Genomic DNA, 141,575 nt, shown 5'->3' on the forward strand with positions numbered 1-141,575 from the left:
TTATTCAGGACTTCTTTTAACTTTTTCTTGAGATTTCTGCTTTCAATTGAATTGTTGATTAAGATTATATTTTTACGATTAAATCCTTGTGGATTAACCGGTTGGTACCTCTTTGTATCACTAGATGATTATCAAAAGATTGCTTTTTCACATCTCACAATATTAGGAAGACTAGTTCCTCACAAGTTACACTCATGGTTAACCAATAGTCCATTAATAACATGTACTATCAAAAGAAAAATCACATTTACTTACACTCATGTTTGATTTCATATATTCAGCTAGACACAGCTATCTCCCATAAAAAAATAACTAAACACACCTATCATCCTTGGCATGTTATTGTAGGGTTATCTATAGAAAACCAATAATATATATAACACATGATATTCTAATTCTCACATATCACTACAATATATTAATACTACTTGAAATACTAAAGTAGTAGTTGAATGATGAATTTTATCCTTTCCTAATATTTCACTCTTTTGGGACAAGTGATGGTTTATTATGGTAACAAATTATCGCTGAGGCAGGTGAAGAATGTTCCACTTCACCACCGAAAACCCAAGGTCTTCCTCCAAATCCAGGTTCGAAATGCACTTTCCCCTTAGTTCTTAATGGGTGTTTGTAACAAGATTGTTGGTTTACTCCATTTTTGTCTGCAATACCCACCATGGAAATCATCAACAACTGCTGGGTTTTGGGTGTTTGGAAGCAGAAGAAACACTTTTTCTTAGATGCTGTTTTTTTTCTAAACAAAGGAGGGCCATATCATCATTGGCATTTTCCTTTTGATCTCTATAATGGATTGACTTTTTTTTGCCCTCTCTTCCATAACTTTGTTTCTTTTTTGTGTATTATTAGTTGCCTAATAAGTGCTCTTAACTCAATGCATAGAAGAAAAAAAAGGAAAAGATTTAATTGGAGAAAAACTAAGAAAGTCATGTGAAAAATTATCCCATATATATATATACAATAGGGACATCTAAGATTTGACACTCTTCGAGAATTTTGAAATTAATTGTTGTTGGCGTTACTTGTGCAATTTATATGAACATTATTGAATCTATAGTCTTTAAAATATGACTGATCAGCATCAACTAATTAATCATGGTTGTTGACAGTATTATTGACCTTCCAGATTGGAAATATTAGCAAACTCCAATTAGATATTGATATGAAACATCACCTCAGTATGGAAAGCGGCATCCAATTCTCGCTCCTCGTCACTATTAGGGGCTGGTTGGGCAGAGGATATTTGTAAAAATCTGGTTGCCGTGCCCATGTGGAAGAGCTATCCTAGCAACTCATAGTGGTCCAGTCCCTTTTTACGAAATTCCTTTCATGTAGGGTTCAACTAGAATGAGACAAGATGTGGTATACATGGGATTAGAGACACTGTTATGTATGGGATTGTTTACATGAAGAATTTACAGAATGAATGGTGTGGAAATTAATTAAATGTATAACACTCACCGCCGCTGCATGTGCCCACGTCGCATCACTACCTCTGACGGTGTTGGTAATAGGATCCCATCCCATTCCGGTTTTACCAATTAGTTAGGCAAATGTACGGTATCTCCCCTTTAACTGTTGAAATTTTTGGGTTAATTGCAGTTGGCGATAGTGTTTTCTGGTTCGTCAGTTAAACTCATCTGTGAAAAATGGCCAAATGTTTTTCTTCAATTGCCCATTAGGCATGTTCCCTTTCACTTCTTCTTCCAACAAAATATCAATGAATTGCTCTTCTACTGGTGCAGGCCATAACTTCAAATCCTCAGCATCGGATGGGTCTGCCATCTAATAGGACATACACACTTAAGCCATAAATATCCACTAACATGGATAGTAGGCATGACAGACTGTACATGGTTGCGTAGTAAATTCAGGTTTTTGTTTTCCTAATTAGTTTTATGATTTCTCAACTTGAACCTAACCCTATGGTCTAACCCAGTAACTGCACAATGGTAAAATGGTCGTTTGAACATAAAATTGTACCAAACAAATTGTAGCAAAGTGATACATCTAAAGCAACACAGAGTCAAGATAACTCAAAGCAATTATTACAGGTATATTTTGAAGACATTCTTTTGCAGACAAGTTACATATAGTAGGGAAAAATACCAAATCTAGAATCACTATTAAAAATTAATTGCAAGGAAGCAATTAACCAGTTTAGACCTTTATTAGTGTCAGGAAGCCCATTTCACAAATTATACATATATGAATAGTTAGAAGGGCATGGAGGAAAAACGTGTCCAACATCAAGAGCAACAAGAAACAATCAACAGCAACCAAGAACATATTTCAGTAATGGCAAACATACCATTTTTGAATTTAACACAAACATTAAACACTTATCTTAGGTGCAGGAATTGCGTTGGAGGAGAATGATGAAAACGGTGGAATGACTGAGGAGGACGAAGCAGTGTCTGCGAGCTCCATATGTAATGCCAGATGCGGTTTGTAAAGCAATGTTAAAGGTGATTTGAGATAAAGCCTGTTGTGGCTGTGCTGTGTGAGTAAATATGGTGGTTGGGGAGGTCATCGGGCCATACGATTTGGGGTGATTTTTGTGGTGAATTAGGGCTTTGATTTTGGGGGTTCTGCTCAACATTTATGAAGGAGATCAAAAGGCCGTTGGGGCGAGTTATGATGGATTGGGTGGGTGTGTGAGAGATTAATGGAGATGTGACTTAGGTGCGAGAGGGAGAGGAGAAAAGAGTCAAGTTCCTTGCTACGACGACACATGGGAAAGTCGTTGCAGAGAGACCACACTGCACTGACACGCAGGAGAGAAGAGACGGTATGATTATACGCGTGGGCCTAGAGCACAGTGAAACACACACTCAAACAAGCTTGAACAAAACTCATCTTATGTGAAACAATTGCTCAAACAGCTCTTCAACACAACTTAAACCTTGCTAGTTCAGACTCACGTACCAAAAAAAGATTTCAGCATAGGACTCACCTGTTTGGGTGTTTAAACATAAAACAATGTTGCTCAAACTGGGTGACCAAACAGGCCCTTATTCTCCCTCTTACACGATTTTTTTAAGTTGTAACTTGGAACCATAAAACTCACTATATTTTTCAAATTTTAAAAATTAATTGAAGAAAAGTGAGATATAATAGCCTAAAAGGTGTCGATCACTCAATCCTACTGCAGAAGTTGCGATTTCAAAAGAAAAGTGCAACGTTGTTTTGATTTGTGCATAGAAGGAATAAAAAGGTGAGCTTGTGACTGTTTGCCTAAAAAATAGACCCTGCCCCAGGAAACCACCTTGGAACAACGCGTCAATCATGAATTAATTTGTGATGGATAGTGCTGCATAAAAAGTAAAAACTCCTTTAAACTCCTAAGCATTTTGTGCATTATAAGGTTCTTGACAAAAAAGCAAATAAGCAAACTGGTACTCTTTTTCTTAGAATGAAAACCAAAGTTATGCTGACGCCAAAGTTTCCATACCAAGGGTTTGTTTGAGATTCACTTATTTTGCTGAAATTGAAAATTTTTTGCTGAAAGTACTGTAGATAAAGGTAAAAGTTAGTTGAAATAGTGCAGTACGACCTATGAATAGTATCAAAAAGTGCAGTGGGGCCTATAAATAGTAACAAAAATAAACTGAATAGTAAAATAAGCTAGTAAAAAAATAAGCTATCCAAATGGACAGTAAGTACTGAAATTGATATTGTTATTTGTAAACAGGAGATTAACTCAACTAACAAAAGTGCGTTCTTTAGGGTAAATCTAGTTAAAAACCCTGACATTTATGTGAATGCTCTTATAACTTTTTGTTTTGTTTACTTTGTTACCTTTTAAACTTTTAACACAAACATTCACATTATTTTTAAATTTCGATCTTGTTAAACCAGTTTTGTAGAAGTTGGACCACCAAAAAATATTTCCATATTAGTAAGAAATTTTACTTCATAATGGAAAGATTAACTTGGTCTTTCATAACAAGTAATTACATCCTTAATTAGTACAAACAAAAGCACAATATAGCTCATAAACACAATTAACAGTATCACAAGCTACCTATAAGCACCCAATCCTCAAAAACAAAAGAACAATTGACTACTTAAATACAAGCACAAGCATAGGGAATATGCTTCTAAGAAACTGAAGCTATATAGAACATGTGTTATTGACATAAAAATCATAAATCAATAAAATAGTTGAAATTAAAAAAGAAAGAAGAAAAGACACAGTAATTGCAAGATTGAGAGGTGTACTATGCAATACCTTTCAACGGTTGAAATTAAAAGTTAATTTTTAATATCAACCATTTGATAAGAAAGTTAAAAAAAATAAAAAGAAATTGAAAATTAAAATTAAAATATAATTAATAATTTTAAAAAAGTAAAAATAATGAGATAGAAATTACACGATGTAATAACTCTTCATCCATATGTAATTGTACCCTAATTTATTCCATACACACCCAACAAGAAAATCCCACAGGATTCTCTCCATATATATATATATATATATATATATATATATATATATCAATTGGGTCAATCAGAGGGTCATGGGTCTGAGGTGTACTTCACGGAAAAATACATCAATTTTTTTTTTAGGTTAAAATATAAAATTGACCCTCTAAGTTTCATATTTTTTTCATTTCAGTCCTTTAAATTTCAGTTTTGTTATTTTGGTTCTTTAATTTTCAAATTTTATCAATTCAATCCTCTGTTAGGCTTTTGTTAAGTGTTTTCATTTACTAACTAAAACAACGTCATTTTAGATGATTTTAAAAAAAAAATTTATTTCCTTATTTAAAAAAACTAAAAAATGTTAATTACCAAAATAAATAAATAACAACAACAACTAAGGGCTCCGACGCCATTGGAGGAATAGAACAAGATGTTGATAATGGTAGAGCAACCATTAATCCAAAACCGAAGGAAAATGTGAGACCATAAGGCCTTCAAAGCACGCTTGAGTCCCGCATTTATGCCTATGAGCTCTCAAAGATCAGTGGTGGAACCAAAAATTTATCTTTGTTGGGAAAGATTTAAAGATTTGCTTAATGCTTGTCCACATCCTAGCTATGAAACTTGGCGTATAATTAGTTTTTTCTATGAAAGTTTAGCTCCAAAGATGTGCCAATTTATAGAGATGATGTGCAATGGAGAGTTATTGAATAAAGATCCTGATAAGGCTTTTGATTATTTTGATCTCTTAGCTAAGAATGCCCAATCTTGGGATACCACTGATACCTCAGATAGGTCTAGAGCATCCACCAACCCCTTTGGGAGTGGTAACTGGTAAGTACCAATTTAGAAAAGATGATGACCTTAGTGCTAGGGTGGCTAGTCTAATTAGGAAGCTTGAAGCCATGGAATTAAGGAAGGTCAATGGAATCAATACTTTGCCTAAAATTAATGAGGTTTGTAGAATTTGTGAGACCATGGAACAATCTACCAATGAATGCCCTACAATTCCAGCTTTTAAAGAGGTGTTGCATGATCAAGCAAATGCTATGAACATGGTGAAAAAATCATACCCTTCCCCCTATTCCGAGACATACAATTCAAGGTGGAGGAATCACCCAAATTTTAGTTGGAGGAATGATAATGTGGTTGCACCTCCTACACATGGTTCTTCAAATTTTGTTCTCTATAATCTCCCTCCAAAGAAAGTCTTGAGGACACTTTGCAACAATTCATGCAAACTCAATCCACCATTAATAGTCAGAACTGACAAGCCATAAATGACATTAGGAGCACTCTCACTAAATTGAGCACATCCATGAGCACAATAGAAAAGGGTAAGTTTCCATCTCAAATACAACCAAACCCCCAAGGTCAATTTTGTGTTGATGATTGTAGTTCCTCTAAAAATAAAGTGAGTCAAGCTAAATCTGTAACTACTCTTCGTAGTGGAAAAATCAATGAAAAATATATTCCTAAAAGCAATACACAAGATGAATCTTCCAAAATAAAGAGTAGTAATGAGGTCCTTGAGCCTAAATCCAATGAAATTGAAAGGTGTCCTATCCCTGCTCCCTTTCCCAAAGGTTGATTCCATCTCAAAATTTTGAATTCTTTGAAGTGCTTAAGCAAGTTAAAGTGAACATCCCTCTTTTGGATGCCATAAAGAAAATTCCATCGTATACTAAATTTTTGAAAGATTTGTGTACTGTTAAGCGTAAGCTCAATTTACATAAGAATATAAATTTTACAATTTATGAAAACAATAAAAAAAAAAAAAAAAATTACAATTTATGAACAGTATCATTCCAAATTTGAAACTATATGGTTCATTCATGCTAAAATTTTTAAAATTTAAAACATCTAATGAAGGAGCTTTTTTGGTATTTGGTGTGCTAAATGCCAAATATTTGACATTTAGCACACCTAATGCTAATGCTATAGGACTATCCAAGTTGAATATACTCCAGTTTGTACGGATATATTTGAAAGGCAAAAAAAAAAGTACTTTGGATTTGGAATGAGAGATAGGTATGTGAATAAATGAAAAGAAGAGTTAGGCCACGGGAGTGGAATAGAATAAATAATGAAAGTAAATGGGGACAAAATAGTAATAAAATTAAAATGTTGTGAATAGTTAGGTTCATAGGTTTTCGAAATAAAAATATATTTATATAATTTTTGTTTTGGTGCGGAATCTCTCAACTATGATAGAATGATTTTTCTTATATAAAATTAGGAAAAGGGGTTAATGGATGTTTTAAAATAAATATTTATTTAGGGAATATTTTTTAAAAAAAATTATGGACAAAATTATGGACGCATTGGAATTCCTAACGCGAAGCGCGGCGGTGCAAGACCACGTCATCAAGAACCTCCTCCAAGTTCTCCCGCTCTCCTCCGCCACCGCCGTAGACACTCGATTCAAGAAGGCCGTCCTCCTCCGCACAATCCAATCCGAGGTATCCAACGCAACGGTCATCGAGACGACGCTCCAGGTGCTAGAACTGATCGAAGAGATGGACCGAAACGACGGTGTGGAGATCGGAGAGTTGTTGAAGGCGGCGTATTTCGCGGCAACGGTGGAGTGTACGGTGAAGTACTTGGCTTTGGAGGGAATCAATGGGAAGTACTTCGAGGCGGTGAAGAGAGTGTGGAGGGGCAGAATCGGTAATTTGGAGAAATCGGGGAACAGGAGCGAGTTGGTTAGGGATAACGCCGAGTTGACTCGGTGGAAGAACGATTTGGAGGCGGCGCTTTGGGATGCCAAAGTTGCGAAGAGGTTGATGAATTTGAATACAAGGGCCGAGGCTCTGCAAAAGCTTAGGGCTTTTTTAGGGGAGGCTTGGGCACTCATGGGCTCTTCCTTTATTGAAGCAGCGGCGGCTACGAGCAATGGAGCCGGTGAATTGGCGGCGGAGCAAGAGGTGGCGGCCTGGGTTCCGGAGTTGGCGGCGAATGAAGAGGATAAACTTGTAGCAGGGAAAGGTAAAGTTTCAAACTTTACTATGATGCATGCTGTGTGCTAATAATTTTGTATTCTCAATGCTCATAATAGAATGAAAATGTTCACATTCCCCTATATTTCAGTTGTGTAGTGCAATCCAAATGAACTTTACACTGGTCATAGTATATATGTGTTGTAATGCATTGGTGACTAAAATCTAAAATGTGTTTAAGGAACACCCATCAAAGGAGTAAAGCATATGATAGCAACTTGCTTTAGTTTGTTATTAGCATAATTCAGTCATTCAAATTATAGATTAGATACTCATCAATTTTAGAGCGAAGAAACACTAGCAAATTAAAGAATCAAAATTGCCCTTAAAATGGAGTCTCCTATCCTAATGTATACTAGGAGGTGGCCGACATTGGAGGCCAAACTTTCTTTTTACACTTCAATACATGTTTAAAGTTCAGTTTAATTACTTCTAACAATAGCCTTTTTAAAGTTCAGTTTCAGGTTTTAAAAGGTCCCTTCTTAGAGTTCAAGTTTCAGGCTTTTGAAGGTCCCTTTGAGTAGCAGGCACTCTAGGTTGCACTGCCTCTAGCTCACCTTCACACTTCTTATATGGACAATTAAAATGCAACTACCAGAAGTCATTCTTTCTGAAAATGCTATCTATTTTCTAATAACTCAATCTGAAGGATAAGTGGAGAAACATGACACGGTATCTAGGAAGCATGGACATGGACATAGGTACGAGTACGGACATGGGTACGACACAGTAACATGAACAATTTCTAAAAAATTATAACATGAAATGGCCAGCACAACACCGGTTTGGCACTCTAAATGAAATGTCTGTACTTCCTAGCACGGTATTGATCCCACAAAACAGAACGCAAATTTTTTTGTATTTTCCGAAGAGATAAAAATTTGCAGTAGTTTGTTAGTTCACCCCATAACCTTTCCGCCTTATACATCAACATGTGTTATATAACATAAGGTATACATACCTTCTTGAGTCCTGACAGTGCTAGTTCTTGTAGTTCTCTTGACTGAGTTATACTCTCATGTTCAGCTGATGCCTTCCTATGTTCATATTTCAGCTTGGTTATACTACACCAGTGATGGCGGTTAACGTAATTATGCAGTGAGCTTATTTTGGATCATGTTTTCACATGTATATGTTTTATTCCCCATGAATGAAATGTATGTATTTTGATATTTCTGTACCTTGGCTAACTTAAATTGATGGAATGGCCTAAAATTCAAGAATGGATAGGTTTTTAAGTGATTTTGCTGTTAGGGGCTTACCTGCACAATGTATTTGTTATCGTTGTTGTATGGTGTACCACTGCTAAACATTCAAATTGTAGCCATCTATTTCACATTCTTTGAACTTTGAAGTGCGACTGTGCGAGTATGCCCTATAACTTAGTGGAAATGGCTTTAGCCTTTAGGTGCAGCTCGGAAGTGGATGTAATTATTCAGAATTCAAGGCTTTAGTTTCTTATATGTGCATGCCCTTTTTGGTTTAGGCTGGCACTGCGGGGGTAGCTTTTATGTAATGCTTTTTAAAACCTCTTTCTTTTTTCTTTTTCTTTTTTCAAAGTACAATTTTAGCACACTTCAATAAAAAAAATCTTTAGCAAAAACTTAAATAAGTTATTCTTAAACGGTTCAAAATTTGGTGACAGACCTGTTCACAATCAAAGATGTGCCTTTTCTATGGAGTATAAGGCTGGTAATGCCATGGCAAGATAGTCATCAAGTATCTAATCAAACTAGAAAGTTACCTTTTAAACCCTATAATTTAGGGTTTAATAAATTAAAATTTATAATTTTAAAAGTAACACATTAATTCTGGAGATTTTAAAGGGCTACAAGTTAAATTTTATAATTTTAAACATAATAAATAATTCCTTGAGATTTCAAAAAACAACAAATTAAACCTTAACTCATTTTAAGAGAAACAACATGGTATTCGTGATTTAATGTAGGTTAAGGATTTACTAGCGAATGAAATATTTCTTAATGACTCTCAAAGTCTTTATCTTTTTTATTTTATTTTATAATATGATCCTGCCTTGTTATAACCTCAAGTCCTTTTATGTTGATATAGAATTATTAATATTCCCCATCTTTGATAGCCTATTCAGCATTTAGTTTCTTGGTTGAATGGGGTTTCTTTATAATTTTCTTTTTATTTTGTGGATTCTAATCGTCATTTGTATTTTTGTTCTCTGATCTGGGTTCATTCTTGTTTCGAAGAGAGTTTTAGAACTCCCTCCTATCTCACTAAATTGGGAAGAATGAACCAAATTGATATGAATTATAAAAAACCAAAACAAATAAATATTTTTAATATAAAATTCAAAACTAACGAGTAACTGCATAACAGATAATCATTCAAAATTAAAGCATATCTCAATATCACAAATAATCAATCATAATATGTCAAAGAAAATAAACTACAACAACTAATAAATTTATATACCTAGGGTTTGAAGGGTATATTGGTAAAATGACATTTAATTAAACAAATCAGACAGGTCAAACGGGTTCCATGAATTGGACACTAACTCAACCCATTTATTAAACGGGTTAGTTATGTCAACCCGAATATGACACTAATCCGTTAAGTTTCAATCCATAACTCGCTAATTTCATGTCATGTCGTATCAGGTTCACAAGTCGTGTCCAATTTTGCCACTCCTATATGCAGTCCCCCGTCCTAACAGGCACACCTTACCTTGTCAATTTTGATACCTCTCCTTTGCTCATCTGCTAAAGCCTTATATGTCATGCACAAACAGAAACAACAACATTGCATGAATCGCACTTAAGCAACTGTGTTCTTTTTTTCTACAGACGACTAACCTATTTTATTTAAACACGGCTATAGGCCCTACCTAATAAAACGCCGTTGCAAACACTAAAAACGCAGCTTCAGAACTACCCTATAGGTGCGTTTTATAGAACGCGGCTATAGGTTTATAATTTTAGCTGCGCTTGACTTAAAATATCCTAAACTAATTATCATAAAACAATAACATTGTACGGCACCGAGATCCCAGGCCCATACAGGCCCTGGGCCCAATCCCATACCGGCCTTGGGCACAAGCCCAGCAGAAAGGTCCAGTTATCCTGCGCCCTTCTTGAAGCTTCCTTAATGTACAAACAAGTGTAGGGTATTGAATTCCAAGAGGTGATCGGTCAAACGTTCCCAGTCAAGTATATGAACCGTTCCCGGGAAAATGTGATATGCACAGGAAACTGAGTTGCCGAACATAATCGGTCAAGATGGAACCAAGTTCCAAGATCATAAATGCTGCACCGCCCTCTCACCTAAACGTCCACTTTAATCAGATAATATTGGACCTTCAGTAGCACTAATGGTGGCTGTAATCATAATCTTCCCACTAACCTTGGCTATAAATAGAAGAAAGTTGGGAGAAAAAGGGGTTCAGAAAAATTGAGAGAAAACAGTCAAGCGAGTGAATACCAACTAGGCGTTGCTTTGAGTCTCTCTGCCGAGAACGACCCATAGTAGGAAATCCTTAAACCCACTACAAATAAATTGTGAGCCCAAGTGATCTGAGGCCCAGAAGTCTTATACTTGGTTCTTACAATTGGCGCCCACCGTAGGGCCCTCCTACAAAGCTGTGATTCGACTGAGACTCAAACGACAGGAATGTCTGAGGAGCGTTCAGGAGAGCGTGCACCGAGCGGCTCCATAGGATCTTCTCGGGGGTCAACATGGAGGGAGAGAAGGCAGAAACGGCGGGAAGATAGGGAGCGCCCAAGAGGGGAGGAAAGGTCCGGATTGGGAGAAGGGTCAGCTCAGACACACTGGATGGTTTCAGACGTCTCGGCGCATCGGCAGTATGATGATAGAGACCGAGAACTGGAGCGGTTACGCAGACTGGTAATGGATTTAGAGCTGGAAGTAAGGGGTCGGCGACATGAAAGGAATCGCAACCCCCAGCAAAGGAGAAACCAGGGCGAGGGCTCCAGCCGATCTAGTACGCAACGATCCCAAGACCGATCGCGTTCCCAAGAGTCACACCGGCAACCACGGGAACCTCGTCATCGGCGGAACCGTTCACGGTCGCATGATTACGATCACCAAGGATCAGAATTGCCGGAGGAGCGACTGCACCACAATGCCGCCATGGACGCCATGAGCCGAGCCTTGCGGATGGCAGCCTGGTCACCATTCTCCGATGAAATCGAACAGGCCACAATGCCGAGCAGATTCACACGACCGCCATTCAATTCGTATGAAGGGAGGACAGACCCCGTGGAGCATGTTAGCCATTACATCCACATGATGTCTTTGCATGCGCACAACGATGCATTTATGTGTAAAGTATTCCCCTCTAGCCTCGGCTCTACTGCACTGACATGGTTCAATGGGTTGCGGAAAGGTTCTATACACAGCTTCGCCGAGCTGATTCAAGAATTCGGCAGCAGGTTCGTGACATGCAGTCGAGTGCAACAGCCGGTTGACGCACTACTTTCCATGAAAATGAGGGTCGGGGAAACCCTTCGGAGCTATACCAGCCGATACTGGGAACTCTACAACGAGATTGGTGGGGGAAACGAGAAAATTGCAGCAAGCACCTTCAGGATGGGGCTCCCTGAAGATTCTGAATTACGGGAGTCACTGACGAGAAGACCCCCCGAGGATATAAGGCAACTGATGAGACGTATAGAGGAGTACAAACGCCTGGAGGATGACCGGCTGCAAAGCAGGGGGAAAGCTCCTTTAGTAGGGAGATCTCGGCAAAGCATTTTGCCGACGAAACCAAAAAGAGACTTCAGAATGCAGGAACCAGAGGTGCAAATCGAAGGGGTTAATGTGGTGTTTAAAGAGCCCGTGCATAAAATCTTGGAACGGATAAAAAACGAGCCATTCTTCAGGTGGCCGAACAAAATGGGGGGCGACCCATCTCGGAGGAACCAAAACCTATACTGCACCTATCACAGAGACAAGGGGCACACCACCGAGCAGTGTCGGGTATTAAAAGATCATCTCGGACAGCTAGTGAGGGCAGGGTACCTGAAGGAGTTTGTAGCAGATTCCATTGACCGAGAAACCGGGCAGGGCGCCCAACAGAAAAGGAACCCCCTTCCGCCACCCCTGGGGGTAATCGAAGTCATCCATGCCGCACCAAGAAGAGCAGCAGCGGCAAAAAGGGTATTGACAGTGGCTTGCGCGGAGGGAGAATCATCCAAGAAGAAAAAGAAAGTTGGACGGCAGTCCATCTCGTTCGGAGAAGACGATTTGGAAGGAACGGTCCAACCCCACGACGATGTTTTGGTGGTGACAGCCCGGATAGGCGGATTCCTGGTGAAGAGGGTGATGATTGATCAGGGTAGCGGGGCTGACGTCATGTACCCGGACCTCTTTGAAGGACTCGGGTTAAAGACCCAGGATTTGGCAAAGTATGACACGCCGTTGGTCTCGTTTGACGGGAGAGTTGTAATTCTCGAGGGGTAAATCTCTCTCCCAGTGGACATGGAAGGCAAGGGAGTTATAGTTACATTCATAGTAGTCCGATCATTCGCACCGTACACTGCAATCCTGGGAAGGCCGTGGATTCACGCCATGGGTGCTGTCCCGTCCACCCTTCACGTGAAAGTAAAATTTCCTACTGAGAATGGAGTTGCCGAGGTAAGGGGGAACCAACAGGTGGCGAGGCAGTGCCTTGTCGTCGCAGTCAGGTGGGAGAAGGAACAGCTCGGTCAAACTGAGGATACCGAGAAAGAGACCTCATAACAATTACAGAAACCCCAGGGGGAAACTGGGGCGGATGTTGCCGAGGAGGTGTTGAAGGTAAGAATTCTTCCAGATACTGACAAATATTTCCAGATAGGTACAAGCATGAATGACCGGGAAAGGGTAGAGATGTTGTTGTTCCTGTTGCAGAACATAGATGTTTTCGCATGGAGCCCGTATGAAGTGCCCGGCGTTGATCCCGAGTTCATTGTCCACAGACTCAACGTGGATCCATTATTCCCCCCGAAGAAGCAGAAACCGAGAAGGGCGTCGAAAGAACACGTCGATGCAGTAAACCTGGAGGTTCAGCGGCTGAAGGAGGCCGGAGTCATAAAGGAGATATTCTTCCCAAAGTGGTTGGCAAACACTGTCGTGGTGAAGAAGAAGAACGGGAAATGGAGAGTTTGTATGGATTTCACAGACTTGAACAAGGCATGTCCCAAGGACCCATTCCCGATGCCCAAGATTGACCAGCTAGTAGATGCAACATACGGACACCCGAGGATGAGCTTCCTAGATGCCTTCCAGGGCTACCACCAGATTTCCTTGGCGCCCGAAGACCGAGAAAAGACAGCATTTATCTCCCCGAATGCAAACTATCACTACGAGGTCATGCCGTTTGGATTGAAGAACGCCGGGGCTACGTATCAGTGAATGATGACGAGAATGTTCCGAGAAAAAATTGGATACACGGTTGAAGTTTATATCGACGATATGGTGGTAAAAAGTAGAATTGAGTCACAGCATACCGAAGACCTCCGGGGAGTATTCGAGATACTACGTCGGCACAAATTGCGCCTGAATGCCGAGAAGTGCACTTTCGGAGTGGGGGCTGGTAAGTTCCTGGGATATCTGATCTCTACTCGGGGAATAGAAGCTAACCCCGACCAAATAGAGGCCGTGAACCGCCTCAAACCACCAAGCAATCCCAAAGAGGTGCAAGTGCTCACTGGAATGTTAGCCGCCCTGAACCGATTTATCTCTAAGTTTGCCGATCGCTGCCGGCCGTTTTATCAGCTTCTGAAAAAGTGGAAGGGGTTCCGATGGGATGAGAGCCGTGATGAAGCTTTTCGAGAACTAAAGGAATATTTGGCAAAGGCGCCGAGGTTGACTGCCCCGGAGCCCAGGGAGGATCTGTTTATGTACCTTGCAGTCACCGATCATGCCATAAGTGCTGTGTTGCTAAGGGACCGGGGACTGCAAATGCCAGTGTATTATGTGAGCAAAACCTTGGTCGATGCCGAGACAAGGTACCTGCCCCTTGAGAAGTTATTTTTGGCCCTGGTACACGCCACAAGGAAGTTACCACATTACTTCCAGGCACACACGGTGTTCGTCCTCACCGAGTATCCATTGCAGTCACTGTTAAAGAGATCTGCCTTCACAGGGCAGATTGCCAAATGGGGGACTCCGTTGGGATCATTTGACATAAGATACCGACCTAGAAGCTCGGTGAAGGGACAGGTTCTCGCTGATTTCATCGCAGAATTCACACCCAAGAACGAAGGCAAGGTAATCTGTAGTGCGGAGATTCGCCCGTGGAGGGTATTTGTGGACGGCGCATCAAATGCTATAGGGGCCGGGGCTAGTATTGTCATAATCACCCCTGAGGGTATACGACTGGAACACTCCTTCAGATTGGGGTTCAAAGCCTCGAACAATGAAGCCGAGTATGAGGCCCTACTGGCCGGGTTGAGGGCCGTATTGCATCTGGGCGCAAAGGATGTAGAGATTTACTCAGACTCTCGGCTGGTTGTTTATCAGATCACTGGGGACTTCGAGGCTCAGGACCCTCGAATGAAAGCTTATCTAAGTACAGCAAAGCAGATTATCAGTCAGTTTGGAATGGTAAAGATATCCCAGGTAACCCGGTCACAGAACAAGCACGCTGACTCTCTTGCCACGTTAGCCTCATCGGCCACCGAGGTCATGCCGCGGCTTATCACGATAGAACTTATAAGAGAGCTAAGCATCTATGTGAAGAGTGTTCCCGACCAGGCCGGAGTAGAGGTTGCGTAGGTAAAAGTGGCTGGTCCATGTTGGATGAACCCGATCATAGACTTCTTTGCCGAAGATAAAGTTCCAGAGGATCAGGCCGAGGCCAACAAGATTCGCCGGATGGCTCCCCGGTACTGGCTGTCTTCGGACCGAAAGTTGTACCGAAGGTCCTTCGCAGGCCCTTACCTCTTGTGCCTACATCCCGAAAAAGTCAAGGAGCTTCTGACCGAGCTGCATGAGGGAGTGTGTGGCGGGCATGCTGGGGGACGATCTTTGGCACACAGAGCGATGACACAGGGGTTTTGGTGGCCACAAATGCAGAAGGATGCCGCTGAATACGTTCGGAGCTGCGAACAGTGTCAAAAGCACGCCCCAATGATCCATCAGCCTGCAGGACGTCTAAACCCTGTCAGCAGCCCATGGCCGTTTGCACAATGGGGGCTTGACATCCTCGGGCCATTCCCCCGAGCACCGGGGAACCGCCGTTTTGTATTGGTGGCTGTAGATTACTTCACAAAGTGGGCTGAAGCCGAAGCCTTGGCTAATATCCGGGATACTGATGTGAAAAAGTTTGTATGGAAAAACATAGTTACAAGGTTTGGGGTGCCGAATTCGCTAGTAACAGACAATGGGCTACAGTTCGACAGCAACGCTTTTCGGACCTTCTGCAGCGAGCTCGGCATCAGGAACAAGTATTCAACCCCGGCATACCCACAAAGCAATGGCCAAGCTGAAGCAGTAAACAAGACTATTTTGAACGGGCTCAAGAGAAGGTTGGATGGGGCGAAAGGAAGATGGGCAGAAGAGCTACCCAGTGTATTATGGGCTTACCGCACGACCCCCAGGAGATCCACGGGGGAAACCCCGTTTTCTCTGACATACGGAGCAGAAGCAGTGATACCAACTGAGATGAGCTTATGCAGTGCACGGGTCGCTGGGTTTGACCCCGTCCAGAACGCCGACCTGATGATGGAGCATTTGGATTGGCTAGAAGAATGCAGAGAGGCCGCGACCGTACGGCTCGCCGAGTATCAGCAGAAGCTGGCCCAAAGATACAACCGAAATGTAAAGGGGAGGGAATTCAGTGCCGGGGAACTAGTGCTAAGGAAGGTTGTGGGGAACATGCGAGACATGGCTGCAGGGAAGCTTGCTTAAACCTGGGAGGGGCCAGACAGAGTCACAGCCATTGCGGGTGCAGGGGCCTACTACTTGGAAGACCTTGACGAGAGGCCACTCCCCCGACCATGGAACGCCAACAACTTGAAGAAATTCTACGCATGATCATCCGTGTAAGCCAGAACTTGTATTTCATTGAAATTAAGAGCATGGTGAACCTTTTTTGTATATGCTGTTTTTGACTCCGTAACCGCACACCAAGAGAATTGCAAATAAAATTCTAAGGACAGAAACCTCCTGCTCGGCGATTGTGATCGAGCCGAGGGTCAGGTTTCTGTCCTTAGAGATTTATTTGTAAGGTTTCCACCTACTCAGCGATTGTGATCGAGCCGAGGGTCAGGTTTCTATCCTTAGAGATTTATTTGTAAGGTTTCCACCTGCTCGGCGATTGTGATCGAGCCGAGGGTCAGGTTTCTGTCCTTAAAATTTTATTTGCAATTCTCTTGGTGTGCGGTTACGGAGTCAAAAACAGCATATACAAAAAAGGTTCACCATGCTCTTAATTTCAATGAAATACAAGTTCTGGCTTACACGGATGATCATGCATAGAATTTCTTCAAGTTGTTGGCGTTCCATGGTCGGGGGAGTGGCCTCTCGTCAAGGTCTTCCAAGTAGTAGGCCCCTGCACCCGCGACGGCTGTGACTCTGTATGGCCCCTCCTAGGTTTGAGCAAGCTTCCCTGCAGCCATGTCTCGCATGTTCCCCACTACCTTCCTTAATACTAGTTCCCCGGCACTGAATTCCCTCCCTTTTACATTTCGGTTGTATCTTTGGGCCAGCTTCTGCTGATACTCGGCGAGCCGTACGGTTGCGGCCTCCCTGCATTCTTCTAGCCAATCCAAATGCTCCATCATCAGGTCGGCATTCTGGACGGGCTCAAACTCGGCGACCCGTGCACTGCATAAGCTCACCTCAGTTGGTATCACTACTTCTGCTCCATATGTCAGAGAAAACGGGGTTTCCCCCGTGGATCTCCTGGGGGTCGTGCGGTAAGCCCACAATACACTGGGTAGCTCTTCTGCCCATCTTCCTTTCGCTCCATCCAACCTTCTCTTGAGCCCGTTCAAAATAGTCTTATTTACTGCTTCAGCTTGGCCGTTACTTTGTGGGTATGCCGGGGTTGAATACTTGTTCCTGATGTCGAGCTCGCTGCAGAAGGTCCGAAAAGCGTTGCTGTCGAACTGTAGCCCATTGTCTGTTACTAGCGAATTCGGCACCCCAAACCTTGTAACAATGTTTTTCCATACAAACTTTTTCACGTCAGTATCCCGAAAATTAGCCAAGGCTTCAGCTTCAGCCCACTTTGTGAAGTAATCTACAGCCACCAGTACAAAACGGCGGTTCCCCGTTGCTCGGGGGAATGGCCCAAGAATGTCAAGCCCCCATTGTGCGAATGGCCACGGGCTGCTGATAGGATTTAGACGTCCTGCAGGCTGATGGATCATTGGGGCGTGCTTTTGACACTGTTCGCAGCTCCGAACGTATTCAGCGGCATCCTTCTGCATCTGTGGCCACCAAAACCCCTGTGTCATCGCTCTGTGTGCTAAAGATCGTCCCCCAGCATGCCCGCCACACACTCCCTCATGCAGCTCGGCCAGAAGCTCTTTGACTTTTTCGGGATGTAGGCACAAGAGGTAAGGGCTGCGAAGGACCTTCGGTACAACTTTCGGTCCGAAGATAGCCAGTACCAGGGAGCCATCCGGCGAATCTTGTTGGCCTCGGCCTCATCCTCTGGAACTTTATCTTCGGCAAGGAAGTCTATGATCTGGTTCATCCAACATGGACCAGCCACTGCTACCTGCGCAACCTCTACTCCGGCCTGGTCGGGAACACTCTTCACATAGATGCTTGGCTCCCTTATAAGTTCTATCGTGATAAGCCGCGGCGTGTCCTCGGTGGCCGATGAGGCTAACGTGGCAAGAGAGTCAGCGTGCTTGTTTTGTGACCGGGCTACCTGGGATATCTTTACCGTTCCAAACTGACCGATAATCTGCTTTGCCGTACTTAGATAAACTTTCATTCGAGGGTCCCGAGCCTCGAAGTCCCCAGTGATCTGATAAACAACCAGCAGAGAGTCCGAGTAAATCTCTACATCCTTTGCGCCCAGATGCAATACGGCCCTCAACCCGGCCAGTAGGGCCTCATACTCGGCTTCATTGTTCGAGGTTTTGAACCCCAATCTGAAGGAGTGTTCCAGTCGTATACCCTCAGGGGTGATTATGACAATACCAGCCCCGGCCCCCATAGCATTTGATGCGCCGTCCACAAATACCCTCCACGGGCGAATCTCCGCACTACAGATTACCTTGCCTTCGTTCTTGGGTGTGAATTCTGCGATGAAATTAGCGAGAACCTGTCCCTTCACTGAGCTTCTAGGTCGGTATCTTATGTCAAACGATCCCAACCGAGTCCCCCATTTGGCAATCCGACCTGTGAAGTCAGATCTCTTTAACAGTGACTGCAATGGATACTCGGTGAGGACGAACACCGTGTGTGCCTGGAAGTAATGAGGCAACTTCCTCGTGGCGTGCACCAGGGCTAAAACTAACTTCTCAAGGGGCAGGTACCTTGTCTCGGCATCTACTAAGGTTTTGCCCACGTAATACACTGGCATTTGTACTCCCCGGTCCCTTAGCAACACAGCACTTACGGAATGTTCGGTGACTGCAAGGTACATAAACAGATCCTCCCCGGGCTCCGGGGCCGTCAACCTCGGCGCCTTTGCCAAGTATTCCTTTAGTTCTCGAAAAGCCTCATCACAGCTCTCGTCCCATTGAAACCCCTTCCACTTTTTCAGAAGTTGATAAAACGGCCGGCAGCGATCGGCAAACTTGGAGATAAATTGGTTCAGGGCGGCTAACATTCCAGTGAGCACTTGCACCTCTTTAGGATTGCTTGGTGGTTTGAGGCGTTTCACGGCCTCTATTTGGTCGGGGTTAGCTTCTATTCCCCGAGTAGAGATCAGATATCTCAGGAACTTACCAGCCCCCACTCCGAAAGTGCACTTCTCGGCATTCAGGCGCAATTTCTGCCGACGTAGTATCTCGAATACTCCCCTGAGGTCTTCGATGTGCTGTGACTCAATTCTGCTTTTTACCACCATGTCGTCGATATAAACTTCAACCATGCATCCAATTTTTTCTTGGAACATTCTCGTCATCATTCGCTGATACGTGGCCCCGGCGTTCTTCAATCCAAACGGCATGACCTCGTAGTGATAGTTTGCATTCGGGGAGATAAATGCTGTCTTTTCTCGGTCTTCGGGCGCCAAGGCAATCTGGTGGTAGCCCTGGAAGGCATCTAGGAAGCTCATCCTCGGGTGCCCGTATGTTGCATCTACTAGCTGATCAATCTTGGGCATCGGGAATGGGTCCTTGGGACATGCCTTGTTCAAGTCTGTGAAGTCCACACAAACTCTCCATTTGCCGTTCTTCTTCTTCACCACGACAGTGTTTGCCAACCACTTCGGGAAGAATATCTCCTTTATGACTCCGGCCTCCTTCAGCCGCTGTACCTCCAGGTTTACTGCATCGACGTGTTCTTTTGACGCTCTTCTCGGTTTCTGCTTCTTCGGGGGGAATAATGGATCCACGTTGAGTCTGTGGACAATGAACTCGGGATCTACGCCGGGCACTTCATACGAGTTCCATGCGAAAACATCTATGTTCTGCAACAGGAACAACAACATCTCTACCCTTTCCCGGTCATTCATGCTTGTACCTATCTGGAAATATCTGTCAGTATCTGGAAGAATTCTTACCTTCAGCACCTCCTCGGCAACGTCCGCCCCAGTTTCCCCCTGGGGTTTCTGTAATTGCTATGAAGTCTCTTTCTTGGCATTTTCAGCTTGACCGAGCTGTTCCTTTTCCCACCTGACCGCGGCTACAAGGCACTGCCTCGCCACCTGTTGGTTCCCCCTTACCTCGGCAACTCCATACTCAGTAGGAAATTTTACTTTTACGTGAAGGGTGGACGGAACAGCCTCCATGGCGTGAATCCACGGCCTTCCCAGGATTGCGATGTACGGTGCGAATGATCGGACTACTATGGATGTAACTATAACTCCTTTGCCTTCCATGTCTACTGGGAGAGAGATTTGCCCCTCGGGAATTACAACTCTTCCGTCAGACGAGACCAACGGCGTGTCATACTTCGCCAAATCCTGAGTCTTTAACCCGAGCCCTTCAAAGAGGTCCGGGTATGACGTCAGCCCCGCTACCTTGATCAATCATCACCCTCTTCACCAGGAATCCGCCTATCCGGGCTGTCACCACCAAAGTATCGTCGTGAGGTTGGACCGTTCCTTCCAAATCGTCTTTTCCGAACGAGATGGCCAGCCGTCCAACTTTCTTTTTCTTCTTGGATGATTCTTCCCCCGCGCAAGCCACTGTCAATACCCTTTTTGCCGCTGCTGCTCTTCTTGGTGCGGCATGGATGACTTCGATTACCCCCAGGGGTGGTGGAAGGGGGTTCCTTTTCTGTTGGGCACCCTGCCCGGCTTCTCGGTCAATGGAATCTGCTACAAACTCTTTCAGGTACCCTGCCTTCACTAGCTGTCCGAGATGATCTTTTAATACCCGACACTGCTCGGTGGTGTGTCCCTTGTCTCTGTGATAGGTGCAGTATAGGTTTTGGTTCCTCCGAGATGGGTCGCCCCCCATTTTGTTCGGCCACCTGAAGAATGGCTTGTTCTTGATCCGTTCCAAGATTTTGTGCACGGGCTCTTTAAACACCACATTAACCCCTTCGATTTGCACCTCTGGTTCCTGCATTCTGAAGTCTCTTTTCGGTTTCGTCGGCAAAATGCTTTGTCGAGATCTCCCCACTAAAGGAGCTTTCCCCCTGCTCTGCAACTGGTCATCCTCCAGGCGTTTGTACTCCTCTATGCGTCTCATCAGTTGCCTCATATCCTCGGGGGGTCTTCTCGTCAGCGACTCCCTTAATTCAGAATCTTCGGGGAGCCCCATCCTGAAGGTGCTTGCTGCAATTTTCTCGTTTCCTCCACCAATCTCGTTGTAGAGTTCCCAGTATTGGCTGGCATAACTCCGAAGGGTTTCCCCGACCCTCATTTTCATGGAAAGCAATGCGTCAACTGGCTGTTGCACTCGGCTGCATGTCACGAACCTGCTGCCGAATTCTTGAATCAGCTCGGCGAAACTGTGTATAGAACCTTTCCGCAACCCATTGAACCATCTTAGTGCAGTAGAGCCGAGACTAGAGGGGAATACTTTACACATCAATGCATCGTTGTGCGCATGCAAAGACATCATGTGGATGTAATGGCTAACATGCTCCACGAGGTCTGTCCTCCCCTCATACGAATTGAATGGCAGTCGTGTGAATCTGCCCGGCATTGGGGCCCGTTCAATTTCATCGGAGAATGGAGACCGGGCCGCCATCCGCAAGGCTTGGCTCATGGCGTCCATGGCGGCATTGTGGTGCAATCGTTCCTCCGGCGATTCTAATCCTTGGTCATCGTAACCATGCGACCGTGAGCGGTTCCGCCGATGACGTGGTTCCCGTGGTTGTCGGTGTGACTCTTGGGAACACGATCGGTTTCGGGATCGTTGCGTACCAGATCGGCTGGAGCCCTCGCCCTGATTTCTTCTTTGCTGGGGGTTGCGATTCCTTTCGTGTCGTCGACCCCTTGCTTCCAGCTCTAAATCCATTACCAGTCTACGCAACCGCTCCAACTCTCGGTCTCTATCATCATACTGCCGATGCGCCGAGATGCCTGAAACCATCTGGTGTGTCTGAGCCGACCCTTCTCCCAATCCGGACCTTTCCTCCCTCTTGGGTGCTCCCTATCTTCCCGCCGTTTCTGCCTTCTCTCCCTCCACGTTGATCCCCGAGAAGATCCTATGGAGCCGCTCGGTGCACGCTCTCCTGAACGCTCCTCAGACATTCCTTTCGTTTGAGTCTCAGTCAAACCACAGCTTCGTAGGAGAGCCCCACAGTGGGCGCCAATTGTAGGAACCAAGTATAAGACTTCTGGGCCTTAAATCACTTGGGCTCACAATTTATTTGTAGTGGGCTTGAGGATTTCCTACTATAGGTCGTTCTCGGCAGAGAGACTCAAAACAACACTCAGTTGATACTCACTCACTTGGCTATTTTCTCTCAATTTTTTTGAACCCCTTCTTCTCCCAACTTTCTTCTATTTATAGCTAAGGTTAGTGGGAAGATTATGATTACAGACACCGTTAGTGCTACTGAAGGTCCAATGTTATCTGGTTAAAGTGGATGTTTAGGTAAGAGGGCGGTGCAGCATTTATGATCTTGGAACTTGGTTCCATCTTGACCGATTATGTTCTGCAACTTAGTTTCCCGTGCATATCATGATTTTCCCGGACACGGCTCATACGCTTGACCGGGCAAGCTTAACCGGTCACCTCTTGGAACTCAATACCCAAAACTTGTTTTTACACTAAGGCAGTTTCAAGAAGGGCATAAGGTAACTGGACCTTTCTGCTGGGCCTGCACCCAATGCCGGTATGGGCTTGGGCCCGGGGCCTATATGGGCCTGGGTCCAAGGCCAGTATGGGCTTTGGGATCTCGGTGCCGTACAATATCTATTACAATAAACAACCATCACAACCACTACTATAGTGAGTTTGGCCTTCTATTTTTCTTCCCATCTGAACACACTTGACACATAAATTTTCAAAAAATAATTCAAAAAAATTCACAAAATTCCAATTTGCAAAACCCATAAAACAACCCAACACGATAAATCTGAAAACTGAAGAGAGCAGAGAGTCATTAGCTGAAAAATAGCATGCAAGGGAGAAAGAGGCAAGAAAAAAAAAAGAAAAAAAGAAGAAAAAAAAGCGTGCAAGAGAGAAAGAGGAAAAGAAAAAAAGAAAGAAAAAAGAAGAAGAAGATGAGAGCATGCAAGGGAGAAAGAGAGAGTGGGAGTGTAATAAAATACAATTTTTTGCTTTAACTCTTTTGCTACAGTGTATAGTTATAGATGGCTGTGCACTGTAGCAAGAAGCTTAAAAATTTTAGTTATGAAACCACCATTGTAGTATGCTTTTAAGTATTGGTAGTGCTAAAAATAATAATATGACTTTTTAGCATCACTGATGCTAATGCTCTAATGATTGCTTAAATTTTTTCGATAATAAAAACCAAATATATAGATACTATTGAGTTTAGAAATTAGGTTGGCAAACCATGAATAAAATGTGTCTTGTATTTGTTTTAGAAGTGAGTTTTTATAGACATGACAGCAACCCACTTTCCACTTTTCAATTTCCCAGTTTTTGAAGTTCAATAGCTTTCGACAACTGTTGATTGATTGAAAAGAGAAGCTTCCAATCGATCGAGCTTAAATTGGATTGATTAACATGAAATAGAAAAAAAAACATAAATTTAGTCCATTTAGCCCATAAAGTCGCTAGGGTTTTGTGCATCCAAGCTTATGATATATAAGAAAATCCTATAGCAAGTAAATGAGACTTTTGAGAGAGCTTCTAATTGTAGATATCAAGGTTTTGTGTCTCCTGCTCGCAAAAGTCACTACAACGTTCAAGATTGAAGCTTTATTAAGAACCGTTGTGTGTAGTTGCTCAAAACCTAGAAGAGTGAGTGCTAGACTAGAATCTTCAAGTAGGTACTTAAAGTCATGGATGGAGGTTTGTGTACTACAAACTCCCATAACTGAAGAAGTTCATGGATTCAGAGCTATATTGGGTAATGTCAATAAGTACTACTAGTCAATTTAGTGTTGGGTAATTTTATCTTGTATAAACCTTGATTCAATTAATGGATTTGTTTACTTTGGGGTTGGTAAGGTCAAACCCTCCTAGTGATTTTTACTTTGGAAATGTTGTTCTATTGAATTTCCTTGGGGTCATCATATTGTTTGTTTATTTTTCTCCATTGCTATTTATTTTTGATTGCAAAATATTAGTTATCTCATGTTAATTAGAGGCAGTGTATCATTGAATTAATTAATAACTTAGCCTTAATATTGGTTAACCGGTGTTTTTGTGGTCTAAAAAAATTAAACCAACAGATACATACTAGAGTAATATTATATATGTGAGATTAGACTATTGAATTTGATGTACGTAATAAAATTTTAAAATGTAATATCCATCATCTCTGATTTCATGCTTTCAGATTTGATATCACATTTCATTACATTCACAGTAATAGTACTAATATGTTCAAACATGAAAGCACCATGCAATTAGCAATTAAAGATGGATTGAAACTTGCATTGTGCCAATAGCTCATGTTTATGATAATGATTCTCTTGACTCTGTATTGTGATTTAAAGCTAAGATATGGTTGAGTTGTGAGACGCGTATGCATATAATATGCAAAGCTTAGGCCATGCAAGCATTGACTATTATACTTCTGTAAGGTTGAATTTATTCAATCATTAGTTGGCTTTATTCCGTGCCAAATTTTCTTGTAATTCAGTATTTAGAAACCCTGTATTTAGGTGGGAATCATGTAAGGGTAGTGTGCGAGAGAGTATGAAGAAAATCTCAAGAGTGTGCACTTAAGAAGAGCCTCGCAACTGGATCTCGCAACTGGCAAGTTGACAAAGCTGGCACATGTGTAAAGCATGCAGGGGAGTTGAAGGGTCACGCCAGCTGTTGCACTACAGGACAAAACTTCCAGTCTGGTTAGGTAGTTAGCTCGCGACTCAAACTTGCAACTCGTTCCAGTCGTGAGATCGAGTCGCCAGAACACCTTGTTTGGTTGTAATTGACTCTTCGCATTCCATATACACCCTACTATAAATACCTTTATACCCACGAAATGTAGAGAGCTTCCAGAGAGAATTTTGAGAGAGAAACCCTAGAGAAAAACAAGATTGACTCATCCATAATTTTCATCATTTAATTTCCCAAATTCCTCTACTCTCACCATTTCCATTGATACATCATTGAGATGTATATTAGCCAAATCCTTATCTCGCGACTCAAACTTGCAACTCGTTCCAGTCGTGAGATCGAGTCGCCAGAACACCCTGTTTGGTTGTAATTGACTCTTCGCATTCCATATACACCCTACTATAAATACCCTTATACCCACGAAATGTAGAGAGCTTCCAGAGAGAATTTTGAGAGAGAAACCCTAGAGAAAAACAAGATTGACTCATCCATAATTTTCATCATTTGATTTTCCAAATTCCTCTACTCTCACCATTTCCATTGATACATCATTGAGATTTACATTAGCCAAATCCTTATCTCACCATACCCATATTTGTGAGAGGGTATTTTGGTATTTGGAAAGCAATTTGGAAGGGACCAATTCATTTTGGTTGATGCAATGGGTGATTGCGGGATCTAGTAAGCTAGAGAAGACAAGATTTGGCGTAACCCTGTTGGAGCAAGAAGCTTGGAGGCTTAAGTGCATTGGGTAAATTAGGCTTAGAGAGTCTTCTGCTATTCATGTATTTCAACTTTATTCTCTAATGGATTATTGACCGCTTGGAGGACGGCGGAGAGGTTTTTCACCTAGGACTTTGGTTTCCTTTTCGATAACACATTGCTGTGTTGTTTTTGTGTTTGCATCTCTCTTCCCTTAATCTTTGTCTTTTAATTACTGCTGTGGTTGTAATTAATTTTGGTTTAGATTGTTTTACCAATTATGTTTTAGCTTATTTTCATATTCCGCACATACATTGTTTGATTATAAGTTTGTGTTGGTAATTTATAAATTGGGGTTCTAAATGTTCATAGGTGTTTTACACATTATTTGAACTTTCAACTTCCATCCAAATTAAGAGTTGCTTTTAACAAAATAAAAGTCAATTTAGGTTTCAATGTTACAATAAGTTTGTTTAGTTGACTTTGTGTGGATAATTGCTAATGGGTACTGCTTTTGCATCATTTTCCTCATTCTACAAAGCTTTTGATTAGACTGCACCATGAAAATTTTCATGAATTCATCACGTCATACCTATAATGAAAGCAGACTTCCCTAATCTATCAGATTCATTCTAACACTAAAATACCAAAACATCCACCATGAGTTCTAAGATCAGAATTTTTGTTCTCATCTTCATCATCCTCTTTATTTATATGCCTTCAGGTCAACAAGTTCACATTGTGTGTTACTCAAATATGTAAAAATTCATTATTAAAAAGAAAAAGAATATTCAGCTTAGGTAACTAATATTATCTTTTTTACTCTCCTGTAGGCGAAGTCAAAGGCTTTATGGGTGGTGTGAATCCTACAAACTAAGTTAATTGCATGCATGGAAAATACAAGTCTACTGTATAAACTATAAAGTCCTATTTGGGATAATAAGCATTGCCACATAATTTTCACTCTTAATCATAGAGCTATAATGTATATAATGAAATATACAATCAACCAATTTTTATCATATTTGAAATAGAACTAGAAGAAATGGTTCTATCCTATTTTTATTTCTCAAACCAAGAGATCCATAAATCAGGATCCTAATGCATATCTAATATCTATGATATCTTATATATATAAAACCGAGTTAACTTTAAAGAATAACATGTATAATTAATAAGTAACCACAACTAAAAAGATTGGGCGTGGAGATATTCTTTAACATATATTCTTTCCTTGACTAACATTTATATTTTAAACAATTGGGAGGGATTTGAAATTTTGAACAAAAAAAGAAAAAGAAAAAGAAAAAGACTGGCTACTTCAAAATACATTTCAATGTCTAATTCAAGAGCCACTCAGGTAGTCTTGCAATCTTCTTTGCCTGAGGTCCTTGACGATTTGAGCCTATGAATGACAATTGTAATGAATATCAAGGAATATTTGATTCCCTCCAATAGTTACTCTTAGTATTACTATGATTTTGCACTAATATATAAATATGTTTGGCAAGTGATTGATTGTGAAATCAAATTGAAAATAGAAATAGGTTTGCTAGTGTTTCCTCTTGGTTTGGTGGTAAGCATAATTTTCATTATTCAAGTTATAACAATAGCAATCTTATTAGAAATTATGGTGCAACTTTGATTTAGTGGAAACCGGTATTTTTGGTTCTGTTCGTGTAATTGCCAAAGAAACAATTAATAAAAACAAAAAAATTTGAATCATGAGAAGTTTATCAACAAATGAAATGTTTGTACTTTAGTTTACATTTAAATTTAGTCTCACATTTCAAAAGTATAATCCAATGCATTATCCTATCAATAGGGTTGTCAGCAAAGTATTTAAAGATGAATAATAAAGAAAATTACCCGTGCAATGCTAGTAGATACAAATGGTCTAATGAGTGCAGGAATTTTCAGAAGCATTTGAAACATTTCATAACTAAATAAAAGAACTCCTTGATTTTCATCATAATAATTTTGATGTATTATTGAGGTAAACTGATAATCTGATATTAGAATAAGATTTTACTGAAAACAGAAAAGGAAAATAATTATTCTATCTCCAAATAAGACCAGAATTAATTCTATGCAAATTAAGATTTTAGAAGGTAAACGTAGTTAAGAAGTTACTATGTGTATCTTAGTTACTTAATGTGCCTAATCACATATCACATTTTCTTGCTAACCTATACCTTGTGCATTTTGAAGGTTAAAATCCAAATAAAAACGAGGAAGCTTATAGAAGTTGATGCTTGTGACTATGAAAAACCTTTACCCGAGCCAAGGCATGATGTAGATTACAAAGGAAAGCCTCCTGGTATTGGCAGATTTAACTAGCTAGCTAGACCCCTTTTTTTCTTTTTTCTTTTTTTTTTTTTTCCACTTCCATGCCTCTAAGTTCTATGTATAATAAATGTGACTCTTTCCATGGAGAGAGGGATGAGCTTAAAACCCAACCACAGGTTCAGTGGTTGTGCATCTATTTTGGGTTTGTTTCATGCAATAATAATAAATTATGTGTTAGCCAGTAGCTCTGCTTGTCAAAAGAGAAGATGAATCTGCACTAGTATGATGCTTCCTTTCATGTATCTACTTCTATTATATTCTCCTATTTTCCTTTATTAATGTGTGCTGTGCAAGAGTGCGTTGAGAAATGTTTATTATTGAATTGGATTATATAAATGATTATGAGTAGCTCTAATTATAATTTGACTAGTTCTTACATATAGCTAGCACTTTCTTGAGTTGTGACAGAAAGTAGGTTTTTTACGTTACATGTTGTAATTGGCTTCTCCATTGGGACAGTTAATCATGAATAGAGCTATTAACAAACAATTAGGCATTAAAGCATAGTGAATTGAAGGAACTGTAGTTTTCCACAATGGAATTGGCAAAGTTAGATGTTGACTTCAGAAAAAGCATCTTGGATTCATTCAATGGTGCAACAACCACAATTCTTATTCGTATCACTTATTTCTATCAACATAACAAAAGGGAACAGTTCTTTGAATTCATTGGATGGAAAAAAAAAAAATACCATTTGATATGAAACAATCAAGACTGGTAAAAGAAAATTAACAAACTTGACAATGGAAGGAGCCACAGGGAAGAATCATGCATAATGAGTATAAATATACCTACCATAACTGTTTTTTATTTTTATTTTTTATGATTAATATATTAAAGATCCATAATTACTACAAAAAAAAAGTCCTCTGGCCGCGTTTTTAAAACGCGGCTATATGTCAAAAAAACGTGGCTATAGCTTATAGCCGCGTTTTTTTAGGCCGCGGTTTCTAATGTGGCATAAAACCCGTGACTATAGGATTGACAGTTCTATGGTCGCACTTTTTAACTGCGGCTTCAACCCAGGTCCTATAGCCCCGTTTAAAACGCGGCCTAAGGGTGCAATCTTAGGCTGCGTTTTAAACGCGACCTAAGGGTGCAGTCTTGGGCCGCGTTTTAAACGCAGCCCAAGGTTGAACTTTAGCCCACGTTTAAAACGCGGCCCAAGGCCAAAACATTAGGCCGCGTTTAAGAAGTGCGGCCATACCTCCCATGGTGACGGCCTTTGGCACTTCTTTAAGCCGCGTTTTAACCGTGGCCTAAGGTTCTGGTCTTAGGCTGCGACTTGAACCTTTTTTTAAGCCCCGTTTTTAAAAAACGCGGCTTCAGTCAATCTTGGGTCACGTTTTTTATAGCCACGACTTAAAAAACGCGGCCCAAGGCCCCTGCGTTTTGTAGTGAATCATCCTCCGAAATTTGGGACTAATACTTAATTTTTGTCGTTATATTTTTTTTCTTCGATCACAAATCAACTTGTGCTTCTAGCTCCATGTGGCCAAAAGGTTGTTAGACTTTGCTCATTGATTAACAGTCAAACATGATATGGAGATCAAAATTAATAATATATAAATATATATATATATAAATATTTATTTTTGCACTTAATTTAACGAAATTTTTTATGAAAAGTAAGCTAGATTTGTTGTCTAACAACGAAGTACAATTATTTACTTTCAGACAAGAGGTTGTAACTTGTACTACATACACCTTTTTTTGCTTCAGATTCCCTTGCCCCTCCTTTTATCTGTTATTTAATCCCCTCAAGAATGGCATAAAATAAGAAAGAAACAAGGGCCTCTAAATGAAAAAAAAGAGTTCTTATTAGATGCATGAGAACATTTCAGAAGTCAAAAGAAGAACATTTCAGTCTGTTTCTCAAGAAGCTAAGCACGTGGTTGATCTTTTGACAGCTTATATGTTAACTGTGATCAAGCCTTTGTTTTTACGTCTGCCGACAACCTCAAGTTGTATATAAAGCATAGGGAATGGAATCTTCATCATTTGCAATCCTTAACAAATAGCTGTACAAAAACACCATCAACATGCAATCCACCTGGAAGGGTTGGTTTAATTGATATCTGTCAATTGTAATATATTCTATTACTAGAATTCATTAGTGTTGCATACTTTCTCAACAGATTCCACTGTGGTTTCATGACACCTAATTTAACCACATAAGAGCATTCACAATGATTTCATGTATAGAACAGTAGCTATGTTCATCTCTCCCATTGATTTATTGTTAGAGATGTTGACTCATATTCTGAATAAGAAAATAACAATGATTTTTAGTATAAAGATCTCACAAGTGGAGCTTAAGCGCGTTAAGTTGAGCTCATGAGGCTTAATGCAGCTTGATTAAGTTTGTTTGGCCGAAGATGAATAATAGGTTGGGATGGGGGATCAATAAGGATAGAGCATTATTGTTACATGCCAATGTCTACGGAGTGTGTGCATAACATAAGTTGAAATTGTGTTTTCAAAACACAATTTCAGTTAAATTGTGAAATTGTGTTTTCACAATTTCAAATCATGATTTCCAAATTATAACTAAAATTGTGAAGCATGATTTCCAAGGCTGCATACGAATATGTGCAACTAACTGTGTAACAAACATTAATGATAAGGATATATTAAGAATTTCAATTTACCAAATTAGGGTTTTAACTGGGGAGGTAATATATGTTGTAAACTCTTTATTTTTTTCTCTTCTCTCTTTCTTTTTTAAAATATTTATTTTAATATAGTGAAAATTACCCGCAACTCTTGTGGATGTAAGCACATTGCTAAACCACCTAAAAGTTGTTGACTTCCTCTTATTTTTCTCTTTGTTTTTCACTGCATTGCTTAGATGGACAATTAACAACATCTATTAAGTGTCTTATACTGTATTTGATGATCGAGGGGCACTAATTACTAGGACGTGAGTGCATTGACCAAGAATGGTATGATACCTAACAAGTGAAAGCGGCCCATGGTATTGCAAAGACACATATAGAAAGAAGATATCAAAGGGGAATTGAATTCTAAAAGTTGGAACAAATAGTCCCACATTCACAATGTTGCTGCTGGGAGATAAAAAGAAGACAATGAACATTGATGTAACATAGTTGACTTTGAGTTGGTGGATATCAATGTGTGTTGCATTTTCATAATCATTCCAAGAAGGCTTTTGTAGAAGTTCATCATGACAAGCTCTTTGGCATGACAAGCTATTTTGGCTGCATTGTCTAGCACTGAGAAATATCAGCATATATATGCTAGAATCCCCTCTCAAACACAAAAACCACATCTCAACAATGGAGAAATCAACAATGCTTCCTTGGATCAAGATCTTTATTCTCATCCTTCTCCTAGTCCCTATTTGCTCATCTTCAGGTATATCATATATGCAAGCTTGATGGCATAAAATATTTCCAAAAACTGCATGTTGGGTTAACAGCTGATTAACATGCATGATCTTGTTCTTTTCCTTGTAGGCAGAGCTACTAGCTTCAACGATGGTATGGAGCAAACATACCAACCTGGTGAGGTGAGCTTAGTTGCACACATGCATGTGCATAAATCTCTTCTCTAAATGAGTTAACATGTAGCTTTTGTGCTATGTCCACCCAATTCATGGATGCCATACCTATAATAAAGTCCTTAGAGATGAAAGATACAAGCTACCTTCCTGATAGAGAGGCAAAATCAGTGCACCCATGGTGACTTTGATTATCATTATTGGTTCTTAATAATTATACTTTAAATAGAAAGAGGTCCTCACTATAAATGAATTGATATAGGAAAAGTAGAAGATCTGGTGCAAATACCATTTGAAAAAGGTTAATTTTTGAAGAGTTATGCCAAGTGTGTGCTTCACTTATGTACTACTTATTTCCTGTTATTTTATTTTGGTTGGCTTTTGAGTTTTAATTACCCTTTCCTTTATGAAGGTGATTTTCCAAATGAAGATAAGAAAGCTTATAGGAGCTGGAGCAATGTTGGATTATCAAGACCCAGTAGCCAATCCTACACATGAGCCGCCAAAGAGAGGTGGTAAAGGCTAAAGAAGGCAACAATCTTTGAGCAACTTAGACCTCATCTTATATCTTTTTGAGCTTCTGTGAGATTAATGTCACTTAGAGAGAGATAGAGAGGCATGTTGAGTAAAATTCTCCTATAAGTTTGCTACAAATTTTAGGTGTGAATAGTATATATGTAACTTCCCTTGCGTTTAAAGTTGGCCATATATAGAAGATTGATTGAGGATGTTTAAATGTTCTGCCACAAAAAAAAAATGTGAATAAATAAGGAGGAAGAGAGAAAAAAGAAAAAAGAAAAAGAAACAATAAGACAAAAGGACATATGGGGGAAGTAACAATTCAAATCATAATCCATATGGTTATCTAATAATTAAATAATAATAATAACCAAATTTCAGCAACGCTCTCAAAGTACAGAAGAAAATCAGGGCACATCCATAGGCCTGTCTAAAAAATCATTTTGTATCCTGAATTTACATGCAGGTTGGCCCACAAAGATAGAAGAACTGTGATGAGAGAGGCACAATATTGGTTTGTCAATGCCTTAAGCTTGTTTCACACTTTCACCATTAAGCAGTAAAAGCTACTGTCCTGTAAAAGTAAAAAAAAGAAGAAAAAGTAAGGCCTCTCTTTTGGCCAAAATATCCTCTTTTCACTTCGTTTTTACTAGAGACATGACCACATTATATAGGGGATGTCGCTAAACATGGATAGGGCCAAGTTTTTCTTTCACGGTTAATTTAGAGGGCGGTTGCCAAAAGATAAGCATTAGCATTCTTTCCAATGAAGAGCCGGCTAATTAGACCCACAATTTTGGAAGAATTATTCGATGCACCCGGTAAGCTACACTCTCCCCTGATATAAATGAGAGTTTTATGTGAAAAACGCACATATGAGGTCCGTTTTTATATGAGAAGAGGGCGTAATACACCGAGTGCACTAAATAATTTCACTATAATTTGAGCAGAACGTGACACAAACTCAAGCATTGACCATTAGATCTTGTCTACCCATGGTTGGAAATTCTTGAAGATTCCCAAGTATTAGTCTAACCTATAATTTCTTTTTGCTTTTGTTAAAGATAGGAATGACAATCTAAACCACCCCACCTTGCCTTCTATAGCAAATGGGGTAGGAACCGGGTTTAAGTCTTTTCCTCAAAGTTTGGGTATGTATGTAATACTTTGTTTTATAAGGCATATATATGCTCCTTAGTCTTCAAATTTTGAATTTAAGATGTCTTTTAGTGTTTTATTATTGAATTTATGTTGTAATCTTCTAAGTTTTGAATTATTTATAATTTTAAATTGTTGTTTTGTTATATATAGTTTGTTTTTTAGTTTTCTAATACTTAAAATTTTGTATTATTAAGCTTTGGGAATGTTTTGTAACGTTAGAACATTTTTTTTTTTTTTAATGAGTTTTAATTTTAATGTAGAATTCTAATCAATTATAAAAATATAAATTATATTGAGTGGGTAGGACGGGTACCCACAGGCTATGCTGGGCGTGGAGGTGGGACAAGAGTAGGGTTGGGAGTAGAGCATGGGGCAGTAGCGGGGAATAGGAAACTCATCATGTTGCCATCTTTCACTACATACTAGTCCAACATATCATGATTAAAAAAAGAAAAAAGAAAAAAAAGTGAAACATGTCTCAAGCAATTTTAGGGTAAACTTCACCATTCCTCCTAAATGTCATAGAAAATTTAGCTCACATTCCATCCTATGTTTCTATGGAGGGAGATGAGGGAAAGGAGGAATGGTGAGTAGAGTGTACTAAATTTTAGTATGTTCCTCATCTTGCCCTTTACTTTCCTCTCCTCTCCTCCTCCTCAATGTCAAACATACCCTAAGAGTAGAATCCCTAGTTAGACATGATAATTTAGCTCATAACTATTTTCAAAGACATGTTTATCAACAATGATCACTCATGCAATGAGTTCATGTTACATCCTAAAACTGCTTAGTATCAAAGCCTTGACTCTGTCCATCTTCATTATCAATGACGTCACTTAGTGGAATAACTTGAGTCCTATAAAAAACTAGAAACAGTAACTTGGTCAAAGACCCATTTTATTTTGGTTGACATCGGTCACAAAATTTGGAACCTAATTGGTCATCTAGGTTGTTGGTCTTCAATCTAACTGAACCCAACCCATGACCACCCTTATCATTGGTTGTTTCACAAGTTACAATTGGAAGGGTCTCTGCACATATGAAACTTACATATTATGAGACACTTGATATATATACCTGCTCCAAGAGATAATTCTTCCTCTCAAAGATGAACCTATTAGAGCAGACTTGTACCTATTTAATGCATATCCTCTTTGGTTTTTTTTTTTTTTTTTCTTGGAAAGGTGGGGGGGGGGGGGGGGGAAGGGGGGTTGAGAATCTAAAAATCTTTAATAGGTTACTTTTAAGCAATGCTAAAGACACAAAAATTTTCTTAACATTTTTCACCATTTGTTAAGATGGTTAGTTTTGATTGGAGTAATATTATTTTTATATGTGTTCATCAATAACATCAAATCTATTATACATCAAGCATAAAAAGTCATATTATTAATTGTGAAAAAAAAATATGAAAAAAATTAAGTAAAAAATCTAAAAGAATCCTTGTAATTTTATACCGGTGGAAAATTAAATCATATACTTTTTTTTTATTATAGAAAAATCATGTACTTTTAATTTTTCTAAAAAAGCTCAACAATTTCATTAATGTGACAAAAGCCCTCAGCCCCACTCTGTTAAACTTTTGCTTAACAACAAAAATTTTTTGTACCAATATCACAAAAAAATACCATTTTGTTTTCTAAAGACAATGATGGTGTTCCCTATAGAACTCTGAGAAAGAAAAAACGATAATGGCTTTTAGATAAGTTTTTGCCTTTTTGATAAAACTTTCCCTCTCCATCAAATATGAGAAAATAAAATAGTAATCACTATTAGTGTTAGATTTCTAAATGCAAACGAAGTGGGATATGATTTTGATGGTTATGTATAATAAAATTGTAGCAGTATTTAAATCGAAATAATAATAATATTAATACTCTTTTTTGGATAGTTTGATAGTTATTTATAGTTCTATAGTATTATTTAAGGAAAATTATTGAATATTCTGGGAGTACCATAAATACGTACTTTTTCCTCTCACATGAGTTGTGGGTTCCACCATAAATTTAATTAGTGAGACCCACAGTTATATGAGATGGGAGAGTACATATTTATAGTATTCTGAGAGTACCCAATAATTATCCAGTGACAATTCATGTGAGAGGAGGGAATACACATTTATGATACTCCTAGAGTATTCAATAATTTTCTCAAGCGTGTTCAGAAGCTAGTAAATAATAAAAGAAATATTTGTTAAAGGGAAATGTTAACGAATGCCCTTAGAGCATTGGTTAACAATATATTTTAGAAAAATTTTGACATCATTTTTATGGAAAATAAAAAAGCTGTCAAAATAGAAAAAATTTTAGGTAATCTCGGAGTATAGTGAAATGGTGCTCCTTCCTCTCACATTAATGGTAGACCACACCATAAATTTAATGAGTGAACCCTACCATAAATGTGAAAGAAGAGAGTATCATTCTTCATGCTCTGAGAAGCTAAGAATTACTCGTCAAAATATTAATTATTTTTTTCTTTTTCCATAAAATTTTTTTTAACTGAATAAATGCCCTAAATTATAAGACTCTTCGACCATGTTTGGTTCAACTGAAAACGGGGTGATTTCCGTGGGTAGTATGAGATTTTTGCTTTTCTGATTTTCTCCAAAAATTTGATCAACTGGAATTATTAAACTACATTTTGGGCTTGGAGTCTTTTCCTTTAGGGGAGCTCTCTTAACCGTCCGATCAATTTGCCTCGAGATTTTAAAACTTTTATTTCTTTAGAAGGAAGTATCTGATTTTTGTAACTCACATTTTGACCATATGCAAAGAAAACAGTTGGCTGGTTTAACTACCCTTCATCTACCAAAATCATCTGGGTAAAAGTATCTTCTGGTAAAGTTACACTGCAAATTTCAGCACCAAATTTATTTATTTATTTTTTTAAAAAACAAAAAGATAAAGATACAATGATAATGTAATACTTTAACAACTCCATGCAATTAAGACCAGTCTTTATTCTTTTTCAATTCAATTTTTAATTATCAACAATTAACAAGGTGGAATCTTAAGTTAGAACTCGCATCAAAGTCCACAGTACCACACACGCCAGCCAGCTTTCAAGTCAATTCTCTTACCCAAAAACGAAAAACTTTAGGAAAAAAAATAAGAAAGAAAAAGGTTAAGTTAATCATTTCCTTGGAACCCACCATGGGAGAATTAAAAAAAATATTCTAAACGTACTTTTAATATGATTTTATACTTTTAATATTCTAAATTTAATGATTTTATAGTTTTTAAATAAACCATGTAGTATATTTATTTATATAACTTTTTTGTTTGATTTATTTATATAACTTTTATATCCACCGTTTAATGAATGGGAAGACTATATTTAATGCAACTTTTTATAAATTTTATGGGAAGGATTCTCTTTTAGAAAAACTAAAAAATATCATTAAATTTTTTTAATATTTAATTCAATATGTTGTACATAATGATTAATCATTTAAATAATTACATAATAGACAATTTTTTATTTATTTATAAAAGGTTAGAAAATCACATACTAATATACTTAAATAGATTGTTTGTGTTAATGGAAAAATTATTACATATTCTCAGAGTACAATGACATGGTATTCCATCCTCTTATATTTATAATGAATTTCATAATAAATTTAATTAGTAAAACCTATCATAAATATGATATAGAAGAGCATCATATCACCATATTTTAGAAATACTTAATAATTACTCGTGTTAATGTGTGTCCTTAGACACTTACTAAAAACGTATTCATTGGATCACACCTTTATTGGAAAGTGGAATAGTAAAGAGAACAAGAGTTAATCAAAATAGATAAAAAAAATTTAAAACTAGGTTAATTACAATAAAAAGTAGCTTCATTGCATTAAGTTTTCTATTCTTAATAAACAAGACCCTAAATTCCAAATTAAAGCGTTATTTAAGTAATTTTTAAGTCTTAAATCTCAAATTTTAAGATTTAGTGGTTGTTAAAATCTCATGATATTTATGAGATTCCAAATTCAAAAACTCTTGATAGTAAGATATTTAAAGAGAAGTTTACCTCTCAAAAAAAAAAAAAAAAATTTAAAGAGAAGTTTACCTTTGAAAAATTAAAAAATCCAAATATCTAAAAGAGAATCTTTCTTTTCTTTTAATAATAATCTAAAGGGGATTATAAATTTATAATTATTCAATTGAGTTGGAAGAAAAAAAATCTCAAAATATAATTAAGAGTAGAGCAAAATGACAAAAATGTCCTCAAAGACAACACTGAATCAGAAGCAGAACCAAACTGGAAACTGAAACCTCCATCACACTTGTGCCAGCCCAGCAGAGACATCTTATCTGCAAACTCATACTGCAATCAATCAATCAATTAAAATCCCAAACACACCAAGTTGAGTTTGGTGCCAAGTTCTAATCACTCCATTAATCTCAACTTAATCCCCACACCTTCATTACTCTCTCTCTCGTGTATTTATCATTTTTTGTACCTTGAATTTCACAACTTTCACCTTTCCACTCTTTTTCTCTTATCCCAAATTCTCGATCCAAGGGAAAAAAAAAAAAAAAAAAAAAATGCCAGGCCTTGTCTCCGTTAAAACTCCACCCGAAACTCCACCGCTCCGAATCTCCGTCCCCGGAACTCCGACCCAAGCCCAGGCCCAAACTCCGACCCAACAAAGATTCGAACCCGTAAACTCTGTTTCGAACTCCAAACCCGCCTCTCCGCTTCCGAGACGACCGCCTTCGCCGTCTCCGTCGCGATCCAAATTCTCGCCGAGAAAACCGCCGCCCGATAACCCGAACTCCGAAGCGGCTCTCGACAACCCGGATCTCGGCCCGTTCCTCCTCAAGCTCGCTCGCGACACTATCGCCTCCGGCGAGGGACCGAACAAGGCTCTTGACTATGCGCTCCGAGCTTCGAAGTCTTTCGAGCGGTGCTCCGGTGGAGCTGACGGCGAGCCGAGTCTGGACTTGGCGATGAGCCTTCACGTTTTGGCGGCGATCTACTCGAGTTTAGGGCGGTTCGAGGAGGCGATTCCGGTTCTGGAGCGGGCCATTCGGGTTCCGGATCCTCCTAGAGGCGCCGATCACGCGCTCGCGGCGTTTTCCGGTCACATGCAACTCGGCGACACGTTTTCGATGCTTGGACAGGTGGATCGCTCAATTGCTTGCTATGAAGAAGGGCTTAAGATCCAGATCGAAGCCTTGGGCGACACCGATCCACGCGTCGGTGAAACTTGCAGGTTTGAATTTTCGTGCTTTTGATTTGCTAAATGTAGATCGGATTGCTATAGAGAAATGTGTTAGAATTTGAATCAATTCGATAGAGTGGCATTGCTGTTGTATTTGCCAATTTTGGTAGCTAATATTTAGGAGATTGAAGCATTAACAATTTCTAATAAATTTGATATTGTTTTGCTTTGTTTTATTTGATATTTTGATGTGTAAAGGAAATGACTGTGCAATTAAAGGAAGGTGGGAATTTCTAATTTTGGTATGGTGGTTAATTTTTAGGATATTGAAGCATTGGAACTTGTTAATAAATTTAAAAAACTGAATTTTGTTGGGTAATTATTAGAAAATAGAAGATCGGCTTCTCTATGATTAATTCCATGGAACTATTGAAAATTTTTGTTGCATGTGCACATGTCAATGTGGTACGAGAATTTTTGTTTTATTTTTATAATTGAAGAAAATAAATCCACTTGTGTCATTGTCCCAAATCCAAAAAACAGGGAGGGGGTTGTGATGGGTTGACGATTAATGTAAAATTTTGTCACTTTATTATGAATGGACCACTTTTGTCTATTGAGGATCCATAGGCGATCTCAAAATCTTGGGATTAGGACTTTGGTTGTTGTTATTGACTTGTTAATAGGTGCAGTAAAATGAATGTGCAATTAAAGGCATGGAGTCATTTCAAAGAATTAAGGAAGATTTTCAATGGTAGATTTCCTTGTCAATTGTGGCTTTTTCCAAGTGCAAATCACATTTATGAGTTTGATTTTAGGTTTAAGTACCTACAAATTTTTAGTCTATCTCATTATGTTTGTTAAAAATATTAGTTAATGACCTAATTCCTTTGGATTAGCGGATGAACTCACTTTTAGTTTGTTGATATTGAAAATGCAGGTACTTAGCTGAGGCCCATGTTCAAGCAATGCAGTTTGATAGAGCAGAAGAGTTGTGCAAGAAAACTCTTGAAATTCATCGTGCACACAGTGAGCCAGCATCTCTTGAGGAAGCATCTGACCGCCGGCTGATGGCTCTCATATGTGAGGCAAAGGGAGATTATGAATCAGCCCTTGAGCATCTTGTCCTCGCCAGCATGGCAATGATTGCAAATGCACAAGACACTGAGGTTGCAGCTATTGATGTCAGCATCGGCAATATTTACATGTCTCTCTGTCGTTATGACGAGGCTCTCTTTTCCTACCAGAAGGCACTTACTGTCTTCAAATCCTCAAAGGGTGACAACCACCCTTCGGTTGCCTCTGTCTTTGTACGCCTTGCTGACCTCTATCACAGAACCGGAAAGCTCCGTGACTCCAAGTCCTATTGTGAAAATGCCCTGAGGATATATGCGAAGCCCGTGCCTGGCACCACAGTTGAAGAGATTGCTGGTGGGTTGACTGAAATATCAGCCATTTATGAATCTGTGGATGAGCCTGAGGAGGCACTGAAGCTTTTGCAGAAGGCAATAAAAATGTTGGAGGATAAACCAGGACAGCAAAGCACGATTGCAGGAATTGAAGCACGAATGGGAGTGATGTTTTATGTGGTTGGGAGGTATGATGAAGCAAGGATCTCTTTTGAGAGTGCCATAACAAAACTTAGAGCAAGCGGGGAGAGGAAGTCTGCCTTCTTTGGTGTTGTGTTGAACCAAATGGGATTGGCTTGTGTACAGTTGTTCAAGATAGACGAGGCAGCTGAATTGTTTGAAGAAGCAAGGGGCATTCTGGAACAGGAGTGTGGCCCATGCCATCAAGATACCCTTGGATTATATAGCAATCTTGCTGCTACCTATGATGCCATGGGGAGGTAATATATCATTTCAATTTATTTTTCCTGCATTTTGGTGCCGCTGCTGCCCCTTGTTCCCTAGGCCAAAAGTTGAGTTTAAAATTTTGGCTTGAACCCTGCCTTACAGGGTTCATCTCTATACAGCTGAGAATTGTCCTTACAATTCAAAGGCTGTAATTGACATTTATAACATCATGGTAAGGATTGTGTTCTGCCACCTGTGATGTCCAGAAGTGGTGATCCTGGATATTTGAGTAGCCCATATATCCAGAAAAACAAACATGGTCCCTACTATGAAGTTATCATGTTGTCATGGCAGACTAGCTTTCTTGTGATGTACGGAACACAAAGACAATTTTATTTTTATTTAATTTTAGAAGTCATTTGTATTAGTATTAGTATTGGCCCATTAGATTATATTTTAATTCTTGGCTAAATAAGTTATTAATATATTGTTTAATTTCCTTGAGTCAAGGTTATTTTTGTTATTCAATAATTGGGCTTTTGGCTGAAGTCAATTAAGATTAGGTTTTAATAAAATTTCAGCTAGGTGTTGATTAACATATTTTATATCCTGCCATGGAGCTTATTACTAGCAACAATTAGTGTAGATTCTTAGGTTTATTTGTTCTTGTTGATTCTCAAACCCCCTTTGAGAATTTGTTATCATTTTAGAGGAGTTAAACCCAGCATATAATCTTATTTCTTCCTGTGTTCTTACTTTTTGAGTTTAATTGCTGTTTTAACAGTTGGAGTAATTCAACAGTATATATATATTCTTAAACCTTTATTGAGTTGTAATTGACTTCTTCTTATTATTATTATTATCTTCTTTTTTTTTCTTTTTTTTGGGGGGGGGGGGGTGGTGGTGATTTGCTTCCTTATATCATTGGAGTGACTTCTGCATATGTCCAACCTTTCACCATTCTTTTTTATGCTATTAAGAGATTAATCTATTTAGACAGGGTGTTGCAGCTCAATCTCTGAGAGGATTCTCTTTGGTTCTGTTTTGTAATCACCTGTGCACTACATGCTTATAACTTCAGACTGAAACTTCATGATGAATCAGGTGTATTTGATTGATTGCCTCAATCATTGACGTCTGTTTTAGGTTGGATTTAGATCATTGTATATTCCACGATTTTATAGTTTGGCTCAGACTGGCCTGTGTATTATTTTTCTTTTGTCAACTGCCATAATTTGATGCTCATGGTTGATGATTCATAACTAAGATATTCAACAGTAATATAATTTGTTATATTGTCTCAGCGCTTCTGTTAATGCTTAAAGCAAGAGTGCGAATATTTTCTCCTATGTGATCCTTCTATTTTAACATATTCTATCAATACATTTCAGAGTTGATGATGCAATTGAAATCTTAGAGTATGTTCTTAAATTAAGAGAAGAAAAGCTTGGAATTGCAAATCCGGACTTTGAAGATGAGAAGAGAAGGCTAGCCGAGCTCCTGAAAGAAGCAGGCAGGACCCGAGACAGAAAAGCAAAATCACTGGAAAATCTCATTGATCCCAGCTCAAAGAAGAAGAAAGAGGTGACAAAGAGGTGGCCTGGATTGGGTTTTAGAATTTGAAAAAAAAAAAAAGATTGTGCTTCAATGTCATGCAACTCTCTTACACGTACACATTCTGTAGCATAGAAAACCATGTATAGGATTGAAGTTATAATTTGGCGAGGTTTTGTGTTTCTTGAGCTTTAAAATCCCCGATTATTTTGATATGTTAATTGCTTTTCGTTGAATGTCGGTGTTGTGAGCTTGTTCACTAAAAGGAAATGCCCATTTGAGTGAATAAATTTTATATCCATGTTTGTTCCTCGTCATTTGTGCTTTATCTCTTGCTCAAACCTCTCTGGACAAATCTCAATTTTCGTTTTTCAATGGTTTTTTTCTTTCTTTGCTAACGATTTTTCAATGGGTTTTTCCTGACTTCTTCAATCTTGATACTTCTAAGATCCATCTGCACATACAGCATTATTTTTTGGATCCAGTTTAGGATGATTAATTGATAGATTGGCTTTAACTAATTCATAACAAAAAGGAAGAACTTCCAAGCTTGCCTACCCATATTAAACTTAATACTCAGGTAGCACTCTTGTGATCTCTAGATATCTCCTGCATTAGGTGGCACTTGCAGGTTTATTTGTTTAAAGATGAGATAAGAAATGACTTAAGTAAATAGGATAACTTATTTATTTAAAGCTAGTATATTTGTTTAATATCATTTTTTGACTCGCATTTTAAACAAATAAGTCAGTGTGTTTATATTTTGTTATAACTTTACTTTTTCTTACTTTTTAAAAGTACAAATATATTTTAGCTTATTTTCAATTAAAAAAAAACGAGCAAAAATCTAAAAAATTCTAAGTTAATCCCAAACGGACACGCCTCTTTGAGAGAGGTCTAAGAAGCAACTACTGTCTCATATTTGCTAGATTTGTACAAGTGTAATATTATTCTCACCATGGAGCAAATTCATCACCCTCTTAAACGACGGTTACTCATTGTTAATAGGAGGTGAGAGAAAGAAGGGAAGTGACATCTTATTCTAAATGGCTTACCAAACAACTTATCTACCGTGTATGTTTTGCAAATAGTATCTTCAAGTTCAAACCAATAATGTTAAAAATAAAAACAAATAAGAAAGGAAAACAAAAAACTAATCAACAAGCGCAAAATATAAATAACACTATGAATTTTGATTTGAATATATGCCTAACTCCACAAGCGACAATAAAAAAAAAAAACTTCCGTGATAAAATTAAAGAAGGTACAATAGTAACACAAAGGCTCTTTCATGAAATTCAAATCCCAAATAAGAGCTCCCTCTCAATTATCAAATATCATATTAGCACTCCCCCTTTTTATTTTGATTGTGACCAGAAGATAAAACACAATCCTTTGTGCTACTCCAACAAAATGGCATTACTACAATTACATTCTTTTGTCTCACAATTCACAATAAGAAAACTTTTTTCTTTATCTGAATTCTAAACACTTTTCATGACTTAACATCTCTCTTAAAACAAAGATAAGATTGACGATATACACACATAAACACACACTCACGCTCACATATTTTTACAAATCCTCCATGCATGCAAAATTTCAAAATCTTGGGAGATCAACAACCATTTCATCTATAAAATATTTAAATTTCAAGTTTTTTTTTAAAATTTAAAATTATGTATAAAAGATTATTTTATAGATTGAATAGAAAAAAAAATCCAATTTACACAAAAACTAGGATTTTTAAAGACAAATAATATATTTTAAAAGAAAAATGTTTACTCTCATATGTCTTATTTTGATGTAATAATTGTAGTAGTTGGCATAGATACATCAAAGCACATATATTCATTAATTAACTCTATAAATTTATCCCAAAGGGTAATCCTTCAGAGACACTTTTTATTAGACAATACTCACAATAGGAGTATAAAATATCGTATCTTAATATAGAATGTTCCAAATCTTAAATAATATTGGGTTGTGTTCTTAACTCTCATTTGTAAAATAGGAGAGAGAGAGAGAGAGAGAGCTCCATTGGAATTAAGAAAGCGACATTTGAGCCTTGGGGATTCATAAATTGTTGTGAGTTTCACTTCAAAAAAAAGGATATATAAACTTGGAAGAAATACATTAGATGAAGAATTTCAAATTGTAATATGTTAGGATTTTATTATAAACAAAAAATTTAGGATTTTATAAGAGAAGGAGCACAGCTAATATTTCATAAAATGAAAGAATTAAAATAAAAACCTGAACATAGTATTTCCGAAATTGGAAGAGCATGAAGAAAATTGAAGCAACGACTTCACATACATGCCTCAAATATAGAGTTACTTGCGTGAATCCAATATTTGTATATTTAATTAAGAATTTAATATATTGTGTAGGATTTAGTGTGGTTCCATTCATTGTGAGAGCCTCGGTGTCTTGCTTATTCAAAATGCACCCCCAACTCTGAGCATGTCCCGTGCCTTAATTAAGAGTCCATCTTCCTTGGGTTGTGTAAACGGTGTCTCTAAACTCTCCACTTGGTTAAGTCATTTGGCACAATCACAACTTCTAAGCTCAATTTTTATATAGATTATATAATTTGACACACATAGAACATAGAGAGCACTAAGATTTTCTAAATATTGATTTAATAAAAAACTATTAATTAGTGTAAAATTAAGAAAAAATTACATGAAGTAATACTTAATCCTAATTCTTGACCCTATATACGTGTGTGTGTGTGTGTGTGTGTGTGTGTTGTGTATGGAGCAACCAAGCTGGTTTTGACTTTAATAAAACAGTTGGGACAAGCAAGTTTTAATTGAATCTAACAAAGGTTGGCAACCTGTGTGTGGGCTTTGTCCCACATCGCCTAGTTTGCTTGGTGTGTGTGAGTATATCAATAGCTCCGCGACTTTAATTGCCGCTAGTAGTTTTGGAGTTAGCGTATTGTTGTATGTTTGTGTTTTATCAAAAAATAAAAAATAAAAAAAATAAAGAAATCAAGAAAAACAAAGGTCGGCTAGAGCAAAGGGGTTTTATTCCAAAGTGCTACGTACGTGTGTGGACAGTGGTGTAGCGAAAGTGTAGATAGGAGGAATGTCTCCCATCCTTGCCGGTTGCCCTTTCCCTTTTTTGGGACAAGTGGGCTAGCTGGAGTAGGAATATTTTGCCAATTTATAATGAGGTGAATCCGACATTGATAAGATGAAGATGGAAGAGAAAAGTGAGAGATAATGGTCAATATAAGAGAGTCGAGTGTTTTAAGGAATAATATTCAAGTTGAGAAAAACCCATGTGAAGAGTGGGATAGGGCACCTTGTAGGGTAAATCATTTTTTACATCCCTAGGCAAAAGGAATCTATCCTCTCCTCTCTCCTCTTCTTTAACGTATCTCCATCCAAAAATATCTTAAATCTATTTATATCCCATTGATAACTTACTAAACTTCAATTGGTTTTCCATTGATGTGCTTGGTATATTATATTTTTAGGTTTAATTATACATCTATACTCAACTTCTATTCAATATTTTAAAACAGTCCATGTCCTTTAAAATGTTCCTTTTAGTCCTTCTACTTTTAAGTTTGTGTTAAAAACACCCATGTCATTATCTCTTGTTTCAATTTTGAGTTGAGGTTGTTAAACAAAATTTTGCCAATTTATAATGAAGATGATAAGATGAAGATGGAAGAGAAAAGTGAGAGATAGTTATGGTGAATATAAGAGAGTTGAGTGTTTTAAGGAATAATATTCAAGTTGAGAAAAACCCATGTGAAGTGTGGGATAGGGCACCTTGTAGGATAAATCATTTTTTGCATCCCTAGCCAAAAGGAATGTATCCTCTTCTCTCTCCTCTTCTTTCACGTATCTCCATCCAAAGATATTCTAAATCTATCTATATCCCATATATAACTTACTAAACTTCAATTGGTTTTCTATTGATGTGCTTGTTATATTATATTTTTAGGTTTAATTATACATCTATACTCAACTTCTATTCAATATTTTTAAGTTTGTGTCAAAAACACCCATGTCATTAACTCTTGTTTCAATTTTGAGTTGAGGTTGTTAAACAAAATTCTATGGATAGTAGTAAAGGAGGGAAGGGATTAGTTATTCAAATAATTTGTTTCCTACTTTGAAATCCGTTTGGAGACACAGAAATCAAAGCAAAAGTTAATGGGTATATACGGATATTTTTGACACAAATTTAAGAACTAAGATGAAACATTTCAAGGGATGAGAACCATTTTAAACATAGGGTAAAGGTTATTGACTAAATATATTAATTAAACCTATATTTTATCTTATAGTGTCCTTCCTCTTTCCACGTCAATTCATATTCTTCCCATCATCGCTACCCTCTTTTGCAAAACCTCTGCACCTTAATTGTAGATAGTGTGTAGTCAATGTCATTAATCTTCATCTAGCTGGACCACCTTCGTAATTACATCATTTTCTTTTTGTTTAGTTAATATAAGTGTTCCTTTTCTACCAAAAACAAAAAAAAAACATCATTTTCCTAAAGGATATGGCATCTATGTCATCTGATAACCATTAACCATATATTCAACATGGAGATTAATGAGATAAAAAAAAACATCATTGTTCATTAGGGTCAAGCCGACAGTTCTAAGTTGTTACTCAGTGGTTCAAACTTTCGATATCGATTTTCTTTGTCATCTCAAAATGGAGAAGCACAAGCCAAAACAACTGTTTTGCATTATGATTTATATCCACACAACTTTCCATGAAATAGGTCAGGTATTGGAGAGAAAAGTTTTCCCAATTCAGAAAAAAAAGAAAAAGAAAAGAAAAAAAAGAAGATAGTCAAGAACACAGCACTTAGTGTTTAGTTTGTTTTAGCTTGAAACATTAAGACCAAACTGTGACAACAATAATGCACTATATAGTGGTGTGACTTTGTACTTTGGCCTTTGTCCTTGCCCATACATGTTCTATATTTTCCAATTCTACGTTTGACAAAAGAAAAGCACATGCGTCTAAATTCAATCCAGGCTATACATAAATGTCCCATCGTTCTCTTAATCTCAATAATCAATTTCAGTTGTGGAATTAAAGCAAAAGTCTCATCAGAATTTGATTCATCATTGAGCAAATTAATGTGATTCCTTAGGTAAGGTATATGTTCATGTACCTCCTTAGGCTTTTGTGTTTGATTTGAACAAGTAATACCTATAATTCGATAGGGACTGAATTCTTCTACCACTAGTTAGTGTCGAGAGTCAGTTGGGGGGGCATAGTTGGTCTGCATGGACAAGTACGCTAGGAACTGTTTTGTGTTAATGCATAGATGGATGGTGTTTGATTGTTTGGAATAATATCAAAAATAGTGATTTTGGATATTATAATGGTGCATATATATGGATTATGGAATATCAAAAATAGAAGATTTGGGATGTTATAATGGTGACATGCACTTCTGAAAAGAAGAATTCCCAAGTAAAATGGGGAATCGCTCTTTAATTATCCAAAAATTAAACAAAGATTACAAAGATAGCTAGGTTCATATACTTTGAAAACAACAAATTACTGTTTGTGAAAATGATTAGTGAATGTCCAAGTCAGCCACCACTCCAAAAATTGTAATTAGCTAGCTAGGGTGAACAGGATTAAGATCTTGTAGTCAACAATTAGGGATCAAAAGCCAATTTTGCTCACAATGGTACTCATACAGCGCACACTAACAAGTTCCCAAAAAAAAAAAAAATTGGTTTTGATCTTATGGTGGGAAAACTTTTGACAAATTAATTACAGTAATTTATAAATGGATCTTCATTTTATGCTCTATAATAATGTTCGCAAAAATTCATATAAATGCACAAAAGTTTCAAAAATATTCATCAGAAGAAGATATGGTTATATGTAATTGGGTTGAGATCCTCTGGAATTTTTAGAATAATTTCATCTTAAAGTTCATAAAATCCTATATATGTCTATTTTGAAATGAGTACATTAAATTTTGTCACGTAATTAGTTAAAAAATAATATTAATTAATTTAAAATCAATGAATAAGATTTTTAGAATTGAACGATATAATTACTCTAAGAACTCTAGGATTATAATCCATTATTACTAATTAGAGGAGAAAATACCTCAAATATATATGATTAATAAAATCAATGAATGTGACACATTGTACACTAATTAAAGTCAAGTAAACAAACATAATTAGACAAGTTTTAATCAACCTATGTGGATCTATATAAGACCATTTTCCTTCTTACAAGCGGGACACACATTTTTTTTTTTATGCATGCGAAATCAAAATTTTCAAATATTATTTTTTGGTTAGAATCACGACTATAATGTCTCTGTTAGATTCTCTGGATGAATTATAGTTTTGAATAGAAACATAGTTTTGCAAATTATCCCTAAAATTAGAAGACATTTAAAGATTTTTGAACTCATTCGAGTGTTCAACGTGGTTATTGTCATTTAGCCAACAAACAAGATGAGACTTTACTACCATGAAACGGCTTTTTACAAAAAGATAAGAAGGTCACGTAATCTATAAGATGTCGGATAAGCAAATCGACCATCTAATTGTTTCTTGTTTTATTGCTTTTAATCCTATTCTTTTCAGCCTCTTTAGGCCCTTAATTCCTCTCCAACACACTCGTTGTTCTTGTAACGGGACAAAAAGAAGTTTATTTATTATTATGCCCCTCTATAGTCGTTACAAATTTTACTATACCCGTCTTATGTGTCAACAAAATAAAAAAGCAATTATGAACTTTATTATATTGTTCATATGACATCAATTATATTAATCCTAAGATAGTATGTAAATTTTTTTGTAATAAATATTTTAATAATTAAAAATATTATTCAAATTAAAAAGAAAAAAGAAAGAAGAAGTAACCTGTCTTTGAAAGAGTTTGGTTAGCATAATGTCAAGTATCTAATTAATTAGTCTTTCTTCTCGTGTGGAATTTAAGCATTTTCTTTTGGACACAAAAATATATATGAGCCTTTCATAATTTAATTTTTATTTTTCTTGATAGAGTGTAAAATAAAAAATAAAAAATTGTGAGATTAGGACTGAAAAACACGAAGAGATCACAATGATGCGCATGCATTTCCATGCATAAACTACTATTTTATGCAGTTTTTTTTTTTTTTTTAAATTTTATTTTATATATAGTGAAAGTTTTATATAAACCTCATGCATGCTTATATATATAAAGAACTCAATCAAACAAATCTCCTTAATTTTTTGACAGCCTGATATAATATGCAAAATGAAATGCTAGATGCATGCTCAACTCACATTCTAACCACTCAAAAAAACAAAAAAACTCACATTCTAACCATGACAAACCTGTCCACTATCACGATGATCGCAATCAATGGAATCAGGCTCGTATCAACTCTCATTGCCAGTGTGCGAATCATGAAATAAAATCCCATAATCCCATTAGTGATATCACCAAAAGCCATATAGGGATTGATCTATACATGTTGAACATTTGTACCATGCAAGTGCAAACATTTGCACCATGCATATGTGTCTTCTTTAGCTCATGTTTGATATATGAGCAATCCTTATTGACTTGAATAAAAACCCAATGTTGCCCTTCACAAAAACACCATTCTCTTTGAGTTCTTAATTTCTCAGTGCAATAGAGGTGTATTTTGTCAATTTGTGTTCATAAATCAAGAGGGGGCAGCACAATTCTCAACATGGGCAGCTAATTAACTGCCTTGACTCTTTGTCTCTGAAAACTGAATACAAAAAATTTCACATTTCATGGCTTTTTAGATAGGATCATATTTGAATTGTGGTAAAGTGACAAAAAAAAGTTAATTTATCCAAAGAGAAGCCACTTTCTGATACCTGTAACGTTAGGAGTATTGAGAATCTTGAAGGCAGTGCCAACTCTAGCTCTCTTTCTCTCTCACTATTTCTTTCGGTGAAAATAGCGAAAATGCCAATTATCTCCTCCTTCATTTAAGGCATTCCTTTCCATGTGTTGCTTTATGTTGCACAAGCCAATACATGTCATGCAAGTCACACATAACCCATCAGTTTCTTGATACCCTCTATGGCTCTATGCTCTATAGCATAGGCTTATGAGTGATGTTAAGACTTAAAAAAGACACAATGCTTTTTATAATATTTTTATTTAATTAAAATAACATCAATTTTATCTAAGTTTAACATCACTTTTATTATAAGTTAATTATAAGTAATTATTTAAACTAAGTTCACAGTTAACATTACTTTTATTACGCATGCAACAAGTTATTTCAAAGATGGTAAAAAAATATGAGGCACACCCCACCGAACAACCACCATCTTAGTTTCTTACCCCTATGTGAATATAAGTATATAGCATTCTATGTACGTACGTCTCTCTTCAACTTGTCTCTGAAAATAAACTTTTTCTTCAGCTCTCTCTTTCTCATTCTTCTTCAGCTACGGCCATGGTTACTGCAGATACTGTACGAACAATCCTTGGTGTTCTAGGTGAGTTTTAGTTTAGTTTGATTTCTAAGAAAAAGATAACATGTTTAGCTTTCTCTGTTCCCCCATCAAAGTTTTTGAGTACTTTAAGCTTGGTAGAGTATTACTATTTAGAACTCATTTCCCATTTCTTGTTCAAGCTGCAGCTAGCTTGATCTGAAACTGATCATGTGGTTTCTATTGCTTGTTTTCAGGAAACATTATCTCACTCTGTGTGTTCCTATCCCCAGTGTAAGCTAACCTCGATCATATCTACTAGTACTAGTAACATTGATTTGATTTTGGTACTCCCTATATCTTTCAACATGACAAAAACTTTTGGAGAAAAAGGAAATAGAAGATGAAAAAAGAAAAATTTTCCCACCACTATCACTTTTTTTTTTTTTTTGGGTGGCTTGAAGGGTATTTTTTGTTTTCCATTATCATTAATCAAGAGGTTTTAACCTAAATAGAAGCAATAATCGGCATCTTCTTAATTTTTCTTTTCTTTTCTTCTTCTTCCTCTTTTTTTTTTTTTTTTTTTTTTTTTTTTTTTTTTTTCTCTTCACTAACAATAATGGTCTGTTTAGATTAAGGGAAAATGAGGGGGAGTAGAGTAAAGTAGAGTAGATTTAGTCCAATATTAACCTATTTTCAATTAATTTTACTTTGCTCCCCTCTACTTCCCTTCTTTCCTCCCTCAATCAAAATAGACCCTAAGTAATAGGGAGGGTAGATGAAATAGGATTACCTTTGTTTTATGATTAAGATTTTATTTCTTAGATTTAAGTATGTACAATGTCATGATATTTAAAATTTTAGTTGATACTATTATATTAAGTATATGTTTGGATATAAATTATTTTCCTGCGTATGGCGTTTTGCATTTTCCTTTTTTTTTTTAAAATGCACGCGTTTCAGTTTTTAGGAGACAAAAATGCACTGTTCACGTACCGTTCATGCACTATTTATAGGACCCACAACCACTTTATTAAAAAAAAAAATTAGAAATGGGTCCGACGATACTATTCATATATTTAAAAATTATTTTGCTACAGTTTTCAGCAAAATAAGCTGTATCCAAATGGACTTTAAGTACACCTTTAATTTTTTAATATTTTATTTGGATTATAGAACATATCCATTTCAAATAAAAGAAAATTATTTTCAAAATTAGAGTGTGAGTTACAATATTCTTGAAGACATTAATTATTGTATTATTCTCTTCCTCTCTCTTTTCAAATGAATCCAACTGGAACATTTTTTATTTATTTATTAAGAATAATTTGATTTGGATATAAAGATTGAAGGGCATTTGGCTCCACTAGTAGTGAAAAATAATTAAAAGGGTTACCTTTTTCTCGATAAATAAAATAAAAAAAAGGGTCACCTAATTGGGAAAATTCATTAGTATCATTACTAATAACCAAACTAAAATTGTTTTTTTTTTTTTTTTTTTTTTTGAATGACATTTTATCCAGGCCAACTTTTATTCAAATATGGAAGAAAAAGGCAGTGGAGCAATACTCACCAGTACCATATCTTGCAACCCTAGTGAACTGCATGGTGTGGAGCTTGTATGGGCTGCCCATGGTGCACCCAGATAGCTTACCAGTCTTGACCATTAATGGGGCAGGCACTGGTATTGAGATATTGTACATAATCATCTTCTTAATCTACACTGCTGAGAGGCAAAAGAGGCTCAGAGTTTTGCTTGTGCTGCTTATTGAAGCCATATTCATTACCGTTCTCACAGTTTTAGTTCTAACTGTAGCCCGTACTCTCAAGGTGCGGAGTATGATTGTCGGCATCATGTGCATTATGTTCAACATCATGATGTATGCTTCACCACTGGCTGTTATGGTTAGTCTCTAGTCTCTACAACTATTACCATGAAAATTTATATATATATATATATATATATATATATATATATATATATATATATATATGGTGTTAATTTTGGTATATTCTATTTTTTTTTATCCCCAATTTGATCTCATTAAATTTACAAATTAACTTGTACATATTTTGCAATCCAATTTAGAGGAATATCCTCCAAAGTTGTGTGGGGACTTATAAAACCATATGTGTATATTATTTAAATAAGTTACATGACTATTAAATATATCATGTGATTAAAAATATACGTAAATAGTTTTATCAATCATCACGTTCTGATTTGAAATAATTTTCCTCCAAATCAGTGGTAAACTTTTTTCAACATGTATTACATGTTAGACTTTGCAATATTTGATTATTTGTAAGTAAACTTAGTATACTTGACCACTTAAAAAAGAGTTTTGTAGTTTAGTACCGTTACCCAATTTGTTAATAAAAAAGAACTAATATTTGAATCTTCATCTCTTAGTTGTAAAAATAAAAAGAAACTAAGCTTATCATTTATTCTTCTTCTTCTTCTATTTATTATTATTATTTGTAATGAATTTATCTCCGTAACTTATTTAGCTAAGGGTGATTTTTTCTTTTTCTTTTTTTTGGTGCAGAAATTGGTTCTTGCCACAAAAAGTGTGGAGTATATGCCCTTTTTCCTCTCCCTTGCTTGCTTTGCCAATGGTGTTATCTGGCTTGCTTATGGTCTTATCCGATTTGACCCCTTTATTGTTGTAATTCACATATTCCTCTCTCTCTCAAATTTAACCATATCATTACATACATGAAAAATAATGATTTCCAAATGAAATTCAATTTCATATATAATTTATATTAAATATAACAATTTTTATTTTTAAAGTGTATCTAATGTCATTATTTAAAATTTTAAATAACATGACACAATGCATGCATACCTTTAATTACAATAAACCAAATCTTAATCATCATACGTATTCTCTTCATTTCATTTGAAATATTGGTCTCATATAAACGGGACTGTGGGTTTGTCTCAGGTACCAAATGGGATAGGAACATTGTTTGGTTCGGCCCAGCTGATTCTTTATGCCTTATTCTACAAATCAACAAAAAGACAGATTGCAGAAAGGAAAAGCAAAGGAGAGGTGGACTTGTCTGGGGTGATGGTGGTAGATGGAGAGGACACTAGGAAGGTAGGCAGTGCACCTCAGAATGGTCGTCCATGAGAGATTCTCCCATCACCAACCATTGTTGGATTGGATGAAATGACCCCAGAAATATAAGCTTAGCAATTCCCATAATAATATCAAACTACCCAAAAAAAAAAAATTGTAGTTTTATTTCTATGTTCAGTGTTCACTATCATGTAGTTCACATGTTACACTGAGTGGCATGTCAACCAACTGTCATACTTCCTTACAAGCTAATCATATTTTGTTATTTTCCCTTTGATTTCTTTTTTTTGAGCAATTAATATTTAAGGTTCCAACTTTGGGGATATTAGTTCTATGATATCAGATCTTACCCTACTTTCAAGCACATACAGTTTTAGATGCTTTGAGTTTTGAGTTATATGTTAATTTTACAAGTTCCAATGCGAAGAATCTTTACATATGTTGAGGTGGTTTCATGGCAGAATAGTCTTTGGAGGAAAACTTTGTACATATTATGAGGGTTCCTACTTCCTAGTTGTGAAGAGTTACTATCAGTACATACATTAAAAGAAATGATTCTCAGCCGCTAGTACAATTTTCCACTTCTTTAATTTGATGGAAAATTTCTTACAACTTTAGCATACTCAAAACCAATATCTACAACTAACCCAGCATCCTATCACTACAAGAATGGGCTTTAAACTTGACTAATATGTACAATCTAATCCCCACTCCTCAGTCCCCAGAGCTCTCCCAGGAGCTACCCAGATTGGGCATTACATCTTGAACCAAAAGCCTGATCATATTGCTGCCTGCTGAACTTGAAATATCCATGCACTCCTGCAGGTCAGCATCACAGGCTATCAATATCCACTCATGATCATCATCCAGATACTTGATTTCAAATGTACCCACCTCTAATTTCAACCTTTTCGCCACTTCTTCTTTCAATTCCAACATACCGGAATTCAAAGAGATCCGAAACCTAATAATATCCTCTCCATATGTTGCCTTTATTATCACACTCTTCATCTCATTTCTAGCTGTAACATGAGGCATTTTGTGAACAAGAGAAGGAATACGTTGGTTGGAAGCCATACTGGGACATGGAGGGTTTGTCGAACAAAATTCTTGGACCTGCTCATCCACCATAGCATCTGCTACTGAAGGACACAAATTTCTCAAGTCTTTTGAACTTCCAGAATCCTCAATCAGAATTCCTCCAAATAATTCTTGAGGTTCTGTCATCAAAAAAGCATCAGATATTGAGTTCGTAGGTGATATATTTGGCGCTGCTGTGAGTTGATACGGCAATTCAGGAGAGCCTTCCACATTAACACATTGCTCATTGATGGCAGGAACATATGGATGCCCCACCAGTGTGCTTTCATTTGGGGGACTACCCTGGCATGAACCTTGGGAATTGGGAGTTCCAGCACTCTCTTCACATGAACGGCTCCTCGTTTTGGAACTGTTCGAGCTTTTACCATGCTCTGGTGGAGATCTACTTTGATCATGAATAACTTTCTGTGGACCCAACATTCTTCCTCTAAGCAATTGATCACCAATTGCTGCCTGTTCATCAAGCATTTTACAAGTGGATGATCCATTCTTTTCCTGAGGTTCAGAGACTTTAAAGCTTGGTGATGTTTGTTTATTGGACCTGTTCAAACTGGAAGGATGAGAGCCAACAGATACAGGTATTTGACTTGTGGTGAGAGAACCTAAACCAAATGTTCCTTCAGCACATTGAACAGAATCTATTACACGCTGTAGCTTAGATAGGGAATGATTGACCTTTTTGATCTTGCGAGATGGCCATCGGGAGATTCCATGCTGCCTACAAATGCGCTTCATTGTAGTCGGGCAAACTGCAAAGCAAGAATATTTATAAGAACAATACATTTTAATTGCTATTACAGACATATAATCCAATTTTTATGCATAAAAAAATCAGCATCACCTGAATCATATAAGAAAAATTGCAAGCAACAATTTTTTAGTGTAGAAGTATACATACCACCAAGGCTCTTTGCAGCTTCTTTAAGACTCCCAGAAAAATATTGTTGGAGAACCTCTAGACTAATTGATTTCTCAGATTTTCTGCGTCTCCTCTCTGAAATCTTTTTCATGTCTTCATTCTCTAAAGAAGAAAATTGATCAAGTCTTCCACCCGCATTGCTAGCAACAATCCCTTTATTATTTGTGTCATTTAAGTGAACCATTAACTGCTGTTTTGATGAATCTAGCTGCACCATATCTTCCACAACATGCAAGCCATCAGGACCAGGTGGTGATTTCATAGATTGGGTTATTCGTACAGATTCAAGTCTTGAATCCACTATCCCATCTGTAGAAACTTGAATAATTTCGACAGATACTTCCCCTTCAAGTTCAATACCAGAAGCAATCTTAAGACTCTGGAAATGCTGCTTCATCATTTCCAATAGGGAGCCCAATAAAATCTGTTGTTCATACAAGTCTGTGATGCTAGGGGGCAGAAAAAATTCTAGAATGTAATCATCATCTCCAGTATGAGTGCTCCGTAAGCAGATTGCAAAAGAGCTGGTTAACCCAAACATACGTGCGTAGTGTACTAAGGGGTACTCAGTTTTGCAGAATTGGGTAATGTTTCCGCAGAAGCATGAGTTATGGGATAAAAATGCTCTCCCAGCAACCCCCTGGCCCTTTTGCAAGTGATGCTCAATGCAGGCCTCCCGGAAACCACACATGTGAGGGTCTACAACATAGACTGCCACATCAGTTGTAGACATGCAGACTTGTCCCATGCAACTACCATCTAAGCTAGCACAGCTCTTCTTCAGAGCACCACCATGGGCCAGAACACTGCGATTCTCACATGGAACCCAGGTCTGAGCCAAAGGCAATTTGTGTGCTTCACACACTACTGCCAATATCTCCAAAATTTCAGCTAGTGCATTCTGGCGACCTTCATTGTAAATCTGGTTTAAAAGGATTGCCAAATATATATATATATATATATATATATGTATGTATCAGTGAGAAAAGGAAACAGAATGAAATAAGAACACTGTATTTTATTTTTTTGTTCTCCAAAATATACAAATTTGACATGCATGATAGTTGCAGATCACCTGTGTGTTTGGATGATCCAATATCTCAGAACTTCTCAGATTGACTGCCTGCAGAAGAATTGAAATTATGTGACTGATGAATCTTGAAATGTTTGAAGTTCCAATATTTTGCAAGGTGAACAGTCTCATAGGCAAAACAACATTTTCCAAAAGAATCTCATATACGGTAGAATCATAATCTAGCAATCACAAAGAAGAAAATAGTATGAAATCTGGCATGAACAAGAAGGGGAAAAGAGACCCAACCTCTAGTGCTTTGCACACTTTATCAACCTCAGGTGCATAGTTGATCTTTGATGAGTTCATGATGAGCTCAACTACACCAACACAGGACTGGCCAGAAGGCTCAAACACAGGCAATGCCAAGCTTCCCTGAACATTAAAGCACTGGGCATGAACACGACGTGGATACTCTTTGCTGGAGTAATACTGCACATTTGGAGTCCATTCCGGAAACTTTTGCCGGAAAACGCGGCCAGGAAGCCCAAGCGCTCCGTCTTCACTGACAGCAAATTTATACATTACAGAGGCCGCCCTAAACTGATGAAGTCCATTGCCAAGTGTACCAATAAGAAAAGGTTGCCCTGAAGTTGTGAGCACATACCGACTCCCATCCTTTACAGGTGCCCAAATCTGAGCTAGAACATTTTGTTCGGTCATATCTTTGAAGTGCCGAAGAGCTTGCATCATCCTCTCCTTGAATACAAAATACCCATCTAGGTTATCCAGGGGAAACTGTCCTACAAGTGGAGATGGAAACCTCATGATATCATCTTTCTCCATTGGCTTTTCAGTCTCTAAATAGGGAGTACCTTCAATCAATAAAACTTCAAAGTCAGAACTCACATGAGTAAACCTCTTTAATTTACACAGAAACTGCAAAACAATTGAGTTTTCTTCAATATGCAAGTTACCAACCCATCCAGTAGTTTCTTTTGATTTTCCTTCTATTGGTACAATATCAACGCACCAAGTGAATCTTGAATCCATGACCTCACCCTCCACCCCACTCTTTCTGAAGCAAGAAAGTGCTATCTGAGCTAGAACTTATTATCAACTATTGCATTTTTATAATTGAACAATACAAACCAATTTAATCCAATCTATTCAAAACAATTGCAGAGGATTACAAAGTCTCTGAGTTAAATCCCCCGGGTGGCCGAGCAGATCATCAAACATCATCCAATTCACTAATTCAGATTATTATACAATTTGTTCAAAAAATAACTTTTCCACATATTCAACAAATACCCAAATCTGAAAATTGAAGTTAAAGCAACACTAACACACAACCACACACAAAGAACGAAACTATTACACACCCAAATCTGAAAATTGAAGCTAAAACTAAAAAACAAGCAACAACCACATCATAACTTTTCAAGCACAGCATCTCCCGTTATAAATAACCAAACAAAAAGGCAAAATCAGAAACTCACAGGAGAGCTCCAGGGGAGCTGAGCTGGGTTGCGCTAAGTCTTCGTTTTCATCAGCCAAAGCCCAGAGAGAAGAGTAGGAATGGTCAGAGTTCGAGATTAAGAGCGGTGACATGGGCTGGAGCTGGTCGTTAGTGTTACCGTTAACGTCGTTGAAGAAGGAGATTTGATCCAACGGCCAGGAACCAATATCAAGATCTTCGAAGTCCATGAACGGTTCTATGTTTTGGTGATCCGTTGACTTTTGAATAGTTGAGAAGGCCGAGTTCTTCTCTTCCTCCGGTTCGGCCATTTTGGTTTCCTTTACTCTCCAACTGTTACTGTCGTTGGTGTTTTTGTATATGTATATGTATTTGTATTTGTGTTTGTGTCTGTGTTTGTGTTTTGTTTGTACTTTGGCTCTTTATTAAAAGCTGGGACTGTTTCTCGGAATGACACAATGTTGAGAAAGTTCTCGAACGTTAGAAAGAGATTGGTTACTTATGTAATGATTGTAATCCACATAGAATGTGTAAGAATGTTTCTCAAAAAACAAAAGAATGTGTAAGAATATTCACTTACAGTAAGATTACTGACTTACCATGTGGCTTGATGGTAGGAGTTTTCATTCTACACTAAGAGAAGAGCAGTTCGAACAATAGTCTTGGTAAGGCTTGTGTGGTATACGTAGTATTATTTATTGTCATCACGTGACGTGGGGTCTATAAACCCACATCGGAGACCCTCTTTTTTCATTCAGCGAAAGAAAAAAAAAAAAAGATTACTGACTTGGTTGACTGTGGGTGAGAAAACTGATGTTGTATAAATGTTAGCTAGTACTTATGAAATTTATTTCTAAAAATGTTTCATACGTACCATTATTATCTTTGTGTGTGGAAGGAATATATGTACCATTATTGATCCACTTATTTACATGTAATTTCACACTTTATCAAGGTGGCAATAGATGATTGGGTGTAAAAATTTTTTATATTAATTATGAACTTGAGGTGGGTTCTAGTTAATTCAGTTAATAGAGTTTGTTAGGATTTGGGTTAGAATCCCACCTACACCAAAATCAATTGATTTTTTTGGTTGATAATAATAACAAATAAATAAAATTATCATGGATCTACATGTTCAAATCTTATCGTATCTATTAAAAATAAATAAATTTTAAACCCGAGTAAAAGTAATATTAAATTAATTACAATTTACCCTCCAGAGAAAGTTTGTATATAGAGCATAACTTGAGCCCAGTTCTGGGAGTGAATCTCTTTAGAAGCCCCAAATCATCTAAATTGTACGATTTATTACTTCAACAGGTTATGAAAAAGTATATGTCCATGGCATAGTATGAGCTAAGCTCTAGGAGCAAGCTAGTAGTCCTTCCAAACATTGTGTTAAGGAAGTTTTGGTCATCTGAATTGTGGTAATGTGGCAAATTTCTTAGACTCATGTCAACATAGCTCTCTTAGATGATCTTCTTCTAAGAAATATGTATTTGAATAAAGTTACAAACATAATATTTTCACAACAAAGTCTAGGTAATAAGTTGTAAATATTAGGTAAAAAAGTGATGTTAGTGGTAGGCTCATATGAGAATCAATAACAATTGACCACATAAATTTTGTTATGAAAATACTATACCCATAGCACTACTCTTTATTTTATTTTTTTTTTATATTGGGAGATCAAGTTTAAGGCTATGTTCAAAGTTGTTCCAGTCTTCTAGACTTCTTGTTATCATCCCTCAAGGCTCATTCATTGGAGGAGGATAGATTTAATGCCAAAAACTGTCAAACTTGTCCTAATCGCGGTTCGTTGTTTGTGGCTGAAACTCAATGGTGTGTGTATATATGGACCGAATTATGACTTATGAACTAAGTTTTTCCAAGACCATTATCTTACATTATGCCCAGTACCTTTCCAAATAAATTTTAATGCCATCTGGAATTCCTCACATAACAAGGAAAAAAAAAAAATCCTATTTTTGAGTGTTCCAATTTATTCTCCATCAATCTTATATTATCGCATATTCTTTTTCCCTCCCTTATAAAATAATTAGAGTTTAAAATGGAGAAAAAATATTAAACACTTGACAAGCCATGATTAGTGAAGCATAAGGTTGAACACTAAAGGTAGAATACTAAGAGCAAGATAGAGAATTTCTATTCATCCTGTTTGTCATGCTTTATTGGGCCTTTTTGGGATTCAATGTTTAGGAGTTCAACTATCCCGGCTGTATAGAGTAGGAATTGGACAGGAATTTTTTTTTTTTTATAAAATTCCTTCTACTTTTTTATTTTATTTTATTTTTTTTAAAGTTATTCTTGTAACTTTTTGAACAAAATATCAAGTTTGGTTGACAGAAAGGTATAAGTTAGTAAATGCATCAGAACGTTATTTCTCTTCATCAATTTCCTTCAAAATAAATGCTAATTTTTAATCAACTCATGTTCACCTGGGAATTCAATAATCTCTGATTGCTTCTGAGAAGGGTCATTTCAGATCACAATGAAAAAATTTTGGAAACCAACCAATAATTTTACAATTACCTAACATGCGCTAAGTGATTTCTTAAGGCATTCCTTTAAACAAAGACTTTTTTTTCTCCTTTTGGATGGTAAATATTTCTCGTGACATTGTATATGGTTCATACAATGTTTATTTATTTATTTTTGATAATTATGTTAATATATAATACATAATTACATACATGCTTTCATCACCAAAAAAAAATATCACACAAGCGCCAACAAACATGAAATGATAAAAATATCCGATAAAAATATCCCATTCAAAGATGATGACTGCTCAAGATCAATCAAAAAGTCGCCATATACTTATCTATTACAGATGACATGTCAAAATCATTGAAACCAGAATGTCTTATCATATAAAAGCGATCAATAGCACCGAATGGATCAAAAGGTCGACCGTATGAACCAAAAAATGGGATTACTTCCACATGTACAAGAGATTTCCCTATTCAGAAAAATATGATTGAAACACCCATAGTGAAGCATCCTGCAGCTACCCAAGGGCTCAAACGTTCACCTGTTTTAAGAAGATTGCACAGGTCATCTACTGGACAATTAGAGCATCTAATGCAGGCTAAAGAACAACATCTAATGTTAAAGGGTTGACCAGGTATATCAGATACTCGGAAGTTTTCTTTTTTTGATAGGCATCAGATACTCAGAACATTAGTAGCAGATTTGACATGTAGTATCTGAAAGATAGCAGACTACAAGAGTAGGCAGATATATTGTTTGAAGGTTAGTCAGTATGTGGCTGGCTCAAAAATCACCAGCCAAGCATTTATAAAAATAGATCCATTTATTTGTGTCAAATGTTGATAGTTGATACTCAATCTAAAAGCATTGGCCACTAATTATTTTGTCTATTCTTCAGCTCTTCTCCCAGGTTGTGGGGTTCTGCAGTTGTGACTATGGGTTTCTATCGTCCTCATGGACAAGCCCTAATGCATGGAATGAATCAGCATTACTAAAAGACATATGTAGAGTAGCATTGCTAGAAGATCCAACCAATGTTTCAATGTCAGTCTATGCCTTATCCATGTATAGTAATAGCAAACATGCACGAAAAGAACTTGATAAACCTACCAATTCTAGCTGCCTTCCAAAAGAATCCCCGAAACCTGCCAGTAGAAGACACACTATAAGGGAAATTTTGATTTGTAGATTACCAAATCTTATACACAGGCACACATAAACAAAGTTAAATACAAATGTTATGAAGAGCATTTCTTTAGAAGATAAAAGTGATCAAATAAACAGAACAGACACTACTAGAAACGACGTTAAAGAATAACTAACTGGGGAGAGAACCCTCATACACTTGACTAGGATGGGAATAACAGGTTCGTAAAATACTTATCCACAACACTTAAAGAGTCAAGTATTAGAATTCATGACCTAGCATTTTCACAACAAGTATACATGTGTCCACGCCTATTATCCACAAAAAACAAGCAGCCAAGCAGAATAACTATACATCTTATAAATGTCAATCTATACAATCTCAACAAAGAGATAGCTGCCCAAGCTCCAAACAATGCAAAATAAACTCAAAAATATTCCCCCCCCAAAAAAAAAAAATCATGTTTTAACATAAAATACCATATCTCAGCCTAAACAGTAAACTCGTGCTGATAAGGACTGTCTTTAAGCATTTCTTAGTACAATGCTCGAACTATACTAAGAATTGCTGCAGAAGGACAAAATTATACATACTAGTAACGATAGAACTGCTTTGAGGACTTAATGCCCCCAGAATCCCAATGAGCTCTACCTCAAACGACACATCATCCTCTAATAATGGGATGGACAGTGAGATCAAGAGACCATTTGGATAGGCAATTTGGGAGCATAAAAGTGCGTTTTTAAAACCCAAAACGCTGTTTCGTAACAGCAACTCCTCGTAACTTTTTTACAAAGGCTCATTTTAAACTCAAAACGCCATCCATGGATTTATGTAGTGGATGGTATTAGAAAAAATAAGACCATTGAACATCCATAGGAAAATCACAAGTACTAATAAAATGCTTGCAACATTACTGCTAAACCCAGACAATGTAGAAAAGAATTAGGCCACTCAAAAGTCAAAACCCACAAAATACTAATTATAATCAACAAGATCAAAGCAAAATTTACACCCAAAACAAAATTACAATTGCACAATATAAATAAGTTGCCAATTTTGTTTATGCCCAACTAATAAAACGACTAAAAAATAAAGATAAAGCAACAACGAACCCGGTTTTCTGTTCAAGAAAGGTTGGGAACTGCATCTTCAGAAAAGTGCACGTGCAAATCACTAGCAGCACCACCGTCAAAAACGAATGGAAATTAAAAAGCGCTGACTGCACCCATCAACAATTTTATTAAAATACAAAAAAAAAAAAAAAAAAAAATTCAACCCAGTAAAACCCATCTCTGATTTCAATCAAATAAGGAGGAGAAAGTTTCATTACCATATCTGGGGTCTCCTTGGATTAATTTTTTTTTTTTAAAAACAAAATCCAGATTTTTGAGTCTACGATAAAAGTGGAAATAGAGGATTAGAAAAGTAAATCAAAATAATAAATAGCGTATAATTTTGAAGAGAATAAGAATTGGATTGACTTGGGATGGGATGGGAGGGTGTTAAACTTACAGTTTCTGAGAGCTCCTTTTTTAATGAAGTAAGAAGAAAAAGAAAGAATGAGTTTTGGGTTTTTTTTTTTTTTTCCCGTTTTCCTTAGGTTAAACGACTTCGTTTGGACAACAGTCAATTCCACACAAAAGTCAAAACAGCCTTTATGCAGCCAGTAGTAATCAATCATGGATCGGTTGGGTTGGAATTGTGGTATTTTTCAAGGATGTATTTGGGTTGATGAATTTTCAATCCAGCCCAATCCATATTACCTTTACAAGTTTAAAACCCAACTAATGAGGGTTTGATTTGGTCATCGACAGAACTGTAAAACAAACTAAATTATATATTCAAACTTAATTCAATTTTTTTTTTTTTTGTTAACAAACTCAAGCCTGTTTGTTCATGAATTACTTTGATTTTTTTTGTTCATATATGATAAATGCTACAACTACAAAATTTTCACATATTAATACTTATAATTAAGAACTAAATTATAATTGAAATTATTATGTTTGAGTTAATTAGATAGAATATTTTTGCTTATGAAATTATGAAAATGAGATTCACCTCATTTTTACTACAAAACTAACTTATTATATCATAACTAAATTTATAAATAATAATATAATTTATTTGTGAAATTTTTTACTGAGATAATTCAAGAGCAAGGATTTGCTGCAAATTAAGTTGCAGCAACTTTTGCAAAATGCACATATATCAAGTGGCTATTTGGTAAAAGATTCAATCTTGACAATAAAATTTTCATTTAAATATAAGTCTGGACAAGTATCTATTTAAGGCATTGACATGTATGCATTTTTGCAGGAGTTGTTACAACTTAGTTTGCAGCAAATTCTTTTTTATAATTCAATATCAGTTATATCTAAGCATGTTTTTATAAATGTCTATGTGTGAATATATAATGTTTTATATTGTGAGTTCCAGTTAACTCAACTGGTAAAGTCTTTAATGATTGTATAAGAGATCAGAGGTTCAATCCCTGTTTACACCAAAAATTGATTGATGTCTTGGTCTGATGATAAAGAACTATCATTAGGAACGGACGTCATATCTTGAAACTCTCTCTCAAAACAAAAAACAAAAAAAAAAAAAAAAATTATATTTGGTGAATTAGGGTTCAAATCCTCCTTCCTCATTGTTGTAATTGTAACTATTAAACTGTAAACAAATAAAAATAGAAATCAAGTCTCATGCTTTTGAGTTTATTCACAAACACATTATAATGTTTAAACTCGACTCATTTAATAGTGAAATTTACATTTGGGTTTAAGTTTGTCTTGTTTGCTTAATAAATAAAGGTTTAACACTTTAAAGTTTTAGAATTTGGATTTTCCTTTATATTTTGTATTTCATTGTTAGCACATCAACTTATCACATATGCTAGTTGACCCAATTAAATGATGACACATGGATTTACCTATTATTTGTAATAAAATAACTAAAAAAATTTCAAAGACTATTTAAAAAAAAAAAATTCCGGATTAAAATTTAAAATAGATAGTTTGAGAGTTGAGACCAAATAGGCAAATAGCATATTTTCAAACCCCTTCCAAAAAAAGAAAAGAAAAGAAAAAGAGCAATTCATAATTCATAAACATACTCACTCCCGCGTCCCGCCACTGGCATATTTTCAGTGTATCTTCGAGACTAGGCTTCAGGGCTCCATTCATTGGTGACAATTTGACAGTCCGTGACTCTGAAAATGGCGGAGGTGAAGCGGTGGAGCGTGACATACACAAAGCACGTGAAACAGAAGCGCAAGGTTTACCAAGACGGTTTCTTAGACCTCCACTTCTCCACCAACAAGGTCTTCTTCTTCTTCTTCTTCTACTCTTTTTTTCTATTTCCAGCCCTAATATTGACGAGAAATTTTAATTTTACTTGGATTTTTGAATTAAGCAAATATTATTGAAATTTCGTGTTAAGCACTCTCTAAATTAGACAAACTAACCGGAAATGTTGCAAAATTCTGAGCTCGAACGATCAAATTTGTATATAAATTCGTAGTTTATGTACTTATAAATTCAAGCTAATGTGACTGTTATTTCTATTTTTTTATAATTACCGGCTTATTCATTTTCTAGATCAAAATTTATTTCGAAAATTTATTTACTCAATGTGTTTTTGTCGTATTAGACTAGCTTCACTAGAAGATTATGCTTTTATCTTTCATCAAAGTTTTAATTTTAGCAAATTATAAAGTTATTCAAGGTGGTTATAAATTTTAATTTTACAAAAACTGGCTTGTGCATTTTCTGGATCAAAATTAAGATCCGAAATTGATTTACTCGAGGTGTTTTTGTTGTATTAGGCTTGCTTTACTTGAAAGTTATGCTTTTATCTTTCATGATTTTTTTTTTTTTTAAGCAAATTATGAAGAAATTAGAATTTGATATTGGATTGATGTTTGGTATACAGGTCATGCTCTACGATGATTGCGAGAAGCTATTGGAATGCAGAATCTTGAAGACAGATGAAGCAGTTAGTTGCGGTGAAACACTGACATTCAATGCATATCTCATTGATGTTGGCGAACCTGAGGGTGATCATAAGCCTACAATATCTGGTTTGAATTGTCAAGGAAGAGATGAGAAAATCACTGAGAAACCGAATCATTGGCGTGGACAAAAGTTTAGGAATCATTCGGTTTCTTTTGGTATTTAGCCTTAAGATGTTTTGCTTAAGAACTTTTCAGTTAATAAGTTTTCAGTCACGTTTTCAGTTTTGTTTATTTCTTTTGCTTTCCATGCCAAAGATAGAAAGAACAATGTGGAGATGAACAAAGCACGGCCAACTTTGAGCCCATCACAGAAGATTATTAGAGGTTAGGATAATGACTTAGATGATTTGATTTGTAGTTTCATACAACATTGGCAATGTCAATTTCTTTTTTTTCTCTGAAGGCTAGTTGTTATTTGTTAGATTAATGGTTAAGTGATTAAATTCACACTTTTCTATCAACTTAACATATTGGTATAAGGGGTACTTTATCATGGTATTAGAGTAGAGCTGGTGGTCTAGGATTTGAAGCCTGTTTCCACTCTATCTCATATTTAAAGTTAAAAATTTCACTTGTTAGGCCTCATTTATTGAGGGGAAGTCTCAGCCCACATGTGGGGCGGAGTCTCAGATTAATAGTTATTTGATTAAACTCGCCATTTACTATTTTGGGACAAGTGGTAGTTTATCACTAGAATAAGAGGATATTGGGTTTTTGACACATAAAGTAATGGATCATATTTAAGCTGGTGTAGACTAATGCTACTGGGCAACCTAAATTTTTGGTGAAAATATCCAGTTCAGATGTTATTAGCTTTACTGTTTACTTTTCATTAAAGACAACAATTGTCTGAGTCAATCAGCATTCAAGGATTTCCCCACAAAAGAAGTGCATTTTTCCTAACATTGGTGTAATGCATGTATGGCCTTATCACCTGGTCCTGGTGAGCTTCTAAAAGTTTCTTGCATTTCAGAGTTTAAGAAGAGCGAACTGCACAAGTATAAAGCACCACAGAGTAGTCCAGATACAAAAAAACCAAGCGCAACAGGTTAGATTGTTAATTTGCTGCTGTGCCTTTGATGGACACAAGTTTTTTTTACTGCATTGTGAATATGACTTTTTTCTTTTGGGCAATGTGTCTTATGAAATGCTGAAGCATTACAGAACTTTCATTGCTATAATGACAAAGGGTTGGTTAATTGTCAAATTGATACTTGTTGCTTCCTGTTGCTTCAGCTCATTGCATTCTTCTCTGTTAATTATTTCTTCCTAGTTTTGCTTTAGCTGTTTAATTTGTTCCCCTTTGCAAGCTTTCCTTTATAATTTTTTTGGCTCTTCGTGTTCACCATGGTGAACATAAAGTGTTCTTTTTTTTAATAAAGCAATTCTACTTACTTATTAAAAAAAAAAAAGTGTTCCCCTTTGCAATATAGAATGGCAGGTTCTGTACACTACACAAGTAACTCAGAAGGCCAAAAAGTATCATGATGGATTTCTACGACTTCCAACATGCGGAACTCTTGGGAGGCAGGTTGACTTGCTATTTTCATTGAATTTATTTTTACAAGGCCATTCATCTTGTTTGTTGATCTGAATAAAATAAAAATAAAAAACCATTCAATAACTCACTCATTCTTTATGTCCTTTTCCAAGCTAATTTATTTTGATTGCGTACCTGACTTTAACACTCAGCTTTTCGGGTCTCTATTCAGGTGATGCTATTTGATGCAAGCAGAAAACTATTAGATAGCAGGTTCCTTAAGAAAGATGAAGTAATAAGATCTGGTAAATCAGTAGCTTTTGATGGTCATTTGGTTGAAGTTGGAGAACTTGATGGAGACCATAAGCCTCTCATGGATTTGAATGTTCAAGGAAACAATCTCAATGTTGTTAAGAAAAATGGGATAATGCATGGACAAGAGAACTTTATTAACCTCAATAAACCTGTTGGCCAAGGTTGGTTCCTATATTTATCAACATTAATTCTTCAAATTTTTGCTTTCTCACAGTGATTGTTTAATGTATTCTACCTCCTCAGCCGCTTTAAAGTACTTTCACCTTTTGTTTTTTCTCTCCCTTAGTCTTCTATGCCTTTACAATTGATATATTGCTTTAGTTTTGGGATTTGGAAGCATTTGCATACTTTTGTGTTTCAAATATCTGTGCTCCAAGGGCCTTCCAGCCCCACTTTATTTTGCCTTGTTTTGGGAGTTGAAATGGAGTTTTGTCCCTGACATATGATTGCTAGCATGATTCTTCATCCTCAAAATGTTACTGATTTCATTTCAGAGTTCGAGAAGAGTGAACTGGACAAGTATGGAGCACCAAAGAGTATTCAGGATGCAGAAAATACTAGTTTAACAGGTCAGTTTGTGAGTTTGCTACTGCGTTAATACCATTTTGTGACCCTTATTATCTCACAAGCTGAAGTTTTGGTCCTAAAAATGGTTGAGAAACTCAAATGTCATTGCTACATTGTCAACCGTACCTTGGATCAGGTTGTAAAGGGAATCGTGGGATGAGCCTTAAGTTCAAATCTTATTATTAAAAAATAGAAGTTAAAATAAAATAAATATTTTAACTAGCATTTCCCCATATGCGTTTCAGATTGTATGTTATGTATATATTTTCATTTGGAATGCTTTATGAATAAAAAAATGCTATGTAATTGAGCTGTTCATATTCATCAAATGCAATAGTTTTTATTTATAAGGCCATTGGAATTTCAATACTTGTGACATGCTTGAAGCTTACAGCTGTTTCTATGCTGTCATGTATGAAGATCATATTCTGATACAGGCATAATTGTGAATGTCATGCATTGGCATTGCAGCATGTCAAAGATCAATATGAATGAGAATAATGCAACAAAACTGGCTTTTCTAGAGTCTCCATGTTTATAATTCTAAAGCAACTGGTGTGCATTTACAGAAACTTGATTTGCCTAATTTCATCAATTAGTTCAACAATCAACACAGTCAAAATAACAGAGCAAAAATTGATTGTTGTTTCTCGTCTAGGATTCTTTTATTATTATTATTATTATTTTTACATTGCAGTGGAATCTCGGATCTCCCTTGGGATCTATTGCATATTGTCCTAGTTGTTTTATCTTCTTTTCTGTTTTTTTCCCAGGTTAATATGTCATTTTTTTTACATATAGAATGGCAGGTCCTGTACACTACACAATTAACTCAAAAAGCCAAGAAGTATCATGACGGTTTCTTGCGACTTGCAATTTGCGGCTCCCTGGGGAGGCAGGTCGATTTCAGAACTATAGTTTGTCTTAGTCTCAAGATAATTGTCTTGTTTGTTGGCCTTGGTGTAGACCCGTTCAATTAATTTTTTCATATCATTGATTTTTTACTTTTCCCTGTCACCCACTGCATAACTGACTGAGCAACAATGTAATTAAGCATCCCCTGTAAAGTGATATATTTAGTTTCTAGATTGACTTGCTTTTATTTCTTCTTTCACTGGTGTTCTGTCTATATTGATGCATAAGCTTCCTTTTTGGGTCCCTTTTCAGGTGTTGCTATATGATGCAAGCAGGAAACTTATAGATAGCAGGTTTCTGAAGAAAGGTGAAGCTATAAGACCTGGTGAATCAATAGCATTTGATGCTCATTTGATTGACATTGCAGAACCTGAAGGAAACTATAAATCTCCAGCAGATTTGATTCATTTGAATATTCAAGGGAAAGATGGAAATATCATTAAAAAATCAGGATTAATGCATGGGCAACAGGATTGTCATAAAGACAGAAAATCCGTTGTAAAGGGTTAGTGTAATTGTTTATTATCAACTTGATACTCTTCTAATCGTTTATTATCTGTTTTAATAACGTTTTAATTTATTTATCAAAAAAAAAAAAAACTCGATACTCTTCTAAATAAAATATGTAAAAAATAAAGATAAATCTATTCCCAGTATCTCTTTTACTCTCATCTGATTACTTGTAAGTTATCCATCTTGCCTGTAATGGCTTACCATCAGTTATTATAAATGTAACAAATACTTTCTCATCTCTTATAATTGTTTTAATTAAAAATATCTGTTTGGACACCTGTATTACTCCTTATTTTCCTTCTTGTGATTTTTCAGATGGTGAGCATTCACCTTCTGACATGGCCCATGGCCCTAAAACTGAATTTTGTACAGTATTGGTTCATTGCTGCTACAAAACAAAACTTAAATGGTTAGGGTCTGAAATAATAATTATGATTTTTTTGTAATAGTCTGGTAGACAGGTCTTTATCAATCTACAAATTAGAAATTCAGCATCATATGGTTCAGGAAATTAGGTTACTGATACAGGCAATGGTGGGCATATTTTGTATGTTTGTTTTATTTTACGGGATAGTTGGGTGGCACCTGCATTTAAATTTGCACTTTTAGAAAATTCCTTTTGATTGTCTTGTGAGTGTTATCCAACCACTTTTCCTTTGCCATGTAGAATGGCATGCTCTATATACTAGTCAGATAACTCAAAAGGCCAAGAAATATCACAACGGAATCCTCAAAATTGCCTTTTGTGGCTCTTTCCGGATGCAGGTTCGTTTAAACTTGATTGAAGCTCCTTTCATAGGTGTGTAGGGATGCAGGTTATACTTTAGAGGCTATCATCCTTTGAAAAAGTAATACTGTTTAGTATCACAGGTTACCTTACTGAATGAAGATAAAACCATCCTGAGCAGTAAATTCCTCAGTTTATCAGAAGACATGAGCACGGGAAGTATGCTGGAACTACCAAAATATTTGGTGGAGGTTGGTGAGCCATATATAAGTCCTGAAGGTATGATTCTGTTGTGGGAAGCTAATTTTTTGAGTTCTCATATATCATGTTGTTGGGGTGTCAATTGTCAAAGGGTAAATTAAACTAGTTTCATCAATATCTATGTCATGTGATGAAGAGATTAATTTGAGTTTTGCTGTTGGCTCTAGTCCTGTTTCATTGTATTTTCATTTCGATGTTTGCCCAGGTCTTGATTTTCCCTCATGAAAATATTTTGGACTGTACAGGGGCACTGCAAATCAATGCACATTCAGAAAAAGATTCAGATTCAAAATTTAGCATCTCTAGTGTAGATGAGATCAAATTAAGCAGCAGAGTACCTACAGAAAAGCCTTTGCGTGACGGTGAGTTAAAGGTTGCACTGCATCACAGAAAGCAACATTATAAATTTTAAAAAGTTGTCTTTTCTTTTTTATCATTTGTTCTTTTTGGTGGCACATTAACTTTGTTTACATAATACAAGTTTCCTTATATCTTCCCATCCTACATAATATAAAGTTTTAGAAGGTAAAAAATGGTGAATGTCCTGCCACCAGGCCCAAGGCTAGATGTATGATTTCTAATGCAACTAATGTTGGCCAAGTCACACTTCGTAGATTTTATGCAAAATGGTACTCTTTTGGGTGTCCCATTTAAATTTTTGGATACATCTCTAGTTTTCTTTAATGCTTTTGGAAGTTTGTGAGGGAATGAATGTGCTTGTAAAATATGAGGTCCTAGCGCTTCTGTTTCTGCCTTTCACTTCTTAAATAGCCATTAGTTACGTTATACACTCAACAGAATTGAGGATTGGTCCGTGTATCTCCTACCATAGAATGTCTAATGGCATCAGTCCTAGAGACACTCAGTTCATCTGTCATGTTAAACTTTGGTCTGCTTTAAAGATAATTAAATAGTCTAATAAACTTCATTTCTGATCTCAACTCATTGCTGCATTAAATCTATCTGCCAGTTATTCATGGTTTCCATTTGTGCAGCCCATAAAATCTTGTCTTTCCTCCAAAAACCTACGGCTTGGGGAAGCAATGTTGTAGGCAATATGGATGACTGCAAAATTGAACCAGCTTCCTCTACTAAGGGACATCAATTTTCAGATGTTATTGTACTGGATTTTCCTGAAGATGGTGAAATAGTGAGAGCATCTTTGCAATGTCATGAATCAAATCAAAATGCAGGTGTTGTGGAATCAAGTCAAAATTTAGGCATGGGAGAATCAAGTAAAAATATAGGCATTGGGAATTCCCCTGATCTTATGTCTTGGGAAGGCAAGTTTTAATATAATATTGTGCATCTACATTTCTCTATTTTTTTAATTTTAATATTTAACTAAATAGAAAGCTTGACCTGAACGAATTTTGCAGCAACATCTAGTTGTAATGGCAGTGAATTGTCCAAGGGTGTCAACCATGGAAACTCCCACCAGGTCTGGCCATAATTCTCTCTATTATCTTTATCTGCCACTTTTCAACTTCCATTTAGATCCTAGATCATCACTAAGGCTACTCTCTATGGAAACTTGTGCATATACATCCTGTCCTAGGACAGTTTTGTTGTCTTTTTTGTACAATTGGGATGTCAGCACAAAATACCAGTTTGTTACAATAGGTGAAGCCCAACATTAATAGTGTAGTAGATCTTTAAGAATATGTAGTCTGAACTCTCAATGGTGGAAAAAGATTAATGTAACCAAACACAGTTGGGTTTTTTTTTTTTTTTAATATTTTTATTGTAAAGTATTGGCTGGAATCCAAATAGTTAAGCTATTTGTCAGTTATGCTTTCATCATACTACATAAATGTTTATCTGGTGTACAGCTATTCTTTCTTTTTCTGTTGTCTTTTATGATTTTCATTTTTATAGTTCTTGTTTGTGAAACCTTAAGCTTGGTTTAAAATTGATGTATTTTTGTTGCAAATGGTTTGTTTCAGCCTTGTTCAGACAAAGTTGAAGCTGATGCCAAGTGGTGTGATGGAGATTTTGCTTTTGGTAAATCAAGCTTGACTGCTTCTGCTTCTCATGGTCTTATTGATGATGTAAGGAAGACTTCTATGCAGCATACATGTACAAGGGAAATAGATGACTGTCCTAGTTTTGATCTAGGATTTTGAAAATTATCTGATACATAACAATTTACCATATATCTGTGATGTGCTGTTATCTTGAATGAGCTAATCACTCACATAGAGCCTACTCAATATTTTGTCACATAATTCACACAATTGTACATGCATGGGAGGCAGTATTAAGACCAAAATAACCCAACTGTTGTGTTTCCAACTGTCTGATGCACTTTATTTTATTTTATTTTATGAAAATCTGATTATTCAGCTTGAATGTCATGGTAATTAAAACAATTAGCACGAAAGATTGAATGTCTTGCTACATGCTTGTTGCAATTTTCTTTGGTTGGTTACATCTCTGAAGGGGAAATCCCAATGAATCTGAGGGGAATCTCATTGTATTGTGGCAAGACAGTTTCAAGAAGTTGATGATGGTATGATACCTTTGCAAATGCATAGTTTGCAGCAGTATTTACTATTCACAAGTCCAAACGGGTTTGAATCAAGTATTAAGCTGTTGAGCTTGGACTGGCTAAACAAGGTTGTCTCAAAGTGCAACTGAAGGTTGAGTTTGGCTTATCGCGGTTTGCAGTTTATGAAAATTAGCCACACCCAATATGAGTAATGGTTTAAGTCTGAACCTTATGATAATGTAATAACTTTTTCTTCTTGATTTAACATTTATCATGTCAACACCCAAAAAGAAAATTATGGAGAGAACATTCATTGAGACTATTTGAAAAGAACAGTCTGTGTTGCATGAAGAGTTCATCATGGTGAGAAGCTCCTTGCAAGGCACAATTGGAAGGGTAAGAACTCACGCTCTCCATGAGTTGATTATTTTTTGACCTGCTAAAATAATTAAAACCAAGTTGAACTTCAAAAATCAGTTTGGACTGTCTTGACGCCTAAAACCAGAATAAAATAGTCATCCTAATTTCTTAAATCATGTGCAAGATTCAACTGCTACTGGAATGTCCAGAACTCCAGATGATGATTCAAGGAATTCAACTGAGGATAGTGCCTGGTTTGGTTGAGTTCAAAAATAGAGACATGCAAAACAGTACTGGACGTTTTATTGTTCTTTAGCTCTCAGTATTGGTGCTTATTTTTTCTCTATATGTTATACAGTGAATTCCATCTTACTTTACCTGTTGCAAATTCTTTGCCTTGGTTTAGGAACAATGCCTGCTGCAAATTGTTTAGTGTAACCTAATTCAGATAATGTGGAAGCTGACACTACATGGCCTTTATAGCCTTTTGTTTTTTATTTTATGGAAGCTTTATATAGCCTTTTGCTTTTGGCATATCAAGTTCCAGTGCTCGTGCTTATGCAATTTAATGATAGTTTTAGAAAGACTCCTGAGGAGCATACATGTGCAAGGGAAGTAAATCACTGCCCTGGTTTTGATCTGGGATTTCAAACAGTGGCTGATACATAGCAATGTGTCATATTACTCGTACATTTGTTATTCCAAATCCAAAAATGGTGATGCCTCGTTATCTTGAATCAGTAAATATATTGTACATGCAATCATCTAACATACTGCATTTCTTCTAATCATTCAGCTTGAACGTCATGATCATCAAAAGATTCAAAACATGAACATGGAAAATTGAATGTCTTGCCTGTAAGATTGCCCTTATTTATCTTTAAACTAGCTGAAGAGAAATCTCAATGAAACGTGATGTAAGCCCAATTGTATCATTGCCATGTAGTGATGCCCATGAGACTATATTCGCTATATTGTACAATATGATATGATTTCAAAGTCCTCATGAACTAAAGTTTATACGTGCAGTCCCTCAAAATGTACATATCATATTTTATCAATGTAAGACTTGAACAGAAAGGAAAATGTCTTGTACAATTTACAAAAGAGAAGCACTAGTGGCAAGACATGCAGGGCAAGAACCATCAATTATACATTGTTAAGTCATTCTGCTTCCTAACATGTTGCTCTTCTTCCCTTTTTCAATTCTCATCCAAGTATTTGTACAATACACCTTCCCTTTTGGCCTTGTTCATGCTAAGCAGGGCCTTAAACAGCCGATTGCTTTTTCCAGAATGCTGTCCAATATCTTTAGTCCCAACTCGTTCAACATGAACAGGCAATGAAATTTGTCTCCGGGGCTCTGATGGGAACTGCAAAGAACATAGATATTTTTAAAAAGTTTAGAAGTTTATTGCTTTTTAACAGTGAATGAGAACCATGAATTCTGTCATATGATGCGGTCTACTTTTATTGCTGCCAGCATACTCTATTCAGCATTCATGGTTTTATATGCTTACTCGTTGATTGGCAGTATATGAGTTTATAGCACTTGATCTCTTAACAAGTGATCCAGAACGTAAGAAAGAAAAGCGATATGGTGAGACTGCTCGATTCTCTGTTTTAGTAGGAAAACAAAAAATTATGATCAATACAGAATATATAACAAGTACACCAATGAACTTGTGAGGTAATAGTGGTAATAACGTTCTTCCCATAATAGAACAAAACACATTTGTACAAACCGAGTGCTTTATTGGATGCAACTTCTGTGAATTGAAAAGTTCCAGGTCTTGAGGAAGATTGTGCAGACCTTATCACAGAGTGCCCTTTTCTGCAGTAGAATTTTATTTTATAATTAGAGTGTGAGCTTGTGTATGTTTAGGCACAAGTAAATCCACCATAGTGCCAACATTTACCTGACTGTTGTTGGAGAGATCTCACTGGTTGTTTCCTGAACAGCTTTGCCAAAATCCACAAAGACAAATATTAGCCTCCTCCTAGTATAGCTTGTATGATGGGCACCAGCAATGCTAGTTCTCAAATTGTTGAGACGTTTTTAGGCCATTAAAAATGAGGCTTTAATCTTGAATTTCATTATGTTGTTCTAATAATTAAAATGTCAACTAGGCATTAAATGTAAGGATGTCATGCTTATTAACACCACATGCATCATTAGGGTAGATGAAATATAATACCACTTCTAAACTGACAGAAGTCCTCTTTAACAATGTGATGCATAGCTTGAGACTGGTCAACAGCATCCGTGGTTGCCCCAGCTGAACAAAACAATGGGGTGACCAGGTAAGTTTAAACACACACACACATGTTTATAAATTTTCCAAATAGGTAAGAATGAAGTTCTCATTGCTAGCTTTAAATTAAGGCAACAATAAATAGCAGAGAAGAACATACTTGCCTGGTAGGATGTACCGCTTATGATGCTTTGGAAATCTTAGTGCTGATGATTGTTGAAAAAGGCCCCCACGATCAATGAAGTATTGGCATGTTCCAATTCTCTAAGATTTCCAACAAACATTTTTTTTAAGTTAAAAAAAAAAAAAAAAAAACAGGAAATAGGTTGAAAATCCTACATTCTGAAATTGTTATGAGTAGGTTTATATAATACACACATTTTTTTTGGTAAAGGAAATGATGTTCAAGTCTCAACCGATATGCATATGCTGAATGATAGTAAACTGAACAGAAGGAATACCTGTTCAATGCAAGACAACCTAAGCTCAGTTCTAGATAGCTCACAGATACTTGCATCCAAAAATCCATTAACCTTGTACGCCAAAGAACCCATGTGGTCCACGGTATTGACCAAAGCTTTAATAACATAATCTTTCAAGCTTTCCACAGCTCTACGCAAATTTATTTTTAATAAAAGTTAAGATAAAAAGAGAAGTTCCCCAACTCTCAAATAGAGCATTAACTTGCCATTTGGTAAACAAAAAACAAAAACAAAACAAAAAAAAAAAACCTTGGGGTGACTCACATGTAATTTTGATCTTCTTTACTGTAAGATACTTCAAAATACTCTGCTGCTGAGTACAACTGTTTCCTCAGATTCTTCAAGTCCTAAACATATTTGTGAGAAATGAACTATTGTAATCCAATTTGCAGGAAAATTTTAAATAAATCTGTTTTTTGTTTTATATGTTTGCCTGAAATTGAAGGATCGCTAACTCAAATCCAAACACAATATATTAACATGGGGCCATCACAGTTCATAAAAATAAAGTCATGAGAATGCTAACTTGGAACCTGAACTCAATGAGTAAACATTGATATTAGTAAGGAGATTTCTTCACATACCCATTAAAATATTTGCTTAGTTCATGAAAAAAGAAAAAGAAAAAAAGAAGTTAGAGAACAGTACCTTGAGACTATCTGAAAAGTGCAACCTTTGCTGCATGAAGAGTTCATCATGATGGGAAGATTCTGGCTTTGCAGAAACATAAGAGGAAGAATCTACACTTTCCATGAAAAGGGTATTTTTGGCCTGCTAAAATAATGAATACCAAAACAAAGCTCTACAATCAGTTTGACATGCCTTGAACTCTTTAACCAGAATAAAACCTGCAGCCACCCTATTCTCATTGACAAGATCCAACTGCTCCTATAAAGTCCATGTTATGATTCCCAGACTTCCATTTGGTTGTTGAGATTGAGTTCAACAATTAGAGGCAAGTATGATAAATAGAGGACGATTTTATTTTTCACTATAAAAATCTAAATAATATCAGATCACCATAGATAGCTTGTCTCTTCTATTGATATTATATTAGAAACTGAATTGTTAATCAATGTAATGAGACAACATCTTAACATGCTAAGATAGTTACTAAAATCATTACTACTCTTGATAAAATTTTTTTTTGATAGATACTACTCTTGATAAAATTAAAATGTCTCTCTAAATATTTGTATAAAACGTGGTAACATCATACTAAATGTCAACTTAGAATGTTGCGTAATAAGTAAATTTTATGGATAATTCTTATGCTTGTCACTCCTAATTTCATGATCATTACCAACATAACATCTAGAACTGATACCATATTTAACACTGTTGAATTATACATGCATATAATAAGGTATAAAATATAGACAGTATAAAAAGTTCATATTTAGACGAGAGCAGGGCTCAAGGGTAAAATAAAAGTGTGTCGACAGAATAAGAATGGTCTTTTCTCAACTGGGCCTCATAATAATTTTTGGAATAATTAAGGTATTTTTTTTCTTTCACTTTGTATAAACCAAAGCAGCAAAAACATAAAACTTTAAAATTTTTTTATATTTATATTTTTAGTTTTCTGATCAACCAGATGAGAAGTCATCTCAAAAAAAAAACAAAAACACTCATTTTCTACAGTTTGTGTTACTATCTTTTGCTTGTGTTTTTAATTCAAAAGACAGAGATGAGAAGTCTATATTAATCAAATAAATACAACAGAGAACCCAAGAGAAGTGATGTAAAGAAGAAAAAGAGCAAACACCTGAGTCATCTTAGTTGTGATCTGGGACTGCAATCCAAACCCCACCTCACAGTGAAGCTCAAGACTCTAAATAAGCATCCAAATGCTCAAGGAGACCACAACAGAAGTTATGGGGCTTCGTTTATAGTATAAAGTTTTTTTTGACATAGAACTCTCAGCATGAATGAAAAAGATATTATGAACCTTTTGTTCTATGCTGCAGTGTGTGTGAGAGAGAGAAAGAGAGAGAGAGAGAGAGAGTTAGTGAATTATTAGAAGTGAAAACGATCAGTAACAGGACGAGGATAAGACAGGTAAATGAAAACCTTTAGCTATTGGTGCACATGATGTGAAAACAAAATAACTATACCTGCATACTAGTAGTTATTTTTGTTGAATTGCAGAGAATGACTTTTCTTCAAAACCTGGGGAAAGAAAAGCCTCCATACAAGTCCAAAGCCTTCTGAATTTTGAGACTTGTCATCCTTGTGATTATTTTCAAAACCGGGACCCGCCACTTGAAGGAAAAGAAATTAAGTCTCAATTGTTGGTTACATCATTCATGGAATCATTGTGGGGTTTATAAAAAACTTGGCTTGCACATGCAAAAATACTTATGAACATTAATGGATAGCTCTAAAACATAGTATCTTATGACTAAACTAATAAATTATACAGTCCATTGAATTTTGAGTCTTGTTTTATGGGAATAACAAACCCACCTGTGAAATTAAATTACAAAAATGAGTTATAGGGCTTAAGAGGTATGGAGGTGTGGATGAGCTTAGGTTGAGAGATTGCTTTTTCAATCTAGCTAAGTGGTGCAGACTTCAGGTCATTTATTATGAGTCCAATTGTATTGGTGGAAAAGATGGGAATTGTTGTGAAAAAGCAAAAGTAAGTGGAACCGACACAATTAATTAAGAAATCATAATAATGGGGTAGCTGAGATTCTCTATCTGAAGGTTGAATTTACATGATATAATAAATATTTAAGTTCACTTTTTAGTATTTGGCTGAGTCGTACACCTTTGTCTGCATTGTAGCTAGGAGGGGAAGTCTAAGCAAGAGGTCATTTCCAAGTATTATGAGTTTTATTAACCCTCGAATTCCGCTAGAAAATATCTTCCGAGTTAATAAGGCATGTCACTCTGGGTGTACCTTCTCTGCGGGTATCTTATTAGGACATAAATTACACAAACTTGGGGCCTTCTCTTCGGAAGTACTTTTACCTCTACATAGATAACCAAGTGAACCGGAGATATTAAGAGTAATTTTAGATAAAGTAGTTAAATATTGTCCCTTAAATTTTCATCTTAAAATTCAGTTCAATGACAATATTTACTAAAAATACACTTCCATCCCATAAGAAAAAAATTATATAGCTAAATCTTTAAGAAAAAAAACCTAAGAACAACACTTAAAAATTGTACCTAAATTCTGTCCTCACAAATTTTACTACATTACAAAATTAATATTTTATTAAAGTAATATCACATTCATTGTCACATTATTTTGAACTTTTAAAAAAATATAAAATTAGTAAGAATTTTAGCATTTTTCTGGATAAAATACGACAACATTGTTGTATGAATGAACTAGAGATGAAATCATCCATGATCTCCAATTCAGCAGTGTGATTCCCATTTTTCCTAGCGACTAATAAATGCAAGTTCAGAAAATAATCGTATAATAAACTTTTAAGAATTGAAAATGTACTGAAAGGTATTCATTATGCAATAATGAATGGCAATGCAAAGCCTAGATAACTGAAAATATGAAGAGGTTTAAGATACAAAAGTGAACAATTTTTTAAGCTAATGACCATGGCCAGTTTCGCTCTCTTCTACACAATTATACAATCCGCTCCAACTCTCTCGCATAACTGAGTGTCTGGTTGATCAATTGCAGAGAAGGTATTTCCTTGCATGGTGTAGATTCTTTTGCCTTCTGGAGATAAACGAAACCATTCTTTATCTCCCACTCAGAATGCTCCTGCATTCAAGCAACAGATTATCAGGAACATAATATGAAAAAAGAAAAGGTATATTTATTTGCTGGTGGGTAGGGTGTCATTTTATTATGGTGAACTCATCAATAATAGAACATATAAACAGTTGACAATAATGAGTACCTCCTTAATGTACTCCAATAGTTCTTGTTCAGAAGAGAACAACAACATTTTCTGCGCATCACTAATTGCAAGGAAATCATAAGCCTTTTCACTACAGCCAGATATTTCATCTCTGAAAGTGACAGGAGAAATCAATTCGTAAGAACACAAACTTAAACATGTTTGTAGAGAGTAAGTATGAACATATAAATTAAAATTTATGGAATATGATGAAAACTTATGTAACACTTTAGAGCTAAATAATCCATAATGAGTAAATCACTTGCTTGTTTGTAATTTTCTGTCACCTATCACTTAAAGTCTCATTTTTATCCATTAAAGTAATACCAAACACAGCAATTGACTAACTACCTGACTGTCTTCGCCAGAAGATCCATGAAGTAGACATAAGTCTCATGTGGCACTGTCTGTCGAGCACTCAACACACGGTTGTAAGCCCCTTCCATGAAGGACTGCTCCAACTCCACTGCATGCTTAATGCAAGGATTCTCCATAGCAGCGGAGGAAAGAAGTTCAAGTTCAGTATGGAATTCAGCTATTCTATTCTGAACAAGAAGCCTCAATAGGTTGAGTCCTAAGATTGGATGCTCCTGAGGGGATGGCGGAAGACGGTTGCTGCTCCAAAAGAAATATAAATTCATTAGTATAGCTTCAAAACTAAAATAATATATGGAACCACCAAAAAAGTCTAAGAGACTAAGTAGCGGAAGAGACTCAGCAGCAAGTATGTTGTTTGATCCAAAAGCTTTTATGGCTTTATGTTCAATTCTATGTTCTTGTAACCTCATGTTTAAATGCTTAATCCAAAGGAGGATCTGAGTGAATGGAGACAGGCATCAATATTTTACTTGAAAAAGCATGGCACTTAAAATAATATGTTATTCCTTTTTATTATGAATATGGCTTGGCCTCACATGCATAGAGTGGATGCTAGACTGATAATTTCCAAATAAAAGTAAAACTTAAAAAATAGCTGAATTGAAGGCAACATGATGTTACCCAGCATCTGTGTAATAAGGCTTCAACTGAAAGAAATCCCTCTCAAATGCATCTTGGTCCTCCGTCTTCACACTAAGAACAACAGCATGCTCGTATATATCCCCTGAAAGTTTTCAGAAATAATAAATCACGAGAAAATAGGTTAGAAACAAAGAATTAAAGACTGCAGATACAAGATGATGAGAGGTTTAATTAAACAGTAAACAGAACGCTTCAATAATATGGTGCCTTGACATGGTAGTAAAACTTTGGATCTTATTCTCGTTTAAATCATTACTATTCCTTGTTCATTACATTATGGTTGTGTTTGGATAGATTATGTGTTTGGATTGAAATGAAAAATTAAATTATTTTTCTATTCAGCTTATTTTTGACACTATTCATGGGCCCTGCTGTACCATTTCAACTAACTTTTACATTTATCTACAGTACTTTCAGTAATAATTTTTTAGTTTCAGCAAAATAAGCAGTATCCAAACACATCCTATATTTGCCAACTTATTTTACTATTCAGCTTATTTTTGCTACTGTTCATGGGCCCCACTGCACTTTTTGGTATTATTCATGGGTCTCACTGTACTATTTCAGCTAACTTTTACCTTTATCTACAGTACTTTCAGTAAAAAGTTTTCAGTTTCAGCAAAATAAGTGAATCCCAAACAGACCCTATATATACCACATTTTAGACCCTATATATACCACATTTTAATATACACTTGAGGGTCTAGTTCACTTCATTGATTTGACTTCACGTTACTTAAGATTAAAGATAGGGGGCTAGACAGACAGTGAAGGCAAGTTTAGTAGACAGCAAGTGAGCAGCAAGCTACTGCTTTGCCTTTCTAAGTAAAGCAATGGTGACCTGTCCAAGACTGGAGCCTTGTAACATGTTGACAAAGACCATTGAATTGAGGGTTTGATTAGTAGAGGGGACGACTTTGCATCCCTGGAAGAAGAATAAAAGACCATTGAACTGAGGGTTTGATTAGTAGAGGGACAACTTTGCATCTCTGGAAGAAGAATAACTCCGCTCTCTAGCCGATTGATGCCGTTGATCAGATAGGGAATGTGTCACATTAAGACTACTCATAGGACTCTAGCAAGTCATTAAACAGAAAATAGACACAGTTATGACAACCCTCACACAAGAGCCCAAAAGAGGGCTTTTAGGATGACTCTACTTGCAGCAACTTCCAAAGAATAAGATTGAGTCTTTAACTTGATAACCGTTTTGCTTTCCATCTTCACAGAAAGTTATTGAAGGATATCATGAGTAGTTACTATGCGGGGGTTTGGCCTAGATAAGGTTTGTTGGAAACCTGCAAGGAATAGAGGTTTTGAGGTTAGAGGTTACTATAGCTCCTTCTACCCTCCTACTTCTGTTTCCTTCCCATGGAGAATGATATGGCAATCGAAGGTTCCTCCAAGGGTGGCTTTCTTTTCTTGGTCTGCTTCTTTAGGTAAGATCTTAACTGCAGACAACCTTCGTAAAAGACGAGAGATGGTGCTTGACTGGTGCTATATGTGTAAGAGGTGTGAGGAGTAGGGGGATCATCTTCTACTTCATTGCTCCATAGCTTGGGAGTTGTGGTCCTTGGTTTTCTGCTTGTTTGGTATTCAATGGGTTATGCCTCATACTGTTCTTGAGTTGTTTGAGGCTTGGCAAGGAAAGTTTGCGCGCCATTGTCATATTGATATTTGGAGATTAGTGCCTCATTGGTTGATTTGGTGCATTTGGCGAGAAATGAATGCTAGATGCTTTGAGAGTTGTGAATGCTCTTTGCTGGAAATTAAGTCTTTCTTCTTACACACTCTCTTTGAATGGAGTGTGGTTTTTTCTCACTTTTCTTGTTCTTCCTTTTCTTTTTTTCTTAACAGTTGTTCTTTTGTTTCTTGATTTGTGCCCCCATAGTACATCCCCAATGTACTCGGTTTGGCAATCTTTCTATTTTTAATAATATTCTTACATTATTTATCAAAAAAAAAGTTACTATCTCGTACTCCCAAGCAACCGAATTAGTAGAACATCGAATGGAACCTAAGGAAGGACTGGACCACAAAGGGGGATATGATGAAAGTAAAAGATCCATTAGGCGGTGGTTCCTCTTCCTATCATTTCCATTGAACCTCAAACAAAAATCGATCTCACCATCAGCTTGACTAAGATTTCTGAATTGAACAAGTTTATTTTAGATAATTCAATATTGGGGGGGAGGATTTGAACCCTAGAAGTGTACGTTGTAAATACTAGGAGGTGCTAGTTGAGCTAAAAAGCTCTTGGCTCCAAATGGAATAAGGAAACTGAACTTGACTTAAGATGAATGAACCAAGTGCCAAAAAAACCAGTTTCTTTTGTTAAGGCTTCAAACTATTAGTCATTAAGACTACTATGGAAGAAAAGAAAGGAAGCCCTTTTCTTGACTTGGCCTACATTACACCTACCCTCTTTTTAAAGAACTTGATTTCAATCTCATATCATAATTGAATTTTTGATATATTAGATACATCTATGGTTTCTCTATCTATAAATTTGGTTATTGTTCTCTCTTTTAACCTATGAAGCACGGGTGCGTTTTGGGACTCGGGTGCGGGACTCGGCAATTTTTGAAAAAATAGGGTGTGGGTGCGGCGGGACTCAGTGATTAAAAAATTATTAAAAATATTTTTATTTATATTTTCTATATATTTTTACTATTAAAATATTCTTAAAAAACCCATTACTATGCCTTAATTCACAAAACAACGAAAGAAGAAGGCAAGAAACACATTACTATGCCTTTGAGGTGGGAATTTTGGCTGTTCCGGCTAGATTCAAGGCCGATTTCAGCCTGTTTCGGTTGGCGGCCGATACGACCTGATATGGCTCGATTTTGGCCGAATCAGCTTGGTTCAGCGTGAATCCCAAAAAAAAAAAAAAAAAAAAAAAAACAAACAAACAAACAAACTCAGACGCAGCATCGACGCGTAGGCAACCGCGTTGGATGCTGCGTCCTGCGTCGGACGCTGCTTCCCGCGTCAGACTCAGGTGTGGCACTCTCCCAGCTGCATCCGTGCTTTCTAGCTTTTAACCATAATTTTGGAGCCCACCAGTTAGTGGGTTTAGTTTTTACCAATGCTCTATATTATATATTCCACATATCAATACACACTTGAGGGTCTATTTCAATATCATTCTTTAATATTTGATACATTAGATACTTCTATGCTTTCTCTATTTATAAATTTGATTATTTTTCTCTATTTTTTACCTTCGTTAAAATTACTTTTTCACTATAATTTTGGAGCCCACCAGTCAGAATTTTCTCTATCTATAAATTTGATAATTGTTCTATCTATATCAGATGATAGGTAAATCAAATAACCTATGGTAACATTGATAAAGAGGTTACAACTCGTATTTCCAACCCCACTGAATACACTGGTGGCTAAAAGAAAAAGAGTATCCATTCTTGGAGTCTTATTATAAGGAATTAAGATCTACTAGTTCATACCTCCTCTGGGATATCAAGATAATAGCCAAATAAACATGACGTTTAATACATTTTAATGCATAACATATGCCCAAATCTACTGCAGATAATTTTTTTGCATACAGCACCAAAAATTAAAGTGAAGACACACGTTGTTAATGATCAAGTAACAAGAAATACTCATATTGCCAAAATGTATAGGTCAGTGAAACAACTGCAACACCAATAACCAAATGATCATAAAATATTAACCAATATGAGCCAAGAGTGTTTACTTGCTAAATTCAATTCATGAATTGCATTGGGTGTTGCTTCAAACAATGGCGGTAGGCTTCTGAATTGTGTCAGTGAGACCTGAAAAACAGAGAACAACAATATGACTAAATCTTTGGCCTTCGGCTCAACGCATTTGCTCACATAAATCACATTCAAAAGCTTTCCAGAATCTCAAAACTAAGGCCTATTAAACCACCCCCCCCCCCCCCCCCCCCCCCCCCCACACACACACACACACACACACATCAAGCACTCTACCAATAAGACAAAATTCCACACTTAAACCAAGTTGCCACAATACTTATTATAATCTCACAAAAAAATTACTCAATGCCTCAACCTCCACTCTAGCACCCATAAAACTTTGAAGAAAAAGTTCATATAAAATCCCAAATCCCAAATCCCAAATCCATTGTTAACAACTCCAACAAACAAGTTACAGATTTTTTTTCATACAATAGCAAAGCAAAGTACCAAAAGATCTTTCCTTTTCTAACCCTAAAGTAAAACCCATATAAATCTCAAAAACCCAAATTTTTTAACGATTTCAGATACAGATTTAGCAAAAACCCAGTATCAATCAAAACCCTTATGCCCCAAAAACACAAACAAATTTTGATTTATAGTAAAAAACAACAAAAACCCAGAAAATAATTCGTGGGAAATTTTACAATTAACGAGTATTTGGTTTGAGTAGCGAGATTAATGTATGTGAAGAATCGGTAAAAAAAGAAAACCTTGAGTTGTGAGAGGAGTCTAGTGCAGGTATCGAAGTCGTTCCTTGAGAACGCAGCTTTGAAGCGTTCGAAGAGCTGAGAGACCTCTGTGAGCTTGGGATCCATTGTTTGTTGTGTTCGTTTTCTTCTTCTTCTTCCCTCTCGTATAGATTCTACTTTCTACTTTCTACTTTCTTTTGCTTGCTTGGTTGTGAAGACAGAAATTTCATATTTATTTCAACGGGACAAGCAATTTGGGCCTGGGCTTTCTATTGGGCCAAAATAATGTCATCTAGAATTATAAGCTTGTAGGGTTGAGATCGGGTTGGGTCTGGTTTACATCCACCCAACTCGACCCCATATAAATGGGATTTGACTGTAGGAACCCGACCCGACCCAAGTATTAGGGATCGGAATTGAGTCGGTTCGAGCCATCGGGTATGGAGTCGGATCTCTTCTCACTTTTTAATAAAAAATTTTAATTTAAGAAAGCGTTTGGATTCAATGTCTACGTCCCACTTTTTGCATTTTCGTTTTTAATAATGTCATCTATGAACAATGTTTTTGGTGTGAACAGTAATCTGGAAAATATTTTTTTATTGTTTTCAGTTTTTAGTAAAATAAACAGTATTCAAACACACTCTAAGTATATTCGGTCTTTGTTTTTAAACTTTGCCCTCTAAAAGTTGTCATATTTTTATTATTATTTTAAAACTTTCATATCTTGGAAGGATCTCCACCCCTTATACTAATATATATGGTGTAATACTACAATTACAAACTATTTTACAAAATTTTTACAAATTATTGATGTGATCAGTTTCTTATTTGTTTTCATCTAGATCTATCATTAACATCACTTTTTTATTTACTAATAACTACTAACCACATTACCAGTGTGTAAATTTTTTTTGTAAAAAAGTTTGTATCTCTAGCATTATTCATATATATTATGTCTTTTTTCTTTATCAAGTTAATGTCTAACCAGCAATTAGGCTTTTTTTTTTTTTAGTAATGTTACAGGCATAAACTATTTTACAATATTTTTACAAACTATTGATGTAACAAATTCTTATTAGTTTTAATATAGGTCCATCACTAACATCACATTTATGTTTATCAATAATTATTTGAAAATTACTAAAGCCACATCAACAGTTTGTAAAAATGTTGTAAAATAGTTTGTGTCTGTAGTATTATTTTTTTTTTGGTTGTTGCTACTTTACTAATTTAGTGATTGACATTAATGAGAAAAATTAAATCTAATAATTAAAAATTAATGCTTGGGTGCAAGACTTGGGAAGGAAGAAATAAGGAAATGGACAACAACATATTCTATGAATGTAGGGAATTAATTTTGAAAATAGGGAAAGGGGGAGTTTTGGGTGGGTACAAATTTAAATTGCTTAATTTTCTAATTAACTAATAAATTTATGTTTGATTTGCACCTTGGCAATTTAATTTAACCAATTCAAAATGAGATTCAAATTTGGAATTAAGATTTAATAAAGGAAGACATCACTCAAAATGAAACATTAATTTTCAAAAGGTTTACATTAGAAAAATAAAATTTTCTTGAGATGGTTATAGCTAGCAAAAAAAAAATGATGAAATGCTATAAGTTAAGAAAGAAATCTATATTAGGAATAATCTTTTTACCATTTAATTTTGCCAATTGTTTTAGATATTATTTATTTTATTTTGTTCAGTTTACTTAATTAATGTGTGTTATTTGTACCTTTACAATAAATGGTGAAACTTGTGCACTAAACATGATACGATTTGGACATGTGTCCAATTTTGGACATATGTCTACATCGTTTTGTATCCAATATAAAAAAGCATTGGATATAAGTATCCTACAGTAAAAATGTTATACCATACTTGTATGTTAGCACTTAGCTTACAATATAAATAATATACTTATTAATATATTATTAGAGCCTTGCAAGTGCACACATAAATATTATTTTCATATGAGTTCTAGTTAACTTAACTGGTAAAGTTTTTTTTGTCTTCAATAAGAGATCTAGAGTTCAATCCTTATTTACACCAAATAACCAATTGGTATTTTGGTCTGATGATAAATAGCAATTATTAGGGGTGAACGTTATATGTTGAAACTATTTCTAAAATAAACATTTGTAGGGTTAAGGGCCCTAATCATATATTGGGCCTTGGGGCCTAGGTCGAGAGCATGAGCAGTCTGAGAAAGAACAAATGGTAATGAATGATTTAGGCTCAGGATTTATTGAGCAAGATACGAATGGGAAGTTGGTCCAAGGAGGAATAACTCATCGGATACGATAAGTACAATTCAAATATGTATTCTAACAATCAAGTTAACCTTCCAAGAAGTTCCATTAATAGAGACGTGCATCATGAACATACGAAAATGAGGGGAACCCAAAACTATCTAGAGGAAAGCTGCTACCACCACATTGAATGCACTGCAACTACTTTTTTTGCTGCATTTATGTGGCGAAGACCCCTGAACAGTGCTGTCTTGGCCACCACAACTCACAGAAAACCAAAGAGGTTGTCTGATGGGACAGATACTCAAGTAAGGGCTCAGATGACCAACAAGTATAGGATCAAGATGATCTGAAGGGAACTATATAATGTAAAGGACCTTTCATGAGGAAGGGATCGGAATAATAGAGAAAGAATACTGTAGCAATCAAAGTTATACTTGTACCCAACTGTTATTGATTTGTATGACAAAATACCTCCTCAGACAGTGAATTCATTCATCTTTATTTTCTTTGCTCTTGCTTGATCGTCTTTTAAATCCATACTAGCCGTTGTCAAATTCATTAGAGCCTAATTCTTCGACTCACTCTCTATAAATTTATTATACTGGGCTCATTAGGCCAAGATCCCATACACCTTAGGCTTGGGTTACAAAACGTGTCCCTACAATTGGCGCCGTCTGTGGAAAGAATTTGTGTGATAGTGAGTACGATGTTTAACTATGATAGGATCAGGTCTCCATCAAGAAGAATCCATGAGTTCCAGGCAACAGGATGACTTCCTTAACCTTGAACGCAAGCAAGATCGAGAAAGTAGCACACACACCACACATACTGGTAAAAGTCATTCTCGAGTTAGGAATCATGTCTCTCAAGAGCTAAACAAAAAAGCCATGCAAAGGGAGATTGACAATTTAAAGAAAAGGATGTGCCATGCACAACGGAAACGAACCCCTTCCAGTTTTGACGTCTCTTCCAATGATGAAGGGATGCTAGTTACAAACAAAGGTCAAGAACTCCACCAAGCGAGTCTTTCTCCTATGATGAAGAGCACCACCACAAGCAAAGATACAAGAGCCCGCCTTGTAAAGACTTGGGAAACGACGCTATGAGTAAGGCGTTAAATCAATCTCCAAATCACCTTTCACGCAGAAGATAGAGAAGGAAAAACTTCCTTGATGATTCCATCAGTCCCCGTTTACCATTTACAATGGTTGAACGGACCTTGTAGAACATGTGAGCCAGTTCAACCAGAGGATGGCTGTCCACTCTAAGGACGAGGCTTTGACGTGCAAAGTATTTCCCTTCAGTTTGGGACTTGTGGTGATGAGATGGTTCGATGGTCTGAGGGCCAATTCTATAAACTCCTTTAAGAAGCTCACCCAGGCATTTGGCTCTCGTTTTATCACGTGTAGTAGGGTACCTCGACCTTTGGACTCACTATTGTCCTTAACCATACGAGAGAGGGAGACCCTGAAAACATACCCGAACAGATACTGGGAGATGTACAATAAGATAGATGGTGAATTTGATGACGTGGCCATCAGTACTTTTAAGGTCGGCCTCCCTGCCGAGCATTGTTTAAGGAAGTCTCTAACTGGCAAACCTGTTACCAATATGATCCAACTCATGGACCGAATTGATAAGTATAAGAGGGTTGAGGAAGACCAACAGCAAGGGAAATGTAAAGCGAAGGTTATCCTTTAAGAGAGAATGGATTTCAGGTTGGACTGATTCAATAATAAACGACCTCGGAGAGATTTCGCTAGACAGTCAAGGTTTACCAACACCCAAGCGGTTAGTGCAGTGTTCCGAGAACCGGTGCATCAGGTTCTGGAGAAGATTAAGAATGAGCTGTTCTTCAAATGGCCAAACAAGATGGCTGGAAACCCCATAAGGCGCTACTAGAGCCTTTATTGCCAATACCATCAGGAACATGGACACACTACGAAGGATTGCAGGAATTTGTAGGACCATTTAGACCAGCTGGTCCGAGAAGGAAAGTTGAAGCAGCTGTTGCACCATTCTAGTGGCCAGGCGGAGCAGACAGGTTTGGATTCCTGAAGAGATGCTTCTTCAAGACTTCCTCTGGGAACGATCAATGTCATCTTTGCTGCTCCCGGTAGGACTGGTTTTTGTCCCTCCAGAGTGATGTTTATGGCTCGGCTGTCCACCGAGGACAACAATTCGGAGCCAAAAAGAGCCAAAATAGAAATCTAACTGGTTCTAGGCTTCTTAGACGAAGATAAGATCGGAACCATCCAACCCCATGACGATACTTTGATGGTTATACTCAGGATAGGGGGTATGATGTGAAGAGAATGTTGGTAAACCAAGGCAGTGCTATCGAGATTATGTACCCCGACCTGTACAAAAGGCTGAATTTGAAATCCGAGGACCTAACGGCATATAATTCTCCTCTGGTAAGTTTCGAAAAGGAGACTGTTATTCCAAGAGGTCAGATTAGACTACCTATATAGACTGGTTCAGAATTGGTGGAGGTGGATTTCATTGTGATGGACGCTTATTCACCCTACACAGTTATTATAGCTAGACCTTGGCTTCATGCCTTAGGAGTCGTCTCTTCTACCCTACACCAAAAGGTGAAATATCCGTTGGAGGGCTAGGTTAAAGAGATTGTGGGGAGTCAGTCCATGGCTAGGCAGTGTATGGTGGCTGCCATCTTACATAAGCTTGAAGCTGAGTCCTCGGCCTCTGCTGAAAGGGGCTTATAGCAATCAAAAACTCTGGTATTGCCCAATAATGGATCAACCGAGGAAGCAAAATACGAAGATCTAGAAAAGGTTGCTGTTGGCGATGATTCGGAGAAGTTCTTTCAGGTCAGTTCCTAGCTGCCTCCCCAAGAGAGGGAAGAGCTAATTGAGTTCCTTAGAAAAAATGTTGATGTATTCACGTGGAGTGCTTATGAAGCTCCGGGGGTGGACCCAAACTTCATTTGCCACCATTTAAATGTCAATCCATCTGTTACCCCCAAAAAACAACTTTATCGGTGCTCATCTAGAGACCATTCTGATGCTGTCAAAGTTGAGGTGATGAAACTTAAGTAGGCAGGGGCTATCAAGGAAGTTTTCTACCCTGAATGGCTGGCCAATACTGTGGTAGTGAAGAAAAAGAATGAGAAATGGCGAGTATGTGTGGATTTCATGGATTTAAACAAGGCTTGCCCAAAAGATCCCTTTCCTATGCCTTGAATAGACCAGCTGGTAGATGCCACTGTAGGCCATCCTCAGATGAGCTTCTTAGATGCCTTTTAAGGATACCATCAAATACCACAAGCCCTAGATGATCAGGAGAAGATAGCTTTTGTCACTCCCACTGGAAATTATCATTATAAAGTAATGCCCTTTGGCTTGAAAAATGAGGGATCCACCTATCAAAGGATGATGACTAAGATGTTTGAACCACAGTTAGGTAAAAGTATTGAGGTCTATATAGACGACATGGTGGTGAAGAGCAAGATGGTGTCTGAGCATGTGGGATACCTCGGAAACATTTTTGAAATTCTGAGGAAACACAAGCTACTCCTTAACGCTTCTAAGTGCTCTTTTGGTGTGGGATCAGGCAGGTTTCTGGGCTATATGGTGACTCACCAGGGAATCGAGGTTAATCCCAACCAGATTAAGGCGATAAATAGTCTACAACCACCTCGGAATCCCAAAGAAGTTCAGAAGCTAACCAGAATGACTGCTGCTTTGAACCGGTTTATCTCTTGATCAACGGATAGATGTAGACTCTTCTTCCTGTTGATGAATAAATGGAAGGGATTTGAGTGGATTGAGGAGTGTGCTTTGGCCTTCCAGCAGCTTAACGAATATCTCTCTTATCCACCTATCATGTCCAGTTCTGAGATGGATGAAGTTCTCTTTGCTTATATTGCTATGGCCCCTCATGCTGTGAGTTTGGTGTTGATACGAGTTGATAGTGGCGTACAATGGCCAATCTACAATGTGAGCAAGTCACTACATGAGGTTGAGATTCGCTATCTACCACTGGAGAAAGCCATCTTGGTGGTAGTGCATGGTACATGAAAGCTTCCTTATAACTCACAAGCACATACGGTTGTCGTCCTGACTCAACTTCCACTCAGGACTGTACTTCGAAGTGCTGACTACATAGGAAGGATTGCTAAATGGGGCACAGTTTTAAAGGTTTTTGACATCAAGTACATGTCTCGTACCACTGTCAAGGGCCAGGTCCTGGTGGCCGAGTTCATTGAACCCCCATTAAAGGAAGTAGCAGTGACACAGAACGTGGATAGAAAATTAGTTGGCACAATCTTCCTACAAGAACCTTCATTCTAGAAGGTATATGTTAATGGTGTAGCAAATCAAAGGGGCTCTGGAGTGGGGTTAGTTTTGGTTTCTCCTAAACAAATCACTATTGAAAAGTCACTAAGACTAGGCTTCTCGGCTACAAATAATGAGGTTGAATATGAAGTTTTGCTGGAAGGAATGTTTATGGTTCAAAGAATGGGAGGAAAGGCAGTAAAGATGTTCTCGGACTCAAGACTGGTCGTCGGCTAGGTAAAGGGCGAACTAGAAGCAAGAGATGAGAGAATGCAAGCGTACTTAAGTCAAGTTAGGCATTTGAAATCAATATCTGAATCATTCAGCCTACTGCACATCCCTAGAAGTGGAAATACACATGTTGATTCCCTAGCCACGCTTGCAACCTCCTTGGCACAAAGCTTACCTCGGGTTATCCTTATAGAAGACTTGTGTAAACTCATAAAGGTAAAGAGAAAGGTGGTCCATGTTCACCAAGTCAGCGTAGGGCCTAGTTGGATGGATCCTATAATACTATTCCTGAGATATGACATCTTGCTGAAGGATAAATCAGAGGTTGACAAAGTACGAAGAAAGGCACCTCATTTCTGGCTATTCGAGGACCAAAAACTATACAAACGCTCTTTTTCTGGGCCATACCTACTCTGCATTCACCTTGAAGCGTTGAAGCTACTTCTTGAGGAGTTACATGAAGGGATTTGTGGAAGCCATACAAGAGGAAGATCTTTGTTTCACAAAGCCATCACACAAGGCTATTGGTGGCCAAATATGCAGAAAGTAACGCAAGAATATATGAAGAAATGTGATCAGTGCCAAAAATTTGCACCAAATATACATCGGCCAGGAGGAGTCCTTAACCCCCTATCTATCCCTTGGCCATTCGCTCAATGGGGCTTAGATATTGTTGGCCCTTTCTTTAAAGCAGTAGGAAACAAGAGATATTTGCTGGTCAGCATGGACTACTTCACCAAATGGGTTGAAGCTGAGCTTTTAACAAATATTAGGGACGTGGATGCCAAGAAATTTGTTAGGAAAAATATTGTCACACGGTTTGGGGTCCCTTATACCCTTATCTCAGACAATGGCCTTCAATTCGACAGCAAATCTTTCTGGAGATATTATTGTAATATTGGAATTACAAACAATTATTCCACTCTAACTTATCCTTAAGGAAATGGACAGGCTGAGGCTGTTAACAAGGTCATAGTGAACGGACTCAAGAAAAAGCTGGATGACGCGAAAGGAAGATGGGTAGAAGAGTTGTCACATGTCCTCTAGATGTATGGAACTACACCTTGCAGGTCAACAGGAGAGACCCCATTTTTAATGACTTATGGAGTCAAGACTGTCATTCCTTTAGAAACTGGCTTCCCAACATTAAGGACCACCTCGTTCAATCCAAGCAGTAACAATGAGTTATTGGAGAAGAGCCTAGACTTTATTGAAGAAAGAAGAGAAAGTGCAAAGGTTCAATTGGCATACTACCAACACAAACTCAAGCAAGGTTATGATGCCAACGTAAAGCTGAGACCATTAGTGTCTAGTGAGTTGGTGTTGAGAAAAGTCCTGGGTACTGCGAAGAACCCAGCGTGGGGAAAACTAGGACCCAATTGGGAAGGAACATATCGCATCACCTCGGTGGCTGGTATAGGAGCATATTTTCTGGAAGACTTAGATGAGCATGTAATACTGCATCCTTGGAATGTAAACAACCTAAAAAAGTATTATTATTAATAAAAATTTTCCCTTGCTAATATGTTCATTTGTTGCATAAAGGCACTATACTTCCCTTTATCCATTCTTTATAAGTGTTAAATAGAACCTTTGCTATGCTTAGTCCCTCAGATCACATACTTTGGCAAAATTAATACTCAATAGCATCTTTATAAGTGTTAAATAGAACCTTAGTTATACCGGGTCCCTCGGACCACATGCTTTGGCAAAATTAACACTCAATAACATCTTTATAAGTGTTAAACAGAATCTTAGCTATACCTGGTCCCTCGGACCACATGCTTTGGCAAAATTAACATTCAATGACATCTTTATAAGTGTTAAACAGAGCCTTAGCTATGCCTGGTCCCTCGGACCACATACTTTGGCAAAATTAACACTCTTTGACATCTATTCATTTTTTGTAAGTGTTAAACAAAATCTTAGCTATGATTGGTCTCTCGGACCACATACTTTGGCAAAATTAACACTCTTTGATATCTATTCATTTTTTCTAAGTGTTAAACAGAACCAAAGTTGTGTCAAGCTCCTCGGACCACATACTTTGGTAAAATTAACACACTGAGATGTCTTTTTGTTTCTCACTAACGGTCAAGACGTACCCAATATTATAACCAACTCCTCAGATTGGTAGATCTGAGTAAGTTAATGTTCTTAATTATTTATCTAAGTACTGAGCAGAGTGAAGAATATCTCTCCCTCTTATCCTTTACAAAGTATATTACTTATCTTCATTAGATCTAGCTTTCATTGCAGAAAGGTCAATTCACAGTACAAGTATGTGTTAAACTTCTCTATTGCTGGTATTTGGTTAAATTAATTAAATTGTTAATAGTCTAGTGTTATCAGTTTTTACCAAAGGTAAAGTAACAAAAATTCAATGCTATTTATAATAGTAGTACTCAGAGCACATAAAACAAAAGTGTAAGAGATGAAGAGAAAAACATTCTCATTGAATGAAAGAGAAAGTACATTACATACATTGACAAAATGTCATTTAAAAAAAAAAAAAAAACTACATCAAAAGAAATTGCAAAGAAAATCCTAAGTGCTAGGCTTTGGCCTTGGGGGCAGGAGGGTTTTCTTTCTGGCTCGGTTGGGAGGTAAGAGCGTCCTTGGCCTTAGGATCAACTTCTTAGGTCTTGGCCTTTGCTTCCTTCGCCTTGGCTGTAGCTTCCCTATCCTTGGCAGCGTTCTTGGCTTCTGAAGAAGGCTTTTTCTCCTTGCCCTTACCCTTGTCTTTGTCCCCCTCAACCCCCTGGCCTTGATCACCAGCTTGGTTGGATCCCTTTGAAGTCTCAGGGAGAGGGAGAGCAACTTGGACACCCGGGGGCTGCTCTGAAGCCTCTAGAGCAAGGGCAGAAGGAAAGGAGATGGCACCTAGGACTTCACGGATATTCGGATGATAGTACACGCTCCCGGGTTGCCTCCAAATAGAGTCTGCAGGGATTCCTACAATGCTAAGGCCCTATCCCATGTTGCATTGCAGTAATCCCTACATACCTCTAAAAGCTCCTCAACGAGCCTAATCTGCGTCTCCTCCATGCCAAGCAGATAAGACGCTTACTTCTCAGCTTTGGCTGCTTCCTTGGCCAGTTGAGCTGTCTCCTTGGCCTTCTGCAACTCAACTTTAAGATCAACGACCAACTGCCTTTGGGTGGCCAGATCTATCTCGGTCAAGTGTAGTTTTTGGCGCTGATCCTCAACCTGCCTTTCTATGGTCTTTAGACTTGCCTCAGCACTTAGGTGAGCTTAATCCGCCGCTTTCAGCATTTCGGACATCTCAGCCTGCTCCTGTTTGAGGGCCCCCAATGATTTTTCAACATCAGCACGGGAGAGGGCCTCAGCCTCGGCCTCATTTCGGGTGTCTCGAACCTACTCCTCGGCCATGAAAACTTGCTGAGCAATTTGCCTAAAGACAACGGAAAAATCACTAGTTAAAAAGTAAAGAAAGAATGAAAATACAGCTTAGCCTTCAAATTCATGGATATGATAGATTGCTTACCATAGCGAGGTCTTTCTTCAGGGATAGGAAGAGGTCGTTCTGCTTGAAACGCCTGTAAGCTTCCATATCTTTCGGAAGGAGTAAAGGCTGCTCCAAGGCTTCAGCAATATATCTCGCACGACCCCTTTAGAATTCTCGAACTGAGGCGTTCTAAGGGATGGGAGTCCCATCCACCTCTAGCCGAGGAGACCAGGTGCGTTGTGTCATGCGCACATCAACCTTATTTTGCTCCTCTTGGCTATCCACAGATTTGGACTTTTTGTCCCAGGCATCTTTGGCCACCTTCTGTTGTTTTGCCCCCTTCTTCGGGCCTACCTCCCCTTCTTCAAGATCCTAAACTGGCATTTTCTTCTTCAGATCAGGAATGGCCTTCAGCCTGAGGTCGGTGGGGAGCTGAGGAGGAGGAGATGGAAGAATATGAGGAACTTGGGACTTGGGGATTTCTTGTGAAGTTGTCCCTTTGTTCCTTGCAGCCATGAGGTCTCTCAGGCTTCTGTTCCCCTGGTTTAATGCCATCTTATCCTCTTCTTCTTTGGATGTGCTGTCTACATGAGCAACTACTAGGGCAGGATGGTGAACACCTGAGTGTCTATCAACCTCCTCCTAGGCGTTCGAGATATTAACTAAAGGAGTCTCTTGAATCTCCCTCTCTTCAAAATGAAATCTGTTTATCTCCTCCTCGAGTGATAGACGAGAAGAGGCAACCTCCTCCCTTGGTGTTGCTGCTACCTCGGGCAAAACTTGTTGAAGTGGTAACACCGCAAGTGGAAGGTCTCTTTGAGCTAAAAACCCCGACTTAGAAACGTCTATGCAATTCAGTCTAGGGTCACCAGCCCTTATTGCCTGTCTCGCCTCCTAGAAGATTCTTGATATAGGCTCATAGTCGGGTACTAAGTGAGTGGCTCGCAGTTGCCTATCCTTACTGACAAAGACCTTGGACCTCAGTAAATAGTTAAGAGCCGGAACGTTAACCAAGCTGAGTTTCGGAGTAATGTGATTTTTATCTGCAAAAACGTCCGAGGAGGAAATCATGGTTAAACCAATGGAAGTTACCATCAAAATAAGATAAAGTGTTAAATGCGAAAGAGGATAAAACTAAAAATTCTAAATCCCCTGCCAAAGGGACTAATCCTAGGGTACCTCACCTGGATCTCCCGCCCGAGTTGGGTAGTGAAGACCGTCATTCTACTCCCCAGAGACAATTAGGTAGTCATCCTTCATGCCCTTGTTAGACTTAGGAAGGCACGATAACAGCTTGACAATGTCGGACTAGGACTTAAGATAGTATCCCATGTCGGTAAGCTTGTGGCACTCGTACATGTGAACCACATCATGCCACGTGAGCCCTAAGCCCATCTGCTCATTGAAAGCGTCTATGCATCCTAAAACCCTAAATAGGTTAGGGGCGCACTGATGGGAAGTCAGTCTGTGGTTAATCAAGTAATTCCTGGTTACCCTACCTATGGGAAGCATCATTCCTCCCTCTATGAAAGCGATCATAGGAATGATGATTTCACCCACTTGTCTATTGGTAAAAATTTGGTCTGGGGCATAATATTGCAGGGCTACTCCCCGCAGGATGTGGTATCTAGCCCTAAATCCGTCTATACCGGCTTGAGAGTCTACTAAATGCTTGAATCTACCCATCTAAGCAAATGTAGATGACACGAAAAAAGTTTTCAAAAAGACAAAGAAGGCCGTGAAGGTTGGCTGAGGAGAAAAAGAAAATTTAAAGAAGTAGAAACTTACGAGAACTAATATGTATGTCAATCCCTGAAACCTTTAGGAAGATTTTCAAAGATTTCTTAAAGAAATGGTATGGAAGGCTTAGTAACTTAGAGAGCTCTATGAGTTTGAATGATTGATAGAATTAACAAGTTTTAAATCCAAGTTGTTAATTAGATTTATTATCAATAAAACTTGTTAAAACAAACAAACATCAACATTATGTCAAAATCATATAGCGGAAAAATAAATAAGACAAGATATGATGACCTAGAAAAACCAATGAAATCAACCAGTTTCACAGTAAAAAACCTGGGGGGAAACCTTCCCGAAAAGCAATCCACTATAGTAAAGAGAAATTTCAGATCTAGTACAAAACCTTTGTCCCTAGACTCTACAATCCATGTAGATGAACTCACAGCAGAAACCTTCTACCGCTTCAAAACCTCTGAATTCTTCAATATATGAGCGCCACCCTTTGATGCACGAATCTCAGTACGTGACTAACCAATTGCGCGGATCCCAGTACGCGACTTAATCACCAACTAGAAGAAGATTGTTGGTTGCAAAATTCTTCACTTCATCAACAATGAAGATTAAGAAGCACTTGGTTACAGAACCCTAAGGCGCAAAGACGCAGTAGTTTCTTTCAGAAAGAATAAGGTATCGGTCACCTTTTGCATATATTCTCCTTGTATTCTCTTATGTGACAACTTCTAAAATAAGCCTTATATAGGTCTAGGATTGTGAGAAAAAAAACCTTACACAAATACAAAAGCCTGGCTTAAAAATCAGATCTGAAAATTTTGATTTCCATAACCTCAATAGATAGTAGGTGTTGAGCTTTAAATTTCGACAGGTACAACTATCGAGGAGTTGTCGAGGAGACAAGAGCTTTCTCGATCGATCCACCAGCTATCGAGAGGTGTCGAGTTATCTGTCTGCAGGTGTCGAGAGGTGTCGAGCAACTGTCGAGCTATCTGTCCGCAGGTGTCGAGCTATCTGTCTAGCTTTAATGAAAAACTTTTCTTCACTTGTTTCTTGGTCCAATCTTCATGACTTTAATACTAGACTTGAACAACATGTTTCTTGAAGTATTAAACACATCCTAGATCTACCCAAATACAAGTAAGTGCGTTTTGTCAAAGAATTAGCCAATTACACAAAATATGTCCTTAACAAAATGCTTGGAATCTTTGGAGAGTTTGAAGACTTGTGAAATGAGGGGAAAGTGATTTCCCTTAATGCTTTATATAGAGGGCAAGATTAAGTGGGAGTTATCCCGCTCAAAACCTAATGAGGAATGTCAGCCATTGGATTAGCGCCTCACCATTGGATGTAGGGAACATAACGCTGTCTAAAGCAATTAATGACACCTTGTATGCTCCAAAGCGTCAGTGGCAATAATGGGGCGCGCAAAACGACACTCCCATGTGTGTAAATCAATGGGAAAAATAATATTAGTGCACGAAAAATCAAAACCCCACTTTTCTCCTTGGGCGGGAGGGAAAAAACCGGAGTTTTGAGGGGTTATTGTAGGGTTAAGGGCCTAAATCATATATTGGGCCTTGGGCCTAAGCCGAGAGCATGAGCAGTCTAAAGAGGAACAAATGGTAATGAATGATTCAGGCTCAAGATTTATTAAGCAAGATACGAATGGGAAGTTGGTCCGAGGAGGAATAACTCCTCGGATACAAAAAGTACAATTCAAATATGTATTCTAACAATTAGGGTAACCTTTGAAGAAGCTCCATTTATAGGGATATGCATCATGAACATACGAAAAGGAGGGGAACCCAAAAATATCTAAGGGAAAACTGTTACCACTGCATTGAATGCACTGCAGCTACTTTTCTAGCCACATTTATGTGTAGAAAACCCCTGAACAGTGTTGTCTTGGCCACCACAACTCACAGAAAGCCAGAGAGGGTGTCTGATGGGACAGGTACTCAAGTAAGAGTTCAAATGACCAACAAGTGTAGGATCAAGATGATCTGAAGGGAACTATATAATGTAAGGGATCTAAACAATAGAGAAAGAATACTGTAGCAATCAAAGTTATACTTGTACCCAACTGTTATTGATTTGTATGACAAAATACCTCGCGGACAGTGAATTCATTCAGCTTTATTTTCTTTGCTCTTGTTTGATCATCTTTTAAATCCATGCTAGCCATTGTTAAATTTATTAGGGCCTAGTTCTTCAACCCACTCTTTACAAATTTATTGTACTGGGCTCATTGGGCCAAGATCCCATACACCTTGGGCTTGGGCTGCAAAACGTGTCCCTACAACATTGTTTTCATGTTATTGTGTATAAGTTTAATGGTCACAATTTCTTAATGAGGCTAAGAGGAAAAAAATCATGTTTGTGGGGGGATTCCTTTTTTTTTTTTTTTTGAGATAGTTTCAACCTATGAGAGGACTCCTTAGGTTACAATATGTATCAGTTTTGACTTGCATGCTACTATAATAAACCAATTAATAACTTTTCACATTTCACTTATTTCTATATTAAATTGCTCTTTTTTTAATTGTCTATTTGAGAAATTTTGCTACTATAAACCAATTAATGACATTTCAAATTTTCACTTATTTTTATATTAAATTGCTCTCTTTTTAATTGTTCATTTAGGAATTTAAAGAGTTTTATAGTCATAATTAAATTTACTATATGCCATTTACATACCATGGATCTACCTCTTCATCTTCCACTCGTTTTTGGGATGCATTTGATCCACTTAATCAAAGTTTTACGAGAAAGTAAAGAAGAACACAAGAATTGGAGAAGGAAGAGGGAGAAGAACAAGGACTCTCTTCGTTCCATTTTGTGCTTTTTTCCTTAACAACTCTCTCTCTCTCTCTCTCTCTCTCTCTCTCTCTCTCTCTCTCTCTCTCTCTCTTTTGTTTTTTCTAAAAATATTTGTATGATCCATGCATTGTGGTTTTTTTTTTTTTTTCCTCGAGTGAGTCGGGTTGGATAATAGATCAACTTGAGACTTGAAATAGACTCAACTATTTGGCTTAGGCCAACTTGAGCATCCTTCCAACCTGTCCAAGACTCCTAGATTCCTAAGCCTTGAATTATGGGTTAAAATCTAACTCAATCCAACTTGATTTATGATTAGTTTTATCTCTCTATCTATTTCTCTATGTTTTTTTTCCCCAAATCAAATATAACCAAGAACCTAAAAGGAAAAGAAATAAAATTACATTCTATTCCATAGTGCAGCTTAAATGTAATTTAGTAAAATAGAGTTAAAATAAAAATAAAATTTCCATCAATTTTCCATTAAAGATTTTCATCATCAAGCATGCCTAACAACATAATAAAAAAAAAGGGTTAAAGTTATATGATGATGAATTTGAGTCGGAGTTCCAATTCCATCTCTACTACACATGTTTTCAAAAGGATGAAATGACAACCTACTACTGAGGTAATTTGTAGAGTAGCATGATTTTGCCACACTATGTCGTTAGTTAGCACGCGTTAGAAAGATATGAGGAGAGTAAATCTCTAGTCTTTGTGGCTCGAGTTCCATGTAGAAACTTGAGCCTCAAAGACTCAAGTTCTAACTGTTGAGGTGGAACAATTTATCCACATGGAATTTAAGTTTCTTAGACTCAAGTTCTATAGAAAGTAGATCTGTAGAAACCAGAAGAAGAGGAACCAGATATGAAGAAGACGAAGGAAGAAGAAAGACGATCTAGGAAACGCAGATCCGAAGAACATAGGAAGAGGAAGACGATTTGAAGTTTCAAAGAAGATGAAGGAAGAAAGATGATCTGGAAAACGTAGATCCGAAGAAGAACAGTGGAAGGGGAAGACAATTTGGAGAAGAGAAAGATGATCTGGCTGGAGAAGAGGAAGAACATGGGAAGAAGAACAGAGCACGATTTGGCTGGAGAAGAGGAAGAATAAGAAAAAGAATAAACGCTGGGAAAAAAAATTGTGGAACTCAAATTTTAAAAACTCGAGTTCTATGTGGATTTTTTTCCACATTAAATGCCATCATTGCAACTTGAGTCTTAGAAACTCAAATTTTATCTTGGAATTCGAGTTTTAGACATGTGAGATGCTAATTTGCTAAATAGTTTTACAAACTAGACAATTAACCAAAATGATACAAAATTGATGCTAAATGCAAAAAAAAAAAAAAAAATTCACCTACTGCTCCTGTAACGGCAAGAAGAGATTACTAGTTTTATAAACAGGCACCCTTATCTAAACTCTCAACTCACATCACTGACTCGTCCACTCTGTTCCAAAACAGAGCTCCACCGAGCAGCAATGGCTTCCACTTCCCTCACTTCCACTCTCACTCATTCTTCCTCAAATTCCCCATTTTGCCCCATCCCACTTTCCCAATTCCCATCTCCACCCCTCATCTCCTTCTCCCATTCCCTTAGGCCTTTCCCTTCAAACTCAAAACCCTTCACTTTCACTTCCACCCACCAAAACAGAATCAATCTTGGATTGCCCATCAGAGCTCAGACTCTGGACTTCTCGGGTTCGTTCTTCGAAGGCGGGTTCGGGTCGGATGAGGACCCACCTTCACCGCCTGGGCCGGGCTTGACGGCTGCGGAGGAGAAGGAGGCCCCACAATGCCCACCTGGGCTTCGACAGTACGAGACCATGGCGGTTCTTAGGCCCGACATGTCCGAGGATGAGAGACTGACTCTGACCCAGAAGTACGAAGAGGTAAATTATGCTATAAAGTTTGAGGTTTGACGTTACTCTTTGTTTGGTCGCTGAGAAATATTTGTGGGTTGAGAATTTTCTTAGTATTAGAATGTTTGTGTATGTGTGTTTTACTCTTTGTTTGGTTTCTGAGAAAATTGTGTTTGCTGAGGAGGATGGTTGGGAATTTTCTCAATATTAGAATGTGAGAGAGAGAGAGAGATATTTGGTTTCGTTTAAATTTAAAAAATAATTTTTGAGGGGGATGGTTGAGAATTTTCTTAGCATTTAAAATGTGTTTGCGTGTGTGAAAAGGATAATACTTAATTCAGACAAAAGGGGAGAAAGAAAGATTTGGTTTTGTTTCAATACAAGAAGGGAAGTTCAATTTTTGTATTGGGTTGTGTCTGGTTATGTGTATTGGTGAAAGAAAGAAGACTTGGTTCTGTTTCAATGCAAGGATGAAAGTTCAAATTTTGAATTGGGTTGTGTCTGGCTATGTATATTGACTTAGAAAGACTAGGTTTTGTTTCAAGTACAAGGAAGGAAGTTAATATATTTGTATTGGGTTGTGTCTGGTTATGTATATTGGTGAAAGAAGACTTGGTTTTGTTTCAAATGCAAGAAAGGTAATTCAATTTTTGTATTGGGTTGTGCTGGTTATGTATATTGGTGAAAGAAGACTTGGTTTGATTCCATACAAGAAAGAAAGTTTGATTGTATTGGATTTTCTCTGGTCATGTATATTAATGAAAGTAAGACTTGGTTTTGTTTCAATACGAGAGAAAGTTCAATGTTTACATTAAGTTGTGTCTGGTTATATATGTTGATGGTAGGTATCTTGGGTGCTTGTCAATATGGCTTCTGTTAATTCCCAATTCTGATTATTTAAAAGGTATCGATTTTGTCTTTACCAATCCAAAAAAGGGTTTATGTTAATTATGCGAAGTTTACCATGTCTGGTGCCTCATTCCTCTGTAGGCACATTTTTGGGAAAGCTTTATATGTAATTTAGGTGTGAGAGTGAATTTCACATGTCTAAGAAGATGCTAAGGCATTGTTACTTAAGACTTATTGCATGGTTGGAGCACATTTTTTATTTAATAAGCAGTGGAGTAGAGGACAAAATGTGTAATTACGGTGTACAAATGAGATGGACATTATGCAATTAAGTTGGAGGCAGTGCCCGTCCAGCTCAATGGTTTGAAACTACACTTTTTCAAAGTATTGAGATGATTCGGTCATTTGTTGGGAGAGTAATGCACCATTGAGGAAGAATGAGTTGATTCAAGCTGAGGGAATAAAAAAATGTTTGAGGAAGGCCTAGATAACATTAGTAGTAGTGAAAAAGGACATTTCTATTAAGGAATATGACTTCAGATAGAATAGAATGATGGAAAGGAATGGCTGAACCTTATTAGTCTGTTGAGGATCCATAGTGGACTCCAAAATTTTGGGACTAAGGTTTGGTTGTTATTTTTGTCTTTTTTTCTAGGTACAAATTTTTCAAACAACCCATTTTTAAAATGCTAAAAACTAAGTTGTACCAAGCATGCACGTAATAAGTTAACCTAGATTGGATATTGCATGCACACTTTATTTGTCTCAAGTTGGTCATTTTCATGGAATGACAATCTCTTTTGTTCCATTCTTTTTTATGTTTAGATATCCTATGTAACTTAATAGCTCCTTGTCTTTTCTATAACGTTGGAAGGCACAAAACCACTGATTAGATTGTTATATCATTGAAATTGACACAATATTTGAGTCATCAATGGGAATGATGATGTGGAATGTAAAATTTTTGTCATTGCACGATTTTCTACCATAGTAATTACTTAATAAGAAAATTTCTCATTATAAATCTTATGTTAGAAACTTATACACTCATATATAGAAGAACTTAAATGTGATGTACCCATAATACTCAAGAAATGCAATGTTTAGTTCTGGCTTTTTTTGCCGTGCTATACCTTCTCTACTCAATTATGAGTTTCATTCATTTCCTGTGCTTCATATGCCATGTATCTCCTGAAGTAGTGCTTCAAAGATCTTTGAGTTGTAAAGATCCTGAGAAACATGGTGCGACTTTTTGTTGTTCTGCTTTGGATGAATTATTTTGCAGCTTGAAGCATAATGACATTGGAAGCACCACCTTATTCGAGGCTTGTTCCAACACCTTGCTTTTGCCGCTCCTTGTATTTCTTATATCTTGGATTCTGGGCATAATTAATTTGCAAATTGTGCTAAATTTTACAGTTGCTTGTTGCTGGGGGTGGCATGTATGTGGAGGTATTTAACCGAGGGGTAATTCCGCTGGCCTATAGCATAATGAAGAAAAACAAAGCTGGGGAATCTAACAATTACTTGGATGGTATCTACCTTCTCTTCACCTACTTCACAAAGCCTGAGTCCCTGTCAATTCTTGAGCAGAAGCTAAAAACAGATGATGATGTTATCCGATCAATGAGTTTCAAAATAAGGAAGAGGAAGTATTAGTTTGGTTTGAATCATTTGTTTTAGCTTTGAGAGGATGACCATTAGGAAAGACAAACTTAATATAAACCCTGTGATCTCATATCCTGTGGAACTTACTCTCTTTCCCTTCTTATTGGGATTTTTCATTTTTGTAATTATAGTTGGATTGGTGGCAATACAGAATCTATGCAGTTGCTAGAAGTTGCGGATGTGCAAGGTTGTGAGCATATATTTGTGGATATTATGCATCTTATATATGGGTGTAATTATTTTCTAGTTTCCTCTTTCTTCCATGATTGGATGGAAATGCACAAGAATGCCAATAGTCTCATTGCTTTGAGTGCTAGTTTGGGATGATCCCCCTTTATTTAAAATGTAGTCATATATTTGCCTTTTGTCACATAATCATCTAAATTCTTGTCCTTAGACCACTGGGGAAGCGATTCAGACAAAAGATACCCGTCAATCATCATTAAGGGTTGTGCCAATGAGCATCAAAACTAATGAATTCAAGTTGATTTGACTTGCTCATTTGTGTGGAGATTATGACAATCCAGCCTCTCCCAATGATATTACAGCCTCTTGCAAGGTACATGAAGTTCTGATCTTTTTGGACTATAGTAATTTGTGAAAAATGTTCATCCACTGTGTTTCATATAAATTCATCCTTATTGGCAAGCACTAATCATAAAACTACTTTCATTTGATCATAGTTAAATCATGAGAGCTTCTAGTATCAGCCCCTCCCAATGATATTTAACTTAGATGCCATCTTAGCATGTGTAGATTCAGCATTAGCCACCACCTGACAGTAATTGCATTCACCTTTTTCAACTGCACCTACAAATTTTGACGGTTACTAACTTCTGGGGATATATTACTGGGAATAAAAGTGAGGGCACTTTGTTGTTTGTTCAGTTAAAACATGTGTTAACTAAGCAGCAACATTTTTTCAATAGCTGTTGGAGAATCTGAATAAGTGCTGCTGTCTGAAATCTGATCTCATACCCACTTTCTGATAGAGACCTTGCTTCAGAAGCCACCAACAACAGTAAGACCTCAGTTCAAGTTAGGGACGCTCAGACATCAAAGGGCATCCTAGAAAAGTTTATAAAGAGAACAAGTTGCACCAAGTAGAATCACAAAGAAAATTTGAAATACATTAAAATAGTGCAGATGTGTTAGAATATAAGTGTTGGTCTCAAATCTTGTATCCTATGATGCTTAAAGCACTGCTTTTGTGTCTAATTTAAAGAATGAGTTTGTACATTAGACCCAATAAGAGATGTTTTACACTTGGACAGTTGGACACCATGTCACTACATCAAACAGTTGATTTCAACTCAAAATTGTGATTGAATTCTAATATACACATATATTCTATAAAACTTTGTCCTCCATGTTGATTTAAAAAAAAAAAAGGGTTTGGATTCAAACCCCAGATCGAACCAATCTAAAAAAAAGGCTTATGTTATGTATGAGAAGTTAACTACGTCTGGTTCCTCATTCTTCTATAGCACATTTTGGAAAAGCTTTGTATGTTATTTAGGTGTAAGAGTCATTTTCACATGTTTGAGAAGATGCTAAGGCATTGTTAAGACAAATTTCAGAGTTGGAAAACGTTTCTGCTTTATTAAGCAATGGAGAGGATGACAAAATGTGTAAATTGAAGTGTGCGACTGAGATAGAACATTATGCAGTTAAGTTGGAGGCTTAGTGGTCATTTGCTGTACCAGTTTGAAACAACATTTTTTCTAAGTACAACTTGCATGTGATGTTTAGGTCATGTGCAAAGTGTAACGATTCAGCAATGACCAATGAGGAAGAGTGAGTTGGTTCAAGTATAGGGAATAGAAAAAGGTAGAGAAAGACTAAAATAACATTGATAGAAGTTTTTTTTTTTTTTTTTAAAAAGGATATGTCAATAAAGAGATGACAAAGAGTATGATTTCATATAAGGATAAAATAGAATGTCGGAAAATAATAGATGTTGCGAACTTTGATTAGTCAATTGATGATTTATACCCACAATTTTGGGACAAAGTCTTGGTTGTTGTTTTTTCGATATACAACCCTTTGGTCCCTTTCAATCAACCCCATTTTTAAAAAGTTGAAAAATAAGCTATACGAAATGGACACTTAATAACCTAAAATTAGATATTGCAAGCACACGTTATCTGTCTCAGGTTTTTTCTTTTCATGGAATGAAAATCTTTTTTGGATCCATTCTTTTATCAATGTTTGGGTACCCTATGAAAAATAATAACTCCTTGTCTTTTCTTTACCATTGGAAGGCACAAGTCCCCTAATTAGATTGTTGTATCATTGTAACGAGAATCATTGAGTCATAAGTGAGAATGAAGATGTGAAATGTAAAATTTTTGTCATTGCATGATTTCCTACTATGGTTATTACTTAATAAGCAAATTTCTCATTGTAAATATTATGTTAAAAACTTATAAATTCATACAATATGTCAATTAGAACTCAACCTAATGCTCAAGAAATGCAGTATTTAGTCTTGACCATGCCATGTTATACCTTCTCTACTCAATTATGAGCTTCATTCATTTCCTATGCTTTGTATGCCACATATCTCCTGAAGTAGTGCTTCAAGGATCTTTGAGTTGTAATAAAGATCCTGAGAAACATATATGGTGTAACTTTTTGTTGGTCTACATTGGATGAAGTAAGATTTTACATCCAATTAGGATGTACTGGCTAGACCATCATTTTAATACTTATCTATGATTTTAGGGAAGGTAAATTTTGAGCAATATTTTTCCATCTACGTGTTGATGCTCATTCTGGGAAGCCTGGTAGAAGGAAGAAGCCCAACAATATGGGCAGAGAAGAGTTAGTGAATGGATAGAAAAAACCATTAGACCCAAGTGGCAAGAATAATGGATCATAGGCCCATGAAATAAACAAATGAGCCTTGAGGAAGCAAACGGGCCTAAAGGAGCCTGGAGAGAGAAAAGTAGTGAACCCATGGGCAGTATGTAATGTAGAAAAGTGAGAATCGGCCACAGCAAACCCGAAGTAATGCAAGTAAAGAAAGTAAGAGGCTGATGGAAAACCCATGAGCCCTAAGGATGAAGGATAAGGTAATTGAGCCAAGGAAGCCCAAAGGAGTTAGTGAAAGCCCATGGGAACACAGAATTAGAAAAAGGGCCGAAGATGCCCAAAGAAAGCAAATGGGTCAAGGATGCCCAAGAAGAAATGAATGGGACAAAGGAGCCTACAAGAAATGTAATAAGAAAAGCCCAAAATGGCATGAGTATGAATCCAATGACCATATTGAGTCATTGAGAGAAGAATAAGTAGTAGACCCAAAGAGGCCCAATAGGTTTGGGTCAAATGACATCGTAACAGGAATGACAGAGTTGTACGGCAGGAAATGGTTGCAAGACTGCGAAAGGAGTAAAAGAGTAGACTGAAGGACGAAGAGCCCACAATCAAGCAAAGCCCAGCCCCTAAAGGGAGCAAGCCATAAAGAATGAGAACGCTGATGGAAAACCCATGAGCCATAAGGATGAAGGATAAGGTAATTGAGCCAAGGAAGCCCAAAGGAGTTAGTGAAAGCCCATGGGAACGCAGAATTAGAAAAAGGGCCGAAGATGCCCAAAGAAAGCAAATGGGTCAAGGATGCCCAAGAAGAAATGAATGGGATAAAGGAGCCTACAAGAAATGTAATAAGAAAAGCCCAAAATGGCATGAGTATGAATCCAATGACCATATTGAGTCATTGAGAGAAGAATAAGTAGTAGACCCAAAGAGGCCCAATAGGTTTGGGTCAAATGACATCGTAACAGGAATGACAGAGTTGTATGGCAGGAAATGGTTGCAAGACTGCGAAAGGAGTAAAAGAGTAGACTGAAGGACGAAGAGCCCACAATCAAGCAAAGCCCAGCCCCTAAAGGGAGCAAGCCATAAAGAATGAGAACGCTGATGGAAAACCCATGAGCCCTAAGGATGAAGGATAAAGTAATTGAGCCAAGGAAGCCCAAAGGAGTTAGTGAAAGCCCATGGGAACGCAGAATTAGAAAAAGGGCCGAAGATGCCCAAAGAAAGCAAATGGGTCAAGGATGCCCAAGAAGAAATGAATGGGACAAAGGAGCCTACAAGAAATGTAATAAGAAAAGCCCAAAATGGCATGAGTATGAATCCAATGACCATATTGAGTCATTAAGAGAAGAATAAGTAGTAGACCCAAAGAGGCCCAATAGGTTTGGGTCAAATGACATCGTAACAGGAATGACAGAGTTGTACGGCAGGAAATGGTTGCAAGACTGCGAAAGGAGTAAAAGAGTAGACTGAAGGACGAAGAGCCCACAATCAAGCAAAGCCCAGCCCCTAAAGGGAGCAAGCCATAAAGAATGAGAACGCTGATGGAAAACCCATGAGCCCTAAGGATGAAGGATAAAGTAATTGAGCCAAGGAAGCCCAAAGGAGTTAGTGAAAGCCCATGGGAACGCAGAATTAGAAAAAGGGCCGAAGATGCCCAAAGAAAGCAAATGGGTCAAGGATGCCCAAGAAGAAATGAATGGGACAAAGGAGCCTACAAGAAATGTAATAAGAAAAGCCCAAAATGGCATGAGTACGAATCCAATGACCATATTGAGTCATTGAGAGAAGAATAAGTAGTAGACCCAAAGAGGCCCAATAGGTTTGGGTCAAATGACATCGCAATAGGAATGACAGAGTTGTACGGCAGGAAATGGTTGCAAGACTGCGAAAGGAGTAAAAGAGTAGACTGAAGGATGAAGAGCCCACAATCAAGCAAAGCCCAGCCCCTAAAGGGAGCAAGCCATAAAGAATGAGAAATCAGAAAATAGCTCACGCTACAAAAAGTTAAGGATGGGTGGCAGAATGTGTAGACGAGCCTCCAGACCACGGCAAACGCATGAGCAGCGGACAAGTTTTGGACATACACAGAAGTGGAGCACGCGCAAGACATAGACATCATCAGCCTGTACCCAGCTAATACAGGAAGTGGTGGGTGGTGGGTCATGGGTCAGAGGTAAGAGGGCATGGTCTAGTGATGGAGAGAGGAGAAAACCTATTTTGGGGTTCTCGCTCAGGTTCTTTTGGGGGAAATGTCCTGCTGGGATGACATACTACCCAAAAGAAGTAAGGATGAGTTGGAACCACTAGGTGCATGTCATGAGGGATAGGGAGAGAGAGAGAGAGCACCCACACCGTAATAGGTAAGAATTTTACGACAAACAAACAAACAAAATAGTCTTCTTTTTCTAGTGATGGGGAGTGGCATAGCCAGCACAGGTAAGTGGTGGTGGCTGGGCGATTGACAAACCAGTGGTGGTTGGCAAGGATATCCAGACCAGTCAAAGGTAATTAAGGCTAAAATGGTAAAAACCAGTCACGACAGGCATTATATAAAGGACCCTTGCTGTGCACAGTATGGGGATCACGAGGACGGTAATAGTAACCTCTAGGAGAGAATCACAACATATAAGCAAGCACTGAGAAAGGAAAAGAGAAAAAGAAAAGAAGAATTAGAAATAACAAAAAAACAAAGAGTATAGAATGACAGACATGCACCGATAGGTTGATCCCCTCTTTTCCTCTAAAGTCTTGCTCTCTGTCAAAGGCAAAGGATTCTTTTGGGCAAAGGCCATTTAGGCCCGTTCCCTCAAAGCAATTAATTTTAGTCTGGGGAGATTATTCGCATTGAGGAAATGGTTCCCTTCATGGTTTCAGCCCTGTAACATAACTTGGCATGGTAGATGGACATTTCTCTCTTTGATTCAACAAACTCATTACTATTTCTTTCCTACTTATTTTTGCCATTTCATGTACAAGGCACTTCTTGTCGCTGCCCTTTATTTATTTTGTCTAAGTAGCGAACGTATTTCTTTTCTTATTCTAATTACATTTGCCTGCCATAACTCTACGTGACCAAAGTTTTGGCAAACGGGGCGTAGTTTGTGCACAAGCCGGACTAAAGTGAGTTACAATTGGACTGGTCTCAACTCTCTCATCTATAATACTTAGGCCTAGTGCAGCAAGAGGCAGCCCAGCTCAACATCACAAAAAGGCCCACCACACTATGTAATGTCTAAAAGCTAAAACATATTATTTATTATTATTATGCTTTTTTTGAGCCACATTAGTGTAGTATTTCGATCCATTCAAGTCCAATTTAGTCCACTTTGGTCAGTTCGGTCCAATTCAGTCTATTTTGGTCCATTTAGACTAATTGGACCTTAAATTTGTTCTTTTTGTAGGTTTCCTTGTTAGGTTTTGGAATCAATTTTTTTTCTCTCTCTCTTAATTTTTGGGTTGAAAAATATGAAATATTATTATATTTAGACCTAACTCTTTAGTTTTAGGCTAAAAAATACAAACAAAATGGGCAATAGAAATTAAAGATATAGGCCCTAAAAAAGCAATATATATGATAAATATTCACAAGATTACTTTAAAATTCAAGTTTCAATAATATAAGTATTATACTTATATTTGGAAATCAAAAACAAAATGCTACAATTTCAAACTTATATAATAATATAAACTTAATGCAACATGTTACATGTGTTTCATGAAATGAAGGCGTACTTAAAAAAAAAAAAAAAAAAATTCTTGGATATATTCAAATTAGTGAACCGATTATGATATATTTAAAAAAAAAATTAACAACATCTTCTTCTTTTATGTAAAACAATATTATAATTATGTAATTTAAATATTTTTATAAATTACATTTTTCACACACACATATATGGTTGTTGAATTATTTTTTATTAAATATATATATTAAATTAAATTTTACTGTTGTTAAATGCAAAATACATTTTATGTTTCATAACATAAAAATAATAAAACTTAAGAAAATAGAAAATACTTTTAAATAACACATGCACTGTTTAACTTACAAATTTTACATTATATTTTTATAAAATAATTATATTACATTTTCCTATCGCGTGAGTTTGTGATTAGTGAATTTTAATTTTTGCGGCTTAAAGCATGTTGACAGGATGAAAATTGAAGCGCCCCCTTATTTGAGGCTTGTTGCGATCTTGCTATTGCTGCTCCATGTATTTCTTACATATGAGATTCTGGGAAACTAAAATGCTTATTGTGCTAAATTTTCCTGTTGCTTGTAGCTGAGAGTGGCATGAATGTGGATGTATTCAACAGAGAGATAATTCGGGGCAACTAATTTGCTTATAGCATCCAGAAGAAAAACAAAGCTGGAGAATCTAACATATATGTGGATGATATCTTTGTTCTCTTCACGTACTTCACGAAACCTGAGACCCTGGCAATCCTTGAGAGTACCTTAAAGGCAGATGAATAAGGAAGAGGAAGTATTAGTTTAGTTTGAATAATTTGTTTTGCGCTTTGAGTGGATGACCATTATCATTAATAAAGAAAAATTTAATATGCACTATGTAAAGTGTAAACTCATTTGCCATGGAACAAACTTTCTTTGACCATCTTGTCCTGTATACAATGCCAGTAGTCTCATTGCTTTGAGTAGGTTGGGTTGGTCTTGGTCCCCCTTGCTTTAAAATGTAATTATATATTAACCGCAGACCCATGTAATGTGTGGGAATATATATATATATATAAATATTATGCGATGGGTGTAATATATGAAATGTAACACTTACTTCAAGTATTGTCAATTTTTTAAAAAGATTTCTACAAGTATATTTTATCTTTTTATCTCTACAGATATATCATTCTATTTTTTTTTTGGTTTAATTAATATTTTTTTAAGGTGAACCATATCCTTCTAATTTATGTTGTAATGTATTATACTTGCCTAATATACAACTAAACTTTATCAGTTTCAAATTTATTATTCAATTTCTTAAGCAATAAGGAAATTATCATGATAATCAAAATTCATCACAAAATTACAATGTTATCTTAGCTAAAATTAAAGTAAAACCAAAGATATAAAAGATAGGCTTTATAATTATTTATTATTCAAAATTTTAAACAATTGGTAGGCATATTCAAATTCATAGCCATGTAGACTGTGTTTTGATAAAAACTCAAATTCCTATTTCCAAAAAAAAAAAAAAACTAAGTATTAACTCAAACCAAAATTTAACCAAAGCTATAAAAGGGAGAGATAAAACTTTGTGATGGGAAATTGAAACACAATACCAAAACACATAATTTATAAAAATTAAAAAAAAAAAAAAAACCTTTGTTGATGCCCACTTTTTGACAAAGTGCTCAATAGCAGAAGAAACCCAATAATATGAAGAAAGTGAGAAGAGAAAATAGTAAAGCAAGCCTAGCAGACCGAAATAGCAAGAATAATGGCCAGCAGACTCACAAAAATAATAAGAGGTAAAAAGGAAATAAATGGATCGAGGAAGCTCAAGCAATGAAGTAGTAAACCTAAGAGGTAAAGAAGAAGTAAATGGGTTGGGGAAGCCCAAGAAAGGAGTTAGTAAATTCATTGGGTTGGCTTAAAGGCCAATAAGCCTGAAAAGTAATAAGAGATAAAGATGTGGTAATTGGGCCGAGGAAGCCTAAAGGATTTAGCGAAAGCCTATGGGAGTAAAACAGGTAAAGAAGAAGTAAATGGGCCGAGGAAGTCCAATAAATGAAATGGATTGACACAGCAAGAATGTTGGCCCGTAAAGCCCAAAAGAGGTAAGGATGTGGAAAGTAGGCTGACACAGCAGGAATGTTGGCCAATAAAGCCTAAAAGAGGTAAGGATGTGGAAATTGGACTTGCACGGCAGAAACATCAGCCTGTAAGCCCATAGATAATAAGGAAATAAAAGAGAGGTAATGATACAGCAGGAGCAATGCAGTGGCATGGCAGCATCCCCCAGCTAAGAAGCCCACGAACACAGGAAAGAAGATGGGCTAAGTAGGAAGGAGAGGACCTGCACCCAAGTAATGCCCAGTCTAAAGAAGAGATGGAAGGTAGAGAACATGAACCCAAAGACCCATATGTCTTTCACGCCATAAGAGTTAGACACCTACCAAAACGTATAGCAGAATCAGAAAAACACGGAGGCAATAGCAAATGCGTGAAGGCTAGAAAAGTAATGAATTCAAACGGAAGTAGAATATACACACAGGGCCCAAGCACCACCTACTTGTACCCAGTCAATACATGGGAGGTGGGCCACAAGTCAAGGGTATCAGAGGGTGTGGTTTGGCGATGGGGAGAAAGAGGAAGTCTATTTTGGGGTTCCCGCTCAAACTTCTTTGGGGAGAAATGTCTTGCTGGGATGGCATCTCACCCAAAAAAAGTACGTATGAGTTGGAACTACTGGATGCATGCCATAGAGGTAGGTGAGGGAGAGGTTTAACCCTTATCCAGATAAGAGTAATGAAAACAAAGAGAGGTAGGAGACAAGACGAGCCATTTTTGTTTGGGAATGAGGCATGGTGCAGCCAACATAGTATAATGGTAGTGGCTGGACAGCCGGTAGGCCAGTGGGCAGTCTTGGAAGGACGCCTACAATGAGCCAAAAGTGGTTGAGAGATAAAAATGGTAAATCCTGTCATGGTAGACAGTATAAAAGGCCATAGTTGTGAATAGTGAAAAAGGGGGGGGGGGGAGAACCATGACAAGAAATAGAGATAGAACAAGGAAGAAAATGAGAGAAGAGAAAAGAAGACACATAAATCAGAGAAAAACATAAGTGATAGGAATAGAGGCATGCATCAATAGGAGAGGTAAGAAAAAAAACAAGCCATTTTTGTCTGGGAATGAGGTGTGGTGTAGCCAACATATTGTAATGGTAGTGGCTGGACAGCCGGCAGGCTAGTGGGCAGTCTTGGAAGGACGCCTACAACGAGCTAAAAGCGTTTAAGGGGAAAAATGGTAAATCCTGTCATGGTAGACTGTATAAAAGGCAATAGTTATGAATAGTGAAAAGGGGGGGGGGGGAACCACGACAAGAAATAGAGATAGAACAAGGAAGAAAAGGAGAGAAAAGAAAAGAAGAACACAGAAATTAGAGAAAAGTATGAGTGATAAGAATAGAGGCATGCATCAATAGGCTACCCATTTCTCTCCCTCTTGACAGACCTACTCTCTGAGAAGTTAAAAGTTAGAGTTTAAGCCATCTAGGTCATTTTTCCAAAGTTGTTTGTATTATTTGTAAAATGTTATAGTTATCCTGCCATATTGTGTTTCCTGCTGTAATGTCTATAACAATTACTCTTGCCGTGGGCACGCTGTACACTGAAGACTCCTGCCAGGGCGCTTCTATACTAGGATGGCCCAACTTGTGCACAAGCTGGCCTAAGGTATATTTTAGTTAGGCCAGTCCCAACTTTCCTACCTTAGAATCACGAGTCGTGGTACCGCAGGAGAAATCAAAGCCCAACAACACAAAAAGCCCACCACAACCTTTTAATTAGAGTTATAAGAAAGAAAAAAATTCACCAAAAGAAAGGAGAGAGAGAGAGAGAGAGAGAGTACTCACAATTTTTTGTGTGGAAAAAATATGCATTGAATGAAGGAAATGATATCAAATTTATATAAAATAAAATGGGAAGAAGAATAGTTAAAATATAAGAAAGAGAAAAGGATAAATGAAGTGTAACGGTGAAATAGAGAGTAGTGGAGGAGGTAAAGAGGCAAAGATGGAACGGAAAGGTTGGAGGAAGTGTAATTGTAGGTGTGAACTAATAGGTAGAAGAAGAGGATTTTGTTGTGAGAGTAGTGAGATTTATTGCATACATTAATATATATATATATATATATATATATATATATATCTAGAGAGAGAGAGAGAGTCAATGTTGAAAGGAGTTTTTAATATAGACAATAGACAATTAGAGTTTATGATGGCGTGTAGTGCATCACATTGGCCAAAAATAATTAATTTTGCAATACACAATCAATAAAGATTGAAAACCACAAAAAATATATATAGCGACGTGGTCGCTGATATGGCTCAATAAGAATGTAGCAACACTAAATCTTACTCTTCAGCTTTTAGATATATATAAATAGATTTGTTTGTTGTCACATAATCATCTAATTTCTTGTCCTTAGACCACTGGGGGAAGCTATTTGGACGAAAGCTACACATCAATCATCATTAAGATTTAAGGGTTGTGCCAATGAGCAACAAAACTGATGAATTCAAGGTGATTTAACTCGATCTTTTGTGTGGGGAATATGACAAATCAAGATAAAATTAAGATAAAATCCTGAACTCAAGTGAAAAAGAATGTTTGTTTTTTTATTGTTGGGATTAATGTATTTTTTTGTCTGTGTCCTAGGTTATTTGGCCTTTAGTGTATAGCTAATATGAGCAAGCCTCGGAGTTGGGACTGAGGTCTAGTGATGTTAAACATATTAATCTTTAGCATTTGATATAAGTTTTTGTCAAAATCAATTATTTGTAGGTTGTCTTATACATACTAGTCATCACCCACCACAACAAAGGATCCTACCCTCATACGCCAGCAATGATGCTAAAAGTTCTCACAAGGTATATGCAGTTCTGATCTTTTTGGACTAGTAATTTGTGACAAATCTTCATCCACAGTATTTCATAAAGATTCATCCTTCTTGGCAAGCACTAATCATAAAACTACTTTTATTTAATCATAGTTGAATCATGAGAGCTTCTAGAGTAAGCTTCTGCCAATGATTTTTAGCTTTGATGCCACATTAGCATGTGTAGATTCAGCATCAGCCGCCACCTAATAGTAATTGGATTCACTTTTTTTCAATTGCACATACAAATCTCCACAGTTGCTAACTTCTAAGGATTACTTCAAAATAAAAGTGAGAGAACTTTGTTCAGTTAAAACACGTGTTAACTAAGAAGCAACATTTTTTCAATAGCGAGAGAATCTGAATAAGTGCTGCTATCTGAAATCTGATCTCATACCCACTTTCTGATAGAGACTTCACAAGCCACCAGCAACAGAAAGGCCTCCTCAGTTCAAGTTTCGGACACTCAGACATCAAAGGGCATTCTATATATGAAAGATTATAAAGAGAACAAGTTGCACTAAGTAGGATCACAAAATAAAATTTGATACACATTAAAATAGTGCAGATATGTAAGAAAAGTTAGTGTTGATCTCGAATCTTGTATCCTATGAATTATGATGCTTAATGCACTGCTTGTTTAAGTAGCTAATTTAAAGAATGAGTTCGTACATAAGACACAATACAAGATGCTTTGCACTTGGACTCCAGGCCACTATTCCTGCTCCAACTGTTGATTTCAACTCAAAATGTTGATTGAATTCTTAATATACACAGATTCTATAAAACTTTGCCATGTCTTGCAAATATAAATATAATTTTCTTCCAAATTGATTTAGAAGAAAATTTCTTTAACCATAGCGACCATTAAATAAATAATCATATAACTAATTTAGATAACTTAATAGCCATGTCATAAAAATTACAGTGTGAATGGAATATTAATCGATTTAGAGGAAAACTTTATTTCGCAGTTATATAATGTAGGAAAAAAGTAATAATAAAGAGAACAAATGGCTGGAATAACTGACAAACTTTATTTGAGTAGTTGATGACTAATGCTGGATTTAGGAATTAAATAATTAACTAATGCGGGATTAAGGAATTGAATAATCACAGTTGTACGCATGAGCACTTGATAGCCATGCTTTATTGATGCCTCAGTGCTTGAATTGATCCCGTGTTTATGTAATGATAAAAAGTTCAAACGAAAAACATCATCTCTTTGGTGCAATGAATTGCAGAATTTTTCCTTTCATTTCCAAGACGAATAAGTTCTTTAGCTATTTTATACTCAATAAAGAGAAAAGGCTGGCCCTAATAGCCACTCAAAGTGTAGGGCACACCCTATCTTTTTCCATGTTTCTGTCCCTCACCGTTAACTAAATTTGGGACAATATGTTATTCTTATTCGATTTCTTTTTTTCTTTTTCTTTTTTTTTTCTCACTTGAACATGTTTGCAGTGATTTGACAAATATTGGACATATAGTAGAATCATTAACATTTAGTGTTATATATGTTTTTTGTTCCAATAATAATAATTGAAAAAACATATATGACACCAAGAAACCTGATGTTCGTAGGGGAACATACACGCCTGAGTATATACTACTAATACTGGTGGCCTTAGTCAAACCTACAAGGTAGAAATGAGTCAATTTATTGAAGTTGAGTTAAACCAACCTTTCTAACCCAAGAATGGATCCACTAAGAGGGTCAATATTGCATAAATTATAATCATCAGGTTAAGAATAATCAATCTAGATATTCTTTGGCCTAAAGCAGTTATGATTCAACCACTTTCACAAACTTTTTAGCAAGCCAAATATCTCTTTACAAGACACAATTTTGCAGAAGTTAGATCATGGTTATCAACTGCTTTATTGACTAATTTAAAATCTATCAGGCAAGACCCTTTTTCTCTGTTTATAAATATCAACTAAGGAATTTTAAGATTAGCATTAGTCTAAGCACTAATAAAAGAGAATTCATGATTATGTTGGGCCATGCATGAAGGACGAAGACAAACGGACCTAAGTGCTTGCTGTGGGGGCCTATAATTTAGTGGAGAGTCATGGGCTCTTCCCATCATAGAAAGGGAGAGAATATATGCCATCATGTAACTATGATCCCAAAAGTGCTCTTTGTTTATCATATTTAATTAACAAAGTTTACATTAACTCTTAGTGAGCGTTTCCCAATACAGCAGTAAAGCAATCCTTCAGCATTTCTCTCTCTCTCTTTGTGCTGGGCATATATATAAAAAAAAACACTAGAAGATTCTTCTGCATAAAAACACCGGCCAAGGCGTTTGCACCTCTTCTGTATCTTAAAAACTCAGATGGGTGTTCCTCAAACTCCAAATCCTCCACACCTTTCTCCGGCACTTCAACTTAAACTTTACCAAGCTTTCATATTTTCAATTCCTATCCTATTTTCCATTATTCTACTTCTCCTGTTTTACTTGTTCTACCTCAAGAGGAGAGCTTCTACTCTCTCATATCCCCCACCTATGCTTTCAAGAAGTCCTATTCCAGCAAGTGCATATTTTATCTCAGTAAGATCTCTCTCTCTCACATACACACAATATTGCATACCCTACATGCAAGCACACATACAAATAGAAAAACAAGTACAATATGGTATCATGTGTGTGTGTGTGTGTGTGTTTTTTTTTTTTTTTTTTTTTTTTTGAGTAAAGGTGCTTTTTTGTTTGATCTTTAATAATAAGCTCACTGAATTACCCCAACATAGACTAAGAAAATGTTATTGTACATGTATGGCATCACTACTGTGATGATGCATGTCAATCATGTTCTATAAAATTTGACAGTACTCGTCCTGATCTTTTTCAAAGTTTTCAGGCTATAGAGAGATTCACAGATATTCATATTAGAGTTATACATGATATATGGCTTCTCTTTCAAGCCAATATTTGTCTAATTCTCTTTTGCTTCATATTTTCTACAGCCATCTCAAGTGGGTTTGAAGGGGGAGATCAAGGACAAGCTTCCAACAATCTTGTTTGATGAGGAATTAAGGACAAAGGAATCACAGTAAGTATTTTTTGTTTTTCCTTTTACCTTTCAGATTTCCCCTATACTTTTAATCCAAATAAGATTAGGAAATGACTATCAATTTTACTTAAAAAAATTTACAAAGTGAGTGTCATATCAATAACATAATAAAAAAATTTCCTAACTATTATTTTTTGTTTTGTATTTAAAAGATGATGAGTTAGCTATTAATGCAAGAGTTATGTGGTTGTTAGGCAATTCTTAAATAGTCCTGAAACAATAATTAGGACTCTCACAAAAAAAGTGGGCTCCACACTTGGGTCTCACATCCTTTGTGAGAGGCCCAGGACTACTAAGTTTTTTCCGTGGTTGTTAATCAATTATGCACTACAGCACGTGCACTCGATGGCCTAAAATATATCACATCCGTCAACTTGAAAAGCCCTCTTCATGATAGATGAACGACTGAGAATGACCACTAAATTTTTTTTTCCTTTGTGAACTTCATAAAGGACCTTGATAGTGACATATCCTTGAAACCCCTATAGTCGTTACAGCTTCCAGATAGAATTCAATTCTTTTTCACACTAGTATCTCTAATGACATCCACTATTTTCCTAAAAAGTGCGTTTTAAACATTACACGATAAGAGAGTAGAATATATGAGAGATGACATGTTTGGAGGTTATTAAATATGAATAAAGTTGAAAAGAGAATTGTGCATTTGATCTCAAGATTCTTTAGAAAAACTGAAAAAGTATCCCAAATGGATAAGATCAATATCCATTCATGTGCTATATGCAGGGTTTTTCTTTTAGGCATAGGAAGATCTGACTTGCCCTCCATGTTAGGTTGCATTTGATTATTATCTCTATTTGTTGCATGTTTTAAATAACTTTCAGCCAACGTTATCACTTCACCTGTATAGATGATCATGAAGACTGATTAAGTCAATATAAAGTCCAGCAAACACTGACTGCTCATGGATCTCAATTTATATACTTGGTCTGCAAATTGCAGCATAAGTTCTCTAAAGTGCTAAAATGCCAAGGTTGAAACAATCACAACAATTAAACTTACTCTCAAAATGCTAAGTTTAAAAGTTCATTTTAAAAAACGAAGAACTATTTTTGTTAAACAAATATATTACTAAGACCTCAGAATTGGCCGACCCTAACTAATCTATTTAAAAATACATGGCTGACCCAAAATTTTGGGATTAAGGTTTTGTTGTTATTGTTATTATTGTTGTTGTAACATATTAGTAAGACAAAGGAATGTAAGATCAACATTTTGGAAAAGTATTAGCAATTTTTCAGTTGAGGTGTAAGTTGAACTGAATTTAAGAAGATTTTATGATATATTTTTCACAGATGTTGTGTCTGCTTGGGAGAATTCGAGATCAAAGAAGAATTGCTTCAAATCCCATCGTGCAAACATGTGTTTCATGTTGAATGCATTCGTCACTGGCTGCACTCAAATTTAACTTGTCCACTTTGTAGATGCTTGGTCACCCCAACCAAACTTGACAATCCAGCTGCTCCACCTAGTATATCCGAGCCCCTCCAGCAAGATAGCACTACTTCCAACCAGCACACACAGAATGAATCATCAGAACAGCAGCAGCAACAACAACAAGCAGACAGAGCAAGCTCAAATCTTATTAGCATTCCAATAGAACATACAACAATAGCTATTGAAGGATCGTCGAGTGAGAATACACGAATAAGGGAATCTGGCAGATTACCTGATTTGTCCAATTGCAGGGAGAATGAGATGGATCATAGTCCAGAATCAGTAGTTCTCCATATCCGAATGCAATAAATTTATGAAGCCTTCTTTTCAAGTTGGAATAAAGTGATTGACTATACACCAGTTCTGAAGGCATGCAGACAGGTCCATGCCTCTTAGAACATTCACATTTTTTTTTTTTTGCTGTGTTATTGCTGCTATTCCAACTTTATGAAGGCGGCTATAGTTAGTGTTAGTGAATCAGAGGGAAGATCAGTATAAGTTTTGGAAAGTCTCATTTGAGGTGTGTGTAGTAATTTGCTATTTGTCTTGAAAGAAAAAAAGAGTGCTAGTGCTGGCACAATTATCTTGAGCTCTTTTCTGTAGGGGTAGCCTGATCAAATACAACATAGCAACATAAGTACTGAAAAAATATATATACAATTTAGGCCCCCAACAACTTAAGCAACGGAATAATTGGATTAATTGAACAAATAGTGTGTATTCCAAAAAAATAATTTTACTTAGCAATTCAATCACAAATATAATTACAAGATCTAAAATTAATAATCATCAAAAGAGTAAAAGACAAAAAAAAAAAAAAAATGATAATCACGTGGAAAACCAATTAACAACGTCCTCTTTGGATTTTTTTTTTTTAATTACCAAAAAAAAAACCCCTACTCCAAGGGGATCCAACTTGTAGAAAATTCACCATAGAAGAAATAATTACAAATTTAAGATCAATCATAATATACAAAACTTTTGTAACCTAGAAATTTCTAGTAATACAACCTCAACAAACACCCTACTTGCGTTCTTACCGCAGTGGCCTCAAAACTTTCAGAATTGTAGAATTCTTCTACACGTACTCTCTCCACGAACAAACTTTATCCACTACATAGAAATTTCAAACAACAACAACAATCCATTGTCAAAAAACTAACCATGCAGCTGCTTTTCCACTGTAATGGCCTCAGAACTGTAAAATTCTTCTACATGAACTTTCCTCACTAACAAACCTCGTCTGCAACACTAGAACTAATTTGGACAGCAACAACAACCCACTATCGAAAAACTAATTCTGTGGTTTCAAGAGTAACAATTTAGGCAAAAGAGTGAATAAATCACATATTTATTTATTTATTTATTTTTTTAAGGAATAACGAGAAAGGCTTCTACATTGGCTTGTGCTAACTCTTTCTCTACCTTGAAAAATGTGTTTGTAAAAATAAATTATAAGTTTACATGAAAGTGATAGACAAGTCATAACCTGTTATATAATAAAAAATTATAGATTTATGTAAAAGTGATAAACTAATCATATTCTGTTACATAATAATTATGAACAATGATATGATAAAAGGTATAGTCATAGAATTACTTTATTGTAATAGGTAATTTAACACTATACTTACATGTGTTGGTTTCCTTAGTACATTTTAGCTGTGATTAAATAATATGCTCTCAGTTTTGAACATTCTATTCCATTCGTCACATATTTAGAACGAGCCCCTACACAAAATGTGATCAGATGATTATTCCTTTGTTGCCAATATATGGCACAACATTACATGGGTGATGAATTATTCAAGAACTTTATAAAGTAATCGATGAATCCAAACAAGTGGCGTACGAGTCCCCTTATTATTCACATTTTGTGATCATTGCACCAGCAGTTTGGATCATTTGTAGAAAAAAGTCCAAGAAATCTTTTGTTGGCAAGCCCCAAGCATGAGAATGAGACAAGAGATCCCTGACATGCAACACATCTATCAGTAATCAGTTCACACAGGCCTCCTTACATTTGATACCGGTACTTATATGTCAACATCGGAAAGTAAATAATTCCAATTGAAGAGGTAGGAAAAAGAGAGGCCCAATATGGCTTAATAACTCATGAAAAACGAGGCTTAATAATTTCATTGATAGTTGTGGGTTCTAATCTGCAAAATTGATAAAATCTCTTGTAATTAGAATTTTTTATTTGTTTATTTTTTTAAATTGAAGAGGTAGGAAAAAGAGAGGCCCAATATGGCTTAATAACTCATGAAAAAAGAGGCTTAATAATTTCATTGATAATTGCGGGTTCTAATTTACATAATTGATAAAATCTCTTGTGATTAGAGTTTTTTTTTATTTTATTTTTTAAATTGAAGAGGTAGGAAAAAGAGAGGCCCAATATGGCTTAATAACTCATGAAAAAAGAGGTTTAATAATTTCATTGATAGTTGCGGGTTCTAATCTGCACAATTGATAAAATCTCTTGTGATTAAAAAAAAAAAAAAAAAAAAAAAACCTCATTGATAGATAGCTAGGATTGACCACATGACCAACAAAAAAGCTGGTGTGCAGTTTATCACACATGCTGTGGAAGTGTGAATAGAGGGCCTTCTTTTATTTATTTATTAGAGATGTCAAACCAAGCTGTTATAGCTTCTGAGTGATATTTGAATATTTTGGAACTCTAATGGTAATAAACTCTATGTAGTCCTGTTTTAATGTTTAAGTGTAAAAAAAAAAAAAAAAAGAAAAAAAAGAAGGAAAAAAAAGAGAAAAGAAAAAAGCATTTTCAGTGATACTATATATCTAAATTATTTCTTTCTCCAATATATATCATATACTATATAATAAAAGTTGGGCTTAGAAGCCGTGGTTGTGCTAAGTGTCTTCACCAAATTGAAGAATTTTTTTTAGATTTTTACATTTTAATATATATATATATATATATTTATATATAATTTTTCTTTTCTTATAATTTCTAAGTTGATAAAAATCTTAATTTAATTATAATCCAAATTCTAGATATAAAAAATTTTTCCCCTCTTTTCACATGTATATATATGGTTCATTTTTTATGTGATAGCTTTGTAACTATCCTAAAGGACCTAAACTACATTAAAAGAAACCCCTAAAAAAACTACATTAAAAAAAATTAAATTAAATGTACAATATAAGAGGGAAGGCATAAGTTTGAGTTTAAGTTAAATTTTATCAACTAAAAAATTGCAGTAATTTTTTTAGATAAAAACATCACAACCTATTTTTTTTTTCCCCTCTTTTCATGTGTATATATAGTTTTTATTTTTTATTTTTTTATGGGATAGTTTTGTAACTATCCTAAAGGACCTAAACTACATTAAAAGAAACCCCTAATAAAAATTACATCAAAAAAATTTTAAAAAATTAAACATACAATATGAGGGAAGGCATAAGTTTGAGTTTAAGTTAAACTCTATCAACTAAAAAATTGTAATAATTTTTTTAGATACAAACGACACAACCTAATTGTTCTTATCAACTTTCTCAAAAAAAAAAAAAAAGAAGTTATTCTTATTAACTTTTTCTCTATTGTTTTATTAATTTTTTAGATAAATACAAAAACTTAATTGTGGATATGAAATTTTTTTAGAGATAATGAAGTAACACTACTACCACAAATATATAACACTACTACCACAAATATAATTTTATTGGGAAAAAAATGTAATTTCATAAATAGTGTTTTATATGTAATAGGTTTTTCTTTATTCTTATCTTCTCCTTCTATAATATATCCTCTTCTTCTATAATATATCTTATTCTTAGTGGAATAAAACTTACACCAAATTGTGAATCCTCAAATCCCTAAGGAAACATCTCTTCCTCTAGCAACACAGGTATGTATTTCTTTTCTTTTCATTTCCTTTTTTTTTGTTTGTTTGTTTGTTTGTTTGTTTTCACAAAGCTACATTCTAATTCATGAGTAAGGAGCAATAAATTTGATGAAAATAATAAATAGAGCCTTTAGGTAAATCTATAAATGTTATTTTTTACGAGTGTATATCTTTGGTATGTGTATGCATATATATTGCGTCTTATATTGTTTATAGGACCTTTTGCTTTCTATACTTTGTGTTGTCTTACTCTTATTATAAGCTAGAAGCCTAGAACTTGCACTTTATGAATTTGGAATGACAAATTTTTAAACTCTTTTAAGAAAGGTAGATTCATATGTTGGCTTGCTTTCTAAATCATGAGTTATTCTCTTTTGATAAATAATTCTCATATATATATATATAGACAAATACATACATGTTGTGGTGGTTACCTAATGATGTACAATATATTTTATTCAAACACACTACATATATTATGTATTAATTTAATTAATTTAGAGTTTCAAGTTTCTCACTACTTAATTAGTAGAGTATTTCAAAAATAAACCCCCTTTTTTACTTTCAATTCTAATTAAATTTTTATTTTTTATTTTTTATAATCTATATTTAACATTAAAATATATATTTTTTAATTTATATATGATTTTTTATCAAGGTATTTAATTTACATATGATTTTTTTTATTAAACTGTGCATCACACGGGCATAATACTAGTATATATATATATATTAGCCTCTGCACACGCACTCACGTGTGTATTTAGATGTTCTTCTATTTTTTTAAGTAAAAGTTAATAATTTGTATCTATTATAATTTAGAAATATGTTTCTTTTTTCAAACAAATAAAAATGATAAACTTTAAAGATAAGCAGTAATTGTAATTTCTTTTTGGGATAATTACACTTTACCTACCTGTGGTTTGCCTCTAATTTGACTTACCTATCCGTGGTTTCAATTTTGACACTTTACCGACCTGTAATTCCCTCCGTTACTGATCCGTAACCCACCTCTCCTTCAGTCGTTACTCTAACACATAATATGTCAAAAACAAAAGCCCAAACAAATCAAAACACTCCTTACTCCCAAAACTCACTCCCATCCAACTTGCTCACCAAACTAAGATCCTAGATGCTACAATATATATATATATAAGAATTAAAACAATACTAAATAGATCAAAACACACAGAATTGAAAACCCACAAAATCTTGATACAGATCTAAAACAATTATAAATCCACACAACTTCAAAACACATCTAAAAAAATCTATCTCCTTCCCTCACTCACTTTAAGACTCTACTTCTCTCACCCATTTTGACCCTTGCCAAAATCAGCTTAAACCAGATTTTGAGGAAAGCAACTTTGACCTTCAAGTCTTCGACTCCTCTCTTGAGCTCCTCCTCTATCTCGTTGGCCGCTTCGTAGCACTTCATTGTCTCGTCTTGCTTTTGCTTGTGATATCATATTCTAATTTGAGTCGAATTGATATTGGTGCTGCTGAGGCTGGAGATCGGTTTGTGTGCTTGGATTGTTGTTTTTTATTTGCTGACCTGTCATGGTTCAATTTGGGTTTAAAGGGTTGGTTAGGTCTTTGTTTTCATAGTTGGGTGTTTCATGGCTGGGTTTTTTATGGTGCTTTTTTGGCTGGGTTTTCATAGTTGGGCTTGATTTTCATGGTTGGAAAACTGGTGGATTTTCGTTTGGATACTGAGAAAAAAATGGTGGAAATCTGAGTTCTTTTCTTTATTTTTGTGCTTGTTTCCATGTGCTTGGCTTCATTTGGATTTTTGTTTTGATTTTTGATTTTTTAGTCTTTATTTGGAAAGAAAATCTTGATTTTCTTGGGAAAACTTTGAATACCCAGAAAATGGATCAAAACAAAAATCCTAGATGTTACAATGTAGTTTGAGGTGTTGCAGTTTGCTTTGTTTTTGTAGATTTATTGCCTTGGATCTAGATTCTTAGTTTGGTGAGCAAGTTGGATTGGAGTGAGTTTTGGGAGTGAGGAGTGTTTTGATTTGTTTGGGTTTTTGTTTTTGACATATTATGTGTTAGAGTAACAGCTGAAGGAAAGATGGGTGGCGGATCAGTAATGGAGGGAATCACAGGTGGGTAAAGTGTCAAAATTAAAACCACAGGTAGGCAAGTCAAATTAGAGGCAAACCACAAGTGGGTAAAGTGTGATTATTCCTTTCTTTTTTGAACCTGAAGGGAAAAAAATCCTAAATTTTAAGAGTTATTTTTTTGAATTCAAAATGAAATTTGTTATTTGACATTTATGACATTTTTTCTAAATAAAGTTACCTTTCATTAATGGGAGTATTTTTTAACCACATAAAAATCTAGTTGAAAAAGGGAAGTCCTCTTATATATAACAAGCATCCAAGTCAATTAAATATGCATAAAATGCACTTAGAAAGTGAGAAACTTCAAAAGGCCATAACTTTCGGCTCGATCGTCAATTTCGAATGCATTTTATTTATTTATTTCATATAACTTTCAAACGTGTGTAAATCTCAAAATTTTATTTTTATTTTAGGTTTAGTATCATAATGTTTAAAAATGAGATGAAGATTTTTCTGTACTTGAGTTTTTTTTCTAATTAGTTATTTGTAAGTGAAAAATGAAAAAAAGTAAAACTTAGGAACTTAAAAAGAAAATAGTAAATTACTCTTTCAATCCATTGTGTTTTTAAATTTAAAATTATTTAACTAAAATATATGGGTATTTTAAAGAGTTTAAGAATTTGTGTGAGAATATTTTAATACGTAAAATGATTAAACCCAAACAAGGAATTCTGTTATTAATAGTATGGATATATAATTATTTTTGTTTATTTGTCTCTATGGTAGCCCCAAGCAAAGGCCACCAACTTTTCCAAGACACATCTTTTGCTGGTATTGGAGTAGTGGTAAGAGATTCTACAGGAATGGTTTTTGCTGCACTCTTGGAAAAGGATTACGCTGCCTCCAATAGTTGATGATGTCAAAGTTTTGGCATGTAGGAGAGCGATTTCTTTTGCATTAGAGATCGGGTTGCAAAATGTGGTGTTTGAAGGGGACTCTAATACGGTCATCAGCTATCTTAAAGAGTTAAGGCTGGCTCTTCTTGTTTGGCATCTTTTGTTCAAGTTATTGAGGATTCCCACGTTTTGGCTTTGCAGATTGTTGATGGCTATTTTGGAAGTCCAAGTGGAAGAGAGAAACCCAGCAACACGAACAGAAAAGAGTTGGCAAATGGATAAAAAAAACCCATTAATCCCAAGCGGTAGGAATAATAGATCACAGGTCCATGTGATAAACACATGGGCCTTGAGGAGGTAAATGGGCTTAAAGGAGCCCAAAAAGAAAGAAAAAGCAAATCATGGGCAGTATATGATGTAGAAAAGTGAGAATGAGCCACGGCAGACCCAAAGTAATGAAAACAAAGAAAGTAAGGGGTTAATGGCAAGCCCATGAACCCCAAGGATGAGAAATAATGTAATTTGGCCAGGGAAGCAAAAAGAATTCAGTAAAAGCCCATGGCGATGCAAAGTTAGGAAAAGGGCTGAGGAAACCCAAAGGAAGCAAATGGGCCCGAGACACCCAAAGAAAAACAAATGGGACACAGGAGCCCACCGGTGATGTAACAAAAGAATCAATGGTCTTGCTAGGCCATTAGGAGAAGAATAAATGGCAGGCCCAAAGAAGCCCAGCTAGATTAAGGTAAAACAATTTCGCAGCAGGAATAATTGAGTGGTATGGTAGGAGATGGTAGCAGGAAAAAGGGTGGATTAAAGAAAAAGCAAAGCCCACCGTCAAGCAAGGCCCAGTCCTGAATAGGGCAAGCTATAAAAGGAAAGGAAATCAAAAAATAGTCAAGGACAGACGGCAGACTGCGCAGGCCAACCACGACAGACGCATGAGCAGTAGGCAAACTTTGGACATACATGGAAGAAAGGCATGCGCAAGACCCAGACCTCACCAGCCTGTACCCAGCCAATACAGGATACGGTGAGGTCATGGGTCAAAGGTAAAAGAGCATGGTTTGGCGGTGGGGAGAGGGGAAAACCTATTTTGAGGTTCCTGCTAGGGCTCTTTTGGGGGAAGTGTCTTGTTGGGATGACATACCACCTAAAGGGGCAAAGCTGAGCTGGAATCACTAGGTACATGCCATGAGGGATAGGGAGAGAGAAGACATCCACATCGTAGCAGGAATGAGTGCCATGGCAGACAAGCAAACAAAATAGCTTTCTTTTGTCTAGCGATGGGGAGTGGCACACAGATGGACCAGTGGTAGTCGGCAGGTACACCCATACCAGACAAATGTGGTTAAGGGTTAAAATAGTAAAATCCGATCATGGTATGCACTATAAAGAGGCCCTTGCAGTGTGCAGAAAGGCAAGAGGGAAAAACATCACAATATTGAAAACTTGAAAACCGGGAAATAGAAAACAAGGATTAAGAAAAATAGGTAGAAAGAGAAAAAGATAAGAAAAGGGGAATATTAGAAAAGAATAAAAGAAAAAGATAGAGAGTTAGAACGACAGGCATGCACCAATAGGTTGATTCCCTCTCTCCCTCTCAAAATCTTGCTTTCTGCCGGAAACAAAGAGTGTTCTTGTGCACCAACCATTCAAGTCCACTTTCCTCAAAGTAATTAATTTCCATGGCAGGATCTTCCTAAGAGATTATTCACTTTGAGAAGAAGCGTTCTTCCCTCTTTGGTTTTGGTCCTGTGGATCAAACTTGATCTGATTTATTTCCTCTCTCAATCAACTCATATATTACCCCATGTTTCCCTTACTTTTCTTATAAAATAATTGTTGTTAAACTATGATTATCTTTTTTTTAAGTAGGGAATATCTGTTTACCTTAATAAAAATGACAAAGTACTTCATTTTATCTTGTTATTATCATATTTGTCTGCCGCAATCCATCTGAAACAATTCTGCTCGCCGTAAGCGTGCTCCTGGCAGATGAGACATAGTTTGCGCACAAGCCGGACCAGTTTGAATTGCAGTTGATCAGTTTCAACTCCTTTACTCAGAATACTTGGGCCCAATACCGCAGGAGGCAGCCCAGCCCACTTTAACCACAAAAGGCCCACTACACAGATCAGTTCTTGTACTTTTTTCCATGTACGTCAAAAGGGTAATGCGGTGGCTAATAAACTAGCCAAATTAGCAATGCATTATGTTGAACCCTAGATTTGGTTGGAAGACATCCATAATGATGTTGCCCATCTTGTATTGTTTGACAATAATTTTTCTATTGATCGAATAAAATTCTTGACTGGTTTCTCAAAAAAAAAAAAAAAAAAAAAGTTCCATAATTGAAATTGCATACAAGTAATGAAGTTTTCCACTTATTTAGCAGAAAGAATATAAACCCATTTCGTAATTTCTATTCCTTAGATGAAGAGAACCTGTGAAGCTAGAACATAGAGAGTCAATACCAGACATGTAGAAATTGTAGTAATCTTCACTGGCATTCTTCCTTTATCCCTCCTCAAGACTACGGCTTCATAGATTGGCATGCAATTCACCACTACAAAACCTGCCATAGACATCTGCAAAAATAGTTCCTCCGAATTGCTGCCCTTCAAAACTTGCATGAGCCCCATAAAAAATGAGACTAAGTTGATTATTGCTGCCACTGTTATTGGCACAAACATGGGTGATGGGACTCCAAAGTCAAAAACACCTTGGTCATATCTTTTGCTTTGTTCATCATCAACAACTTTGTTGGTCAAACTAAAACCGTATGTGGAAATGCCTAGACACTTGAGAAAGTACTCCAGGAATGCGAACAAGTAGCTTGAGAGTACTCTTATCGTCCACATTCTTTGATCATTCCACCACCTTTGAACTGTTCCACCCTCTACTATAAATTCAAGGAGATCACTTCCATAGGCTCCAAGGAAAAGAAACACGTACAAGAAGAACCATGGCTCCGATAACTACAACTCATTTTTCAATTAAGTCAATTTATCAATTGAAAAATGACAATCAAGTAATGATGAGGACACGACTTTTTTCACAACTTATTAATATGGCAAATTGTGATTGAAGCAATTTCACTTTAATATTTCTAGGGTTGACTCAATACATTTTGGGCCTTAGACCAAAACTTCAAATGTGATACTTTCTTATATAAATAATTATTATTTTAATATTTATTTAATTTTGGAAATACTTTTCATCCAAATTTTCAGCTATGTTTTGTTTATCACTGGTAACAAATTTATCCAAAAATCATTTTTAAGATTTAAAAAAAAAAAAAATCATACACAGGTGATATGGGGAAATTATTGTGTACTCCCGGAGTACCATAAATGCGTACGCCTTCCTCTCACATGAATGTGGGTCTCACTAATTAAATTCATGGTGAGACTTACCATTCATGTGAGAGGGAGGACTACACATTTATAGTACTTCGAGAGTACCTAATAATTTTCCGGTGATATGAAGCATGATCTATAATAGGAAAGTATAATTTACGTGTAAAACCTAAATTATTAGAATTGGGATCCTAAGCAAGATCAATGAGAGGTCCTTATAGATCAAATTGTAGAATCAAATTAAGAATTGTAAGATTCTAATTTATGGCAAAAATAAAGTGATAAATACTGGTAATAATGATTTATCTTAAATAATCATTGAATTAACCAAAGGAAAAGGGATAGATTTTAAATAATAGTATAACTTTCACATCCTTTCCCTACTAACTAAAGAAATTTGCATATTTCTCAATATGAAAAATATTTTTATAGATTCATCACATGAGTATAAACATTGGTAACAAATCTAATTTTAATTTCATGTACTGTTGAAGAAGTAGTGTTTTGTTCCTTTGGGGGAGAAAATGAAAATGACATTATATATAATTAGAGATCGATAAGCTCAAACAAGTATCAATAAAATATATACAGTAATTATGTATGGTAATGCTACTGGTAGACCATTAATCAAGAGAAACTTTTGCTACCTATTCACCATAATAATTTTTACAACAATTGAGTTGACACCTAGCAGAGTTTTATTAGTTCACATCTAGACTCATCACTAACTTTCTATTTATCATTTACCATTCAAAACTTGTCAACTCGGCAGTTGTAAAATATGTGGTAAAAACTGTTGTAACTCTAAACTAATTGATGTAAAAAAATTGTGGAGTTTCTTTTGTTCTTATTTGCACCATATGTGCCACACGGCACACTTATCACAATGTAATTTCTACTTACCCTACCTTCTTTACCCTTCTTATTTGCACCATATGTGCCATTGGCTTTTTGACAAACAATCTCTCTCAACCATGAGATGATAGATTTTCAAAAATAATTTTTATTAATTAAAATTTTTATATGTTGCATAGCATTCAAAGAGATTATAATTTTTCAAAAATAATTTGTTGATAAACAATGCATTACATTGGCCAATAGAGAGAGCCTTAATTTTTTTTCCCCTAGGTGAGGTGCCTTAATTTTTTTTTTCTTTCTATATTGCAAGACTAATTAAATATAATTTGTTGGTGAATAGGGGTCTTCTTTCATTGGGGGAGCTAGGGCCATTTATTGTCTAAAAGTGGCCTACGGGTTAAATTGCTCCACACATGGCCTAATCTCTAACACTATTTTTTACCAATCATAACAGAACACGCTAGTAATTGTGAAAAATTGGCCTCCATAGACTTGTTGATATAAACATAATAAATCCATTAACATTAATGAATGACATAATCTTGGCACCAACACTTCAAAAGTTTAGCGAATAAAGGTGGGGAAAAGAAAAAGAGTAGAGAGGCCTAGCATATAGACTTTATTTCAAAGACTCTAACATTTAAGTAATTACATAGCTAAATTGTTCTATCCAAAAAAGAAAAACCAAAGTAATGACATGAAATTTGTAAAGTGTTTAGGTACATACCTTTGGGAATATACTAACTTCATTGAGAAGAGCTAGTTGGGGGAGGAAGGCATATATGATGTATGGAATAAGCCAATTGGGTAACAGTATATAATATGTATAAGTAAGGCCCATAATAAGGCCCATGGACCTAGTGCCGAAGGTTATGGGGCTATATTTTGAGAATTCAACTTGCATAGCACCAATGACCCATCTTTGGCATTGATTCAATCCATCAATAAGGCTGATTGGTGCATTACCCAAAAAGGCTGGCCTCTTAGGATTGCAAAATATGGACCTCCATCCATCACATTTTTGCCGATACCCCGTGTAGAAGTCCTCAACTAGTGATCCATAATTGAAGCCCATCTACGTATTGCACAATGAATTTATTGATCATCTATAAGTTATAATTACAATCGAATGTGACTTTTCACTCTTCTTTAATTAAGAATTGAATCCATGTAAGATATTCAGCATTTTCTAGATGAAAATAAGATTTCGACCCTAAATTTTAATTATTATATAATACTTAGCGTGCAGTTGGATTAGTTTTTTGCTGAAAATTTTATTTGTTTATTTATTAAAAGTTGAAAAAAGTGTGTGTGCAAGGAAGTGATATCCTAGTTTTTAAGCAGATTATTCCGCTTGCTATTCAAGACATCTCAAAAATCTCATAAACCGACCGATAGAATGGTGGATTGAATTTAAGATTTCCAAGTTTACGCCATATCCCAAACCAATAAACTCACTACCTGAGTTCCCTATGAGAATACAAAAGTATAGTTATACTTAAGAAAAGTGATGATTTAATCAATCATACATAAGAAAATGATTAAGTGTTTTTTTTTTTTTAAAGGAAAAACTAATCGAAAAGCACACTAATCAGTTATAACTTATAAATTGTAAGCTAGGGAAATATAAACAAACTCATAGGCTTACCTCAAACCCCCATTTGGTATTGTTCTCATAACTGCACCCTGCAACCTTGTGTGCCAAATCGAGAATTTGTTGGGATTGGATGGGCTTGTTCGCTACAATATTGTATGGGCTAATTTCTGTGATTTCTGGTGAAATAAAAGTTGATGGACCTCCAAAGAAAACCCGCCGATTGAAATAGCATCCGGTTCCCATATAATTTGGGCCCAATAGTCCGTCCATACCCATTGGATTAGTTTGAAAAGCTCGTTTATATTCACTACCATAAGTGTCATTCTTGTTAATCCCATGAAACATTTGAGGGAATTGAACATATCCTAATTTGGACTGAAGTTGAGGATTTGATAGATAACACAATGCCCGAAGGGGTGTTTGTGGATCATTGGAGTACGTATCACAATCCATGGTTAGGATTATAGGTGCATTGGTCATGGCAGCTGAGACTCGAAGCTTTAAAACAAAAGGCCAAAACAAGTAGTAATTGATGAACAGAAACACAAAAAGAACTATGAAAGAACTAGTAGCATGTGTAACATAGTACATTTTGGCTCAAATATAAGAAGGCTTACCAGGACATTAAGGGCACCAGCCTTGAAATGGTGGGATGAAGTTTTGCTCTTTTCTCTAGAGAGATAGATGAGATTTGGCATCAAATGATCCGTGATATCTTTGTTTTTGCTACTCTCTAATAAGACCTGATCATGGTACAAGCCAATATATTAGATGCTCACTAAAGTTTTAATTACCTAAAAATAAAAAGGAATTACTATTTTAAATGGGAATTAGATGCCCAAAACAAAAAAATTTTGCTACTTTTTTTGCTGAGCAATTGTTTCTATTACCAATTCCTATCCCAATGCTGTTCTATAATATGTGATGACACTTGGATTAATTTCTTTGGAATGAATAAAAGAGTCTATGGATACAAGTTTTTTTTCATAACAATTGATGTAACCTCTTGTAATTGATGTATGATAAAAGTAGTGTTAGTGATTAGTTAATGTGAAAATGATAACTCCAAATATAATTGTCACCTTAATAAGTTGTAAAAAATTATTAAAGTAATTTGTATCACTAACATTGTCAAAGACAAAAAAGAAAAAAGAAATGCTAGTGGAATGAATACACTGATCTTTTTTAACACAAATAGTAAACCCCTTGATATAAAACAAACCTTAATGATGGTGGAATGATCTTGGTGTGTAAATTCATCTGTCCATTTGCTCAAAGCCCTGCGCTCTGACTCATCAGTGATATACTCTTCGCTAACTTTCCCAAGCTCAAGAACATTCTCTACCCTAACTTTCATCCTTTCATACATTATCTGTAGGATTGTTAAGAACAAGAATGTGATTAAGCTAATGGTTAGGGTTATTGTTTGATAGAACTCTTCAATGAGGAAATTGCATTAATTTTACAAAAGATCCATGAATAAATCTTCCCTACAAATTATAATTTTAAAAGGTAATCAATAAGTTTTAGAGGAGATTCTATTCCCTTCCCATCTAAATTGGCCATTTATGCAATAATAAATGTCTTCTTCTAAAAACGATAGGTCGTGAGTTCAAATTCGAGAATTAATCTCTTTAAAAATAAGGGGGTAAGACTGTCTACCATGACCCCTCTAAAATCCCTCAAAAGTATAAGTTTTGTGCATTAGGTATGAAAAAAATGCTTAATTCCTAGTGCAATTTTGTTCAATCATTTAATCGAATGAATAAATGATATGCACATATCCTGCCATCAATATTACGATAAAAAAAAAAAAGAAAGGGTTAGATAATATTGTAGGTTTTATTTTATTTTCACTTTATGCCTTTATGATATATCCAATAGAAATATGCACATAGGTTAAAGCTAAAGGGTTCAATCCCTTTCTCACTCGTACCCAAAAGTGCATTGTTTTAAGAGAAAGGGAGTTATATATATGTGTGTGTTTGAGAGAGAGAGATCAAATATGAGATGTGTCCAATAAATTAGAGCAATACTCTTTATACAATATTTTCCATAACAAATTTCAATTTCAGAATAAATAAGTTGTTATTAATTCTCAATAGGATCTTTAACTAACATTGCTTTTATTATCTCTTATTTAAGACTTATGATTGTGAAAAAGTTTGTAAAAAATTTTGTTATGCCTGTATAAAAAATTAAGGCTAAAATACAAATTATACCTTCTAAATTTGTCTAAAATTCATTTTAGTTCTCTAATTTTGCTTTAATTCAATTAAGTCTTTTACATTTCAAATTTATTCAATTCAGGACTTTTGTCCAATATCATAAAAAAATTGTTATTAAAAAAGTATTTTTCTCACATGAAAAAAAAAAATTCTATATAATTAATAAAAATATTTTATAGCATTTATGTGTGAGAATTTTTTTCATTAGTTAATTGTATATTTACCACCAATATTTTAACGAAATTGGACAAAAAACTTGAATTAAATAAACTTAAAAATTAAAAAACTCAATTAAACAAAAATAAAGTTTGACTAAAATAAATTTTAGTCAAACTTAAATGGTACCATTTGTGTTTTAACCAAATATTAACTGTTCTTTTTTCTTATGATATATCCAACACAAATTATGTTTTGGGTTCCCAAAAACAAAAACAAACAAAAAAAAATTTATTTCAGTCAAACTTAAATGATACCATTTGTGTTTTAACCAAATATTAACTGTTCTTTTTTCTTATGATATGTCCCACACAAATTATGTTTTGGGTTCCCAAAAACAAAAACAAACAAAAAAGTGGTTGTGGCTCCTTTTCAGTGTAGTGAATTAGTGATGGCCGGCCAATATCTAGTTGTTGACAGGGGCCAAGCACTTATATATAGAAGGCGTGTCGTATTAGAATACCTTTCTTTTTTTTATATTTTAACTTCTTCTGTTTGGTTTTAGTACAGTGTGCAAATTAGTACTTAATTGGAGTTCTTTTTAACATTTGAGATTCAATTATCAGGTTTCTAATTTCTTCTTTCTCAAAAAAAAAAAAAAAAAAGTTTCTAATTTCTTTAGTATATGGCTATATGCAGTTATGCACTATATGTCTCCTTAAAAGAGGGAAGACAAGTGCTGTTTGCAGTTGGCTTTTACGTTTGGTGCGGTGAAATTTACATTATATATTTTAGGAGTAATTTTAAATTAAACTCAATAGTTTAGAAATTTTCAAATTTAATCATTAAGTTCAGACTATTAGAAATTTAAACTTATACTTTTGCTAGTTTCAAATAAATACTTTAACTTTTAAAACTATAATCATTTATAATTTAATTTTTTTAATAATTTGATTGAATTTTAAGAATTAATTTGAAACTTTAGAAATTATATGGTTAATTATAAACAATTTGTAAAGTATAGAGTTTTACATATATATATATATTTGGTCACAAAAAGAGGAATTTCTTTGGGATGAGCAAATGATCCACTTGGAAATTTGATCAAGACTTGCACAGGAATTATGTATGGATATAATTCATATAGCTTAATATTAAGTAACATGAATCTAATTCATCAAGAAAAAAAAAAAAAAGAATTTGGCTAGAGAAAAAAGGGGGAGGTATTAAGAAAATTTAATTAGCTCAATATGAGTTTATCAAAAAAGAATTGGGATAAAACTTAGATCCACTCCCTTGAGTTGTGTAATTTAGATTTCATAATTAATTTTAAATATGATAAATACGATCAAATGATTAATTTAATTTATATTTAAGAAGTGGGTTCTAATTAGTTTAATTAGTAAAAAAATTTATGATTAAATAAGAAATCTGACGTTCAATTTCTATTTATATCAAAAATCGATTAATACCTTATTTTGATAATAAAAAGCTATCTGAAACTCTCTTTAAAACAAATTATCTTTATGTAAGATAATATTGTCAATACTCAAGAATCACATATAGTTGAATTTATAAATATTTAAGAAACTATAACTAAGTTTTGGCCTTTTGACCCAAAGGTTTTAGTTTTACTAAATATTACCTTAATCTTTTCAGCATCAGATGACCATGAGTGCTTTGATGCAAAATAGGCTTCTGGGCTTCTATCTATTATGTTCGTCTTCCTACAAAATGGTAACCAATGACTTGCAAACTTTGCAGCTTCCATACAAGCAAAGAGAGTGAGCTGTGAACCACCATCATCTGATACATAGACCGAAATCTTCTCTGTTGGATAGTCATAAGCCATGACTGATAAGGCTGTGCTCACCAACCTTATTGGTGGTTCCTTGTACGGATCTGCTGTGCAAATGAACACGTCTAGTGCTGGAAAATCCGATTTCTTCATGACCTTTTCAAGGTTTTCAGGGAATTCACTGCGATAAACAATGGCCACTCGGAAACATTGTTGCATGACCCAAATGATGGCAAGGATAATATCAGAGATAAACAAGGAAAGGGTGATAAAGAAGGAGGCTAAGGTGGTTGATTCGATGAGTTTGTGTGCATGGTGATAAAGATGGGCTAAGATAGCACAAGTGTAAACCGCCATAAACACACGGTTCAAGGTTGTGCGACGTGCGTGTCTAAGTGTGTGAAGGGGAGGGGTAGAGGTTGTGGAACTTGTGTTGAACCCTCTCAGCCTCAGATCCTCCATTTTTGTGGTGGTGAAGTATCGTGTGCAGGGATAATATCTAAGATAGGGTACATTCAAGTAACTTCAGTTTAGAAGAAAATTGGAGCATTTTTATTGACTGTTCTATCAAGGATGATGACATGTATGCTGGTTCATGGGCCAAAAAAAAATCGCCAAAAACAACTGTTTGGCCGAAATATTTAAATCATTATTTTAAAATTTGAGTTTTTTAAAGATGAGTTTGTCATGCAATTTGAGTTTCATTTCATTGAAAATAAGATTTCGTTTAGTTATTTAAGTGTTGTAAAAGTAAGGGTAGATTAAAAAATATTATAAAAAAAAGTGTTTTAATATTTAAATACTTAAAACTATTTTTAAAAATTTAGTGTACCAAGGGCATCTAGCTACAAGACAAATCTTTTTTTTAATGAAGTGGGACCCATCTTTTTGGATGTAAAGGCCAAAAAAAAAAAAAAAAAGCACCTAACTATAGTGACACCCGATGAGATAATAAATAAATAATATTTAAATAAGATAGAGAAATAATAGAGAATTTATTGAAAAATATATTAAAAGAAAAGTAAATAAAAAGTAAATGTCATTATTTACTGTTCAAACAGTATAAAAATACAAAAGAAACTGCTGAAAATGCTTTAATAAGAAAGTGAAGATTGATACATGGCTGTGTACAAACATGAAGATAATTATGCCTACTTGTTCAAACTGGTTTTGATCGGTGATTCTGGTGTGGGAAAATCCAACCTGCTCTCGAGGTTCACAAAGAACGAGTTTAATTTGGAGTCCCAACTCTACTATTGGGTAGAGTTATAGTAGAGTTCGAATATTGATGGCAAGGTCATCAAGGCTCACATTTGGGACACTGCTGGCCAAGAAAGGTGTGCCCCTTTTTTCTAATTTAAAATTATAGGATTCTAACATGTTGGTTCTGATTATATTATCAGGGAATTCACGGGTTTGTGAGTACTCCTAGGAAATTTTGGTACTTGTGTCTTGGGGTTTTATATATATATATATATATTTTTAGGAACAGTGGTTTGATATTTTTGTCTGAAACTCTATATTTTTAAATAACTCAAGTTTAAAGAGCTCAAAATTTATATTATAATTCTACGTCAACTTTTCAATTAAAAAAAGATAGATCAATAGGTGTTATTGTGGTACATTTTTAAGAAACTTTAAAACTTCTGTTACATGTAAAAATTGAGTTTCATAAAGTTGAGTTAGAGCATTCGTAGTAGTCATTGCAAAAATTATGTCATTTTGTCACACTAAAAACTTACTTTATTATTTTATCATATCATTTTACAATATTCCATTTATTAGATATTCTATATTTTTACCACTTCATTTAAATATTATTTCTTAATTCTTTTTAATTCTTATTTAATTCTTTCTTTATTATTTGTTCCTACAGAAAGTCATATTTTCAAATCTCATCAATTCTAACGGTAGCATTATCCTCTTAATTCAATTGTCATATTTTTAAAAATTAATATTTTCTTAAGCATTTAAAAAAAATAAAAATAAAAATAAAAATAAAAACTTAGAACCTGTCACCAAAAAAAAAAAAAACACGTTGAACCTGTCACTGAGTGAGAGCAAATGGGCAAAAGAAGCTATCTCCTGTATCAAAGAACTCAAACTGATCAAAACAAGACCTATCCAGAAACCAAGAACTCAAAAAGATACTGAGTCTGAACAAACCACAAGGCTAGATAACAAAACTCAAGCACAAACAGGTTCTGAGCACAACTGGGCTATATAGAACAGCAAGTAACGCATGCACCCAGATAACACCAAATATGAAGGCTTATATCAAGAGCCAAAAACATATGCAATCTAAAAGCCAACTTGTCAAGTTGAAGTTGTTTCATGCTTTACTCTATGTATACAGCCTGTGTTTTTGGGTAGTGCCCTTTTTTCATTTTAATGAATTTTTTAGTTTTAAAAAAAATCAAAATTAATGTGAATCTTGTAATGGACTGATTGAGAAGGTGCCACATTATTGATGAAGTAAACCAAACTCCCTATCATACCATGTTCAGGAGAGGCATATATGCAGCCATTCTTATAGTTCAAAAACTAGTAAAACAGAAAATAGAATATGTCTCGGATGATCCACAAAAGTACCATTGGTTCATCCACCAGAGTTCTCAAAAATCACATTATTACTTAGTAACACTTGAATAAAATAAATTGTCTACAGATACAACTAAAACCAATCAAATTCACATGGTGTTTCTCACATTGATATGATTCTTGTCAAAGCAAAATAAAGATTCAAATATTGCACAAAATAACCTTTTTTTTTTACAAAAGAATGCACCCACATGTAGATTCTAATAAAGAAAATTTCTTAGTACCACTGAAATTTTCACAACTTAAAACCCAATATATATTACTTAGCTAAACTAAAATTTCACAAGAAACCATCTCAATGACACTATTCTTGAAAGTGGCATAGTCAGAATATTGTTAACCAATAAATTTCTATGGAATTGATCAAGCTAAAAGCCAAAGCAGCCAAATTTAACAGCAATAAAGCTGGAACTAGAGTTGCCCAGAACAAGAATCCAAAAAATAAGAATGACCCAAAACTTAAATTCACAAAAAAACAAAGAATAACTGAGATTACCATGAAAATAAATACAAGAAACCACATAACAAGAAGGGGAAATGGCAAAAACTTCCCCAAGTAAAATTGTGATTGATCTTACAAAATGTAACAAAAGGGCATGTATATTTGAAAGAACAAAGAAACAGAATAAGATTGATCCACTTAATGGACTAGTAATAGGAAATCATCCATATTTCAGAAATTATACTCAATAGATTATTGAGTCCATCCATTTTGAAACATGGAAATAACATCACATATAGCAGACATAGCTTTGAACACTGCCATCGCATTTCATTTATTTATTTATTTTTGTTGATAATCAAGTGAATTTTATTAAGCAACAAGTTGGAAAACCAGCCATAGCTGCAATAGAGCAAACAACTCCCAACAACCAAATAACAGTATCTAACTACACAACCAAGATTGACTACCCATATATGCAGGTCAGGGACAAATTCCCAACAACAAATAAACCAAAATACAAGATAATGCAAAGCTAAACAACCACATATCCACTTGGCAAATAGCAAGAAGAAAAATATGCAAACATAGAATCTCTTTGAGCCCAAACATAGAATCTCTTCACCTGATTCTTTATACCTGTACGCAGTAGGTGTAGAACGAATCGATGAAACCTTCAGAGAAACGGTGAATCGATGAAACCTTTAGAGATAGAACAGCGAATTGGTGACTCTGAAAACAACGAACAGCGAATTGGCAACTCAAGATAGAACAGAGAGGAGAGACCCACGCTGATCACAATCCGAAGTCACAAACCCACAACCCAGAGACCTACGCCCACGCCGATCACAATCGAAAATCACAAACCCACAACTAGAACCACGCCAATAGGCGACTCTGAGATAGAACAGAGAGGAAAGAGCGAACAAAAGGGGGGAAAAAAACCAGTGAAGGAGATTTTATAGATCAGTGATGGTAGAGAGGAAATCGGTGGTGGCTCATATTCATGAATGGGAAGAGAATAGAGCAAAAGGGAAGAGGGAAGAAGAAAGAGTATGGGAGAGTGAAGATGGAGATGGAGGCGGTGAATACTGAATAGCTGAAGGAGAAGATGAAAGAGATATAAGAGAGAAAGAGGAATAAAAAATGAATAAATCCATATGCCACAGCTTACCGTATCGTGGCAAATTTGTGACTCTACTGTAGCATATTGCAAAAAATATGGCATTTAGAACATCTAATAAATGGGTCAAATGGTGTTTGGTGTAGGATATGTGCCAAATATTTAGAATTTGGCACATATCCCACATTTGCTGTGGGTGCTCTTACAAAATG

General features: G+C 36.2%; 12 protein-coding genes and 1 long non-coding RNA gene across 22 annotated transcripts; 8 read left to right on the forward strand and 5 right to left on the reverse strand.

The window, feature by feature from the left end:
• The first annotated feature begins 6,706 nt into the window (after window positions 1–6,706).
• On the forward strand, window positions 6,707–8,849 carry LOC115978014. Of its 2 annotated transcripts, none has more exons than XM_031100048.1 (2): window positions 6,707–7,434; window positions 7,904–8,849. In XM_031100048.1, exons 1-2 carry the CDS (start codon window positions 6,750–6,752, stop codon window positions 7,951–7,953), a joined length of 735 nt encoding a protein of 244 aa, XP_030955908.1. In that variant the 5' UTR covers window positions 6,707–6,749; the 3' UTR covers window positions 7,954–8,849. The 2 variants fall into 2 exon arrangements, with proteins under 2 accessions (XP_030955908.1, XP_030955909.1); XM_031100049.1 differs by having other exon boundaries at window positions 8,500–8,846.
• A 22,422-nt stretch (window positions 8,850–31,271) lies between these two features.
• LOC115978151 lies at window positions 31,272–32,292 on the forward strand. Its single transcript, XR_004088653.1, has 3 exons — window positions 31,272–31,417; window positions 31,519–31,571; window positions 31,975–32,292. It is a non-coding gene; the product is annotated as an uncharacterized LOC115978151 (long non-coding RNA).
• Window positions 32,293–37,489: 5,197 nt separating this feature from the next.
• Window positions 37,490–42,079, forward strand: LOC115975240 (protein KINESIN LIGHT CHAIN-RELATED 1). Its single transcript, XM_031095942.1, has 3 exons — window positions 37,490–38,463; window positions 39,353–40,261; window positions 41,600–42,079. The coding sequence occupies exons 1-3, from the start codon at window positions 37,793–37,795 to the stop codon at window positions 41,829–41,831; spliced, it is 1,812 nt and encodes a 603-aa protein (XP_030951802.1). The 5' UTR covers window positions 37,490–37,792; the 3' UTR covers window positions 41,832–42,079.
• A 7,170-nt stretch (window positions 42,080–49,249) lies between these two features.
• Window positions 49,250–53,419, forward strand: LOC115975242 (bidirectional sugar transporter SWEET7). Of its 2 annotated transcripts, XM_031095946.1 has the most exons (5): window positions 49,952–50,256; window positions 50,448–50,484; window positions 51,714–52,095; window positions 52,740–52,859; window positions 53,142–53,419. In XM_031095946.1, the coding sequence occupies exons 1-5, from the start codon at window positions 50,214–50,216 to the stop codon at window positions 53,328–53,330; spliced, it is 771 nt and encodes a 256-aa protein (XP_030951806.1). In that variant the 5' UTR covers window positions 49,952–50,213; the 3' UTR covers window positions 53,331–53,419. The 2 variants fall into 2 exon arrangements, with proteins under 2 accessions (XP_030951807.1, XP_030951806.1); XM_031095947.1 differs by lacking the exon at window positions 52,740–52,859 and having other exon boundaries at window positions 49,250–50,256.
• Window positions 53,420–53,560: 141 nt separating this feature from the next.
• LOC115975241 (protein NLP6-like) lies at window positions 53,561–58,271 on the reverse strand. 2 transcript variants are annotated; one of them, XM_031095944.1, is made up of 6 exons: window positions 57,814–57,903; window positions 57,293–57,389; window positions 56,621–57,186; window positions 56,375–56,422; window positions 55,279–56,221; window positions 53,561–55,129 (listed from the first exon to the last, which is right to left on the reverse strand). In XM_031095944.1, exons 2-6 carry the CDS (start codon window positions 57,294–57,296, stop codon window positions 53,994–53,996), a joined length of 2,697 nt encoding a protein of 898 aa, XP_030951804.1. In that variant the 5' UTR covers window positions 57,297–57,389; window positions 57,814–57,903; the 3' UTR covers window positions 53,561–53,993. The 2 variants fall into 2 exon arrangements, with proteins under 2 accessions (XP_030951804.1, XP_030951803.1); XM_031095943.1 differs by lacking the exon at window positions 57,293–57,389 and having other exon boundaries at window positions 57,814–58,271.
• Window positions 58,272–60,559: 2,288 nt separating this feature from the next.
• Window positions 60,560–62,964, reverse strand: LOC115977817 (protein kish-like). The gene is made up of 4 exons (XM_031099843.1): window positions 62,789–62,964; window positions 62,571–62,677; window positions 61,419–61,453; window positions 60,560–60,849 (listed from the first exon to the last, which is right to left on the reverse strand). Exons 1-4 carry the CDS (start codon window positions 62,789–62,791, stop codon window positions 60,782–60,784), a joined length of 213 nt encoding a protein of 70 aa, XP_030955703.1. The 5' UTR covers window positions 62,792–62,964; the 3' UTR covers window positions 60,560–60,781.
• A 1,547-nt stretch (window positions 62,965–64,511) lies between these two features.
• On the forward strand, window positions 64,512–72,543 carry LOC115975243. Of its 2 annotated transcripts, XM_031095948.1 has the most exons (15): window positions 64,512–64,780; window positions 65,392–65,629; window positions 65,729–65,797; window positions 66,447–66,521; window positions 66,907–67,004; window positions 67,186–67,429; window positions 67,763–67,837; window positions 68,637–68,734; window positions 69,003–69,255; window positions 69,931–70,028; window positions 70,134–70,269; window positions 70,497–70,613; window positions 71,247–71,534; window positions 71,631–71,692; window positions 72,198–72,543. In XM_031095948.1, the coding sequence occupies exons 1-15, from the start codon at window positions 64,676–64,678 to the stop codon at window positions 72,375–72,377; spliced, it is 2,136 nt and encodes a 711-aa protein (XP_030951808.1). In that variant the 5' UTR covers window positions 64,512–64,675; the 3' UTR covers window positions 72,378–72,543. The 2 variants fall into 2 exon arrangements, with proteins under 2 accessions (XP_030951808.1, XP_030951809.1); XM_031095949.1 differs by lacking the exon at window positions 65,729–65,797.
• Window positions 72,544–74,004: 1,461 nt separating this feature from the next.
• On the reverse strand, window positions 74,005–78,352 carry LOC115975245 (protein ABIL2-like). 5 transcript variants are annotated; one of them, XM_031095952.1, is made up of 11 exons: window positions 77,957–78,350; window positions 77,608–77,803; window positions 76,488–76,610; window positions 76,104–76,186; window positions 75,819–75,969; window positions 75,522–75,621; window positions 75,301–75,381; window positions 75,022–75,064; window positions 74,848–74,936; window positions 74,623–74,720; window positions 74,005–74,475 (listed from the first exon to the last, which is right to left on the reverse strand). In XM_031095952.1, exons 2-11 carry the CDS (start codon window positions 77,614–77,616, stop codon window positions 74,305–74,307), a joined length of 948 nt encoding a protein of 315 aa, XP_030951812.1. In that variant the 5' UTR covers window positions 77,617–77,803; window positions 77,957–78,350; the 3' UTR covers window positions 74,005–74,304. The 5 variants fall into 5 exon arrangements, with proteins under 5 accessions (XP_030951812.1, XP_030951810.1, XP_030951814.1 ...); XM_031095950.1 differs by having other exon boundaries at window positions 76,488–76,613; window positions 77,957–78,348; XM_031095954.1 differs by lacking the exon at window positions 77,608–77,803 and having other exon boundaries at window positions 76,488–76,613; window positions 77,957–78,352.
• A 907-nt stretch (window positions 78,353–79,259) lies between these two features.
• On the reverse strand, window positions 79,260–85,396 carry LOC115975246 (26S proteasome non-ATPase regulatory subunit 8 homolog A). Its single transcript, XM_031095956.1, has 6 exons — window positions 85,203–85,396; window positions 84,465–84,543; window positions 80,720–80,822; window positions 80,072–80,335; window positions 79,721–79,832; window positions 79,260–79,581 (listed from the first exon to the last, which is right to left on the reverse strand). Exons 1-6 carry the CDS (start codon window positions 85,305–85,307, stop codon window positions 79,441–79,443), a joined length of 804 nt encoding a protein of 267 aa, XP_030951816.1. The 5' UTR covers window positions 85,308–85,396; the 3' UTR covers window positions 79,260–79,440.
• A 3,294-nt stretch (window positions 85,397–88,690) lies between these two features.
• LOC115962691 lies at window positions 88,691–89,140 on the forward strand. The gene has a single exon (XM_031081579.1). The coding sequence runs from the start codon at window positions 88,691–88,693 to the stop codon at window positions 89,138–89,140; it is 450 nt and encodes a 149-aa protein (XP_030937439.1).
• A 12,270-nt stretch (window positions 89,141–101,410) lies between these two features.
• LOC115975247 (30S ribosomal protein S6 alpha, chloroplastic) lies at window positions 101,411–104,642 on the forward strand. Its single transcript, XM_031095957.1, has 2 exons — window positions 101,411–101,905; window positions 104,144–104,642. Exons 1-2 carry the CDS (start codon window positions 101,495–101,497, stop codon window positions 104,381–104,383), a joined length of 651 nt encoding a protein of 216 aa, XP_030951817.1. The 5' UTR covers window positions 101,411–101,494; the 3' UTR covers window positions 104,384–104,642.
• Window positions 104,643–118,089: 13,447 nt separating this feature from the next.
• LOC115978275 (probable E3 ubiquitin-protein ligase RHA4A) lies at window positions 118,090–120,915 on the forward strand. The gene is made up of 3 exons (XM_031100299.1): window positions 118,090–118,387; window positions 118,801–118,886; window positions 120,221–120,915. Exons 1-3 carry the CDS (start codon window positions 118,172–118,174, stop codon window positions 120,669–120,671), a joined length of 753 nt encoding a protein of 250 aa, XP_030956159.1. The 5' UTR covers window positions 118,090–118,171; the 3' UTR covers window positions 120,672–120,915.
• An 8,588-nt stretch (window positions 120,916–129,503) lies between these two features.
• Window positions 129,504–137,820, reverse strand: LOC115975248 (cellulose synthase-like protein G3). Of its 2 annotated transcripts, XM_031095958.1 has the most exons (6): window positions 137,045–137,820; window positions 134,238–134,387; window positions 133,633–133,758; window positions 133,067–133,513; window positions 132,146–132,493; window positions 129,504–130,179 (listed from the first exon to the last, which is right to left on the reverse strand). In XM_031095958.1, the coding sequence occupies exons 1-6, from the start codon at window positions 137,657–137,659 to the stop codon at window positions 129,631–129,633; spliced, it is 2,235 nt and encodes a 744-aa protein (XP_030951818.1). In that variant the 5' UTR covers window positions 137,660–137,820; the 3' UTR covers window positions 129,504–129,630. The 2 variants fall into 2 exon arrangements, with proteins under 2 accessions (XP_030951818.1, XP_030951819.1); XM_031095959.1 differs by lacking the exon at window positions 132,146–132,493.
• Between the last annotated feature and the right edge of the window lie 3,755 nt (window positions 137,821–141,575).

Source organism: Quercus lobata, chromosome 2 (assembly GCF_001633185.2).
Source record: "Quercus lobata isolate SW786 chromosome 2, ValleyOak3.0 Primary Assembly, whole genome shotgun sequence".
NCBI classification, from domain to species: Eukaryota; Viridiplantae; Streptophyta; class Magnoliopsida; order Fagales; family Fagaceae; genus Quercus; species Quercus lobata.

What these genes read in the sequence shown, in the direction of transcription:
- LOC115975240 (XM_031095942.1), top strand. Translation starts at nt 37,793, where the DNA reads ATGCCAGGCCTTGTCTCCGTTAAAACTCCACCCGAAACTCCACCGCTC. An exon ending in CGCGTCGGTGAAACTTGCAG is followed by an intron (nt 38,464 to 39,352) that starts GTTTGAATTTTC and finishes TTGAAAATGCAG; the next exon opens with GTACTTAGCTGAGGCCCATG. An exon ending in ACCTATGATGCCATGGGGAG is followed by an intron (nt 40,262 to 41,599) that starts GTAATATATCAT and finishes AATACATTTCAG; the next exon opens with AGTTGATGATGCAATTGAAA.
- LOC115975246 (XM_031095956.1), bottom strand. Translation starts at nt 85,307, where the DNA reads ATGGATCCCAAGCTCACAGAGGTCTCTCAGCTCTTCGAACGCTTCAAA. An exon ending in TCATGAATTGAATTTAGCAA is followed by an intron (nt 80,823 to 84,464) that starts GTAAACACTCTT and finishes GAAAACTTTCAG; the next exon opens with GGGATATATACGAGCATGCT. An exon ending in CTTCTGGCGAAGACAGTCAG is followed by an intron (nt 79,833 to 80,071) that starts GTAGTTAGTCAA and finishes TGTCACTTTCAG; the next exon opens with AGATGAAATATCTGGCTGTA.
- LOC115978014 (XM_031100048.1), top strand. Translation starts at nt 6,750, where the DNA reads ATGGACAAAATTATGGACGCATTGGAATTCCTAACGCGAAGCGCGGCG. An exon ending in TAAACTTGTAGCAGGGAAAG is followed by an intron (nt 7,435 to 7,903) that starts GTAAAGTTTCAA and finishes TTTAAAGTTCAG; the next exon opens with TTTCAGGTTTTAAAAGGTCC.
- LOC115978275 (XM_031100299.1), top strand. Translation starts at nt 118,172, where the DNA reads ATGGGTGTTCCTCAAACTCCAAATCCTCCACACCTTTCTCCGGCACTT. An exon ending in CAAGTGCATATTTTATCTCA is followed by an intron (nt 118,388 to 118,800) that starts GTAAGATCTCTC and finishes TATTTTCTACAG; the next exon opens with CCATCTCAAGTGGGTTTGAA. An exon ending in TTAAGGACAAAGGAATCACA is followed by an intron (nt 118,887 to 120,220) that starts GTAAGTATTTTT and finishes TATTTTTCACAG; the next exon opens with ATGTTGTGTCTGCTTGGGAG.
- LOC115975245 (XM_031095950.1), bottom strand. An exon ending in TAAGCGGTACATCCTACCAG is followed by an intron (nt 75,382 to 75,521) that starts GCAAGTATGTTC and finishes TGTTTTGTTCAG; the next exon opens with CTGGGGCAACCACGGATGCT. An exon ending in CTTCTGTCAGTTTAGAAGTG is followed by an intron (nt 75,065 to 75,300) that starts GTATTATATTTC and finishes ATTTTGGCAAAG; the next exon opens with CTGTTCAGGAAACAACCAGT.
- LOC115975241 (XM_031095943.1), bottom strand. Translation starts at nt 58,102, where the DNA reads ATGGCCGAACCGGAGGAAGAGAAGAACTCGGCCTTCTCAACTATTCAA. An exon ending in AAGTGTGCAAAGCACTAGAG is followed by an intron (nt 56,423 to 56,620) that starts GTTGGGTCTCTT and finishes ATTCTTCTGCAG; the next exon opens with GCAGTCAATCTGAGAAGTTC. An exon ending in TGGATCATCCAAACACACAG is followed by an intron (nt 56,222 to 56,374) that starts GTGATCTGCAAC and finishes CTTTTAAACCAG; the next exon opens with ATTTACAATGAAGGTCGCCA.
- LOC115977817 (XM_031099843.1), bottom strand. An exon ending in TTTCTTGAACAGAAAACCGG is followed by an intron (nt 61,454 to 62,570) that starts GTTCGTTGTTGC and finishes TTCTACTGGCAG; the next exon opens with GTTTCGGGGATTCTTTTGGA. An exon ending in TTGGAAGGCAGCTAGAATTG is followed by an intron (nt 60,850 to 61,418) that starts GTAGGTTTATCA and finishes TTCTTAAAACAG; the next exon opens with GTGAACGTTTGAGCCCTTGG.
- LOC115975247 (XM_031095957.1), top strand. Translation starts at nt 101,495, where the DNA reads ATGGCTTCCACTTCCCTCACTTCCACTCTCACTCATTCTTCCTCAAAT. An exon ending in TGACCCAGAAGTACGAAGAG is followed by an intron (nt 101,906 to 104,143) that starts GTAAATTATGCT and finishes TAAATTTTACAG; the next exon opens with TTGCTTGTTGCTGGGGGTGG.
- LOC115962691 (XM_031081579.1), top strand. Translation starts at nt 88,691, where the DNA reads ATGGCTGTCCACTCTAAGGACGAGGCTTTGACGTGCAAAGTATTTCCC.
- LOC115975248 (XM_031095958.1), bottom strand. Translation starts at nt 137,659, where the DNA reads ATGGAGGATCTGAGGCTGAGAGGGTTCAACACAAGTTCCACAACCTCT. An exon ending in CTGATGCTGAAAAGATTAAG is followed by an intron (nt 134,388 to 137,044) that starts GTAATATTTAGT and finishes ACAATCCTACAG; the next exon opens with ATAATGTATGAAAGGATGAA. An exon ending in ATCATTCCACCATCATTAAG is followed by an intron (nt 133,759 to 134,237) that starts GTTTGTTTTATA and finishes TACCATGATCAG; the next exon opens with GTCTTATTAGAGAGTAGCAA.
- LOC115975242 (XM_031095946.1), top strand. Translation starts at nt 50,214, where the DNA reads ATGGTTACTGCAGATACTGTACGAACAATCCTTGGTGTTCTAG. An exon ending in TGTGTGTTCCTATCCCCAGT is followed by an intron (nt 50,485 to 51,713) that starts GTAAGCTAACCT and finishes CATTTTATCCAG; the next exon opens with GCCAACTTTTATTCAAATAT. An exon ending in CTTCACCACTGGCTGTTATG is followed by an intron (nt 52,096 to 52,739) that starts GTTAGTCTCTAG and finishes TTTTTGGTGCAG; the next exon opens with AAATTGGTTCTTGCCACAAA.
- LOC115975243 (XM_031095948.1), top strand. Translation starts at nt 64,676, where the DNA reads ATGGCGGAGGTGAAGCGGTGGAGCGTGACATACACAAAGCACGTGAAA. An exon ending in TCCACTTCTCCACCAACAAG is followed by an intron (nt 64,781 to 65,391) that starts GTCTTCTTCTTC and finishes TTTGGTATACAG; the next exon opens with GTCATGCTCTACGATGATTG. An exon ending in GAATCATTCGGTTTCTTTTG is followed by an intron (nt 65,630 to 65,728) that starts GTATTTAGCCTT and finishes TCCATGCCAAAG; the next exon opens with ATAGAAAGAACAATGTGGAG.